We start from the raw sequence: 108,867 nt of genomic DNA, 5'->3' as shown, positions 1-108,867 counted from the left end.
GGCAAAATGGCATGACATAGGAAGATGAGCCCTCCAAGTTGGCAGGTATCCAATATGCTACTGGGGAAGAGCGGAAAAATAGCTCCAGAGAGAATGAAGTGGCCGGGCCAAAGAAGAAACGACACTCAGTTGTGAATATGGCTTGTGGTGAACGTAAAGTCCTGAATATTCATTGGAAGGACTGCTGCTGAAAATGAAACTCCAATGTTTTGGCCACCTGATGTGAAGCGCTGACTCATTGGAAAGGACTCTGATGCTAGGAAAGATTGAAGGCAGGAGGAGAAACGAGGGACACAGGATGAGATGATTAGATGGCATCGCTGACTCAGTGGACATGAGTTAGAGCAAACTCTGGGAGATAGTGAATGACAGGGAAGCCTGAGTCAGACAAACTTAGTGACTGAACAACAAGAACAATGGAAGAATTGTGTCCTCTCAAAATTCATGCACCGAACCCATAGTGTAATGGTATTGGAGATGAGTCCTTTGGGAGGTAATTAGCTTTAGATGAGTTCATGAGGATGGGGACCCTAAAGAATGAATTAGTGCTCTTACAAGAAGATACACAAGACTCCCCTGACAGTCCAGGGAAGTGGTTAAGAATCGGAGCTTCCACTGCAGGAGGGATGGGTTTGATCCCTGGTTGGGAAACTAAGATCTCACATCACATGTCATGCTATGCTATGCTATGCTATGCTAAGTCGCTTCATTCGTGTCCGACTCTGTGCGACCCCATAAACGGCAGCCCACCGGGCTCCCCCGTCCCTGGGATTCTCCAGGCAAGAACACTGGAGTGGGTTGCCATTTCCTTCTCCAGTGCATGAAAGTGAAAAGTGAAAGTGAAGTCGCTCAGTTGTGTCTGACTCCTAGCGACCCCATGGACCGCAGCCCACCAGGCTCCTCCGTTCATGGGATTCTCCAGGCAAGAGTACTGGAGTGGGGTGCCATTGCCTTCTCTGCACATGCCATGGGATGAGTCAAAAAAAAAAAAGATACATAAGAGAGCTTCTAATCTCTCTCTCCTCCATATGAGCACATAGCAAGGACGTGGCAGTCTGCAGGCCAGGCAGAGAGCTCTCACCAGAGCCTGACCATGTTGGTACCCTGATCCCAGATTTTCAGCCTCTGGAACTATGAGAAAAGAACTTCCTTTTGGTTAAGCCACCCATTTTATGGTATTTTGTCACAGTGGCCCCAGCTGACTAACATATACAATCAAGTTGTTCCAGAACCAGGAAATGCAGGGCAAACTAGCTCAGCCTTCAGCTGAGTGAGAATAGCTCATCTAATTTCATTCCAAAACCTTCCACTATGTATCTCTTCATGGGGCTGGTCCTGATTTATATCCTTTATAATAAAACTGTGTAGTAAGTATAAAGTTTCCTGAGTTCTATGAGTCATTCCAGCAAATTATTGAATGTGAGGGGGATGACACCCCTAAACTTGGCATGTGAAGTAAGAGCAGTTGGGGGAGATTGTGCCCTTAAACCTGTAATGTCTGTGCTAACTCTGAGTAGTTAGTGTCAGAACTGGATTGCAGTATTGCAGCGAGTCTGGATTTAAGAAAATGATAGATATACAGATTTAATAGTCATTGGCATGGGGTTGGTATCTAATGTCATGGTCTGAGTGAAATTTCCTAGGGATACTGTATAGTTGGAGAAAGGACTCTCAGAAATGACCTTGGATTACTCCAACACTTTGAGCAGAGAGAGAGCCAGTAAAAGAGACTGGAAAGCAGCTGTCAGGATGTAGGAGGGAAACCTGAAAGATGTCATAGGGTGGAAACCAAAAAAAGAATGGGTACCTAGAAAGAGGGAGTGGCCAACTGTGCTCACAGTTCCCAAGAAGGCAAATAGTATGAGTGTAGAGATGGGACCATCATGGCACCATGACATTCTCAGCAAAGTGTTTACCACCTTAATAACCTTCCTGCTAGGATCTACCTCAGTATTCACAAGATCCTTCCTTCCTTATTCTCCTCCTTGGTCACTTTGGAAGCAGGCATTAAAAATATGCCCTCTGTGCTGGTGGAGAAGATTTGTTAGCCTTCTTCTTGTCTTCAGTGTCAACTAAAATAATAATGCAGGAGCTGCAAATAAGCAAAGAATTTATGTATTTATTTAGGATCTTAAGAATTGCAACTGGAGAGGCACAGATTTGAGTAACTCCAAAAGAAAGTTCCAAGCCACTGGGTTGTTAAAAGTTACCTGGTAAGAATTATGATGGACTCTGATGCAAATATTTGATGAAAATATTTGTCCTCAAGGAATCACAAGTTATTTTAGGGTAAGGGTCTGATAATTATCTTGAGCTTCTGGCACATGTTCAGCATGACTTCATCAGGTCAAAAGGTTAGATTCCATCCAGGCTGAGACGTGCATATGTCACACTTCCCTAGTGGCTTCCTGGCTCAATTGTGGAGAGTGCTCTTAGCAGTACAGAGTCCATTTTGATTTTCCTTTCACAGTAGAAACTTGGGGCATCAGAATCCTTTTACATCTCCTGTCTCTTTCAGTCCAAGTTGGGGTCACCTTGCCAACAATTCTACCACAAATGAATGTTTCCTATGTATTTTATTTCAGGCAGCTTCATGGGCTAAAAGCCATGCAAACATTTCTTTTATGCTTCCTCTTAATATCAAATATTTAAGAACAGACATATCAGGCTTCTGTTGGTTTATAGTTAATCATTCCAGGAACACTTTTGTCTAGCTGAATGAATTTATAGGCACTGCCTTTATCTTCTCAAGGGTCATTTACAAAGGGTGTGATAGCCACACCCTTGATTTTTCTTTGTCCTAAAGCCCTGTGGTAGATTGCAATAATGGCCACAAATTGCTATATTCACACCCCTTTCATTGTGACTGCCAGTCTTTCCATCAAAAAATAGATCGTGTTTTTCACCCTTTTAATCTAGGTTGGGCCAGGTGGTTTGCTTTGTGCAATGGTACATTAGCAAAAGTGATGAAAGCAGAGGCTTGGGAAGGGTCTGCCCTCTCACTGAACTTCCAGATGATAAAGATTGGTGGATTGGTCTGGAAGGAGAAAAATTGAAAGACTAGAGAGAGGAGGTCTAGAGATACGTGTGAACGGACATGGGAGTGGGCATCAATGTGCATATGTTTTCCATCTGCTGCTGCTAGGTCGCTTCAGTCGTGTCCGACTCTGTGCGACCCCATAGACTGCAGCCCACCAGGCTCCCCCGTCCCTGGGATTCTCCAGGCAAGAACACTGGAGTGGGTTGCCATTTCCTTCTCCAATGCATGAAAGTGAAAAGTGAAAGTGAAGTCGCTCAGTAGTGCCCTACTATTAGCGACCCCATGGACTGGAGCCCACCGGGCTCCTCTGCCCATGGGATTTTCCAGGCAGGAGTACTGGAGTGGGTCACCAGTGCCTTCTCCCATGTTTTCCATCAGTAACCTTAAAAGGGCATCCATCTCAGAGGGGCTCAACAACCAGGTAGATTTGCTAACTCATTCAATGGATGTCAGCCAGCCTCTCCTTCCCCACCCTCCAGCCCTGCCCAGTGCATGCCAATGTGCCCATGAGCAGTATAGCTATAATGGAAGGGGTGCAGCTAAGCATGGCCCTGTGCGTGGGCTCCCAACTTCAAGGCTGGTCTACTTTCTGCTGCTGTCTTTTGAGTGTCTGACTGGTCAGCAGCAGAAACAATGGCTAAGCTGTCTCCCATTTCTAGGAGACCAACTTGCCACTCAGAGGCAGGTTGATAACAGCAGACCCTTTCTGCTCTGGAAGGTCCTAACTAGGATCAATGTAAATAGCCGGCATGAGGTTGTTTTCCCTGCCTAGCCCCTTAGTGCTTGCTCAGTGGGCCCAGGTACAAAGCAGCCATAATGGAGACATATTCTTCCCTTCCCAAGGGTGAATTGGCTCCTGCCACTGCTGAGCGCCCAGCCTGCCAAAGCAGACTATACTAACCTCCCCAAATTCCCTGGGAATCAGCTGGCTACCTAGAGGCAAGGTGGATGGACTTCACTCAACCCTTCCCCATAAGGGAGGGCAGTGCTTTGTCCACATGGGGGTAAGATACATTTGGGTACAAATTTGCCTGCCTGCCCTCAGCACTCCTGCCAGAACCCCCTGCATAGAATGCATCATCCATTACCATGATGCCTCTCATAAAATGTGGAATGGCAATCAGGGGACACTTTTTGTGGTGAAGCAAGTATGACAATCTTTTTTTTTTGGTGGGATCCACATTCTCTGGGTGATGGTTATTCAGCAATGAGTTGTAATTTTGGAGTTCTTGCAGGAGAAGATGAGCACATGTCCTTCTACTCCGTCATCTTGTATGTCAGGAAATTGGGAAAGGAGTACGTCAAGGTTGTATATTGTCACCCTGCTTATTTAACTTCTATACAGAGTAAATCATGCGAAATGCCAGGCTGGATGAAGCACAAGCTGGAATCAAGACTGCTGGGAGAAATAGCAATAAACTCAGATACGCAGATAACACCACCCTTATAGCAGAAAGTGAAGAAGAACTAAAGAGCCTCTTGATGAAAGTGAAAGAGGAGAGTGAAAAAATTGGCTTAAAACTCAACGTTCAGAAAACTAAGATCATGGCATCTGGTCCCATCACGTCATGGCAGATAGATGGGGAAACAATGGCAACAGTGATAACCTTTATTTTTCAGGGCTCCAAAATCACTGCAGATGGTGACTGCAGTCATGAAATTAAAAGACATTTGCTCCTTGGAAGAAAAGCTATGACCAACCTAGACAGCATATTAAAAACCAAAGATATATTATTTTGCCAACAAAGGCCCATCTAGTCAAAGCTATGGCTTTTCCAATAATCATGTATGGATGTGAGAGTTGGACTATAAAGAAAGCTGAGCACCGAAGAATTGATGCTTTTGAACTGTGGTGTTGGAGAAGACTCTTGGGAGTCCCTTGGACTGCAAAGAGATCCAACCAGTCCATCCTAAAGGAGATCAGTCCTGGCTGTTCATTGATAGGACTGATGTTGAAGCTGAAACTCTAATACTTTGGCCACCTGATGCGAAGAACTGACTCATTGTGAAGTGAAAAAGACTCTTCACTTTCTGCCCATTAGGGTGTTATCATCTGCATATCTGAGGTTGTTGATATTTCTCCTGGCAATCTTGATTCCAGCTTCTGATTCATCCAGTCTATCATTTCACATGATGTACTCTGCATATAAGTTAAATAAGCAGGGTGACAATATACAGCCTTGTCGTACTCTTTTCCCAATTTTGAACCAGTCAGTTGTTCCATGTATGCTTATGTACATGGACATATATGCACACACACACACATACTTATAACCAAAAGGTAGAGAATACACATTCTTTTTTTTTAATGTCACACACACACTTACAAAATGGATGCTTTACTGTGCCTTCAAAAGTCTCCCAAAAGTCAGTATCCTATAGACCACATTCTCTAACCACATTGCAGTGCAGTTAGAATTATACACACACATACACAGGCCAAGAAACCTTATTAATTTGGAAACTGACATATACTTCTAAATAGTGTGTGCCTTAAAGAGGAAATCTTAATGGAAATCTCTAAATATTTAGAAATGAACTATGGTGCAGTTCTGGTTTTTACCAATAAGCTGAACTGTGGAGGGAAAATACCATAAAATGGAAAGATTGTGAAAGAATCTAGGGGTTGGGTAATGGGTGGAAGGTATAGGATAGTAGTTTTAGCTCAAGGCTCACTACTGTGGGGTATATAAACTCACACCTCAGAGCTTGTCCAGATTTCCTCAGAATGAAATCAGGGCAGCACAGACAAGTGAAGGGCTAAGGAAAACAGGTCAACCAACCTGGAGAGTCACTTCTGTCCCCAAGCCTCCAGGAGACTGGTTCAGCTTGTAATTCAGTGAAGTCATGAGTGTGCATTTCAGTGACAGCATTCCTCCTTGTTCATTCACTAGGACCTTCACATACCCAAACCCAAGGTCATGGGGGATGGAAAAAGATTATTCAAGAAAATTATTATGTGTAATAGTAAGAGGGCTGCTTCATCCATGAAGCATGCTTCTGCAGTCCATGCTTCCAGGCTGAGGGGAAGAAAATAGCATATATTGGCCACAGGTTTAAAGGATATGCTCATTAGACAGAGGCAAAAAGGGGCCCTGACTTGGGCCAAGCACTTCAGAGGCCCTGCTATGTTTCTCCTATGAGGGGTGTGGGGTCCTCATGATAGGAGGAGTCTGGGCCAAGGGGATGTATCAACCCAGAGCCCACACATACCCAAGCCACTCTCTAGGTGCCCAGGACCCTGGAATTCCATGCCCACTTCCAGAATCTGCACAGGCCTCTCCCACAGGCCTGTGTCACCACCGTCAGCATATACATCCCTAGGCTTACGGAGTGGCCAAGGGTTAGTTCTTTGCAGGATGAGCCGATAGCACGTGAGATGTGAAGGCTTGGTTCATGAAAATTTATGAAAATCTGTGGAAAGATGAAGGAAGTGGTTGGAAGGGGAAGGGACTGGACCGTGGGATGCAAGACCAGGCTAGACCGTGGGAACTGGCTTGCCATGCAATACAGGGATGGCAGAACCCTAAGTTCAAAGTTGAGTTTCCTTTGCTAGTTTGTACCTCTTAATCCTCTTTACCTGTTTTTCCCCTCCCTCATCCTTCCCCCTGTAGTAACCACTACTTTGTCTCAGTATCTGTGTCTGTTTCTGTTATATTAATATTTGTTTGTTTTGCTTTTTAGATTCAACATATAAGTGAAAACATATAGTATTTCTCTTGCTCTGTCTGACTTAGTTCATAATACCCACCAGGTCCATCCATGCTGTTGCAAATGGCAAGATTTCATTCATTTTTATCATTAGTATTTCAACATATTACCATACAACTGGGCTCAATTCACATGCTAGTAAGGTTATACTCAAAATTCTTCAAGCTAGGCTTTAGCAATATGTGAACTGAGAACTTTCAGATGTACAAGATGGGTTTAGAAAAGGCATAGGAACCAGAGATCAAATTGTCAACATTCGTTAGATCATGGAGAAAGCAAGGGAATTCCAGAAAAGCATCTACTTCTGCTTCATTGACTACGCTAAATCCTTTGACTGCATGGATCACAACAAACTGTGGAAAATTCATAAAGAGATGGGAATACCAGACCACCTTACCTGTCTCCTGAGAAACCTGTATGTAGGTCAAGAAGCAACAGTTAGAACCAGACATGGAACAACTGACTGGTTCAAAATTGGGAAAGGAGTATGACAAGGCTGTATATTGTCACCCTGCTTATTTAACTTATATGCAGAGTACATCATGTGAGATGATAGACTGGATGAACCAGAAGCTGGAATCAAGATTGCCAGGAGAAATATCAACAACCTCAGATATGCAGATGATAATACCCTAATGGCATAAAGTGAAGAGGACCTAAAGAGCCTCTTGATGAGGGTGAAAGAGGAGGGTGAAAAGCTGGCTTAAAACTCAACATTCAAAAAACTAAGATCGTAGCATCCAGTCCCATCACTGTAATGCAAATAGAAGGGGAAAAGTGGAAGCAGTGACAGATTTTATTTTCCTGGGCTCCAAAATCACTGTGGGTGGTGACTGCAGCCATGAAATTAAAAGATGCTTGTTCCTTGGAAGGAAAGCTATGACAAACCTAGATATCACTTTGTTGACAAAGGACTGTATAATCAGAGCTATGGTTTTTCCAGTACTCATGTATGGTTGTGAGAGCTGGATCATAAAGAAGGCTGAATGCTGAAGAATTGATGCTTTTGAGTTGTGGTGCTGGAGAAGACTCTTGAGAGTCCTTGGACTGCAAGGAGATCCAACCAGTCAATCCTAAAGGAAATCAGTTCTGAATATTCATTGGAAGGACTGTTGCTGAAGCTGAAGCTCCAATACTTTGGCCACCGGATGTGAAGAGCCAACTCACTGGAAAACACTCTGATGCTGGAAAAGATTGAAGGCAAAAGGAGAAGGAGAAGGGAGCGGCAGAGGGTGAGATGGTTGGATAGCATCATGGACCCATTGGACATGATCTGAGCAAACTCCATGAGATAGTGGAGGACAGAGGAGCCTGGTGTGGGACAGTCCATGGGGACCCAAAGAGTCAGACACGACTTAGCAACTGAACAACAACATAACTGATTTACTTTGATGTTCAGCAGAAACTAACACAACATTGTAAATCAACTATACTCCAGTAAAAATAGAGAAAGAAATACTTGTTCTGAATCAGGTTTACATTAATTTGTCACCTGGGAGTTTCCACAAGTAAGCAGTACAGTCAGTGACAGCTATTAATCAAAGAAATTTACACAGTTGGCTTTATAGAAAAAGGATGAGGTTCAAGGCAGGGCTCAAATTCCAGCCCTGCCTTGAACTAACATTAGACATCTTCCATTAGGGTAATTAGGGTAGGCTCCTCTTCTTGGGTGTTGCATGCATATCCAAGTTCAAATGGCAGTCTTCTCTGGGTGTGATAGGAACTGCGGGGTGCTTTCCAATATCCATTCTACCCCTTTTTCTTCATAGTAGAACCTCAGTTGTATTCAGGATGTCAATAAGTTCGGCTGAAAAAAAACCTCCACATTTTCAAGCCTATCTTAAAGTTATGGGTGGTCGTGTGACACAATTCTGGCCAATAAGATGTCAGTGGAAGACACTGGCTTATTAAGGGGGGAAAACTCCACTGGTAGTTTCCGCTTTGTATACTTGGTCCTTCCTTCCCTACTCCCAGGAATGTGGAATTGATGGCTCCAGCCTTAGCAGCCATTATGTGAGCGGAAGGATGAAGACTCACCCCAGGAATAGCAGAGTGGGAACCAGAGGAATCTGGGTTCCTGGTGATGTGAAGCCATCATTCCAGTTCTGGATTACCTTTCTCTGGATTTCTTATTATACAAGGTAAATAAAACTTTTATTTTGTTCAAGCCACACTTTTGAGAGTCTCTTTTTCTTGCAGAAGATTTCAATTCCCAACAGATTCAATGTATTTTCTGCCTGCTGCCTGGCGTATGGACAGCTTGACTGGGGCTCCAGCAGCTTTCTTGTAAGTGACTGAATGCCAGAAGGGGCTTAAGACCTGGAGGATATGTGTGTAAGCAAAAAAAAAGTATATAAAACACCGAATAATTGGATAGCTGAGCCCTGGTTTGGTAATCACAGATAAAGGGGTATGGTCAGAAGTGCCCAGAACTCTTCCTATGCTTAGATTGGAAGACTAAGGCAAAGCTCCCCTCTGGCTTACTACCCCTGTTTGGTATTTCCACTGCTCTCTTAAAGAATCTGCCTGCAATGTGGGAGACCTAGGTTCGATCCCTGGGTTAGGAAGATCCCCTGTAGAAGGGCTTGGCAACCCATTCCAGTGTTCTTACCTGGAGAATCCCCATGAACAGAGGTGCCTGGCAGGCTACAGTCTATGGGGTTGCAGAGTTGGACATGACTGAGAAACTAAACACACACACACACACACACACACACACACACACACACATACACTGCTCCCAGGCCTGGGACTGCCACAAGGTACCCAACAAAACTCTATGGTAACCTGAGGCTTACATGATGCCATCTGGTTGAGTGAGGCACCTTTGTAAGGTGCTCATAAAAAACTGCAAACAATCTCCACCCACTCCTCACCTGGCCATTTGGGTCTCCAAGGGCCTTCTGAGTTAACTGCAGGATGATGCAAATAAGCAGCTTTCCCAAGGATCACAGGTGGAAAATGTCATCAGTTGTCTTTTGAAGTGGGAAATCATTCTGCTCGCACAACTCTGGACAAGTTGAGAGCCTGTGGGGATACACAGAGCAATGAGTGCATGGTTCCAAGCATGAACAAAAGCCTCCTATGAAGCTTCGGTGGGAACTGTGACTGGTTCACCCAGTGCCATGTTCTCTGTATTTGCTCTAGAAACAGAATGCTGGTTCTAGATGATAAAAAACAGTATACCTAAAACATCTCTGCCCTTTTCTGTCCGAGCTTGTGCATGGGGCAGAACAGAGAACTTAAGTGAATCTCAGCTCTAAGAAACCAAGATATTTCCTTAACATGTGTGGGTGATACAAACAGAACCTGGAGTCACTGATATGTGAAGAGTTAAGGATTTATGAATAATGTGGGTATTTAATGAACTTTCCAAATCTAGGCAATGGCATGAAATTCGTGGGCATGATGGCATGAAGACTCTGTGGCCCCATAATACACCTGGAGGTGGGAGGGAGCTGTGGGCACTTGCTGAAGCATCAGTTACAGTGGGTAATAGAGCCAGACAGAAGAGAACACGGGGGTAACCCCATCATAAAATTTGTGCAGCTTCTAACTACAGCTGGGGCATTATTATTGAGTTGTATGTCAGGAAGAAGAGGAAAACCCTGATATTTATGTGCACTCATGATCTCTGATGAAGGTGAAAGAGGAGAGTGAAAAAGTTGGCTTAAAACTCAACATTCAGAAAACGAACATCATGGTACCTGGTCCCATCACTTCATGGGAAATAGATGGGGAAACAGTGGAAACAGTGTCAGACTTTATTTTTTGGGGGCTCCAAAATCACTGCAGATGGTGACTGCAGCCATGAAATTAAAAGACGCTTACTCCTTGGAAGCAAAGTTATGACCAACCTAGATAGCATATTCAAAAGCAGAGACATTACTTTGCCAACAAAAGTCCGTCTAGTCAAGGCTATGGTTTTTCCAGTGGTCATGTATGGATGTGAGAGTTGGACTGTGAAGAAGGCTGAGCACCAAAGAATTGATGCTTTTGAACTGTGTTGTTGGAGAAGACTCTTGAGAGTCCCTTGGACTCCAAGCAGATCCAACCAGTCCATTCTGAAGATCAGCCCTGGGATTTCTTTGGAAGGAATGATGCTAAAGCTGAAACTCCAGTACTTTGGCCACCTCATGCGAAGAGTTGACTCATTGGAAAAGACTCAGATGCTGGGAGGGATTGGGGGCAGGAGGAGAAGGGGACAACAGAGGATGAGATGGCTGGATGGCATCACTGACTTGATGGACGTGAGTCTGAGTGAACTCCCGGAGTTGGTGATGGACAGGGAGGCCTGGTGTGCTGCGATTCATGGGGTTGCAAAGAGTCAGACACGACTGAGTGACTGAACTGAACTGATGATCTCTGACACAAGGTTTATAACCCAAGTTGGTTTTTAAATTCATCCAGCCAAGGCAGTCCCCTTCAGAGCTGGACACTTCAAGCCTAGAAAGGGTACCTATTAATATTTATGAACCCAACTCAATTCTTCTTCACATTTTTTCATGGATGTGCCACAGAGATTAGAGAAAGATCATTAAAAAACTACACTAGCTTGGCATTACAAATATAGAATAATATAGAAATAAAAAATTATAGATGACTTAGCTATGAAATATGACTAAAACTACTGCTGCTGATGTAACTTTAGGGCCAGTGTCAAAGAGATACATAACTCAGAAAATAATAGAAATTGTTGGAAGGCATTTTGGAATTTAATAAAGAGCATTTTACTGTTTTTGGAAGTATAGGAAACTCTGTTAATATTTATGGCCATAAGCATTGAACATTAGGAATCTAAGATCATAAATACCAACCAAAAAAATAAGTGGATACCCATTTATACAAAATTGAAACAAAATTTTGTTACTTTAAGTTCCACATGGCAGTTCCTGGACCAAATTGGTTTGATATTTGAAGAGCTCCCACAAGGTCCAACTGACAGATCCCATCCCAAAATCTGACATGGAAATATGAGATCCTCACAAAAATTCCAAGAGCTGACATGTCTTCTTCGTAGAACCTTTCATTCTTCTTTCACTTCAAAGACAAGAGAAATGGAAGAGTCTTAAGACAGCCTCTGGTGAACAGCTTTGATTTCTAGATTGACCAATTTTGAGGCCCATGACTTTTTTGTGGGGAAGGCACAGCATTATCAAGTTGCAACTGCTACAGCAGTGCTGTGTAACAAACAGCCCCTAACCCAGTGGCATGCAGCAGTGCATATTAGCCATCACACTCATGCTTATGGGTCGGTGGGTCAGCTGGAAATGCTCTTCTCATGTATGTTTCAGTTTTCTGGAACCAGGGCATTTTTTCTCCCATAGTGATGGCAGTGGCACAGAGGAAATGCAAAGTCACGCTACAAAAGGCATAAGGAAGGGTGAATAATTGGGAACAATAATGCAATCTACTATATATGGTATGTTCATCAGCAGTTGAAAAAAGGAGGTGTAAATAACCCAATTCTCTAGACTTAGAATTGTGAGGACACTGCTGGGAGATCGAGAAAGATGAGAGCTGAAAAGCATACATTAGGCTTAGCAACATGCAGGCCACTGGTGATATTAACAAAAGCTAATTTTGTGATATTGTGGAGTGGAATCCACAACGGGGAGATAGAGGCATGTGTGGCAGGTGGAAGAATGGTGGTAATGAGTATAGACAACATTTCAGAGATCTAGCTGTGAAGGGAGGAAGGAGACTAGTAGCTGAAGAACAATCTGAGGAGGATTCTTCTTTTTTAATGAAAGAGGCACAAACATGTTAAATGTTGCCTATAAGGGTCCAGTAGAAAGGGAGAAGTTGGAGATATACGAGGTAGAGGAGGTGACCGATAGGGCAAGGCCTGGAAAAGGGGGCATGGAGGGACCCAGGAAACAGGGGAGACTTGCATTATAGGGAGGAGAAGGGACACCACCAGGTCCCACTCGACTCATAATGAACTTAGAGAAGAAACTGACTCCCCCATCTTTTCCACAGCTGGTGTAGTATGCTCTGACTTCCTTTTCCTGCCATGGAGCATCAGTATTTTGGATCTGTGTGCCCCTCTGGATATTTAGTCCCATACATTTCACCAGAATCAACTCAGTCTTCACTAGATTCCCTCAACATTGTTGCTGTGAAAGCAAGCACCACAAGTTCTAGCCTTGGATCAGAAGGTCCAGAATTGTTTGGAGACTGTACTGGTTGGCTTTTTTGCATCAGCATGACTAAGCCATGGTTGCCCAGATATTTGGTTAAAGTATTATTCTGCATGTGTCTGTGGAGGTGTTTCTGTATAAGATTAACATCTGAATCAGTAGGTTGAGAAAAACAGATTGCCCTCCCCAATGTGGGTGGGCCTCATCTGATCTGTTGAAGTCCAAAGTAGAACAAAAAGGCTGAGTGAGAGAGAATTCTTTCTATCTTCACATTTGGGAAATCCTTTTCTTGGTCTTTCAGACTCAGTCACTGACCTGAACTATTCCATCAGCCCTCTTGGATCTCCAGCTTTCTGATTACAGATCTTGGGACGTCTTAGTCTCCATAATCACATGAGCCAATCCCTCATAATAAATCTGTCTATTTAGATATAGATATGTAGATACCCTAGGGGTCTTTTGGTTTTGTTTCTCTGGAGAACTCTGACTAATACCAAATCCTTGGAATATCCCCTCTTAGGAAAAAGGCTTGGCCTGGGGCTGGGAAGAAGTTTAGTGGGAGGATGCTGGGGCCTCTGGTGTGAGAGTAATGTAAGTGGGGGGCACCTGCTCCACTCTCCCCATTAGAGGAGCTGCTGCTTTAGTCTTTCCACCATGAAGACAGTACTCTTAGGAACAGTGGAGGATCATGCGTTTGGGACCTCTGTGACACTGGTGAGTCACTGAAAATTCTGAGAAGCAGGCTCTCTTGGCTTCTGGCAAAGAGATGGCCAATGGCCTTGCTTCTTAAGCCCTTTTAGCCAGGTGTTACCTGAGGCTGAAAAAAAAGTCACAGTCTTCATCTTGATATGACCCTGGAGTTTGCCCAGCTGTTAGATTCACATCCATAGGTGACACACTAGATGTGGAGTAAAGGACAAAAAGGCACTTATAAGGCTCCACAGTGATCGCTGGGGCTATCAGCATCAGCAGGGTGGAGGTGACAGAAAGCTAATCCAAGAGGCAAGAGATCCAGTTCTGAGTAAAGCTCCAGCTGTGCCCTTCCCTGTGTGTCCTTGAGAAGGTCAGGTCACCTCTCTGGGTCTCAGTTTCTACTCTCTTCTTTTGCCCCATCTTGTCCCTATGATATGTAGAGACTCTTAAATTCTCCATCTTCTACTAATACCCAGAATCAGGCTAAGGGAAGAATATTATTTTGCAGGTGATTCAAAGATAAGTGTGTTCAGTCACTCAGTTGTGTCAGACTCTTTGCTACCCATGGACTGTAGTCCACCAGGCTTCTCTGTCCATGGGGATTCTCCAGGCAAGAATACTGGAGTGGGTTGCCATGCCCTCCTCCAGGGGATCTTCCCAACCCAGGAATTGAACCCAGGTCCCCCACACTGCAGGTAGATTCTTTACTGTCTGAGCCACCAGGGAAGCCCTCAGAGATGACAGGTGTAGCTCATATGTTGGTGGTGGTGGCAGCGGTGTAGCTGGTCTACCAGATGACAGGCCCAGTTCACCGCTTCGTTTGGTGTGTATGCTGCTCCCATGCCCGGGTCTGCTATCAGGTACCCAATAAACCCAGTGATATTACAGGTAACCAGAGGCTTATGCAGTTTTACCTGGTTGAGTGAAGCACCCTTGTAAAGTACTCATAAAAAACTGCAAACAAGCTCTACCCACTCTGGCCTGGCCATTTGGGTCTCCATGGGGGCCTCTGAGTTAACTACAGGACCGATACAAATAAGCAGTTTTTCCAGGGGAGTCCAATTACAGGTGAACAATGCCATCAGATATCCTTTAGAGTGGGAGGTACTTCAGATATCCCTCTTCCCACCTCGTGTCACTCAGCCTAAGATGGTAACAACTTCTTACTGCTGCTTACTGCCCAAGGGTTTTACCATCTCATTTTGATTTCTTAACCCTACTCACATCTCTGTAAATAGTTCTCCAGTCAAACCCTTTGGACTGAGTCAACAGTGAAGCTGACATGGACAGATGTATATGATTGTTTAAGGAAATTTAAATAATTTTTATTTATTTATTTTTGACTGAGGAGCAGATTCCCCTGGCTTCTGGCAAAGAGATGACCAATGGCCTTACTTCTTCTCGTCTTATTGCTGCACGGGTGGGGTGGGGTGGCTTTCTCTAATTGCAGCAAACAAGGGCTACTCTCTCGTTGCACTGCATGCGCGTCTCCTTGTGGTGGCTTTTCTTGTTGCAGAGCACAGTATCTAGAGCATGCAAGCTTCAGTAGTTGAGGCACCTGGGCGTGGGCTCTGTAGTTGTTGCACACGGGCTTAGTTGCCCCTCAGCATAAGGAAGTTTAAATATTAATCAGAGTTTCTCTTAAAGCTTAGGATTCAAATATACTGGATTTATTAATAAAAAATATGTCTTAGTTGACTTTTCTTGCAATACTGCTGTGTAAAAGCCATCCCAGCAATGCTTACAAGCATTTATTCTCATGCTTGTGGGTCCAAAGATCAACTAGATTTCAGCAGACCTAGACTGGGCTCAATAAGCTTTAGACTGCTTGTCAGCTGGCTTGGCTCCTGGCCATGGGTTCAGTTTGAATCCCCTTCCTGGATTTTCTTCTGGAGTCAAGGCTGAAAAGCCATCTGCTACCTGGGGCATGTTCTTCCAAGGAGAGCTTGCTGGAACTAGGGAGAAAAAGGCAATCCATGCATATTTCAGCCTCTGTTAACATCCCCCAGGCTAAAGCGAATGTTTTGGCTGACCCCAAGTTTCAGCTTGGCTCACCTTGTGGCCATGGCAAGAATGTGATGTAAAACTCTAGTACAGGGGAGTAAAGTATTGGAACCCATAGTTCATTCCACTACAAAAAATAAGATTTGTTCCTTGAATATGGAGCTTACACTTGTGATTCCACTAAATTCAATATTAACTTGTAAGTCAGAAAGAGAAAGGCAAATACCATGTGATATCACTTACATGTGGAATATGTAAGTGTCATATAAAATATGACACAAATGCATTTATCTATGAAACAGAAATAGAATCAGAGAATAGACAGGTAGTTGCCAAGGGGGAAGGGGGTGGGAGAGGGTTGGATTGGGAGTCTGAGATTAGCAGATGCAAATTGGTATATACGGATATGTCAAGTTGCCTTCCGCCATGACTCAAAAACAATTGTGAGCTTTCCTGGGGCTAACTGGATATTGTAGAATCTGGATACCCAACTATGGCCTAATTACCCAGCTATTATATGAAAGCTTAAAGAGATGGGATGATTCAATCCCACTGATGTGGGGATCTCCTCAAAAGGAGACAGAGACTACACTAAAACAATCCTTAACCCAAGCACTTGCCTTAAGGTTGCCAGACCCAAAAAAAGCATTCCAACTATATGTCCATGGAAAGGAAGGAATAGTCTTGGGAGTGTTAACTCAAAGGTTGAGACCTGTGCCCTAGTCAGTAGGTTACTTACCCAAGAGGCTTGACCCAACCGCCCGAGGCTAGCCTCCCTGCCTTAGAAAATTTGCAGCTATTCCAGTCCTGATAGAAGATGCTTTAAGACTTTCTCTTGAGGACAAACTATTTTTACCAGTCACCATGGGAAACAACTCCTGAATGGGAGAGGGCCATTTATGGATGTCTGATCAAAGAATCCTCAGATAGCAAGTCTGATCAAAGAATCCTCAAAAAATCCAGGCTTGACTGTATCCCCTTGTGAGCTTCTTAACCCAGCTACCCTCCTGCTTACCCCAGAGGGCTCTCTCTTCTTTCACTCTTGCTTAGAAACTTTGGACCATTGGACAAAACCCCAAGAGGGATTGTCAGAAGATCCTCTGACCAATCCTGAGGAAATCTGGTACACTGATGGGAGCAGCTTTGTCTTAGATGAAAAAAGGAGAGCAGGATATGCAGTAGTCTCTAACTTCAAGACCATAGAGGCTAAACCTTTACCACCAGGCACTTCAGCCCAATTAGCTGAGCTCATAACCCTGACTTGAGCTTTAGAGCTGGGAAAAGGAAAAAGAGTAGCCATTTACACTGACTCCAAGTGTGCCTTGCTGGTGCTACATGCACATGCTGCTATTTGGAAAGAAAGAGGCCACTTGACCACCTGAGAGTTGGTCAAGAGTTGACCATACTTAATTGAGAGTTCCCAATTAAGTATGATGATCAAATTCTCAGGCTCTTGGAGGCAGTCCATTTGCCTGCTGAGGTTTCAGTCTCCCACTGTAAAGGACAGCAAAAAGGGAGCACGGAAGTGGCACGAGGGAACCAGACAGCCGATGAGGCAGCTAAGAGAGCAACATTACAGAACAGTGACCTAATAGGGGTTACCACCCTAGTTCTGCAGACTAATTTGCCAGAAACTCCTTCATACACTGAAGGTGAGACTCTTAAAGCTAAGAGTGAGGGCTTTCAAGAAGATCATATGGAGAGGTTCCAAAAGGAGGGACTCCTTTTTCTGCCTGGGAACCTCCAATGGAAGTCGGTTAACTCCTTATATGCCACCACTAATTTAGGTGACAAGGACCTCCAAAGATTACTAGAAAGGTCCTTCAGAGGAACAGGCCTCCAAATGACTATAAGGCAAGTGGTCTTCTCTTCTCTCACTTGCCAATTAAACAACCCCAAGGAGCTTGGAGACCCCAGCTGGCCCAGCCTATCCAACAGAATGGTACCTATCCAGGAGAGGACTGACAGATGGACTTCACCCAGATGCCAGTTTCTCAAGGATATAAATACCTACCAGTTATGATAGATACCTTCACAGGATGGACTGAAGGTTTTCCCACCTGGACTGAGAAGGTCAAGGAGGTGGTAAAAAAAACTGCTCCATGAAATCATTCCAAGATTTGGCCTGCCCAGGTCACTACAAAGTGATAATGGGACATCATTTACTTCTAAGGTCACCCACGTGGTCTCTAAAGCATTGGGCATTACTTATTAGCTCCATTGTGCCTGAAGACCTCAGTCTTCAGAAAAAGTAGAAAGAACCAACCACATCTTAAAATCAGAGATAAAAAAGATAACCAAGGAGATCTCCCTCTGGTGCAAGGGGGCTTCAACAATAGCTCTCCTCCACACCCGTAGTGCCCCTAAGGAACAGGTCAGTCTTAGCCATTATGAGATGCTATATGGGAGACCTTTTGTTTATATCAATGACCTCTTCCTAGATCCAGAGACTCAGAACCTCCGATCTTACACCATGGCCACTGGGCAATTCCAAGAAGAAATATGCTTATGGGGTGTCAACAAGGATCCAAAAGAGTCTAAAGGGCCACCACTATATGCTCCAGGGACTCAAGTCCCAATTAAGGCCTGGAAAGGCAGGTCCCCAAAGGCTCAACTCCAGCCCACATGGAAGCGCCTCTACCCTGTAATACTTTCTACCCCCACGGCAGTCAAGGTACCAGGGCCTGACTCCTGGATCTACTGCTCATGAGTCAAACTGTGGAAGAAAGCAGATGAGGACACTCAACATACCTGTGAGCCCCTGGGAGATCTCAGATACCTACTCAGGACTACAGATAACTACACACACCATATGATCTCACTAATATCTAGACTCTAAAAAATAAAACAAACAGACAAGGAAAACAAAAACAGAGTCATAGATACAGAGAACAAATGGGTGATTGCCAGAGGGGAGGGTTTCAGGGGTGTGTGTGAAATAGGTGAACAGAAAATCTCCAGTTATAAATAAATAAGCCAGGGAATGTAATATACAGCAAAAGGAATGTGGCCAATAACACTGTAATATCCTTGTATGTGGGACAGATGATTTCTACACTTACTGCGGTGAGCATTTCATAATGTATGCAGATGTCAAATCACTATGAAGTGGTGCACCTGAAATTAACATAACACTGTACATCAACTATATTTCAACTGGGAAAAAGAAATCATTTGACTTCTCCCCTGAGCACCCCTCCTCTTGGCTGACTCACTGGACCAGGATGCAGAGTTGGTTTAATCAACCTTCCAAGAACACTTTTCAGGAGGCACCAGGATCTTCTGGATCCATCTCAGACCCAAATAGATAAGCGCTCGATTGTCAAAGAGAAAGAGTTTGTGTATATAACTGCGTCAATTTTCTGTACAACAGTGATTATCACAAGATTATAAATCACCCACATTTCACTAAAAAAGAAAAAAAAAAAAAGGGTTTGGCCTTTGGCCCAGTGTCACCAGTGATGGTGGTGCATAGATTGGGCACTGGAAGTGGCTGGAATAACCAAGCACAGAGGAGGTCCAAATGACTTAAGAACTTGCTAATTTATCAAAGAGACTGCCAGAAATGGGCCTACAGATAGGGAGAAGTGGAGGTCTTGTCATGGTGGTAAAATAGCAACCCCGGCCACCATGAGAAAGCCTCATGTCATCCTGGGAGAGGCTACCCTCAGGCTAGCCCAGACAGCATGGAGTAAAATGTGCTCAGACCTGGTCACCTGTCAGGGCTCCAGGTAGACTGGAGGAGCTCTTTCTTCACCTCTCAGGGCAGCAGCAAACACTGCTTGGCTCTGGGTCTAGACACCCAAGGGACCACAGCCAGACTTTGCCATGGGGAACTGGTCTTTAAGCCCTGGCTAAACTAAGCTGAAAAAGAGCAAACATCCTTACTTAAGTAACTTTCCCTTCCTGCCAACCACAGAGAATGTGGTAAACAATGGGGTGTTTTTACTTCATGTACCTGAAAGCGCTACAATGTCTTGCTGATTACGCTTGTCCAGGAAATCCTAGAATCCGGTTTACAACTATTGCTGCTAACTGAAGCAAACTGACTGAGACTGCCCACCCTGGCCGGGCACCATAGTAACAATATGCATGGGGTATAAGATAGGAGGTTCTAGAAAGGAACGGGGAACTAATAAGCCACCACCAACCAGAAGAGTTCCATAAAGGTAAAAGGAGACACTATATGCCCTGCCACCTCCGAGAGTCCTTTCTAGCACCCATCTTGGCTGAGCAATGCCTGAGCCAATAGGAAGGACTCTGAGTAGGAATGATTGGCCAAAGACAACCGGGAAACTAACCCCCTTACCAAAAACCAAGACTGCAAGCTGAACGACTGCAAGTTGAGCTGCCAGGCAGAGCAGTTCTTCTGTGTTCCCTTATCCTACTGCTCTCCGCCTGGGCGCCTCTTCCCAATAAAGTTTCTTGCTTTGTCAGCATGTACTGTCTCCTCTGACAATTCATTTCCAAGTGTTAGACAAGAGCCCACTTTCGGGCCCTAGAAGGAGCCCCCTTCCTGCAACGTTGGTAGGAAAAGTTATCTGCAAGAGCCACTCCAGAACTCCCTCCAGCAGAGTTTCTCTTTTTTGCTGGCTGATGAGAAGCTCTGAGCTGACTTTGGGACTCAGCTACACCAAGGCTGTAGATCTCTCTGGTTGTAGATCTCATCCCAGACTTTCTGGGTTTCACTGATTGGGTTTGATTTTATGTCTGTCTTAAATTCCTTTTTGGAACTTATATGGACAGAAAATCTGTCATTTTGCAATGGCATTACTAATGCCATTGTTTTGTCTAGTTTAAAACAAGGTTATGTTCATGATTTAAATACTTGATCATACTAAAATACAATACAATCACACTTGAGGTGAACTACAGGGAGCCGCCCAGCACCGCACCTGGCTGAAAAGGGATGGGCAAACGCTAATTTCACCTGAAATCCACCAGACTCTTCCAGACACAGGCATTTCGTGGCTGTACAAGAGTGTTAGAGGGACTTGACCAACTTCGCCAGAACAGTTCCGGTGGGGCGGGGATGTGGAGTGCGGAGCGCGGTGGAGGTGGGGCAAGACGGATCTCCGCGAACTCAAATGTGAGCTGCGCGGGAGCTTGTGAGGCTCGCGGACGAGTGGATGGATACCGTTTCAACAGAGCGGAAAGTGAGAGGCCGCGGTCGTAGGGAGCCTAGAGGTGGGCGCGGGGATTTTATTCTTTCTGGTGGAGACGGTGCTCCGTTTACCCACCAAGAAGTGTCACAGAGATTGGGAGTGAGAGATTGGGAGTGACGCGGTGCAAGGACGGGCTCCGACAGCCCGGGGCAGGTGACCTAGGCAGGAGAAAGGAAGTGCGGGCGCCACGGGCAAAAAACGTTGAGTCCACGCGGTTCTCCACGGAGAGAACCCCCCCCCGCCCCACTTTTTTTTTTAATCAACTCGGGCCAACAAGAGGAAGTCTGGCCGGCTTGGGGGCTCCGCGTCCAAGGGAGAGAAACTGCACCACTCATCAGGGGCTTCCGAGTCACCCAGACTCCGTTCAAATCCCAGCTCTTCCATTCAACTGATCACCCTACTTCGCCTCAGCTTCCCCGTCCTAAAAGTGGGGCTAATAACTGCACTGGTCTCTTAGGGCTGTTGTGACGAATAAATGGTACCACGTAAATAAAGCGTTTGTGCCTAATATCTATCATAGGCAGGGACTATGTCATTACTGTCACCTTGGGAATTCCTTGGTGGTCCAGTGGTTAGGCGGAGAAGGCAATGGCACTCCACTCCAGTACTCTTTTGCCTGGAAAATCCCATGGACGGAGCAGCCTGGTAGGCTTCAGTCCATGGGGTCGCTAAGAGTTGGACACGACTGAGCGACTTCCCTTTCACTTCTCACTTTCGTGCATTGGAGAAGGAAATGGCAGCCCACTCCAGTGTTCCTGCCTGGAGAATCCCAGGAATGGGGGAGCCTGGTGGGCTGCTGTCTATGGGGTCGCACAGAGTCGGACACGACTGAAGCGACTTAGCAGCAGCAGCCAGTGTTTAGGACTTTGGAGCTTCCGTTGGAAGGGACATTGAGTTCCATCCCTGATCGAGGATCTAAGATCCTAAAAGTTTCAGTTGTCCCCCTAAAGACCAGAAAGATGCTGGCGCCAAGCTGTGCTCAGGACAAGACCCAGGAGATGGGCGGGGGTTGGTGGTGAAGTGGGCGGGTTCGACCCAAGCTCTCGCGGCTTTCTCTACCCCGGGTTGGTGCCTAGGGCTGGACAATCGGCTGGGAGGCTGCCGGGCTCCACCAGCCCAGGGCGTCCGAGGCGGCGGGATTCATGATGACTTCGTTCGGGTGAGTGTCTCTAGAGCAGAGGTCAGTCTTGGCCAGCCAGACGCGCCTTCGGAGAGCGGCCAAGTGCGGGGCCCGCGGACGCCAGGGTCAAGGGAGGGGGCAGCCGGTCTCTAAATTAAGTCCAGTCCGCCGCCTATTTAGGTGGGGCAGCTAGGAGACAGTGCCTGGGGACACTGATGAGAACCCTTGCATATTCTCGACCGCTACGCTCTGGGGAACACTGGTTTTAGAGGTGGAAATGGAAAATTTGACGTGGAGGTTGCTTCTCGAGCCTGGAGTGCGTAGCGCGGTGTTGCCGAGCGTGCGGGAGCGGCCTGGAACCCGAAGGCTCTGAACAGGGCTGGGAGGTGTGGTTCCCCGGGGTGTGGGACCCCGGCGCGGAGACCGCCAGCTCTGGGCAGTCGGAAGCTGCGGCTGCGTCCCTTATGGAGCTTCAGAAAACAGCCTGGGGTTTAGGAGTCAGAGATTTTGAAAAGTCGGTTCTCAGGTCCAGGCGACAGTCTCGAGGCAGAGTGTTTATTTTGTGGCTCCGGGTGCTAAATCCTCTAAGGAATAGCGTAATAATTAACAGGGGAAAAAATAGACTTGGAGGGCTCATTTAGTTTTTATAAACCAGGAAGAAGGATCAGAAATACAATTTGTGCCTTTTTATCCCCAAAGTTTACTTTCTTTGTATTTTTCAAAACTAAAACGATCATTTAATGCTAACAAGGAAGGCGTCTTCCGGCAATACAAAAACGTGTTGGTGGGATGATGTTTTATGGGCATTAACATGAAGCGCAGTTTGTAAGCGCTTCAGATGGTAAAGGATCCGCTTGCGATGCGGGAGACCCAGGTTGGATCTCTGGGTGGGGAAGACCCCCTGGAGAAAGGAATGGCTACCTACTCGTATTCTTGCCTGGGGAATCCCACGGACAGAGGAGCCTCGTCCAGGGGGGTTGCAAGAAATCGGACACAACTGAGTGACTAACACTTTCACGTTCACTTTTGTGGCTGAGCGAAGAGAGGAGGTAGCCCTTTCATCGCAGAAAGACCTCTCCCCTTCCTTAGCCAGAGACTTCCCTCATCCCACATTCCTTGATGAGTGAGAAGGAGCCCTGGCACCAGGCTCCCAACTGGTGCCAAGGAATTTAAAGCTGGCAAGTCCTCAACAAACTTGACTTTCCCTTCACATATGGACCGCTGAAATTGTGAACAAAAGGTCTGGGTTTTGCCTGATATTTTTGCTGTTTATACCTCTGTAATAGTAAGGCTGCTGACTCGTGTGGCCTTGGGGAACTAAAGTTTTTTCCTCAGAAGAAACTATTTCTTTCTTTCTTTTTTTATTTTATTTTTTAACTTTACAATATTGTATTGGTTTTGCCATATATCAACATGAATCCGCCACTATTTAACCTTTGCCTTTTTAGTTTTCTTTTTTATTAAAAAAATACCTGACTCTGAAATAGATATTTCTGATTTTTGTCCCTCTGTGATAGGATAGTTCACTCCAACACACCATGCTACTGCTACTGCTGAGTTGCTTCAGTCGTGTCCGACTCTGTGCAACCCCATAGATGGCAGCGCACCAGGCTCCCCTGTCCCTGGGATTCTCCAGGCAAGAACACTGGAGTGGGTTGCCATTTCCTTCTCCAATGCATGAAAGTGAAAAGTGAAAGTGAACACACCCTACCTACCCAAGAAACAATCGCCATAGTAGCATGCAGTGAAACTCAGTAAATGTTGGTCGGTAAATTCCTTTCATCCACTGTGGAGCACTTATTTGTTATGAATAGGCCCTGTTCTAGATTGTACCACTAGAGTTCACCTCAGCACTCTTTGAAGTGTCATGTCCAAGCTACAGTTGTGGAAACGGAGAATAAAGGTTGTCCAAGGGCTACACTGAAAGGAGCAGGTTGGAATCTAACTCTGAGGATAGTCAGTACTTTTTTGATTTATTCATAGCATTTCATTCCACAAAAGTTTGATAATCTTACCATGTGAGAGGCATTATACCAGGAACGGGGAATACAACTGTCCTGACCTCTTGGGGAAGTTATGACTCTAGCATATTTGACATCATCAGTTGATCATTTTTTAATACCCTTCTCTACAGGACAGAATTATCTTCAGTAATAATATATAATGCCAATGATAATTACTATTGTCTTGCTTTCTTTTCATTTGCAGACAATTAGAAATAAACAGCAATTTTTAAAGATATTCAAATTGGGTAAAATAATTTATATATGAATTAATTCAGTTCAGTTCAGTTCAGTTGCTCAGTCTTGCCCGACTCTTTGTGACCCCATGAATTGCAGCATGCCAGGCCTCCCTGTCTATCACCAACTCCCGGAGTTCACCCAAACTCATGGCCATCGAGTTGGTGATGCCATCCAACCATCTCATCCTCTGTCATCCCCTTCTCCTCCTGCCCCCAATCCCTCCTGGCATCAGAGTCTTTTCCAATGAGTCAACTTTTCGCGTGAGGTGGCCAAAGTATTGGAGTTTCACCTTCAGCATCATTCCTTCCAATGAACACCCAGGGCTGATCTCCTTTAGGACGGACTGGTTGGATCTCCTTGCAGTCCAAGGGACTCTCAAGAGTCTTCTCCAACACCACAGTTCAAAAGCATCAATTCTTCGGCGCTCAGCTTTCTTCACCGTCCAACTCTCACATCCATACATGACCACAGGAAAAACCATAGCCTTGACTAGACGGACCTTTGTTGGCAAAGTAATGTCTCTGCTTTTGAATATGCTATCTAGGTTGGTCATAACTTTCCTTCCAAGGAGTAAGCGTCTTTTAATTTCATGGCTTCAATCACCATCTGCAGTGATTTTGGAGCACCCCAAAATAAAATCTGACACTGTTTCCACTGTTTCCCCATCTATTTCCCATGAAGTGATGGGACCAGATGCCATGATCTTAGTTTTGGTAAATTCATACCAAACAAAATATACTTGGCAGTTTGCACTGTTTTTGCTATTTTAAATTTTAAACACAAATGAAAAACTCAAGTGGTCACCACTAAAGATAGAAGTAACCAGAAGCTTGGTTGTATCTTTAAAATCATTGTGCTATTAGTGTCTATTTTACGTCTGTTGCTTAAATGGAGAAATGGGCTTAAGGAATTCTGAATACTTATTCTGATTGAACATTTACTCCTGTGAATCTATGTAGCTGAGCCAGGTATGTGTTGGGAACCAGCTGTGCCTGTGCCTGTGAGTTCTTCAGATTAACTTGCACATAGAATAACTTTTATTAAAGATAAGTAATGTGCTAATTTGAAGCTCATCTGTATTATTATTATCTTATTAAAATTTTTATTGAGGCATAGTTGATGTACAATAAGTTTCAAGTGTGCAACATTTTGTTGTTCAGTTCCTCAGTGGTGTCTGACTCTTTCACACCCCAGGGACTGCAGCATGCCAAGCTTTCCTGTCCTTCACCACCTCCCAGAGCTTGCTGGACTCATGTCCATTGAGTCGGTGACACCATCCAACCATCTTGTCCTTTGTCATCCACTTCTCCTCCTGCCTTCAATCTTTCCCAGCATCAGGGTCTTTTCTATAGTGCTGATGAATTTTAAAGATTATATTCCATTTATATTTATTATAAAATATTGGCTATATTTCCTGTATTGTACCATAAGTCCTTGTAAAAGCTCATCTATATTATCAAGAACCATAGTAATTGTGTAGAACTTAGATCAGCAATTCTTGGTCTTTTTGGTCTCAGGACCCTTTTAATGCTTAGAAATTATTGAGGACCCCAGAGAACTTTTGTTTAGGTGGGTTGTATCTATTCCTATCACCATATTAAAAATTAAAGCTGTGAAAAATCTAAAAATACATAAAGCCACTAAAAATAATAATCATAAACCTATCCAATGGAAACATAACACATTTTAATGAAATAACTGTGATGAGTTGAAGACTCTACTGGGGCTGATGGCTGGATCCACTTCCTAGCTCACTCAAGTGCCTGTTGGCTGGGGACTTTAGTTCCTCCCCACGTGGCTCTGTATGGGCAACTCACAGCAGAGCAGTGGGCTTTTCCAGAGCAGATCCTCTGAGAATGGGTCAGCAAGGTGATAGTCACAGAGTCTTTCATTAGCAGTCTCAGAAGTGACCTATGTTGTTTTCATACTGGCCACCCAGACTCGTGTGGGAAGGGGCTTCTTCCACTCTGTGCTGTTATTGGCCAGGGTGGAAAGGGCTACACAAAGGTGTGACTGCTTGGAAGCTGAGACCATCCAAAGGCCACCCGGGAGACTGGCTACCACGGGACTTTGGTGTTTATTTTCATGAATGAGACTGGCTGTGATTTTTTTCTTTAAAAAAACGTTTTTTAATATTTGTTTTTATTTATTTGGCTGCTGTGGGCCCTAGTTGTGACATTAGAGCTCTTAGTTGTGGTGTGTGGAATCTCATTCCCCCACCAGGGATCAAACTCGGGTCTCCTGCGTTGGGAGCTTAGAGTCTTAGCCACGGGACCACCAGGAAAGTCCCTCTTTCTTTCTTATACCTTTGTAAGGTTTTGGTGAAACGTTTATGCTGTTTCGTAAGTTATAGTTTTTGTCCTATTCTTTGGAAGAATAGGAAGTCAACTGAAAATGAAAATTTGGCTTATAGAATTATTCAGAATTTTCTATTTTTCCTTGTGTCAGTTTTTTAAAGCTGCATTCTTCTCTAAGAACTTGCTTATTTTCTCTAAATTTTCAAGTTTAGTGTTACAAAATTACTCATTTATATTCTCTTATTACTTCTGTAATAGCTTTAAGTTTCAAGTGATGCTCCCAACATTCCTGACTTTGGTGATTTGTGCCTGCTTTTGTTTTTATCTTAATTCCTTCCAATGAGCTTATTACTTTTATAAGGGATTCCCTGGTGGCTCAGATGGTAAAGAATCCACCTGCAATGCAGGAGACCCAGGTTCGATCCAGGGAAGATCCCCTGGAGAAGGGAATGGCAACCCACTCCAGTATTCTTGCCTGAAGAATCCCATGGACAGAGGAGTCTGGTGGGCTACAGTACATGGAGGTCACAAAGAGTCCAACTAACACTTTCACTTTTAAAGTAAAACAGCTTTTGGCTTCCATGATACTTTGAAGTACATGTTCCCTATTTCATTATTTTCTGCTCTCATATTTATTATTTTCTTCTTCCTACTTTATTTTGAGCCTAATTTAACTGATCTTTTTCTTATTTCTGAGGTAGATGCTTGACTTCCTGACTCTCAGATTTTCTTCTTTTCTAATAGAGATATTCAAAGGCATAAATTTCTTTGTGAGTATTGTTTTTTAGCTGCTTTCCAGTGGTGTTGATTTGTGGTATTTTCACTGTCATGTAATTCAAACAAATGTTAATTTCCATCGTGATTTTTTCTTTGACCCATGGTTATTTAGAAGTGCATTTCTGAATTTTTAAAAGCAAGGATTTTCTAGTTATCTTTTTATTGTTCACTGCCAACTTAATTGCATTAGGGTTAGGAAATATACTCTATATTACTGAAATTCTTTGAAATTTTGGACACTTGTTTAATGACCCAGCATATGTTCAGTTTTTGTAAATGTTCTGTGTATGTTTGGAAGAAATTCATATTCTGCAGTCATTACATGTAGGGCTTTATATAGTCCATTTATATTGTTTGCTGATTGTCTGCTTCAAATCATCTAAATGCTTATTAATTTTTTGATTACTTTGTTGATCAGGTTAAAGTCTCTCTCACCATAATTGTGAATACATCTGTTTCTCCTTGTAATTCTTTCAGTATTTTGCCTTATATATTTTAAGGGTATGTTATTAGAATAAAGAATTGTTATCTCTTTCTGTGAGCTGAGTATTTTATAACGAGGTATTCCTCTATCTGTGGTTTTGCTTGATATCTCTATATTAATATCAAATGAAGTAGGCTTAACTTGATATTAAGTCAACTTCCTTTAATATTAATATAGAGATAGCAACTTTATCTTGGTTACACTTAGTGTATTTATCTTCCTTTTTACTCTCAACATTTCTATATCATTTTGTTTTGATGCATCTCTTGCAAACCACATATATTTGGATTTCTTTTTTCCATCTAGTCTGATTACCTTAGGTTTTAATTGGAGCATTTAATCAATTTATGTAATTATTGGGTGAGATGGTTAGATAGCATCACTGACTCAATGAACATGAATTTGAGCAAACTTGGGGAGTAGTGGAGGACAGAGAAACCTGGCGTGCTGCAGTCCATGGGGGTCACAAAGAGTTGGACATGACTTAGTGACTGAATAGCAACAATTATTGATATAGTTGGTTTAAATCTAACATCTCAGTGAGTGCTTTCTATTTGTTCTGCCTGGTCTATATTCTTTTCTCTCTTCTTGCACTTTTGGAATTGATTTTTTTTTATTATCCCATTTTCCTGTCTATTAGCTTTACTATTTGTATTTTATTTCTGTAGTAGTTACACTATAGATTATAAGGTTCTTGACCTATCAAAGTCTAAAATGTTGTTTTTAAAAATTATTTAATTCTTATTTTATTTATTTTCATTTTTTGGCTGTGCCACGTGGCATGTGGGATCTTAGTTCCCCAATCAGTGATCAAACTCATGTTGCCTACATTGGAAGAGCAGAGTCTTAACCGCTGGACCACCAGGGAAGTCCTTTCTTGGTTTTTTTAATCTTCTTCCCAGGGAAATGTGAAGACCTTAGAACACTTCTAGTCTGTTTACTCCTTTCCTGACTTATATGTCATTACTTTACCCTTTTTTGGTTCTGTTGTGTTTTAAGATTTTCTTATTGTTTCTTACTGTTACTAAACAAAACAGTATTATTTTATATAGTCAGTAGTCATCTAGACTTACCCACTTTTCAGTTTTATTTCTCTTCCTTATTTCTTTATGATCTTCCTTCTGGAGTAATTTACCTTTAGTAGTTATTTTAGTACAAGTATGCTGGTGATCAGTTCCCTCAAATGTTGCTTGTCTAGAAACACCTTTATGGGCACCTTCATTTTTTAATAGTCTTGGTGATATCAAAGATATTTCAGTATCTCTGGCTTCTCATATTGCCGGGGTCCTGCCCCGGTTGGATCCAGGGATTCCCTAGGGAGGATGACGTCGGCGACTGAGAGAAATAGAGAAAGAGATAAGGAAAGAATTTTGCAGTTAAGAAAATAGAGGAGAGAAAAGAGGCTGATATTCCTTGGTTTACGCAGAAAGCCAATAAAGCCCCAGCACGGGACTTGCTCTGTTCACGTAGGCTGCAGGCACCCTCTCGAATAGCTGAAGGTGCCCCACCTTAGGCACCTTCTCGAGTGGGTCTTAGAAGCCCAGGCAGGAAAGTGAACTCAAAGGGCCCCTGCACTCCAGGGAATCAGCCTAAAAGGAAAAGGAAAGAGAAAGAAGGACATGGGGAGCCCAAACCTGATGAGCATGGCCCACACTTTATTTTCCAAAGTAGTTTTTTTTGTTTGTTTTGTTTTTATTTATTTCTTTGACCGTGTTAGGTCTTAGTTGCAGCATGTGGGATCTACTTCCCTGACCAGGGATCGAACCCCTGGCCCCCTGCTTTGGGAGCATGGAGTCTTAGCCACTGGACCACCAGGGAAATCCCTCCAAAGTAGTTTTTATACCTCAAGTTGTGCATAGAGGATAATGGTTGGGGGGTGGGGTAGAGTCATGCAAGGTCAGCAGTCCTTGATCCTTATCGAAGCCAGGCTTTCTTTCTGCAAACTTATCATATGCAAAAGCTTTAGGTGATTTACATCATCTTCTGGCCAGGAGGCCTGTTAACATTTTATGACCCTTTCTTCAGAAAACTTATTTTTCTCTAAAGGTGATTATTCTAAAGTCAGGTGCCACCCTCTGAAAGTATTAGATAAAGTTGCATTCCTATAGGGCAAAAGTGTGGTGGGCTATAACAAGAAAAGAATTAACTCAAGGGTCCAAGGTTACAAACATTAAAGCTACTACTTACATTTCTATATACCAACTATATTAATCAATACACTCCCAGGGACACAGTAGGTAAGGGATATGGAAACTTGGCAGCAAGCATTAGCTTAACAAAGAAATCCTCTACTAGTTCTAACAATTTTAACTCTCTGAGAAGCTCTGCATTGTTAGAATATCTTAAGCTTCCCATGCCTCTCGTGGTTGGGAGGCTGTGAGCAATCACATGTGTATCTGCAGGAGTCCGAACAAACCTGTCAGGCAAGCTAGAAAGTCATCAGAGGGGTTTGAATGGAAACACTCCTATTATGCCCAGGAGACTTATTAACTAGAGTTTTAAGTTGATTTTCTTACAGAGAAAGGTGGTCAGGGATAGCCCCCTGTTAATGTCAGAAGAGTTGGTGAAAGTCGTGAAATAGTAAAACAGACAGATTCTGGTTTTGGGGTAGCGCTCAGGTAGATCCGGGGCGGGGGGGCCCCTCGAGCCCTGATCACCTTGCCCGTCAGGGCTCTCCTGCATGACCTTGTCATGGGTGGGAACTCCCGTGCTGGCTCCTGGCACCATATATCCTGTTAGAAAATTAACTAGCAACTTCTTTTAAAGATAATCTTTTATGGCTGCTTTTAAGATTATCTTCTTGTATTTTATTTGTTTTTTGAAAAGCACTTGTTTAACTTTATGCATCTCCCACCATATGGCTTCAAGCTACCAGGACAAAAGCCCCACCCACACCTTAAATCTCCTCAGCTCTTCTGCTGAAGAATTTGGCCATCTTTGGCTGCTTTGGGAACTTCCCATTCCCCAGAACTTCTGAGTAGCCCAATCGCACCACACCCATGCTAGGGCTCACCCTAGTCTTGTTCTTGGCAGCATTTACCTGTGTCTCCTCACTGACCAAGATCCATGTTTTATCAAGGTTGACAGTTGGGCAGAAGCTCTGGTTCCTCTTTAAGTAGTAATGCCTCACCAATTTTGTGTGACTGGGGAGAGAAGGCAACCATTTTCATTACTTTACTATGATTAAAAAGCTATGTTTATCATCTTCACAGCCCATCTCCCCCATTACAGTGTAAGTTGTTCACTCGTGCAAAAGAGTGACATAGCAGGTACTCCACTTTTCAAATAAAACAAATCTTTAAAAAGCCACCAAAGCTATCAAGTGGAAAAGACTAGTTTTTTCATGGAACCAGAGTAAGTCACTAAGAAGGTCAGAGGCAGTGCCAAGACTAGAATTCAGGTCCCTTGATAGCTTCTATAGCTGTTACTCCTGTAACAGAGGTCTCCTAAACCTCCCCCTAGCTTGCGGGCATGCATGGATCTAACAGTTGTGTAGGTCAGTCTGATGCATGTCACTAACCTAGTGACTGTGTTGTGAGGGCCACAGCCAGTGACTAAGGTCAGCAGTTACTTTTGGAGGACTCCACTGCACTCAGGCAGTAGCTGATACCCAAGAGTGACTCTAGCCCTGATTCTCCTTATGTTTTAATTTTTACTATAATACTTTTTGGTGTGTATTTATGTTTAATTTTCTTCCTTGTGGCTTAAATAGAACTTCACAAAAGCTCCTTCATTAGTTCTGAAAATTTTCAGTCATTTTTCTTCAAGTATTCCTCTGTCCCAGTCCCTCTTCTCCAGTACTCGAATACTTACTGTTTCCTCTGTGTCTTTGATTCTTTTAGTAATTTGAGATCTTTTGTTCCTATATTATCCATTTTGGCAGTTATTTTATTTTGCTTTTTATTGAAGTATAGTTGATTTACAATGTTTCAGGTATACAGCAAAATGATTCAGTTATACATATACATACATAAAAAAGTAGAGCTGGAAAACCAATAAGGTAGATAAGTGAAGTGAAAGTCGCTCAGTCATGACTGACCCTTTGCAACCCCATGGACTATACCATTCATGGAATTCTCCAGGTACTGGAGTTGGGTAGCCTTTCTTTTCTCCAGTGGATCTTCCCGACCCAGAAATCGAACCGGGGTCTCCTGCATTGCAGGCAGATTCTTTACCAACTGAGCTATCAGAGAAATCCCAAGGTAGATAAACTGGTATACTAAGAATGTCATAGCAAGCTCTGTGAGAATGTTTGGAGGTAGTGTTGTAGGAAGTGGGGAGGGGCCCTACAGGACCCCAAGAGTGGGCTCTTGTCTAACACTCAGAAAAGAATTGTCCGAGGAGACACGTGCTGACCAAGCAAGAGATTTTATTGGAAAGGGCACCCGGGTGGAGAGCAGTAGGGTAAGGGAACCCAGGAGAACTGCTCTGCCGCGTGGCTCACAATGTCGGGTTTTATGGTGATGGGATTAGTTTCCGGGTGGTCTTTGGCCAATCATTCTAATTCAGAGTCTTTCCTGGTGGTGCACGCATCACTCAGCCAAGATGGATGCTAGTGAGAGGGATTCTGGGAAGTGGACAGACACGTGGTGTCTCCTCTAGACCTTTCCCGAACTCTTCCAGTTGGTGATGGCTTATTAGTTCCATATTCCTTATCAGGATCTCCTGTCATAAAACAACTCATGCAAATGGTTACTATGGTGCCTGGCCAGGGTGGGCGGTTTCAATCAGTGTGCTTCCCCTAACAACTCCCCTCTGAGAGACTTTGTACTCAAGATACTTCTTGGGAATTGGGGCGGAGGTCTCTTTCTTCTGTAACTTCTTCCTGCTGTGCATGGGCGTAGGCCTGCCTAGCAGAGCAGAAGTCTCTCTCTACCTGATCTAAGTTGGGGTGTTCCACATCTGAAACCAGCTTCCACCCTTGCAGTAACAGCAATTTAGTTTGAAACTGCTGGAGTCTGCTAGAAATAAACTTTGCAGTCAGTAAATCTAGGGCCTGACGATTTTGTAGGACCATTGCAGCTAGGGAGTCTAACTGGGATTGTAGGCGTTGGAGGGTCCTTGCCGTTTTTTCTATGGATACAGCAGTGTCAGTAGAAAGCTGCTGAAATTTATGTAAAGAAGTTCCCCCCATAGCAACTCCTATCAAATCAGCGGTCAGTCCTAATGCCAGGAAAAAAGGGGTAAGTATTACTGCGCAACATATCCTCTGGTTGGTATATACTGGTGAAGGCAAAGAGGTATTACTCCAGGCCAGATCTATGTGGGGTGTAACATACCCTAGGGAGCAAGTTCCTGACCAAAAAGGTGGTAGGGATAAATAAGCTTTATCCCCAGATATGAAATAGACACCATAACTAGGTTTAAGCTGGGCAGCAAAACGGGTTTGCCAAAGAGGGACAGGATTTCCATCTGCCTTACAACTCGAACATGGCATAATGGAACAGGGGCAGTCTCTTAGTAGCTGGGAGGAGACTGTCACTCCACTTGCTGCAAAACCAGCAGCAGTGAGGGCATTTAGGAAGGGATTCAAGTGTTGTGAGGCATCCTGGGTTCTGTCCTCAAGGTAGAGAGTATTTCGTTTAGGCTCCCACCATAGGGTTAGGTTTTCAGGGGTAGGTACCCCTACAAGGGAATAACAGCGGTCAGAGTTGCCTGCCTGATTTAGAAACCAGGATGAACAGGTGTGGTTCTTTGGTCGTCCAGAACAGAACATGGATTTTCGAGAATGCTTAATAGCATCCGAGGAGAGCCTCATGTTCGGGGATAGGTATAGTGTGTCAGTTCTGCCAGAACCTCTAGTTTCCAGACTTTGGCTAAATCGTAATACCCTAGTGAAATTTCTAGGTCTTGGTTTTTCCCATCAGTTTCAACAGTGAAGGTCACCGCATATTGTGAGTTGCCTAGATTTCCCACTGACACCCCTGTCAGGGAGTCGCTTTTTAGACAGACAGGGAAGGTCACTTGGGGAATGTTAGTCAAGAGAGAAAATAAGGGCTCAGGTGGGATTGCAGATGTTATCAAGGGGGTAAATATAGACAGTTGTTGCTGATACCAAGGCATCAAGTTTTTTTCCCCTTTTTCCCAAAAGGCCACACCGTGACCAAATGGGGTGCGCTGGGTAACAGCATGTAGCTCAGCTGGAAGGGTGGGCCATTGATACCCTGGGATAGGTTGGGCACAGCCCCAACTTCTGCCATTAATGCAGATCCAGCAGGGGCTGGTTAGGTTGAGTCGAGAAGCAGTGTGGTTTGCAAGCATATATGCCTCGTTTAGGGAGAGATTAATAGCCATACAGGGAGACAGGATTAGAAAGAGGAAAAACATCATATGATGCGTTTTTACTTATCTGAGGGAGAGTTGATGGGGTTCCACCTGAACAAAAGTCTGAGATCTTCAACAGGTTCACAGGAATAATTGTCCTCTGGTTTTGGAGTCTCAGTCCCCGTCGCCCCCTCCTGTAGACCATGGGGTTTTATTCTAGAATTGTGGACCCAGGAAGATAGACCTTCACCTTCACAGCAGTTGAGGTTACTAGAACAACCTGATATGGTCCTGTCCATTTCTCAGACAGCTGGCTTGGACTCCCTTTTTCTTGCCAGGTCTTTACTAATACTTGGTCCCCAGGCTCTACCTGGGGATTTTTCAAGTTTTCCTGTGGTCTATGGAGGATCTGTTCTCCATGTCATTGGAGTTCTTGTTGAAACCTTCCCAGGTCAATTATATGTTTTAAGCGAGTATTGGCATCCTCATCAAAAAACAAATCAGAAGAATGGACGTCCATACATCATTTCATAAGGGCTTAATAATAGTGGCCGTTTGGGGGCTGTCCGTACCCTCATGAGGGCTATGGGTAGCATATGGATCCACTTATTATGTGTTTCTTGACACAGCTTGGCCAGAGCCCTTTTAAGAGTCTGGTTGGCTCTCTATACCTTTCCCGAAGCTTGAGGCCTCCGGATGAGTGAAGGCGGTATTTTATGCCTAAGCATGCGGCCAGGTTCTGGGATATTGTGGCTGTAAATGAGGGCCCTCTGTCACTCTGAAGTGATCGAGGCAACCCAAACCTAGGTACTGTCTCCTTCAGCAGAGCTTTACAGACTTCTGTGGCTCTCTCTGTCTTAGTAGGGAATGCTTCAATCCATCCTGTGAACATGTCAATAAAGTCAATAAAGACTAGCAAATAAGAAAACCCTTGGGTCTTTGGCATGGCTGTAAAATCCACCTGGCAGTCCTCTCCTGGGTATGATCCCCGATGTTGGACAGGTTTAATTAGAGGAGGTGGCAAGGGTCTGGTTTTGGGGTTATTTCTTAGACAGGTATCACAATTTTGTGTGACCTGTCTAACAACCTTAGCCAACTGGGGATGGTAGAGAATAGGCTTGAGCAAGGTTTCCAGATTCTCTCTTCCAAAATGGGTACTTTTATGTAAGGAGTTAGTAATTCTCCAAACCTGAGAGTCAGGGAGTATTACCTTGGGCCTGATCAGTCTGAAACCACCCATGTGACCCAATCTCCCAGCCCCGCTCAGCATATCGGGAATGTTCCTCTGGAGTATAATCTGGAGTCAGGGTTTCCTTGGGGAAAAGGGGGCAGATAGCAGTGATAGGGCTAGCTTCCCTAGCAGCTCGTTTTGCCTCCTGATCAGCTTTTCTATTTCCCTGGGCCTCCTCTTCTTGCCCCTTTTGGTGACATTTACAGTGGATGACAGCTAATTTTGCAGGAAGTTTGACTGCCTCCAGGAGCCTGAGAATGAGCTCTTTGTGTTTAATAGGAGAGCTTCGAGCACTGAGCATCCCTCTTTCTTCCCAAATTCCTGCATGGGTGTGCAGGATGAGGAAAGCATACTTAGAGTCCATATACACATTAATCCTCTTTCCTTCCCCTAATTCCAAAGCTCTTGTCAGGGCAAAAAGTTCAGCTTTCTTTTCAGACCCACTTTCCTTAGTTTCTTCTAGGCTCACTACAGCATATCCTGCTTTCCTCTCTTCCTTTTCTACAAAACTACTGCGATCTGTGTACCATTTGTCCTCTGGGTCAGAAAAAGGTGTCTCTGATAGGTCCGGGCGAGAAGAGTATAACTCGTCTATGATTTGCATGCATTGGTGATCTAAAGGGGAAGTAGGGGGATCTGGCAGTAAGGTGGCTGGATTTAAAGTCTGACAGACCCTCAACTTTATTTCTGGAGTGTCAAGGAGGAGGGCTTGGTATTGGGTGATCCTTCCCCCTGTCATCCACCTATCCCCTTTAGTTTCCAAGACTGCTTGCACCTGGTGAGGTGTATACACTGTGGTGGCTGACCCAGGGTCAGCTTAGATGCCTCCTTAACCATAAGAGCGGTGGCCACTACTGCCCGGAGGCAAGTGGGCCACCCTCTGGCCACCTCATCTAGTTGTTTTGAGAGATAAGCCACGGGTTGTAATACAGGCCCCATCATTTGTCCTAACATCCCAAGAGCAGTTCCTATCCTTTCAGAAACATAAAGCTTGAAAGGCTTTTCCAGGTTTGGGAGGCCTAAAGCTGGGGCTGTAGTGATAGACTCTTTTAGGGCATTAAAGGCCACCTTGCAGGTCTCATCCCAGTCGAGTGGCTCTTCCTCTTTCCCTCTTAACTTTTCATATAGGGGTTGGGCCAGATTGCCATAATTAGGAATCCAGATCCTGCAAAACCCAGTAATTCCTAAAAATCCTCTAAGCTGTTTTTTTGTTTGGGGATATGGGGTATTTAAGATGAGGGATTTCCTCTGGGGGTCGAGCATTCTTTTTCCTTCCATAATTATAAATCCAAGATATTTTACTTGGGTTAAGTTAATCTGAGCTTTCTTGGGGGATACTCGATAACCCTTTTCATACAGGAAATTTAGAGTTTTAACAGTGTCCCTTTGAGAGCTGGTAAAGTCTGGACTAGCTATAAGCAAGTCATCCACATATTGTATTAGATTGCTGTTCTTTAAAGTTAATTCCCTTAGTTCCCTCCCCAAAGAAGTCCCGAAAATATGAGGGCTGTCCCTAGACCCTTGTGGTAGTCGAGTCCAGCAGAGTTGTATGGCCTCCCTTGTTTCCAAGTCCCGCCACTCAAAAACAAAGAGTTTTTGGGATTCAGGATGGAGAGGAATGCAGAAGAAGGCATCTTTAAGATCCAAGACTGAGAAGTACTTAGCATTTCCTGGGACTTGGGATAGGAGGGTATACGGATTTAGGACTATGGGGTGGATGGGAACCACAGCTTCATTAACAGCTCTTAGATCCTGGACGAATCAATAAGATCCATCTGGTTTTTTAACAGGCAAGATTGGAGTATTGTAGGGAGACTCACAGGTGATTAGAAATCCAGTATCTCGATATTTGTTAACTAATGGTCTAAGACCTTCAAGAGCTTCTGGTTTTAAGGGATATTGTCTTTTCCAGGGGTAGGGAGCATTTGGCCTCAGAAGAATCTTTACTGGTGGAACATTTATGGCTAGACCAGGGCTGGAGACATCCCACACCTGGGGATTGACCTCATCTAAGAAAGGGACAGACTCCTCCTAGACAGACACTAGGCAAAGGAAATTATCGACTTCTAGCTTTCCCCAAGTCACTCTGGTCTGGAGGCGGCAAAGAAGGTCTCTCCCCAGTAGGGGAGCAGGGCAACCAGGGATGTATAAGAAGGGGTGGGTTCCTTGCCAGTTGCCCACCTTACAATCGAGGGGCTTAGTAAAATTTCGGCTTTGGGGTTTTCCATCTACCCCTATCACTGTTTTAGTCTGGGAGTCTAAAGGTCCTAATCGGAAAGGAAGAACAGAGAAGGCAGCCCCCGTGTCTAAAAGAAAGTTCACATCCTTACTTTCTATTTGTAGAGTCACCCAAGGGTCGAGAGGAGTGATCTGGACCTCACCATTCACGGAGGTTTCTCGAGCCGCTGGGCACCATCAGTCCCGGTCGCCCAGGACTAATACAGAGGGAGCAGGTTTAGGGGTCTCCATACGCCTTCCCTTAGGGCGATATGGGCACTCCCTTTTCCAATGCCCATCCTCTTTGCAGTAGGCACACTGGGTGTGTCTCAGCCGCGGTGGATTGTTAAGATCCTTTTTCCTTCCTTGCTCTCCCCTGGACTCTCGCGTAGTGGCAGGATGAATCAAAACCAGGATTTTAGCCTGTTGTTGGGCCAAGGCCTGGGTCTGCCTTTCTATTCTATCTTTTCGGGCTTCCTTTTGCTCCCTTTTTGCTTCGTTCTCCTGATCCCTGTTCAAAAACACCCTATTTGCCTCCTCCACCAAGTCGGAAATTTGGGTCTCTGGTCCTTTTCCTAGTTTTTGTAATTTTCTCCTTATGTCTGGGGCTGCCTGGGTTACGAAGGAATGGGCCAACAGGACTCTTCCTTCCATACTTTTTAGATCTGTCTTGGTAAAGTTTTTAAAGGCTTCTGTGAGTCTGCGCAAAAAAAAAGAGCTGGATTTTAATTTTCTTCCTGTGTAACCTCTTTTATCTTATTATAATTAACAACCTTTTGGACACCCTGGGTCATTCCCTGTAGTAGGCAAGTAATGAGGTGTCTTAAGGATTCCTTTCCTGCCCTTGTATTAGGATCCCAGTCTGGTTCTGTAGAGGGGATTGCCTCTTTGGCAGGCGCCAGACTGACATCTACCCACTTTCTTTCATCAGCCACTTTTCTAGCCTAATCTAGGATTCGATCTTTTTCCTCATCATTACAACAGCGGGTGAGGATGACCATTATATCCCTCCAGGTGAGGGAGAAGTTAAGGCTAAGACACTCAAATTCATCCTTAAATTTTTGGGGGTTCTCGGAATATGAGCTCAGTTGTTCCTTGCATTGGGTAATGTCTTGCATAGAGAACGGAATATGAACGTGCATGGTTCCCCCCTCCCGTCTGGTACCTCTATTAGGGGGCAGATTTTGTCTGAGGATGACCTTTCCTTCTGTGGAGGACAAAGCTTACTTCCTGATCGTAAACCCATGGGGGAGGGGGCATATGGAGGCGGAGCTGAGGCGATGGTGAGTGACTTCCCTTCAGATCCCATGACTTCTGGGCCCAGCCTCCTGACTTCCGGGTCCGAGCTCATGACTCCCGGGTGTGTCTTACCCTCCTTTCCCAGTGACTTCTCTGCTGAAGCAGAGGAGGTCAAGAGAAGGTCAAGGGGATCTTCTGTATCAGACCTTGCTAAAAGGATTTTGGAAGAGCGTTTATCAAATTCCTCAAGCTTATATTTTCCCTTTTTCCCGGAATCCTGGTTCAGTTCAGTTCAGTTCAGTCACTCAGTCATGTCCGACTCTTTGCGACCCCATGAATCACAGCACGTCAGGCCTCTCTGTCTATCTCCAACTCCAGGAGTTCACTCAGACTCACGTCCATCGAGTCGGTGATGCCATCAGCCATCTCATCCTCTGTCGTCCCCTTCTCCTCCTGCCCCCAATCCCTCCCAGCATCAGAGTCTTTTCCAATGAGTCAACTCTTCGCATCAGGTGGCCAAAGTACTAGAGTTTCAGCTTTAGCATCAGTCCTTCCAAAGAAATCCCGGGGCTGATCTCCTTCAGAATGGACTGGTTGGATCTCCTTGCAGTCCAAGAGACTCTCAAGAGTCTTCTCCAACAACACAGTTCAAAAGCATCAATTCTTTGGCACTCAGCTTTCTTCACAGTCCAACTCTCACATCCATACATGACCACAGGAAAAACCATAGCCTTGACTAGACGAACCTTTGTTGGCAAAATAATGTCTCTGTTTTTGAATATGCTATCTGGGTTGGTCATAACTTTTCTTCCAAGGAGTAAGCATCTTTTAATTTCATAGCTGCAATCACCATCTGCAGTGATTTTGGAGCCCCCCAAAATAAAGTTTGTCACTGTTTCCACTGTTTCCCCATCTATTTCCCATGAAGTGATGGGACCAGATGCCATGATCTTCGTTTTCTGAATGTTGAGTTTTAAGCCAACTTTTTCACCCTCCTCCTGGTAGAGGGCCATAAAGGCCTGGACATAGGGAACCTCCTTGTATTTACCCTCGTGTTTGCAGTATAGACTGAGCTGTAAAATGGTGTTGTATCCAAGTGATCCCGACTGCGGCCATTTTTCCCCTCCTTCCAGGGAGTAAGTAGGCCAGTACTGAGTACAGTATTTGATAGGTTTTTTCTTTTTTAGCTCTTCCAGTTGGTGTCCCTCCCAGTGAGCCAAAAGACAACCCAGCGGGGTGTCTAAAGGGAAGCTAGGCTTATTTCCCATTTTAGTGACAGTATAGTTTATATCTCATTCCCAGGGGACAAGTATTGGGGTGGATGCCCCTATATCTGACTCTAGAGAGATTGTAAGCTCTCTCCTGGTCCCAAATTGCCTGATTGTATATGCACCAAAGGAAATGTTCAGTAGTAAGCACAATCAACGGTGCTGTAGGACTGGTCCCGAAAGGTGAATTAACCCCTAATGATGTGTCTAGGGTGTTAATTTTTACCCAAGACCAGGTGCGACTATACTGAACCCCGTTAATCACTTCCACATGGAAGCACTCAGCCAAATGCTCAATTAAATGGCTGAATTTATAGAAACAGGGCACCCAATGGAGGGCTTCTAACGCCCTATTGTCTCCCCAAGAACACAAAGCACAATTGATGGGGAGCAGAGAGCGTAGCCTCTCAGAAAATCTCTTGCAAAGACCCAGAACTTCAGGTCCGAGTATCAGCAGACAGAGTGAATAAAAATAACTTGGGTCTTCACAGAGAGGAAAAGAGGCCAGTTTGAGAGAAGGAGTGGGAAGAGACAAAAGGTGGAAGAGACAAAAGAGAAAGAGGAAAAAGAAAAAAGGGGTGGCCTTACAGACGTCCCCTGCCACCTACAGATACCCAGGCGTTACGGGGCTTTTTCCTGGGCCTCCAGAGAAGGGAGGACTGGAACTTGGCCCTACCAGAAATCAGAACCAGAATTCGAGTTCTCTGCCAAGAGGAGGTGATCAGTCTCCAATCCTCAGCTCAGGCTGAGGCCCTTTGACCAGACTCCTGCGTCCAGGACCGGGGGACTAGAAAAATAGGATGGGATAGGTTGAAAGGAGGGGTGAGATAAAAGGGGGTCAACAAAATCTCTTGTCCTTACCCGGTCAGGGCACCCTGGCCAGTTGTCCATGTCAGGAGGAGACCAGGGACAAACGAGTCCCAGTTGCAGCCGCTGGGTCAGATCCGTCGGCAGGTGAGCTGGTCCTGGAGTACCCCAAGCGGTCTGGATGTCAGCCTCAGTAAAAATGGGGGTGTCCCTTCGTGGTAGCCAGTTGTTGTAGGAAGGGGGGGACCCCTACAGGGTCCCAAAGGTGGGCTCTTGTTTAACACTCGGGAAAGAATTGTCCGAGGAGACACGTGCTGACCAAGCAAGAGATTTTATTGGAAAGGGCACCCGGGTGGAGAGCAGTAGGGTAAGGGAACCCAGGAGAACTGCTCTGCCGCATGGCTCACAATGTCGGGTTTTATGGTGATGGGATTAGTTTCCGGGTGGTCTTTGGCCAATCATTCTAATTCAGAGTCTTTCCCTGGTGGTGCACGCATCACTCAGCCAAGATGGATGCTAGTGAGAGGGATTCTGGGAAGTGGACGGACACGTGGTGTCTCCTCTAGACCTTTCCCGAACTCTTCCAGTTGGTGATGGCTTATCAGTTCCGTATTCCTTATCAGGATCTCCTGTCATAAAACAACTCATGCAAATGGTTACTATGGTGCCTGGCCAGGGTGGGTGGTTTCAATCAGTGTGCTTCCCCTAACAGTAGTAGATGCAGGTTAGGTTAGAAAACTGTAGCTTGGATATTAGGTTATGAAGGGCCTGTAATAGGCCTCCCAGTTGGCTCTAGTGGTAAAGAACCCAGCTGCTAATGCAGAAGACACAGGAGATGTGGTTCAGTCCCTGGGTTGGGAAGATCCCCTGGAGTAAGAAATGGCAATCACGCCAGTATTCTTGCCTGGAGAATCCCATGGACAGAGGAGCCTGGCGGGCTATAGTCCATGGGGTTGCAAAGAGTCAGACATGACTGAAGTAGCTTAGCACAAGCACTAGCATACATATATATCTATTCTTTTTCAGATTCTTTTCCACTATAGGCTATTACAAGATACTGAATATAGTTCCTTGTGCTGTAGAGTAAATCCTTGCTGTTTACCTATTTTATATATAACAGTGTTTATCTATTAATCCCAGTTCCTAATATATCTGTCCCCCTCCTTGGTAGTTATAGTCTGACCTATCTTCCAGTCTTGTCAAATTCTCTGTTAAATTCATCCACTTAAGCTTTCAGTACTGTTATTTTTTTATTTCTAAAATTCCTGTGTCTTTTTATATTCTCCAATTTTGTGTTTGGGAAGCAAAAGGCAAAGGAGAAAGGGAAGGATATACCCAAGTGAATGCAGAGTTCCAGAGAACAGCAAAGAGATAAGAAAACCTTCTTAAGTGAACAGTGCAAAGAAATAGAGAAAAACAATAGAATGGAAAAGACTGGAGATCTCTTTGAGAAAATTGGGAGATAACAAGGGAACATTTCATGCAAAAATGGGCGCAATAAAGGACAGAAACAACAAGGGCCTAACAGAAGCAGAAGCGATTAAGAAGAGGTGGTAAGGATACACAGAAGAACTATAAAGGTCTTAATGACCTGGATAATCATGATGGTCTGGTCACTCCCTAGAGCCAGACATCCTGGAGTGTGGTGTCAAGTGGGCCTTAGAGAGCATTACTATGTACAAAGCTAGTGGAGGTGATGGAATTCCAGCTGAGCTATTTCAAATCCTAAAAGATGATGCTGTGAAAGTGCTGCACTCAATATGTCAGAAAATTTGGAAAACTCAGCAGTAGCCACAGGACTGGAAAAGGTCAGTTTTCATTCCAATCCCAAAGAAAGGCAATACCAAAGAATGTTCAGACTACCACACAGTTGCACTCATTTTACATGCTAGCAAGGTAATGCTCAAAATCCTTCAAGCTAGGCTTCAGCAGTACGTGAACTGAGAACTTCCAGATGTACAAGCTGGGGTTAGAAAAGGCAAAGGAGGGACTTCCCTGGTGGTCCAGTGGGTAAGACTCTGTGCTCCCAATGCAGGAGGTCATGGTTCAATCTCTGGTTAGGGAACTTGATCCCACATGCTGCAGCTAAGGCCAAGAACAGCCAAATAAATAAATAAAATAAATAAATATTGAAAAAAAAGAAAAGGCAAAGGAACCAGAGACCAAATTGCGAACATCTGTTGGATCATAGAAAAAAAGGGAATTAAAAAAAAAACTACTTCTGCTTTACTGACTACCCTAAATCCTTTGACTCTGTGAATCACAACAAACTGTGAAAAGTTCTTAAAGAGATGGGAATACCAGGCCACATTACCTGCCTCCTGAGAAACCTGTATGCTGGTCAAGAAGTAACAGTTAGAACCATCCATGGAACAGCAGACTGGTTCAAAATTAGGAAAGGAGTACATCAAGACTGTATATTGTCACTCTGCTTATTTAACTTATATGTAGAGTACATCATGCAAAATGCTGGGGTGGGTGAAGCACAAGCTGGAATCAAGATTGCTGGGGGAAATATCAAAACATCAGATATGCAGATGATACCACTCTAACGGCAGAAAGTGAAGAGGAACTAAAGAGCCCCTTATGAGGGTGAAAGAGAAAAGTGAAAAAGTTGGCCTAAAATTCAACATTCAGAAAACTAATATCATGGCATCTGGTCCCATCACTTCATGCAAATAGATGGGGGGGGGGGAAATGGAAGCAGTGACAGATTTTATTTTGGGGGGCTCCAGAATCACTTCAGACTGTGACTGCAGTCATAAATCTAAAAGACACTTACTCATTGGAAGAAAAGCTGTGACCAACCTAGATAGCATTTTAAAAAGCAGAGGCATCACTTTACCGACAAAGGTCCACATAGTCAAAGCTATTGTTACTGAAATTGCAAGTCCATATGCCTGATGCGGTGAGGCCCATCAATATTCAACATTAGAGTTTGGAATAGAGAAAGGTTTATTACAGATTCATAGAAGGAGATGAATCTGTAATCTGCTCATGCCCTAAGATCCCCCAAAGTTACTGAAAGCTTTCAGCAAGTCCCTTTAAAAGCAAAGGGTGAGGGATGGGCGTGGTTAGTTGTTGCAGACTTCTCCGTGTCAGATCCTTTGTTCTTGAGGTCTGGTGGGAGAAGGTAATGGCAACCCACTCCACTACTCTTGCCTGGAGAATCCCATGAACGGAGGAGCCTGGTAGGCTACAGTCCATGGGGTCTCGAAGAGTCGGACACAACTGAGCGACTTCATTTTGACTTTTCAGTTTCATGCATTGGAGAAGGAAATGGCAACCCACTCCAGTATTCTTGCCTGGAGAATCCCAGAGACAGAGGAGCCTGTTGGGCTGCTGTCTATGGGGTCGCACAGAGTCAGACACAACTGACGCAACTTAGCAGTAGCAGCAGCAGCATGGTCAGGTAACCATGTTCCTGTAAATCTCTACCAGATAAATGTTATTCTCTGTCCTGACAAGAAAGGACAAAGTCCCAAGGCACAACTTTCACCCCAAAGCCCCAGTCCTGGCTAAGAGGAGGCAGATCTCAGTTGGTAGCTCATCAGGGCCAGGTTCCCACATCCTGCCCAACTGTCATCCCTGAGGGAGCCAGGCATCCAACCCAACTGGCCCTCAGTTTGCTCAGGCCACCCAAGTGGGGAGACCAGATCTCTCAGACTGCAACTCACACAAATGGCCACTGCTATTAGGTTGCAGAGACAGAGATGGGGGAGAGGTTCACTGCTGCCTCAAGGGCTGAGCCAAGGCTAGTGGAAGGGGCCTTAGTGAGAGCTCTGGAGCCCTACAGGATGTAGTCCCCAGTCTGTTCCCTGGGCTGGCCAGCTGACCTTCTGGCCCAAGTCTGGGTAAGCTGGAGGCCCACCAGGAGAAGGCCTGAATCTGCCTCTTATGTCAGTCTCCACTGGATGACCACCATACCACCGCCTGTTGACTCAGTCACCTCCCTAGTGATTGACAGGTACTAGTGGGCGGGGCACACTGCAGCCCTGACCAATAGTTGAGCAAGACAACTAACGGTCGCTCACTGATGGTTGGTTGCTGTGGGCAGGGCCCACTGAGGCAGGGAGCAATGGCTGAGCAAGACCTGATGCTTAGTAACAGGGGGGAGAGTAATAAGACACAGCAATGGCTACCTGCTAAGGGCTGTGCTCTTCCTGCTCTGTTACAGGAACATCAAGAGCTTCTAAAATCAGGGAGAGAAAACCCTGACATCCCTGTAGAAGAAAAGGCTAGAGCAGGGCTTCTTCGTGGGCCAGAGACTCCTGAGGGCCCCAGTGACCTCCTTAGGGAGTCTGTAAGGTCAGAACTATTTCATGATAGTATTAAGATGCTAGTTGCCTTTTTCACTATGCTGACTTGGACACTGATGATGCAGGGGCAATGATGGAAAGCTGCTGCTGGCACCTTCGCTTGAACTGGTGGGAGTTGCATTCTTCCCACCACACCCAGGGGAAACTTCAGAATATCCTTGATGAAATGGTTAAATCAATTGATTTTTTTTAAAATACCAATTTTGGACTTCCCTGGAAGTCCAGTGGTTAAGGCTTTGTAGTTCCAGTGCAAGGGGTGAGGGCTCAGTCCCTGGTGGGGGAATGAAGGTCCTGCATGTGGCATGGAGAAAAATAAACAATTAAAAATATATCTTTTGATGAACAGTAAAACATTCCTAAAACAGACTGAAGTGCAGTTGTTGCCTCAAGAAAAAGTGCTTGTGCAATTTGAGCAGGGAGCTGAACTAACTGCCTTTTTTTTTTATAACCACTTTTTAAAAATTTATTTTTTAATTGAAGGATAATTGCTTAACAGAATTTTGTTGTTTTCTGCCAAATACCAATATGAATCAGCCACAGGTATACGTATGTCCCCTCCGTATTGAACCTCCCTCCCCACCCCACCCTCTAAGTTGTTACAGAGCTCCTGTTTGAGTTCTGAGTCATATAGCAAATTCCCATTGCTTATCTATTTTACATATGGTAATGTAAGTTTCCATGTTACACTCTATATGTCTCACCCACTCCCTCCTCCCCATCCTCGCCATGTCCATAAGTCTGTTCTCTCTGTCTGTTTCTCCATTGCTGCCCTTCTAATAAATTAATCAGTACCATTTTTCTAGATTCCATATATATGTGTTAGTATACAATATTTATCTTTCTCTTTCTGACATGCTTCACTCTATAAATAAGCTCTAGGTTCATCCACCTCATTAGAACTGACTCTAATGCATTCCTTTTTATGGCTGAGGAATATTCCATTGCATGTATGTACCACAGCTTCTTTATCCATTCATCTGTTGATGGACATCTAGGTTGCTTCCATGTTCTAGCTATTGTAAATAACGTTGCAATGAACATTGGAGTACACTGTCTTTTTCATTTTGGTTTCCTCAGGGTATATACCTAGTGGTGGGATTGCTGGGTCAAATGGTGATTTTATTCCTAGATTTTTAAAGTGATCTCCACACCGTCTTCCATAGTGGCTGCATCAGTTTACATTCCCACCAACAGTGCAAGAGAATTCCCTTTTCTCCACACCTTCTCCCTCATTTATTATTTGTAGACTTTTTGATTATAACCGTTCTGACTGGTGTGAGGTGATATCTCATTGTAGTTTTGATTTGCAATTCTCTAATAATGAGCAGCGTTGAGCATCTTTTCATGTGTTTGTTAGCCATCTGTATGTCTTTGGAGAAATGTCTGTTTGGTCTTTTTCCCACTTTTTGATTGGGTTGTTTGTTTTTCTGGTATTGACTTGTATGGGCTGCTTGTATATTTTGGAAATTAATCCTTTGTCAGTTGTTTCATTTGCTGTTATTTTCTCCCATTCTAAGAGTTGTCTTCACCTTGTTTATAGTTTCCTTTGCTATGCAAAAGCTTTTAAGTTTAATTAGGTCCCACTTGTTTATTTTTGTTTTTACTTCCATTACTCTAGGAGGTGGATCATAGAGGATCTTGCTTTGATTTATGTCATCAAGTTGAACTAGCTGCTTTTTAATTGAAATATTTTTTTGTTTAAAGAATGAATAAAAATGAAGAATAATCTGGTTATTCAGACTTCTGTTTTTGGTAGATATCTCTTTTAAAAACAACCAAGTGATCTTGTCCATTTGAAGAAAACACCTGGTAGTACTTGTTATCAATCACAAAATTCAAGCTTTCCAAAAATCAGAACTTTGTAAAACTTATTTCTACTGCAATGAGTTTGAAAGTCTTATTATTTAGAGACCTTTCTGATGAGACTGGTGTCGATATTAATGAATGAATTCTCTGTATTGCATTAAAAATGCAGCATAGCTCAGTGAACCAATATTTTCCATAGGAATGATCAGATCAGATCAGTTCAGTTCAGTCGCTCAGTCGTGTCCAACTCTGTGACCCCATGAATCGCAGCACGCCAGGCCTCCCTGTCCATCACCAACTCCCGGAGTTCACTCAGACTCACGTGCATCAAGTCAGTGATGCCATCCAGCCATCTCATCCTCTGTCGTCCCCTTCTCCTCCTGCCCCCAATCCCTCCAGCATCAGAGTCTTTTCCAATGAGTCAACTCTTCGCATGAGGTGGCCAAAGTACTGGAGTTTCAGCTTTAGCATCATTCCTTCAAAGAACACCCAGGGCTGATCTCCTTCAGAATGGACTGGTTGGATCTCCTTGCAGTCCAAGGGACTCTCAAGAGTCTTCTCCAACACCACAGTTCAAAACCATCAATTCCTCGGCACTCAGCCTTCTTCACAGTCCAACTCTCACATCCATACATGACCACTGGAAAAACCATAGCCTTGACTAGACGGACCTTTGTTGGCAAAATAATGTCTCTGCTTTTGAATATGCTATCTAGGTTGGTCATAACTTTCCTTCCAAGGAGTAAGCGTCTTTTAATTTCATGGCTGCAGTCACCATCTGCAGTGATTTTGGAGCCCAGAAAAATAAAATCTGACACTGTTTCCACTGTTTCCCCATCTATTTCCCATGAAGTGATGGGACCGGATGCCATGATCTTTGTTTTCTGAATGTTGAGCTTTAAGCCAACTTTTTCACTCTCCACTTTCACTTTCATCAAGAGGCTTTTGAGTTCCTCTTCACTTTCTGCCATAAGGGTGGTGTCATCTGCATATCTGAGGTTATTGATATTTCTCCCGGCAATCTTGATTCCAGCTTGTGTGTCTTCCAGTCGGGCGTTTCTCATGATGGACTCTGCATAGAAGTTAAATAAACAGGGTGACATATACATATACATATACAGCCTTGACGTACTCCTTTTCCTATTTGGAACCAGTCTGTTGTTCCATGTCCAGTTCTAACTGTTGCTTCCTGACCTGCATACAGATTTCTCAAGAGGCAGATCAGGTGGTCTGGTATTCCCATCTCTTTCAGAATTTTCCACAGTTTATTGTGATCCACACAGTCAAAGGCTTTGGCATAGTCAATAAAGCAGAAATAGTGGTTTTTCTGGAACTCACTTGCTTTTCCATGATCCAGCAGATGTTGGCAATTTGATCTCTGGTTCCTCTGCTTTTTCTAAAACATCAGGAAGTTCACAGTTCACATATTGCTGAAGCCTGGCTTGGAGAATTTTGAGCATCACTTTACTAGCATGTGAGATGAATGCAATTGTGCAGTAGTTTGAGCATTCTTTGGCATTGCCTTTCTATGGGATTGGAATGAAAACTGACCTTTTCCAGTTCTGTGGCCACTGCTGAGTTTTCCAAATTTGCTGGCATATTGAGTGCAGCACTTTCACAGCATCATCTTTCAGAATTTGGAATAGCTCAACTGGAATTCTATCACCTTCACTAGCTTTGTTCGTAGTGATGCTTTCCAAGGCCCACTTGACTTCACATTCTAGGATGTCTGGCTCTAGGTCAGTGATCACACCATCATGATTATCTGGGTCGTGAAGATCTTTTTTGTACAGTTCTTCTGTGTATTCTTGCCACCTCTTCTTAATATCTTCTGCTTCTGTCAGGTCCATACCATTTCTGTCCTTTATCGAGCCCATCTTTGCACGAAATGTTCCTTTGGTATCTCTGATTTTCTTGAAGAGATCTCTAGTCTTTCCCATTCTGTTGTTTTCCTCTATTTCTTTGCATCGATTGCTAAAGAAGGCTCTCATCTCTTCTTGCTATTCTTTGGAACTCTGCATTCAGATGTGTATATCTTCCCTTTTCTCCTTTGCTTTTCGCTTCTCTTCTTTTCACAGCTATTTGTAAGGCCTCCCCAGACAGCCATTTTGCTTTTTTGCATTTCTTTTCCATGGGGATGGTCTTGATCCCTGTCTCCTGTACAATGTCACGAACCTCACTCCATAGTTCATCAGGCAGTCAGTCTATCTTGCATGGTGTTATAAAATTAAGTGTAGGTAAAAGATCCATTCAAAGTCCAAATGATACCAATGAAAAAGGTTCATTGATATCGTTTCAGATTCCATGTTGCTGCTAACCTTTACACTACTACTACTTGATTTTTGGCATGGTATCAAAGATGAATATCCACAATTGTCTTTGTTCCACTTATATATCTGTATGGGGCTGTATTTTCCTCACATGTTTCAACCAGATAATGTAACAGATAAAATGCAGAAACAATATGAGGATTCATTTTATCCATTAAGCTAAATATTACAGAGATAGGCAAAAATATAAAATGGAGCCATTTTTCTCACTATTTTTTGTTTGGAAAAATGTAATTATTTTTCATAAAAATATGTTATTTGTGTTAGCTTTTAATGGGCTTATTATGTTATTTCTAAATTAATACATACTTTTAAAAACTCCTCAAATTTAATTTCCAAAATGGTAAACATTGACAGATATAACCCACAAAAACAAAAGCTCTTTGGGAGTCCTCAGTAATTTTTAAGATTATAAAGAGGTCCAGGGACTTTCCTGACAGTCCAGTGGTTAAAATTTCGCATTTCAGTGCGGGGCGTGTGATCCCTGGTGGAGGCTTTAAGATCCCACATGCTTCATGGCTTAAAAACCCAAAACATTAAAGCAGAAGAAATATTGTAAGAAATTCAATAAAAGCTTTAAAAATGGTCCACATCAAAAACAATATTTTTTTTAAAGAATAGAGATCCTGAGCCCCAGAATACTCAGAACCAGTGATCTGGGCAGTCATCAAATGCCTACTAATGTTCCGCCTAGCCTCTCTTATGGACGGGCGCACACCATCACCTATGAGGGGATTTTCTCGGAAATCAAACCTGGATCTGATCAAGCCTGTTGATCTAACTACAGATTTATAGAAATTTCAGGGAAAAAAGGAACATGGCCCGGGGCGGGGACGGGCGGTGGGCGCTGAAATCAGCACAGTCCAGACGTGGAAAATCCAAATTATGGAGGATAAACAACATGGTTCCTTAAACAAGTATGTTGCTAGGAGGAGATACAGAGGAATGTATATATTAAAAGGAACTGATGAAACATATCAACCAATGTATGGATCTTATTTAGATTCTGCTTTGATTCTATTTTTAATTGGAGTATAATCGATGTACACTGTTGTGTCGCTTTCTGTGTACAGCCACATGAATCAGCTCTATGTATACATATATCCCCTCCTTCTTCAGCCTGCCTCCCACCCCACCCCACCCCACTCCACCCCCTACGTTGTCACAGAGCACCAGGCTGAGCTCCCTGTGCTATACAGCAGCTTCCCACTAGCTATTTATTTTATGCATGGTTGTCTATATATGTCAAATGCCACTCTCTCAGTTGGTCCCACCCTCTTCTTCCACTCTGTGTCCACAAGTCTGTTTTCTATCTCTGAGTCTCTTCCTGCCCTGCAAATAAGTTCATCAGTATCACTTTTCCAGGTTCCATATATATGCCTTAATATACAATATTTGTTTTTCTCTTTCTGACTTATTTCAGTCTGTACAAAAAAATAAAAAAAGACAGAAGGGAACTCTGTGCACCTTTGATGGTAGTAAAGACTGATTGTTAGATTTTTAGCTGATAATGGTATTGGGTGTCTCTGTGTGTGTAAGAACCTTTATCTGAATCCCCCAAGCTTTAAGCAAAGAAGCAGAACTTCAATGAGGATTGCACAGTAAGAAATTTATTATAGGAATTAACACAATTTTGGGACGAGTTCCAAAAAAAAAATTAGAGAAAAGTCACCAATCATATCGTCACAGGTGAATGAGCTGAAACTGGGAAGAATTCAGAAACATCTGTTTTCTGGAGTACAGCCACAAAGAGAGTTGCTGGAGAAGTATATGAAAGGTTGCTTGTTCCTCATGGTTACCGCTACTGTGAGTTCTCAGAGAAAGTTCTTATAGTGAACCTGAGGTAGTTGGTCAGCAGGGCCAGTTGTTGGGAAGGAGGGCTGGACACAGAATTGAGGGAAAAAGGACCAAGTGGATGGAACTTGCCAGCATCTGCACTGCCTCTGAATCTCATGCAAATTTCTTTGTGACCATCCCTAACCTGGCATTACACAGGGAAGGGAATTCCAGCTTGGTTCATCTGAGTACAAAACTGCCACATTACCCTTCAAAGATAGAATATTTACTGATGAAATGATATGATGTCAAGATTTTCTTCAAAATGATTTGAGAAGTGAGGAAATAGGTGAAGAAACAGATAAATCCATTTTGTCCAGGAGTAGAAGGTAGGTAATGGGTATAATAAAATTCATTTTATCGTTCTTTTTATTTTTTGTATGTACTTGGGATTTTTTTCTATAATTAAAAAGTTTTTTCTTAAGTACCCTAATCACCCCTTGCATTTTTCCCTTGGAGTATCATTAACTTTATGGGTTTTATTTTATTTAATATGTTATAGTTAATTATAGTCATTGTTCTTGTTGATGCATCAACTATCTCAAATATGGCTGGTAGAAGACCCTTTAAACTGGCTCCTCTTTCATGGATATAACTGTGGTCTTCTTAGATAGCCCCCTTCCCTTGGTCTTCTTAGATAGCCCCCTTCCCTTCTGGCATCACAGGATATTCTAGACTTGCTTTGAATTTTCCTTACCCAAAGCCAGAATCAGCCATTTCTGCAAGGGGCTTTGCTTTTTCTTTAGAGGGGAATGCTGTATGTAAACCAAGATCCAGATGTTAGAGGTGCTCATAATTATTAGTGTGGTATCATTTCTTCCAGGTTCTTCCCTTTTTAAAAAAGTTTATTGGAGCATGGTTGATTTACTATGTGTCAGTTTCTTCCATGCAGCAACGTGATTCAGTTATACATATTTATATATATATGCTTTTTCCTATTTTTTCCACTATGGTTTGTCACAAGATATGGAATATAGTTCCCAGTGCTATAGGGCAGGACCTTGCTGTTTATCCATTCTAATGGTGTATATCTGCTAATCCCAAACTCGCAGTTCTTCCCTCTCTCACCCTCTCTCCCGTGGCAACCACGTCTGCTCTCTATGCCTGTTTCTGTTTTGTAGATACGTTCATTTGTGTTGTATTTTAGATTATACATATAAGTGGTATAATACGGTATGTGTCTTTCTCTTTTTGACTTTGCTTAGTACGATAATCTCTAGGTCCATCCAATTTGCTGCAAATGGCCTTATTTTCTTTTCGTGGCTGAGTAATATTCCATTGTATAAAGGTGTACCAGACCTTTATCCATTCATGGACAGTTAGGTTGCTTCCATGTCTTGGCTATTGTAAATAATGCTACTGTGAACATGGTGCATACATATTTTTGAATTATAGTTTTGTGTAGATAAATGCCCAGGAGTGGGATTGCTGGATCGTATGGTAGCGGTATTTTTAGTTTCTTTTTCTTTTTTTCCTTTTGACTGTGCTGGGTCTTTGTTGCAGCGTGTGGGCTTCCTCTAGCTGTGTCGTGCAGGCTCAGTAGTTGTGGTGCCTGGGCTGAGTTGCCCAGCACTATGTGGGATCTTAATTCCCCGACCAGGGATTAAACTGAGTCCCCTGCATTGGCTGATTCATGTTGATGTTTGGCAGAAACCAACAAAATTCTGATCACTTATCAATTATCCTTCAATTAAAAAGTAAATAAAATTTTAAAAAAGAATGGATAATTGTGTTAAATGATTTTAAAATCATCTGTCAATATAATCATATTGAGTGTTCTCCTGCCCTGAATTTCCACGTGGTGAAATTTATCAATAAATTGTATAATTCTTGGAAGGCAGAGATATTGAATAATATCCTACTAACTGAGAAGGAACTTTGAAACCCAAAACAAAACAGGCAACTGCATGAAGAGCAATTCTGAAGTTTGTTGTGGGTGACTTACACATGGGCAGGAGCTGGCAGATGATCCAGAGGCATTCAAAGCGGCAGAAAAGGGTACAGAAGATTTAAAGGACCAAAGCTGAAAATAAAATCTGACTACTAGGGAGAATCGCGTCCTTATCAATGGGAAATGGATGTGTTTCACTCCCTTTGTGTGTGTGGTGGGGGGAGGTTCTCATGACCATTAACCATTCACATCAGCAAAAGGCATTCTTCCAGTTTTCATGTCAGATGAAGGCCAGGGGAAAACTTGATAGGAAACTCCCCTGGCTTAGGCATGTTTCTTGTGAGTAGGCTAAAGCTCAGTCTTGCAGAAAGGGGAGCAGGTAACAGTTTAAGGAGAAAACATAATATGGAATATAAGGAAAGTCATTTACCCAGAGAATTTTTTTCTCCTCATTTTGTTTTGTTTTATTCAATGACACACAGTTTCATTTCCTGCTAGCAGAAGGAAAAGAACCAAACCCTCAAAAAGACCTAACCCACATCCCTCTGTTGTTCCTGATTTGTTTCTTTCTGTTAGGTTGAAAATTGTGTAATGAACTTAATGACACTGTTATTCTTTAAAAAAAAAAAGAAAGAAAGAAAAGAGGTAGAATTATGGGCCTAGGATAAAGTCGGAGTGGTTCAGCCACACTATAGGATTGAGTCATCCTTGCTGTCCTAGAAGAACTTCATTAGTGATGAATCTTTCATTTAGGATACCATTATACTCTATTTGCTAATATTTGTTCAGCATACTTACAGCATTATTCTTCAGTACTTATACTTGCGTCACTGTAAAACTGGTTTTTGTAAATTGGCATGAAATTGTTTACTTATGAAATAGGGATTTCGGATTTTGTTGAGGCCTTTGACAACTTCCCTGTTTGTTTTTTTTTTTTTTTTTTTCACTTTAATGGATCTGTTTAGATCATCTCTTTCATCTAGGTATTCAAGATCTAGGCTTCTTCTTACCTTATTCTATCTTCTCTTCCTTCTCTCCTTTCCTCTATTCTCAGTTCAGGGGGCCAGATTTAGCTGATCTCTGCTTACCAATTCCTGGGAAAGAAATTCTGGCTGAGTGGCCCACCTCAGAGGTGTTCCCCTTTGGTCCAATCAGCCAATGGTCAGGGGAGAATCATGTGATACAACTAGCTCATAGGTGTGACCTCTGTGGGTCAGGCAGGCAAAGAGTCTTAGAGCAGGGAGGTTATTAAGTAGGCAGATATCTCAAAAGTTGTCTCCTCCGTGCTTGGATTTAATAATTATTCCATTTTAGATGTTTTCTAATTTACCACTTTCCATTGGCATTGTTATTAGGTTCTTATTTCTACTTTTCTTAGATTCATTTTGTTATCCATTTTCAAACTTATTTGATTGTTTAATTTATTAATTTTATGTCTTGTGATCAGACATTTGTATTTAAATTCAAAATTTCCACTCAGCATAATTTTAGTGCATTGCATAGTTTTGTATGTAGTATCTTCATTATCTTTATATTTTTGTTCTGATGTTGTCCTTGACTCAAATTGTTGCTTTGGAAAGCTTAAAAAATTTTTTTTTCCATGTTGTGAAAGAGGGGCTTACTATTATTATAGGTTATATTTAAATTGTTTATTTATTTCTATTTGGCTGTGCTGAGTCTTCTTCGCTTCGCGGACTTTTCTCTAGTAGCAGTGAGCAGGGGCTACCGTTCCTTGCAGTGCGTGGGCTTCTCATTGTGGTGGCTTCTCTTGTTGCAGAGCAAAGGCCCTAGGGCACGCGGGCTTCAGTAGTTGTGGCTCTTGGATTCTAGAACGCAGACTCACTAGTTGTGGTGCACAGGCTTAATTGCTCCACAGCATGTGGAATCTTCCCTGACCAGGGATCCAACCCATGTCTCCTACATTAGCAGACAGATTCTTTACCGCTGAGCCACCAGGGAAGCCCCTATCAGTTACATTTTGATTGCACTTGTCAGTGTGTGGAGTGTATAATCTGAATGATTTCTACTTTATTATGGTTTTCTTTGTGTTCAAACAAGTGGCCAACTTTTGTAAATGTCCTAAAAGCTCTTTAACAGAATACGAGATCTAAAATTTAGCTGCAGACTTCCCTGGTGGTACAGTGGATAGGAATCTGCCTGCCAGTGCAGGGAATGTGGTTTCAACCCCTGGTCTGGGAAGATTCCACATGCCACAGAGCGACTAAGCCCGTGCACCACAACTGTTGAGTCTGTGCTGTTTAGAGTCTAGGACCCGCAACTACTGAGCCTTGGCTCTAGAGCCCATGCCCTGAAACAAGACAAGCCACCACAATGAGAAACTCACACACTGCAGTGAAGACTCGCCGAAAACTAGAGAAAGCCTTCCCGCAGCAATGAAGACCTAGTGCAACCCAAAATAAACAAAATACATAGATTAAAAAAAAAATTAGTTGCTTTCTTGCTTTATATATTTCTGAGACTTGATTTGTTAGGGAATGAGATGTTAGTGTGTTAGACATGAGAATGTTAGAATCCATGACCACCTTTGGATTTGTAATCTTTCTCCTCCCATATTCTGCCATTCTTTGCTTAAATAATGCTAATATCTAGTGGCTACAGTTCATGACCATTACATGATCTACATCTGTTTTGTAGATCATGTATGTGATCACAGTAAGTGATCCTTTTGGCCCCATTTAATTTTTTTTTTTTTTTTGCCTCAAATTCGACTATGTTGACATTAATACTGCAAGCCTTACTCTTCCAGTCTCCCTCCTTGGGCTTTAGGACATTCTTTTATTTGTGATCTTTCTGAGTGTCTGTTGCAACTTAATTCTTTTCTCTTTTGCTTATCAGAAATCAGTCTTGGTAAGTAGTAGAAGATATAGGTTTAATTGACCTTTTCCCTCTAATTACTGTTCCCATCTATATTATACAATCAGGTCCTTTTATGTTTCATGTAATCAAGGAAAAAAGATTTACACAGCATTTGCTCTTTTGTGTCCTAACAGCTCTAGATATCTGTGGATCCTCAAGATGTCCGTCTTATTCTTGGCCCTGGGCATTGTGTTATTTATGTTCAGAAGTGTGTACCTGTATTCAGAATTCAGCAGCTACAAAGCACCACTCCTTCAGCCTAGTCCGGCTGCCGGAATGTTGAAGCTTCTCCCTGAGGAACATATCAAGACCCTCTTTACCCACGATGGAATCTGGTGAGACAGCCAGTTATTCCCCCTTGGTCTGACCTCTCCCTCCCTCCTCCTGTGGCTGAGTGTCCTATTGTGCCCACCTTACAGCCAGTTCCCTACCTTCCTGCACCTGTGCTGATTGTGAGTGTGATTCCAAACTACAGGACCAGAAAAGATCTTGGTCTGCAGGGCACAGACTCTGTTCCCTACAACACCCAGCAAAGTCCCTTGTGATTTTGGAGGGCCTGTTTAACCCAAACTACAGGAAAGACATGGCCTTTCTGTCCCTTTGGCCTCCTCTTCAGGTGGGTGGGACTGAGATGCCACTGTGACTCTCAAGTTTAAAGAAGTTTGGAGAGGGCTTCCCTGGTGGCTTAGTGGTAAAGAATCCGCTTGCCAATGCAGGAGACAAGGGTTTGATCTCTGGTTCTAGGAAGATCCCACATACCGCTGAGCAACTAAGCCTGTGCCACAATTACTGAGCCAGTGCTGTAGAGCCTGTGAGCCACAACTAATGAGCCCATGTGCCTAGAGCCTGTGCTCTGCAACAAGAGAAGCCACCGCAATGAGAAGCCCCTGCACCGCAACTAGAGAGTACCTCCCGCTCGCCACAACTAGAGAAAGCCCGCACAGCAATGAAGACCCAGCAACAACCAAAAATAAATAAATGAAAATTATTTAAAAAAAAAAAACATAAAGAAGTTTAAGGAATTCCCTGGCAGCCCAGTGGTTAGGACTTGGAGCTTTCACTGCTGAGTCTGGGTTCAATCCCTGATCAGGGAACAATCATGTGGCTTGTGGGATCTTAAGTAGAAGTTTGGTGCAGGAAATGATTTAAGACAGGGGTGTTTTTTTTTTATTACAAAATTTATTTTTTATTATTTAAAACAATTTATTGGAGTATAATGACCTACAATGATGTGTTGGTTTCAGGTGTACAGCAAAGTGATTCAGTTATACATGTACATATATTCATTCTTTTTCAGATTCTTTACCCATGTGGGTTATTACAGAATACTGTGTAGATTTCCCTATGCTATACAGTAGGTCTTTGTTGGTTATCTGTTTTATATACAGTAGTGTGTGTATGTTAATCCCAAGTTCCTATCCATCCTCCTGCCACATGTCTGCTTTGGTCACTATAAGTTGGTTTTGAGAGGGGGCCTTCTTATCCCTTCCCCTCGCTGTGTCTTTGGGAATGGCTACTGCTGGGATTCTAGAGTCTCAACCCAACCTGGATGGTGGTTGTGAGATAGGAGAGTCTCGGGGGAACGGCACGGTGGGTTAGACTTCAAGTGCCTGCCCCACCCCCCAGCCCACCCAGTCTGTGATCTTAGTCCTCATCTTGTTTTAGGCTCTTCCCGAAAAACCAGTGCAAATGTGAAGCCTGGATACATCGGCAAAGATATAACTTTGAAAATGCCTATGACCAGACTGACCTCCCTGCGGTGAAAATGAGGAGACAAGCTGAATTTGAACACTTTCAGAGGAGGTAATGCAGACCCTGGGGGTTCTTGGGCCCTGAGGTGGTGTGGAAGCTCTCCCTGCTCTCTCCTGAGGGTGTAGGGCCACGGAGAGAAGAAAGGCATTCCCACTCTTGCAGGGTCCCTGGAAAGAACTCCTAAGAATAAGCCAAGTAAAGAGAACTGGGGAAATAGTCCTTCAGTGAAGATTTATAAAACTTGGAAATTCCCTGGCAGTCTAGTGGTTAGTACTCGGCACTTTCATTGCTGGGGCCTGGGTTTGATCCTTGGTTGGGGAATGAAGAGGCTACAAGCTACGTTGTGAGGCCAATAACAAGCACACAAACCAAAAAAACCCCAAGACACTTGACATGTCTCAAACATTTCATAATAAAGAAAGAGTGAAGGAAGGAAAAGACTGAAACATCAGTGCAATGTTGCTGGCACAACCTCCATGCACGTGGGCCACCAGAGCCTTTAGTCTCACCACGTTGCACGATCTGATTCATTTATATGTTGAGAATGTACTGTCCCTCTGCTGTGTGCGAAGCCCACAGTTAAACTTTTGGGATGTGTTGACCAGGATTGTTGGTTGAAAACAGGAGAAATGGATTCTGGCTGGCTTATGTTAAGAGGGAATCTGTAGGAAAGATGTTGGTACTTTCCCATATCCATAGGTGGTAGGATGACCAGGTTGGGAAATCAAGACCCAGGGGAGCACAGAATGGCTGGGCAGGGTTTCTCTTTTTCCCCTAGGAATCATTTATGAGTTACAGTGGAAAGCGTACTGTAATAAGTAATACCATTTAAGGACTTGAATTCTGGAACAGGCTGGATGGCAAGTTGCTTAACGTCACAGACTTCCGTATCTTCATATGAAAAACTAACAGTTTATTACAGTAATAACAGAGTTTGTTACTGTAATAGGTTATTTGTAAGAAAACATGCGAAGAGCTAGCAACTCATACAGGGCCTGACGTACAGAAGCACTGCAAAAATGTTACCTACTGTTTTGCTTGGTTTATTATTAACATATCATTCTTATAGTTCTTCATGGGCAGTACAGGATACAGTAAGAGGGACTTCCTTGATGATCCAGTGATTAAAACTCCACGCTTCCACTTTAGGGGGCATATGTGTGACCCCTGGTTTGGGAACTAAGACCACATCCTACATGCCATGCAGTTTATCCAAAAAGAAACAAAACACATAAATAACCTAAATAGTAGATTGTTACCAGTGCTATGGGAGGTAAATTAAAATATCATGGTCGATGGCATAAAGTTTAATGGGACAACAAAAGAAGGTTACTTATTGTCTATCACGATCCCCCATGAAAGAGCAGTCCAGAAGGAAGAATTAACAATGTCCAAAGCCAGAGTAGGTTACGTGACAGAAAAACAGGCCTTTCCTGATGGCTGCATGACAGGAAAGCAGGCCAGGACCGTTGTGGCCTAGCGTGTCAAGGGGAGGCTTGAGGCATGAGCCCAGAGAGGCCATTGGTGACAGCCATGGTAAGCCAGCAGGTGCATTTTGCTTTCTGGGTAATGCAAAGCATTGAACAGTTTTTCTTGATTTGTTTGTAATTTATTTTGGCTGCACTGGATCTTCTTGCTGCGTGTAGGCATATTCTCTGTCTTCGGTGAGCAGGTGCTATTAGTTGCTCTGACTTCTCCTTGCGGTGCCTTCTCGTTGCGGAGCGCGGGCTCCAGAGCACACGGGCTTCAGTAGTTGCAACTCGCAGGCTCAGTAGTTGTGTACAGGGTTAGTTGCACTGCTACGTGTGGAATCTTCCCGGACCAGAGATCCAACCCGTGTCCCCTGCATTGGCAGGTGGATTCCTAACCACTGTACCACCAGGGAAATCCTTGAACAGTTTTTAAAATTGGCAACTTATTCTATGAGACAGGTGCCTGCTAAGTTGCTTCAGTCGTGTCCGACTCTTGCGACCCCGTGGACTGTAGCCTGCTAGGCTCCACTGTCCATGGGATTCTCCAGGCAAGAATACTGGAGTGGGTTGCCATGCCCTCCTCCAGGGGATCTTCCGGACCCAGGGATTGAACCTGTGTCTCTTACATCTCCTGTGTTGGTAGGTTCTTTACCACCAGCAGCCCATTCTATGCGATACTTTCATATGTAAAATACCACTGTGGCTTTTCTGTGGAGGATAAGCTGGAGGGAAGGTAAAGGGAAGGCAGGGACATCAGTTGAGGTGCTGGGAAGAAGCTAAGCATTTTCTACTGCTGTGACAATTGTATGTGCCGCTTTGATGACCAGTCCTCAGGCTTTACTGCTTAGTTAACTGAGCCTAAGTCTTGAATTAAGGAAGGGAAAAGGGGACTCTTGCCCTTGCAGGTTTGATTTCGAGAATGAGCCGCTACCCCAGACTCCATACAAACGGAAGACTCCCCGGAAGACGGAAGAGCAGCAGAAGGGAGTGTTGGCGGTCAGGAAGCCAGTGCAGTGTGCAGGGGATCCTGCTGGGGTTTGAGCCCTGAGCCCCCACGGCTGTGCGGGGAGCGTGGGGCTCAGTGGTTAACATGCTGCCAAGGACCGGCTGCGTCCTCCGTGTCTCAGATCGGCGACCTTGGGCAAGCAGTTTAACTTCCTCTGTGGGGGCCATAGGTACGGGGTGGAATGGTGATAGCACCTCAGGTTGACATTTAGCGCCGAAGAATTGATGCTTTTGAACTGTGCTGTTGGAGAAGACTCTTGAGAGTCCCTTGGACTGCAAGGAGATCCAACCAGTCCATTCTGAAGGAGATCAGCCCTGGGTGTTCTTTGGAAGGAATGATGCTAAAGCTGAAACTCCAGTACTTTGGCCACCTCATGCGAAGAGCTGACTCTTTGGAAAAGACTCTGATGCTGGGAGGGATTGGGGGCAGGAGGAGAAGGGGACAAGAGGATGAGATGGCTGGATGGCATCACTGACTCGATGGACCTGAGTCTGAGTGAACTCCGGGAGTTGGTGATGGACAGGGAGGCCTGGCATGCTGGGATTCATGGGGTCGCAAAGAGTCCGACACGACTGAGCGACTGAACTGAACTGACTGAAGGTGATCCATGAAAAGCCTGAACAACCTCAGTGAAATTATAAAGGAGATATATATAAAAAGGAGATAAGAAAGGAGATAAGAAAAAGATGTAAATAAACCTATGACATGGTAAGCTGTGGCACATGCAGAATGTGTACCCTGGCCCTGGGCCCCCGTAATACCCTCTGCCTGCCTCCTGCCGGGAAAGCCTGCTATTTGCCTCCTGGTCTCTGTCACTGTCTGTGAGGTCCCTGTGCTCAGGGACTGTTAGCTCCTGGCACAGAGCAGGGCTATCAGGCATCTGTTCGCGGATGGTGGGAGGGGAAACACGTAAGACGGCTCCATCTCTGGGACGGCACAGGGCTGCAGAGAGAGAGAGAAGTCACAGAGCCCTCAGGAGAGGGCCCCAGGTGTGCACAGGGCATAGTTGGGGAAGGGAGAGCAGGAAGGGAGCTTTGAAGAGATTGGAGCCGGTAAACACGGGAACAGGAAGGGATAAGAGGAGGTACTAGTTGGGAGTGTGGGCTCGTCTGGAGGAATCTGGGCAGAAGGAGTCACAGAAGGGACAGATTTCAAACAGGAATGGCCAAGGACTGGCTATGTTTTCACCTTCCCCTCCTTCACCTGTTTGAAATGCCCAGCTCTCTTGGGATTATACCTGGCAATCCAGGTATGAACAAAAATGGCCCGATAATGATAACTGACATGAACTGGGTCTAAGGCCAGTAAGGAAGTAGCTGGATGGGGAGACTCAGTGCAGGGCAATGCACTGAGTCAGGCACAAAGGTCAGTCTGGTCTAAATAACATCTCTCACTGAGCTTATAGGATTATAGAGGAGGATAGAGTGTGTTCTCCCCTGGGGTCAAGTGGCTACTCTCTGAGTTATAGCCTCCCTGCACCACCATTATTGGGGTGCATGGAACCCAGCATTGAGTGCACATGGGCAGTCTGTGGCCTGGGGAGTGTTTTCAGCAAATTGCATGGAACTCAAGAGTTCCATCCCCAGCTCAATGATAATAGTAGTCAGAGGGAGGGATGTGGTAGGGTTTAGGAGGGAGGTCTGAGAATTAAAAAAAGAACATTCAGGAAGAAGGTGACATTCAAGCTGGCCTGCCCTCTTCTACTGAACCGATAACCTTGTGTTCTAGTTATTGGAGTTTGGCTCTGGGTTCTCACCCTTCCCAGAAAGGGACTTTACTGATATCTTTGTCCTGGGTTTAGCACAAGGCTGGGCAAGTCAAGGAAGGAATGAATAAGAGGCAAGGGGTGATGTGTGACTCTAGACTGAGCTCTGGATGTGGCTCATTCCTTGAGGGAGGAGGAAGCATCAGGCATTAAATAAGAAAGGGGAAAGAGCTCCCCTCATTTATTTAGTCAAAAAAGCAAGATGCAGAGGGTTTGTACAGTGTGTTACATTTGTGTTTAAACGAGGACGGGGTGTTTCTGTGATTGTGTGTGTGCGGAGACATGTTTATATATGTTGAAGGGAGGAGGATGAACAGTGATGGTGTTTAACAGTGGGCTTTTGATAGTAGCTTGTAGCATTTGCTTATTTCTGTGGTTCAGTAGTCACACTGTGGCTGATTTCAAGCCATGGACAAGACATCACTGGATTCCAGTTATAAAATATCTCCACCATTCAGATACAATAGAGGAAAATAACCTCCAGAGTAGAGATAATAGGAAGATGTAGTAAAATAATTAGGAAGTGGTGAGTTTTGACTGCTTTTCAGCTGTGTCCCATAATTTAATTTTTGTTAATGACTGCGTTTAAAAGCTGGCTTGCAAAATTCCTGAAAATTCAACAGTTGACTGCACTGTGTGGGTGCCGGCTGGCTCTCCCACACCACTGTTACACATGAATATCCATGGCTCGCTGTCCCTTTGTGGTGGGCAAGTGATTTTGCCTCCCAAGCCCTTTTCACATACAGTTTCCAAGCTTCCTGACGGACAGTGGGCTGGGCCACGTCACTGAGGCACCCGCATTCAGTGGCCGGTGTGCTGGCTACCAATTTAGGGGTATCCAAGAGGCCCAACTTGGACACGACTGAGCAACTTCACTTTCGCTTTTCACTTTCATGCATTGGAGAAGGAAATGGCAGCCCACTCCAGTGTTCTTGCCTGGAGAACCCCAGGGATGGGGGAGCCTGATGGGCTGCCGTCTATGGGGTCGCACAGAGTCGGACACGACTGAAGCGACTTAGCAGCAGTAGCAGCAGCGGCAGCAAGAGTCTCAACTCTGGGAAAAGTTTTCTGCCATTCAGTCCCCTCAGAAAGAAAGATCCTGCTTGAGGCCAACGGTGTCCTCCTCACCCAAGTCCTTCAAGGGCTCGTTTCCGCCTCCAGTCTGAGGGATTCCCCACCCCCACCTCCTCCCCCCCCCCCAACCTCAGTTGTAATCACACTCTGGATAAACTACTCTCAGATGCACAAACTCCATTTGCTGTCTCACTGTTCCTTTCCACACTGCTGACAGTCCAGTGGCTTCTTGCTGGAATGAGGCAGGTCTGGAACTTGTGGGATGGATAGGACTCAGCCCTGGGTTTTTAATGTATCAATACAGGCGTAAGCCAAGCTATCAGAATTTGGGTACTGCATTCCAGTAGATATCAGCTGAGTGGGACCAGCCAACTCTCAGGCCGGGAGCCTGGACAAAGACACTCTAAGGGCCTACCCAGATCCTCCTAGCCCTGTTCGTAGCAAAACACACCAATTAACAAACATTGCTTCCACATTCTCTGTTTCACACACTCTCTTCCTCTGAGTTTCATTTGTCTCTCTCAGCTCAGCAAGTACAAACTTATCTGGCCAAGATCAGGTTCCCCAAAGACTTTCTGTCCCAGCACACCGAGGGGAATAGGGGACTCTACAGCTCTTTGGTAACAGCAAGTAGAGATTTTTCTGGGGGTGTTGTGGGGGAGCTGGGTAATAGAAAAGATGTTATTCCATATAATTTTTATATCATTAGATAAGCACACATAATCACATACTTATGTGTGTGCATACCTATATAAATGTATACTACTGGCGTTTTATGTATATATATATTTTTTTATTTTTAGTTGCACTGGATCTTTGTTGCTTTGTGCGGGCTTTCTCTAGTTGCAGTTCAGTTCATTTCAGTTCAGTTGCTCAGTCCTGTCTGACTCTGCAACCACATGGACTGCAGCATGCCAGGCCTCCCTGTCCATCACCAGCTCCCAGAGCTTACTCAAACTCATGTCCATTGAGTCACTGATGCCATCCAACTATCTTATCCTCTGTCATCCCCTTCTCCTCCTGCCTTCAATCTTTCCCAGCATTAAGGTCTTTTCCAATGAGTCAGTTCTTCGCATCAGGTGGCCAAAGTATTGGAGTTTCAGCTTCAGCATCAGTCCTTCCAATGAATATTCAGGACTGATTTCCTTTAGGATGGATTGGTTAGATCTAGCAGTTCAAGGGACTCTCAAGAGTCTTCTCCAACACCACAGTTCAAAAGCATCAATCTTCGGTGCTCAGCTTTCTTCATGGTCCAACTCTTAACATGCATACATGACTACTGGAAAAACCATAGCTTTGACTATATGGACCTTTGTCAGCAAAGTAATGTCTCTGCTTTTTAATATGCTGTCTAGGTTGGTCATAACTTTTCTTCCAAGGAGCAAGCATCTTTTAATTTCATGGCTGCAGTCACTATCTGCAGTGATTTTGGAGCCCAAGAAAAGAAAGTCTGTCATTGTTTCCATTGTTTCCCCATCTATTTGCCATGAAATGATGGGACCACATGCCACGATCTTCATTTCTTGCATGTAGAGTTGTAAGCCAACTTTTTCACTCTCCTCTTTCACTTTCATCAAGAGGCTCTTTAGTTCTTCACTTTCTGCCATAAGGGTGGTGTCATCTGCATATCTGAGGTTATTGATATTTCTCCCAGAAATCTTGATTCCAGCTTGTGCTTCCAGACCAGTGTTTCTCATGATGTACTCTGCATATAAATTGAATAATCAGGGTGACAATATACATCCTTGACATATTCCTTTCCCAATTTGGAACCAGTCCATTCCATGTCCGGTTCTAGCTATTGCTGCTTGACCTGCATACAGATTTCTCAGGAGGCAAGTAAGGTGGTCTAATATTCCCATCTCCTGAAGAATTTTCCAGTTTGTTGTGATCCACACAGTCAAAGGCTTTGGCATAGTTAATAAAGCAGAAGTAGATGTTTTTCTGGAACTCCCTTGCTTTTTCTGTGATCCAGCGGATGTTGACAATTTGATCTCTGGTTCCTCTGCCTTTTCTAAATCCAGCTTGAACATCTGGAAGTTTTTTGTTTACGTACTGTTGAAGCCTGGCTTGGAGAAGTTTGAGCATTACTCTGCCAACGTGTGAGATGAGTGCAATTGTGCTGTAGTTTGAACTTGCTTTGGCATTGCCTTTGGATTGGAATGAAAACTGACCTTTTCCAGTCCTGTGGCCACTGCTGAGTTTTCCAGATTTGCTAGTAGCAGTGAGTGGGGGCTACTCTTGGTTGCGGTGGGCAGGCTTCTCACTGCAGTGGCTTCTCTTGTTGCAGAGCACAGGCTCTAGGTGCCCGGACTTCATCAGTTACAGCTCTAGGGCCTAGTTGTATATTTTTAATGTAATTAGTACCATAGGAACAAATCACTCTGAAATTTGCTTTTTCCTTCAATGAGTTTTTTTCCATTTGAAACAGGTAGTTTATTTAAATGATAAGATTTTTTGACTTCCCTGATGATCCAGTGGTTAAAAATCTGTCTGCCAGTGCAGGGGGCGTGCATTCGATCCCTGGTCTAGGTAGCTTCCACATGCCACAGGGCAACTAAGCCCAGGCGCCATAATGCAGCAAAGACCCAGCACAGCCATAAATAAATAAAAACAAACAACAAGAGGTTTGACTTGGTGGAAAACTATCCAAGATTCATTTCTTTTCTAGTAATTCATCCTTCCTTAAATACAGATTGCTCTACCTGTAACAGCTATGTATAAAAGAATTATAAAATTATCCTTGGTTTTACGATGATAAATGAAAAACATTAAAATTCTCCAATAGAGGGACTTCCCTGCTGGTCCAGCAGTTAAGAATCCACCTTGCAATGCAGGGGACATGAGTTTAATCCCTGGTGAGGGACTAAGATCCTACATGCTGCAGAGAAGCTAAGCTTGCTTGCCATAACTGCTGAGCCTGTGCACCGCAACTAGAGAGTCCATGTCCATGCGCCCCAACAAAGATCCTGCATGATAAACTAAGACCTGATGCAGCCAAATCAATGAAATTAAAAAATAAAATTCTCCAATAGATCAAAGTATGCAACGACTTTTATCTTGTTGTGTTAAACATTGAAAGCAAAATAACTTACTGAATATAAAGACAAGAGCTGAGTGAGCCTGCTGCTAATGGAGAAAGGGATATTTTCACATAACCAGTATTCCCCCATCCCACCTCCATTTGATGTTGATCAAAACATACTATTGGCTATTTAGTTTTAAAAAAATTGAACACATGGGAATTCCTTGGGTGGTCCAGTGGTTAGGGCTTCATATTTCCACTAAAGTGGCCTAGGTGCCATCTCTGGTAGGGGAACTAAGATCCCACAATCCCCTCATTTCAACAATAAACAAACAAGCAAACAAATAAATAAATAAGCATGTGCACACACACCAGGAATGGGGAAGGGGAAAATGAAAGAATAAAGAAAACAATACTGTAGTGATCAGGAGGTGGTAGAACCAAATTGGAGTTTTTCTGATTTCTGCGATGGCTCCTTGATCTGGAGGAACAAAGCAGCAGGTTTCCTTTCTAGTGGACAGCCCCTGTCTGCTACTGGGACGCTTCAGTGGCATCTCCAGCCTCTATGTCCAGCTGTGTGTGTCTTTCTCATTGATTGGCTGCCCATCAAATGAGAGTCTGATCTGCCTCGTGGGCAAACCCTGCCAGTCACGTAAACTTCCACTGGTTTGCTGAGTGGTGTGTGCCTCTTCATCTCAAATGGCCTGCTGCCTTCAAACCCTGTGATTGCCAGTTCTCAGTTTTGACTCCTTCCTTTGGATTTTTGTGGGTCAGCTCTGAGTCTCCTGTTGCTGCTTCACAAAAGAGGAGGTGAGAAGCACCAGGAGACACTGATAGGTTTTTAAGAGTTATCTATACATCTAGTTTGTTCTTTTTAATTGCTATACAGCTATGAGTAAGAATGCATTGAATTTTATTAAGCCATTCCCCTATTGAAAGAGACTCTGATTTTTATAAAATATTTATGATTACAATTTCATAATTTATAATATTACATTGCACTTACATTCTTTCCTTCATTTATTAAGATGTGTATAAGGATGTTCATTTCAGACAGTGCTGAAACAAATCTCCTTATATGCATGTCCTATTGTTGACAACTGCAGGTTTCTCCCCCTACCTATAACATCTGAATTGCTCAACCACAGGATATGCTGATTTCTGCTTTTAGTAAATATGGCCAGATTGCCTTCAAGAGGACCTACATTAATTGACACTTTCATGAAGAGTCAGTAAATGTAGTGCCTTATTTATATATATGCTTGCGGGCTAAGTCACTTCAGTCATGTCTGACTCTTTGCGACCCTATGGACTGTAGCCCGCTAGGCACCTCTGTCCATAGGATTCTCTAGGCAAGAATACTGGAGTGGGTTGCCGTGCCGTCCTTCGGGGGAACTTCCCAGCCCGGGGATGGAACCCATGTCTCTTAAGTCTCATGCATTGGCAGGCAGGTTCTTTACCACTAGCGCCACCTGTGACGCCCTGTTTATATATATACCCTCTACCTAATCAACACTCGTTATCAAATTTTAAAACTTCAAGGAAAAGGTGCTGGTTTTTATTTATTCATTTGACTCACCATCTCCATAATGTGCCTGCTCAGTAGTTGCTGCTTTCGAGTTTAATTACCCCACAGCATGGGTTCTTAGTTCCCTGACTAGGGATTGAACCCATATCCTGTGCAGATTCTTAACCACTGGACCATCAGGGAAGTCCTCTTTTTTTTAAATTAATTAATTTATTTATTTAGGGCTGTGCTGGGACTTTGTTGCTTTGTGTGGGGTTTTCTCTAGTTACGGCTAGTGCGGGCTACTCTTTGTTGCAATGCACGGGTGGCTTCTCTTGTTGCGTAGTTGTGGCCTACAGGTTCAGACAGGTTCAGCGGTTGCAGCTCACAGGTTCAGTTGCCCCGCAGCACGTGGAATCTTCCCGGACCAGGGATGGACCTTCTGTTCCCTGTGTTGGTCGGCAGATTCTTATCTACTGCGCCACCAGGGGAGCCTGCCTTGTTGTTTTCTTCAAGTTTCATTTCCGTGACTAATATTGAAGCTGAATGTGTTCCATATATTTACTGGCCATTTGTATTTCTTCTTCTGTTAATTACCTATTTCTGTCTCTTTCACCTTTTAAATTTTGGCTTTTTCATGTTCTCATAAATACTTAAGTAGTCTAATCTTTCTTCCAGGTAATCTTGATGATTTCCATGTTTAAGTGGATCCCTGAAGCCTCCATTTCAACTGTATTACCTTAGTCCCTCAAATAGTCAATATCACTGGGTTGTCCTATATCCTTGACTGAAGGTTGTGTTATGTCCTTGACAAGAAAACCATCTGAAAATTGTCATTGTGTTTGCTCTGAACATATTGAGACATCATCAACTCCGAGATAAAGTTTGTTACATATTTTATTTTTTAGTTCAGTGTCAGGAAGTTTGACCCCATTCAGTTGATCTGCTTTGCCCTTTTGATAATAAATCCAGCACATTGATTGTCAATTACTTTGTACCCTGGCTACCAGGAAATTTAATGTGACTTTAGTATTTCCAAAAAAAAACTGGCTTGACTGATATGACCTAATCATTTTTTTCTTTTTCATTGGTTGTGATTTTTTTTTAATTTTTTAAAAAAACTTATTTATTTTGGCTGTGCTGGGTCTTCGTGGCTGCACGTGGGCTTTCTCTGGTTGTGGAGGGCAGGGGATATGCTCTCTAGTTGCAGCGCACGGGCTTTTCATTGTGGTTTCTCTTGTGAAGCACAGGCTCTAGGCGCGTGGGCTCAGTAGTTGCGGCACAGGGGCTTAGTTCCTCCAAGGCATGTGGGATTTTCCCGGATCAGGGATGGAAAATGTGTCCCCCTGCATTGGCAGGTGGTTTTTTTGGGACCCTGTGGACTGTAGCCAACCAGGCTCCTCTGTTCATGAAGTTCTCCAGGCCTGAGCAGGTTGCCATTTCCTCCTCCGAGGGATCTTCCCGACCCTGGGATCGAAAGGATAAATAAACGTTCTCACTCTGGGTGTTGTTGGAATTTATGCCTGGAACTGCTGTACTTGCCTGGTGGTCATGACAGAAGAAAGTCTTCAGGCAAAGCTGACACCATCAAGGGGTAACTAGCAGGTATTCAACCTAGAAATTTGGCTATCTCACCAGAAGACTAACCAAACTGATCACACGGATCACAGCCTTGCCTAACTCAGTGAAACTATGAGCCATGCCGTGCAGGGTCACCCAAGATGGATGGGTCATGGTGGACAGCTCTGACAAAATGTGGTCCACTGGAGAAGGGAAAGGTAAGCCATTTTAGCATTTGTGCCTTGAGAACCCCATGAACAGTATGAAAAGGCAAAAAGGTATGACACTGAAAGATGAACCCCCTAGGTTGGTAGGTGTCCAATATGCTACTGGAAGAGAGCAGAGAAATAGCTCCAGAAGGAATGAAGAGGCTGAGCCAAAGCAGAAACAGTCCCAATTGTGGATATAACTAGTGGTGAAAGTAAAGTCCAATTGCTATAAAGAACAGTATTGCATAGGAACCTGGAAGGTTAGGTCCATGAATCAAGGTAAACTGGACATGGTCAAACAGGAGATAGCAAGAGTGAACATCGACATTTTAGCAATCAGTGAACTAAAATGGACAGGAATGGGTGAAAATAATTCAGATGACCATTATATCTACTACCGTGGGCAAGAATCCCTTAGAAGAAATGGAGTAGCCCTCATAGTCAACAAAAGAGAAATGTAGTACTTGGTTGCCATCTCAAAAATGAGAGAATGATCTCTGTTTGTTTCCAAGGCAAACCATTCAATATCACAGCAATCCAAGTCTATGCCCCAACCACTAATGCTGAAGAAGCTGAAGTTAAACAGTTCTACGAAGACCTACAAGGCCTTCTAGAATTAACACCCCCCAAAAATGTCCTTTTCATCATAGGGGACTGGAATTTGAAAGTAGGATACCTGGATAACAGGCAAAGTCAACAGATATCTAGAGTAACAGGCAGGTTTGGCCTTGGAGTACAAAATGAACCAGGGCAAAGGCTAACAGAATTGAAGATGTAGCTCAGATCATGAACTCCTTATTACAAAATTCAGACTTCAGTAGAAGAAAGTAGGGAAAACCACTAGACCATTCAGATACGACCTAAATCAAACCCCTTACAATTATGCAGTGGAAGTGGCAGATTCAACGGATTAGATCTCACAGGTGCCTGAAGAACTGTGGATGGAGTTTCACAACACTGTACAGGAGGCAGTGATCAAAACCATCTCCAAGAAAAAAGAAATGCAAAAAGGCAAAATGGTTGTCTGAGGAGGCCTTACAAATAGCTAAGAAAAGATGAGAAGTGAAAGGCAAAGGAGAAAAGAAAAGATACACCCATCTGAATGCACAGTTCTAAAGAATAGCAAGGAGAGATAAGAAAGCCTTCTTAAGTGAACAATGCAAAGAAATAGAGAAAAACAATAGAATGGGAAAGACTAGAGATCTCTTCAAGAAAATTAGAGATACCAAAGGAACATTTCATGCAAAGATGGGCACAATAAAGGACAGAAATGGGTATGGACCTAACAGAAGCAGAAGATATTAAGAAGAGGTGGCAAGAACACACAGAAGAACTGTACAAAAATCTTCATGACCCAGATAACCACGATGGTGTGATCACTCACCTAGAGTCAGACACCTTGGGAGTGTGAAGTCAAGTGGGCCTTAGGAAGCATCACTACAAACAAAGCTAGTGGAGGTGATGGAATTCCAGTTGAGCTATTCAAATCCTAAAAGATGATGCTTTGAAAGTGCTGCACTCAGGGGCCTTGTTCACCGAAACTTGGTCTCCCCATGTCGCTCTCTCTCCCAAATTCTGGCTGAGTCTCCATCTGGAGCGCAGAACCTGCCATGCTTACTAATTATGCCTGGGCTTCTAAGATCTGACCGGGGAGGCCTCAGTGTCTCCTCTCCTTCAGGAGAACAGAAGGACGCCGCAGCCTACAAAGAAGGCCGCAGTACAGTACACAAAAGGCAATGGACCCGACTACCCAACACCAGCCTATGACTGCTTCCGAAACAATGCGGGAGGAAGAAGAATACAAGGTCCTGATGTCCTTGTCCCTCATCACCACTCCAGCTGCAAGCCCTCATCTATAGGATCCCCTGACTCCTCATGGAAGAAGGCACAGTCCTCGAGGCACAAGCCTGTTCTGTTCTGTCTCCCCTCGCCAGTTGAGGATTAAAGCCACCTTTCTATTTCCTCCAAAAAAAAAGAGAAAGTGCTGCACTCAGTATGCCTGCAAATTTGGAAAACTCAGCAGTGGCCACAGGGCTGGAAAAGGTCAGTTTTCATTCCAGTCCCAAAGAAAGGCAATGTCAAAGAATGTTTAAATTACCGTACAACTGCACTCATTTCACATGCTAGCAAAGTAATGTTCAAAATTCTTCAAGCTAGGCTTCAACAGTATGTGAACTGAGAACTAACAGATGTACAAACTGAATTTAGAAAAGGCAGGAGAACCAGACATCAAATTGACAACATCTGTTGGATCATAGATAAAGCAAGAGAATTCCAGAAAAACATCTACTTCTGCTTCATTGAGTATACTAAAGCCTTTGACTGTGTGGATCACAACAAACTGTGGAAAATTCTGAAAGAGATGGGAATACCAGACCATCTTGCCTGCCTCCCAAGAAACTTGTATGCAAGCCAAGAAGCAACAATTAGAACCGGACAAATGGAACAACGGACTGGTTCCAAATTGGGAAAGGAGTATGTCAAGGCTGTATATTACCACCCTTTTTATTTAACTTATAGGCAGAGTACATCATGCAAAATGAAGCACAAGCTGAAATCAAGATTGCTGAGAGAAGTACCAATAACCTCAGATAGGCATATGACACCACCCTAATGGCAGAAAGCCAGGAGGAATTAAAGAGCCTCTTGATGAAGGTGAAAGAGAAGAGAGAAAAAGTTGCTTTAAAACTTAACATTCAAAAAACTAAGATCATGGCATCTAGTCCCATCACTTAATCGCAAATAGATGGGGAAACAATGGAAACAGTGACAGACTTTCTTTTCTTGGGCTCCAAAATCACGGCAGATAGTGACTGCAGCCATTAAATTAAAAGATGCTTGCTCCTTGGTAGAAAAGTTATGACCAACCTAGACAGCATATTAAAAAGCAGAGACATCACTTGGCCAACAAAGGTCTGTTTAGTCAAAGCTATGGTTTTTCCAGCAGTCATGTATGGATGTGAGAGTTGGACTATAAAGAAAGCTGAGCACCAAAGAACTGATGCTTTTAAACTGTGGTGTGGAGAAGACTCTTGAGAGTCCCTTGGACTGCAAGGAGATCCAACCAGTCCATCCTAAAGGAAATCAGTCCTGAATATTCATTGGAAGGACTGATGCTGAAGCTGAAACTCCAATACTTTGGCCACCTGATGCAAAGAGCTGACTCATTGGAAAACACCTTGATGCTGGGAGAGATTGAAGGCAGGAGGAGAAGGGGAGCACAAGATGAGATGGTTAGATCGCATCACCAACTCAGCGGACGTGAGTTTGGGTAAACTCCGGGAGTTGGTGATGGACTGGGAGGCCTGGCGTGCTGTGGTTCATGGGGTCGCAAAGAGTCAGACACAACTGAGTGACTGAAAACAACAACAGCAACAGAAGACCCCTGTCTGCCGATGGTCCTATCTTCACTTCACGAAATACACACCAGGCAACAAAGAAGAAAGGAGCTTGAAAGAGCAGCAGTGTGGGAAAAAAGAAGTAGTAGTCCTATCTACATGTTCCCTCATACCATACAAGGTAAGGGTGTTCCCGTCCTGCGCCTGAGAAGAGAGAGTGTTTCATGTGGACGGTCCCTCTCACTCAGCTCCCTCTGTCCCCTCAATTCTCTCCCCTTTTCCCTCTTGGAGGACACACAGTCCAGTGTATCCCAGCCCCTTCCTGAGAAACTTCAGCCCTGGACAAAGTAAAGGCAGGTTCTGCTCCTTCCAGTCCTGAGGCAGGGAGTGTCAGCACTCCCCCTGTATCCCCTGCACATCCTGTCTGCCCTCATGGACCTTCCCTTCCACAGCGACAGTTCTTTACCTCACACACCTGCACCCTCCCACTGAGACCTGCTCTTCTGTGGAGGCGTGCTGGCCTCCTGGAGCAGGACAAAAACGGGCAGCGGTTGGGAATGAACAGCTCTGGGGGTGGCCCTCAGCTGATGGTGGGTAGGAGTTAGTGGCACCGCACTCCAGTACTCTTGCCTGGAAAATCCCATGGACGCAGGAGCCTGGTAGGCTGCAGTCCATGGGGTCGAGAAGAGTCAGACACGACTGAGCAACTTCACTTTCACTCTTCACTTTCATGCATTGGAGAAGGAAATGGCAACCCACTCCAGTGTTCTTGCCTGGAGAATCCCAGGGATGGGGGAGCCTGGTGGGCTGCCGTCTATGGGGTTGCACAGAGTCGGACATGACTGAAGCGACTTAGCAGCAGCAGCAGGAGTTAGTGGATAAATACCCCAGCTGTCTTATTCGTGGTTAGGAGAACTCTGAGACAGGTTCTGTTCAGGACTGAACCCAACTGCTCGCAGCAGTCCCATGAGCTCATAGTTCACCCTTGTGGGCTTCCTCCCCTCACCCTGCCTCTGCCTACGCTTCTTAGAATTGTCACCCAATAACACTATGTCCTCAAAAGCTGCTCGGCGTCTGCTTCCTGGAGAACTCAAGTTCTTTGTTCTGCTTTATTTATTTTTATTTTATTTTTAATATTTGTATTTATTTATTTGGCTGAGTGGAGTCTTAGTTGCCACGTGTGGGATTCTTTTTTTTTTTTTTTAGTAGCATTCCCTGCTGCTGCTACTGCTGCTGAGTTGCTTCAGTCATGTCCGACTCTGTACGATCCCATAGATGGCAGCCCACCAGGCTCCCCCGTCCCTGGGATTCTCCGAAAAGTGAAGTCGCTCAGTCGTGTCTGACTCTTTGCGACCCCATGGACTGCAGCCTACCAGGCTCCATGGGATTTTCCAGGCAAGAGTACTGGAGAGGGTTGCCATTGCCTTCTCCGACCAGGCATCAAACCCAGACCCCTTGCCTGCATTGGTAATGAGGAGTCTTAGCCACTGGACCACCAGCTAAGTCCCTGTTCTGTTTTTGAAAAAACCCAGACATTTCAGGATGTGGTCAAATAATTGCCAGTAATATTCCCCTCTGTGCAGTCTTTGATGAAATTAGGGTCTTAGAGTGTGGTTTGACAAAGTGAGAAAAAGAAGTGGGTTCCCCAATTTTCTCACACTCTACTAGCTTTTACTGCTAGTTTGGAGTCTCCTGTTCTTTTCTTTTCCTTTTTTTTTTTTTAATTTAAAAGCATTTTAAAAAAGTCAAATAATATGTGTATACTGTTTCAAGGCAAATGATACTAAAAGACCTAATCCTGCTCCCTACTTCCCAGTCCTACTCCTCAGAGGCCACTATCCTCATCTAACATTTCGAGCTGTTTCCTCTGGAATTATCACCATATTTCTAAGTAAAATGCTTATACTGTTAACTCCAAATTTCTCAACATTAGACATTATCCATTTTGCTTGTTATAGTAGATGAACATAGTTCAGTTCTTGATTTCTCCTCTTGTACACTTTCACACTCTGTGTAATTTTTGGTTAATTCAACATTTAATATTTCCATTTTATGACTGAATGACTGTGCCTCCCAGTTAAGCCATATGTTGTTTGTTGTTCAGTCGATAAGTCATGTCAGACTCTTTGTGACCCCGTGGACTGCTCTCCTGTCCTTCACTATCTCCTAGAGTTTGCTTAGATTTGTGTCCGTCGAGTCGGTGATGCTGTCTAACCACCTCATCCTCTGTCATCCCCTTCTCCTCCTGCCTTCAGTCTTTCCCAGCACCAAGGTCTTTTCCAGTGAGTCAGCTCCTCACATCAGATGACCAAAGTATTGGAGCTTCAGCATCAGTCCTTCCAATGAATATTCAGGGTTGATTTCCTTTAGGATGGACTGGTTTGATTTCATCCTTGCAGTCCAAGAGATTCTCAACAGTCTTCTCCAGCACCACAGTTTGAAAGAATCAATTCTTCAGCTCTCAGCCTTCTTTGTGGTTGAACTCTCACATCTGTACATGACTACAGGAAAAAGTGTGTGTGTGTGTGTGTACGCGCGCACGTGTGCGCTTAGTCACTCAGTCATGTCTGACTCTTTGTGACCCCATGGACTGTAGCCCACCCAGCTCCTCTGTCCATGGGGATTCTCTAGGCAAGAATATTGGAGTGAGTTGCCATGCCCTCCTTCAAGGGATTGAATGTTATGCTTTAAGCCAGCTTTTTCACTCTTCTGATCTTTCACCTTCATCAACTCTGTAGTTTCTCTTCACTTTCTGCCTTTATAGTGGTATCATCTGCTTATCGGAGGTTGTTGTACTATAATTACATTTCCTTTCTTACATTTCCTTTTGTATGTAATGCTTCGGTTTGCCTGGAATTAACTGTCTCATTCTTTCATTTGTTTAGTTTTCTTTCTATTTACTACTAATTCTACGACTACTTCCTCCTTTCTTAATCCTATTTGTGGTTGAGAATATTTCTTTTATACCAAAGGTAACATTCTATATGGGTTGCCTTGGTTTCTCAGGAGTCTTCCCTGGTGGCTCAGATGGTAAAGAATCAGCCTGCAATGCAGGAGATCTGGGTTTGATCCTTGCGTTGGGAAGGTCCCCTGGAGAAGGAAATGGGGAACCATTCCAGTGTTCTTGCCTGGAGAATGCCATGGACCGTGGAGCCTAGCTGGCTACAGTCCTTGGGGTTGCAAAGAGTCGGACACAACTGAGGACCTAACACACACACACAGCCCTCTATACAGATGGGTTTCCCTGCTGGCTCAGCGATAAAGAATCCTCATGCAATGCAGGAGACCCGGGTTCTATCCATGGATTGGGAAGATCCCCTGGAGAAGGAAATGGCAGCCCACTCCAGTATTCTTGCTTGGGAAATCCCATGGAGAGAGGAGCCTGGTGGGCTACAGTCCATGAAGTCACAAAGGAGTCAGACATGACTTAGGGGCTAAACAACAACAATATCCTTCTATACGTATACAAGTTTCCCTTACTATCTGAATGTAGACAGTTTCTATGAAATTTTTCATAAAATGAAATGGTGTAAAGCGAAGAAACAATTACCTCTGGACACATCTTGCTAATGGAATGCACAAAATAAATTGAGATAAAGCACAGATGCCAAAGCTACAGTAGCTTGATGCTGAGATGCTGCGTGTAGTTCCCAGGAAAGGAGCCTGGTGGTGCCACTCTTACTGCCTGGGATGCCTGCTGCCTCAGTAATTTTTGTTGTTCAGCCACACAGTCGTGTCCAACTCTTTGCGACCCCATGGACTGCAGCACGCCAGGCCTCCCTGTCCCTCACCATCTCCTGAAGTTTGCCCAAGTTCGTGTTCACTGGATCGGTGATGATGCCTCAGTAAGAGCCGCAGATGCTGAGTGCTGTCGTATTATTATTCTGCCGTTCTTGGTGGCATGTGGAATTTTAGTTCCCCAACTAGGGGTTGAACCTGGACCATCGGCAGTTTGAGAGCGCTAACCAGTGGACCACCAAGGAATTCCCCTTCACCTTTTTTTGTTTTGTTTTGTTTTGGCTGTGCTGGTTCTTCATTGCTACATGGGCTTTTCTCTAGTTGCGGTGAGTGGGGGCTACTCTCTACATGCGGTGCGTGGGGTTCTTATTGCGGTGGCATGGGCTCTAGGGAGTGTGAACTCAGTAGTTGGGGCACATGGGCTTAGTTGCCCTATGGCACGTGGACCAGGTGTTAAATGCGAGTCCCCTGCACTGACAGGCAGATTCTTTACCCCCAGGAAGGTCCTGCTAGTTGTGGTTTTGATTTTGAATGTGCTTTGTTGTAATCTGCTTCAATTCTTTGTAGAGTTAGAGGTTGGCGAGAGGAGCAGGAATAAAGGGGCGAGAGAATGGAGGGCAGATTGGGACCATCTATGAATGATTCCTCCCCATTGGCAGCACAAAGCTCTGGGTACAGATATCACTTTAAGAACTAACCAGGGACAGGTGTCAAGGCAGCTGCTAATGGTTTTGTTTCCCTACAGAGAAGGGCTGCCTCGCCCACCACCCCTGCTGGCTCAGGCCAACCTCCCCTTTGGGTACCCGGTCCACGGAGTGGAGGTGATGCCCCTGCACACAATTCCCATCCCGGGTAGGTACCGCTCCACTCAGAAGACTGAAATAACTTTCTTCTTATTCCTTCTGAAGCGAAAGGTGGGAGCAGAAGGCAACAGTCGTTCATGCTGTGTATCCAGCACAGTGCACAAAGCTTGACATGACTTCATTTAATGTTGGTCTCACTCTTTCCATCACTGGGAATCACCCTTAGTAGCTGTGACCTCCATGGGGATCTGAGATAACATAGAAGAGGACAGAAACCTAGGTGCCTTGAGGAACCTTAGGGTGTAGTGGGCTGCTCGGTGTCCTCCAGCATCAAAGCATGAGCCCGCCTCCACGGAGTGCATAGGAAAAGGATGTCTATGCCAGTTAAAACTCCCTTCCACGACTGGTTTTTACACACTCTTCTAGTTAGTTCAGCGTCACTTCTCTGTGAGGTAAATATTATTTTGCCAACTTCACAGATGAGTTTAGTAAGTTATCTAAGAGCGCATAGGGAGGATATGTTTGAATCAGAGCTTGAATTAGTCATAAGAACAGAGATAGATGCTAAAGTGAAAAACATTTGGGATAAATTGCTAGTGTTTTTGAATAGTCATTTAAAAAGGATTTGCCAATTCGCATAGCTCTTTTTCTTTCATTGTGGATAAATACACATAACATAAAATTTACGATTTTACCCATTTTTAAGTGTCCAGTTCTGTAGCATTAAGCATATTTACATTGTTCTACAACCAGCATCCATCTCTAGAACGTTTCACCCTCCCAACTGAAACTCTGTATCCATGTAACATTAACTCCCTTTTGCCCCTCAGCCCCTGGCAACCACCATTCTATTTTCTGTCTCTGAATTTGACTATTTAGGGGAACTCATATATGGATGATTCATTATTTATCTATTGCTTTCTTCCCTTCAGTACCAGAGATATCTGGAAGGGACTGGATTAATTCACAGCACCCATCCAAAACTGACGGTGGGCAGCAGAGGCTTTAGCACCACCAGAGTTTGAGGAGGACCATGGGACACCATCTGATGGAGCCCTGGGAAGGGGGGGTGGCCAGCAAACACCCTGGGTAGGTGACACTTGAGATGACTCCAGAGGGACATGTAGGAGTCAGACAGGAAGGTGAGGGCATCCTCTCAAATGGTGTTGATTGTCCTTTTCCTTGTGTCCTCCAGGTCTCCAGTTTGAAGGACCAGACGCTCCCATCTATAAGGCAAGAGTCCCCTTCCCAGCTTCCTTTAGCTCTTGGCATTCTGTCCTTGGCTCACTACCTATGCTTGCTCCCCCAGTGGTGGCTGGTCTCAGATTTTGACAGAACCTCTATCCTGATTAAATATCAGACATGAGTCCATGGTGGGGAGTGGGGGAAGGGTACCTATAGAAGTCATGAATTTTCCAGCCATGGGATGGCTGAAGTTCCAGGGAGGACTTCCAAAGAAGTGACCACCAAGGCTCCTGCTGGCTTCAGCTCAAGGGGAAGCTGCTGCCACAACTGGGCTGTGTTGCCTCTGTTTGGATCAGCACCAGCAAGGTGGATGCTCTGGGCCTGTCCTTCTTTCGCTACTTAACACAGCTCCAAATTAAGGTCTCTGCAAGTATGTCTGAGGGGTGGGATGCAAATTGCATTCAGAACCCTAACTGAAAAGGAGTCTGGGAAGTGTAGTTTTAGTTGTCCCAGGCAGAGGCTGGAATGGGCGGTGAGGGAGCTGCTCTGTTCTCCAGAGGACACCTCTGCCCACCTCGCTCCCAAGTACCCTCACCCCCCTCCTCCCTCCCCCACCTTTGTCACTTTCTACTGTTACTTTCTTCATGGCTCTTATCATCCCCGAAGTACTTTATATGTGTCATGATATGCTTATTGCCACTCGTCCCCACTAGAACGCAAGCTTTTTGAAGGCAGGAAGTCAGTCTGCTCTTTTCCCGGGACCTGTAGTTTGGATCTCAGAGTATCTGTTGATTGACTAAAGCATTTTTAGCAGGAATGACATTATCCAGGTTGTTGTTGATCAGTGGCTCAATCATGTCCAACTCTTTGTGACCCCGTGGACCACAGCACACCAGGCTTCCCTGTTCTTCACTATCTCCCAGAGTTTGCACAAACTCATGTCTATTGAGTCGATGGTGCAATCCAACCATCTCTTCCTCTGTCGTCCCCTCCTCCTCCTGCCTTCAATCTTTCCCAGCATCAGGCTCTTTTCCAATGACTTGGCTCTTGGCATCAGGTGGCTAAAGTATTGGAGTGTCATCTTCAGCATCAGTCCTTCCAATGAATATTCAGGACTGATTTCCTTTAGGATTGACTGGTTTTATCTCCTTGCAGTCCAAGGGACTCTCAAGAGTCTTCTCCAACACCACAGTTCAAAAGCATCAATTCTTCAGCATTCATCATTCTTTACAGTCCAACTCTCATATCCATACACGACTATGGAAAAACCATAGCTTTGAAAATACAGACCTTTGTAGGCAAAGTGGTGTCTCTGCCTTTTCATATGCTGTCTAGATCTGTCATAGCTTTTCTTCCAAGGAGCAAGCGTCTTTTAATTTAATGGCTGCAGTCACCATCTGCACTGATTTTGGAGCACAAGAAAATAAAATCTGTCACTGTTTCCATTATTTCCCCCTCTATTTGCCATGAAGGGATGGGATCGGATCCCATGATCTTCATTTTTTGAATGTTGAGTTTTAATCCAGCTTTTTCACTCTCCTCTTTCACTTTCAAGAAGCTCTTTAATTCCTCTTCACTTTCTGCCATTAGGGTGGTGTCATCTGCATATCAGAGGCTGTTGATATTTCTCCTGGCAATCTTGATACCAGCTTGAGCTTCATTCAGCCTGGCATTTCACATAATGTACTCTGCATATAAGTTATCCAAGTTACTTTTCCTAAAGATAACTGGCTGTTGCAGAAGACAAAAAGGCAAGGGAAGAGAATAGCAGTGGGGATGAAGGGAAGTAAATGGATTTTATCTACATGTTGAAGGTGGACCCAAAAGGACTCACTCATTGATTGACTGCAGGTGTCGGGGAAACAGCAGGACAGGAGTGACTTCTGTTGGGGACTTGAACAGCTGAGTGGGTAAAGGTTCTATTCACAAGGCAGGGAAAACCATGGATGGGGTGGAAAACAGGTTTATCGAAAACAATCAATAGATCAAGTTTTGAAGATCGTGAAACTTCCTAGCAGAGCAATCAGCCAGGCAGCTGGATCTCAGAGAGATAGGAGCTAAAGATGTGCATCTTCAAAGCATCAGCATATGAATGGTATTAAAGCCAATGCCTCTAGTGAGAAAGGTTCAGTTCAGTTTTGTTCAGTCGCTCAGTCGTGTCCAACTCTCTGCGACCCCATGGACTGCAGCACGCCAGGCCTCCCTGTCCATCACCAACTCCCAGAGTTTACTCAAACTCATCTCCATTGAGTCAGTGATGCCATCCAAGCATCTCATCCTCTGTCGTCCCCTTTTCCTCCTGCCCTCAATCTTTTCCAGTATCAGGGTCTTTTCAAATGTCAGTTCTTTGCATCAGGTGGCCAAAGAATTGGAGTATCAGTTTCAACATTAGTCCTTCCAATGAACACCCAAGACTGATCTCCTTTAGGATGGACTGGTTGGATCTCCTTGCAGTCCAAGGGACTCTCAAGAGTCTTCTCCAACACCACAGTTCAAAAACATCAATTCTTTGGCACTCAACTTTCTTTATAGCCCACCTCTCACATCCATACATGACTACTGGAAAAACCATAGCCTTGACTAGGTGGACCTTTGTTGACAAAGTAATGCCTCTGCTTTTTAATATGCTATCTAGGTTGATCATAACTTTTCTTCCAAGGAGTAAGCGTCTTTTAATTTCATGGCTGCAATCACCATCTGCAGTGATGTTGGAGCCCCCCCCACAAAAAAAAAAAGTCAGCCACTGTTTCCACTGTTTCCCCATCTATTTCCCATGAAGTGATGGAACCAGATGCCATGATCTTAGTTTTCTGAATGTTGAGCCTTAAGCCAACCTTTTCACTCTCCTCTTTCACTTTCATCAAGAGGCTTTTTAGTTCCTCTTCACTTTCTGCAATAAGGGTGGTGTCATCTGCATATCTGAGGTTATTGATATTTCTCCCAGCAATCTTTTTTTTTAGATTTAATATAAATTTATTTATTTTAATTGGAGGCTAATTACTTTACAATATTGTATTGGTTTTGCCATACAACAACATGAATCCGCCACGGGTGTACATGTATTCCCCTTTCCCAGCAATCTTGATTCCAGCTTATGCTTCCTCCACCCCAGCTTTTCTCATTGATGTACTCTGCATATAAGTTAAATAAGCAGGGTGACAATATACAGCCTTGATGTACTCCTTTTCCTGTTTGGAACCAGTCTGTTGTTCCATGTCTAGTTCTAACTGTTGCTTCCTGACCTGCATACAGGTTTCTGAAGAGGCAGGTCAGGTGGTCTGGTATTCCCATCTCTTTCAGAATTTTCCACAGTTTATTGTGATCCACACAAAGGCTTTGGCATAGTCAATAAAGCAGAAATAGATGTTTTTCTGGAGCTCTCTTGCTTTTTTGATGATCCAGCGGATATTGGCAATTTGATCTCTGGTTCCTCTGCCTTTTCTAAAACCAGCTTGAACATCTGGAAGTTCACGGTTCACGTATTGCTGAAGCCTGGCTTGGAGAATTTTAAGCACTACTTTACTAGTGTGTGAGACGAGTGCAATTGTGCGGTAGTTTGAGCATTCCTTGGCATTGCCTTTCTTTGGCATTGGAATGAAAACTGAACTTTTCCAGTCCTGTGGCCACTGCTGAGTTTTCCAAATTTGCTGGCATACTGAGTGCAGCACTTTCACAGCATCATCTTTTAGGATTTGAAATAGCTCAACTGGAATAAGAAAGGTTAAGAAGGGAAAAGGACTCAGGACCAAGCCCTGAAAAACTCTCTTTGGAGGTCTGATGGATGAGGAGGAATTGGCAAACGGAATTCAAGGAGCCGCCAGCAGGGGTAGGAAGAAGTCTTTAAGGATTGTATCCTGAGCCTTCCCTGGTGGCCCAGTGGTTAAGAATCTGCCTTGCGATACAAGGGACACGGGTTTGATCCCTGGTCTGGGAAGATCCCACATGCCTCGGGGCAGCTAAGCCCTGTGCACCACAACTCCTGAGCCCGTGCTCCACAACAAGAGAAGCCGCTGCAGTGGGAAGCCCACCCGTGGCAAGGAAGAGTAGCCCCCACTTGCTGTACCTGGAGAAAGCCCACACACAGCAACAAAGACCCAGCACAGGCAAAAATAATTACAATAAAAATAAACTAGTAAAAAAAATGGTATCCTGCACGGCAAGAGTTAAGAATATTTCAGAAATTTCCCTTGAACACACCAGGTCTTAGGACTATCTTCCTTACTGAAGCTGAGGCAGTAACTCCTGCAGAGTTACTCTACATTTCAGGGGCACTATCTATCCTCTCATCCTTATGTGCTCTGCCCCCTGCTGGCCATCCTGGGTATATGCTGTTCTTTGCACTTAGTCTTGCTGTCTCATCCACCCTAGGTCACCCTGAAAGCTTCTCTGGGGACACTGAACACCCTCGCTGACACCCCAGACAGTGTGGTGCAGGGCCGAGGCCAGAAGCAGCTGACCATTTTGACCAGTAGCCGGAAGGTTTTGAATTTCATCCTCCAGCACGTGACATACACCAGCACAGAGTACCAGCACCACAGGGTGGATGTGGGTGAGAGCCTCTCCTTGGATGACAAAATGCTTAGGGACCCAGAAAAACACCACCAGCCCTCGAAGTCTTCCTCCTTCCAGAAGCCTGCCTCCCTAGCTCCTATTTCTAACTCTAAACACTGAACTTTCCAATTACTGTCTTCAGTAATATCCCCCCACTGCCATTGACCCCACAGGACAGGCAAATGGCCGCTCATCTCTCCATGAAGGCAGATCATTCGTGCTGTGTGCCCAGCTCTGTTCCTCACTCTTGGCAGCGAGCAGAGCTGAAGATTTCAGCTGCAGTAGAGAGGGTGCAGTCTGTGCCCCAGTGTCTTGTCCTGGGCACTCACCAGAAAGTAGGGTGTGAGGAAACCTGCAGTTGGGAGGGCAGTAGCTTTGTCTTCCTCCTCCCATCCCAGCCCCAGAATTCCTTAGTGTCTGCTGACACTAAGGGCAGCCCCAATTTCTTTCTGGATGAATTAAAGGCACTCTTTCCCATTTTGAGCAGCTCCACAGGATGCATTCCCAGGACACCCACCCACACACAGAATGAACTGTGGGACAGATTTCCCATGAACACAAACTAGGGAGAGAGTTCCCTCCACCTTCAGGTGTTCAAATGTTTATCACAGAATGACCCTGAGAGGTCAAATGAGGCAGGTTGAGTTTTCCTGGTTTTGTAGATGGTGAAGGAGATGAATGATTTACCCAAGGTATTTCAGATGATAAATAACAAAGTCAAACTTAACCCACCCCTCTGATGCCAAGCCCACTTCACCCTACAGAGCCACATGGGGAAGAAATGTGAGTTTCAGAGGCAGTCAGTGGGTTGCCCCAGGGACACAGCAAGTCAGGAGCTCAAATGCCATAGACTCCACGCTGTCCTCAATCTCCTTCCACCAATCTCTCATTCCCCCATCTCGTTGGCTTCCTGGGCAGCATGGGGAGTGACCCAGACGCAGTACACAACTCTGACCTTATTTCTCCCTCCAGTGAGTCTGGAGTCCAACTCCTCAGTGGCCAAGTTTCCAGTGACCATCCGCTTTCCTGTTATGCCTAAGTTATATGACCCTGGACCAGGTAAGGCCCTTGTTCCTGGGGCTCCATAGTGGGTCCTATAGACTACTGATGAGATTCAGAAGGGATCCTCTCTGAGACAGAGTAGGAGAATAATTATAAAAACAGAGTGGTCCTGGACGAGGAATCAATAGCATCAAATTAGAAATCTAGAAATAGACAAGTTGAAATTTTACCATATGATAAAGGTAATTTTTCAAATTAAAGAGGGGAAAAGATGGATTATTCAAGAAATCATGTGGGATAACTGTGTAGCTATATGGAGAATGACAAGTTGAATATATCTCACAGCTCACATCAAGATAAACTCCCAATAGAGAAAATCCTGATTTTTTATAAGTATTCAAAATACGGCTCCCCTGGTGGCTCAGAATCACCTGCCAAGCGGGAGACCCTGGTTTGATCTCTGGGTTGGGCAGATCCCCTGGAGAAGGAAATGGCAACCCACTCCAGTATTCTTGTCTGGGAAATCCCATGGACAGAGGAGCCTTGCAGGCTACAGTCCACGGGGTCCCAAAGAGTTAGCAACTAAACAATAACTAGAAAAAAGAAAAAGGAATTTAAAAACAACTTTGGATTATAAGATTTTTCTAAATGTGACACAAAACCCAAAGGCCATAAAAGACTGGAAACATAAAATACATAACAATTTTTAATTGTTTTTCTTCTTTATGGCCTCTGACGTGGCTTTTGGGATTTCAGTTCTCTGATCAGGGATCGAATCTCGTCCCTCGGCAGTGACAGCATGGAGTCCTAACCACTGGACTTCCAGGGAATTCCAAATTTTTAATAATTTTTTTGGACAGAAATCTACCATATGCAAAGTCAAAGGACAAACTGGGGGGAAAATACCTTCAACACAAAGTCAAAGATCTAATTTTATTTAAGAGCATTTGTGAGGACTTTACTGGTTGTCCAGCGGTTAAGACTCCATGCTCCCAGTGCAGGGGGTACTGGTTTGACTCCTGGTCAGGGAACTAAGATCCCACATGCTGCACAGTGTGGCCAAAGACATAAATAATTTCTCACTGTAGTCCTATAAAGTAGGTTGTTGTTGTTTCATCTCTGTGTCATGTCCGACTCTTTGTGACCCCATGGACTGCAGCATGCCAGGCTTTTCTGTTCTTCACTATCTCCCGGAGTTTGCTCGCTCATGTTCACTGAGTCAGTGATGTTGTGAATCAGTAAGAAAAGAGCAAATAAGAGAAGAATAAGCCAGTTCACAAAAAATTAAATTCAAGAATACTTTCAGTCATTAAAATATATGTTCAGTGTCACACTAAGTGCAAATGAAAACTACATCCATATCAAAAAGTCCCGGAGGAGGAGTAGGAAACATTCTTTTAAACTGCCAGTAGGAATGTAAATTGGCACAACCCTTCTGGAGCAACTTAGCAATGTCTGTCAACATTTTAAATGTATATGCACGTTGGGTCAGCGATTCCACTTGTATGAGTTATCCTTTAGATGCTTACATCTGTGTGAAAAGACATTTGTTTGAGGGTGTTTATTGCAGCATTATTTGCAATGACAAAAACCTTAACAATGGTTGTGTGTGTTAGTCGCTCAGACATGTCTGACCCTTTGCCACCCTGTGGGATTCTCCAGGCAAGAGTGCTGGAGTGAGTTGCCATTCCCTTCTCCAGGGGATCTTCTCGACCCAGGGATCGAACCTGAGTCTCCCTTATTGCAAGCAGATTCTTTACCATCTGAGTCACCAGGGGTTAAATCAAGTGTGGTCCATGGGTATAATGAAATGCCATGCAATGACATTCAGAAAGACAGAGGAGGAAAACATGAGCCGGAAGTGTTTTTTATACTGATACAAAATGCTTTCCAAGATGTAAGCAAGGTACAAAAGAGTGAAAAGTAAGCTACTATTTCTGTAAAAAGAAAGGGGTAAAAAAGATGACGTAACTGCTTGATTACAGAAAAATAAACAAGAAGTTAGTAATACCTGGTAAACTCCTGGGGAGGAACCAAAATGTTGGGGACAGAGATGGGAAGAAGTATTTTCATGGTATAACTTTCAGTATATTTGGAATTTTGAGCTAGTTGGCATTTTTGACAATATTTCCTATATATTCAAAATATAACATATTCAGATAGATTCTATTAAAAATATAACTTATTTAAAAGCAATAGGATTAAATATCTACGGAGAGGAATTTACAGTATGTGCTTAACATCATCATAACTATCTCAAAAATAAAAGAAATCAGCACAAGAAGTTCACAAAAAAGATTTTTTGGCTTCAGATTTGTCTTAAAGGTGAAGTATTACCCATAAAATGGAAATCTCCACAGTCCTATTTCCCTCCCTTCTTCCAACAGTCATGGTCTTTCTTTTCCTGGTTTCTGTACATGTTTAATATGTAGATGTTTAATATGTAGATTTCTATTCCTACACACATGTGCACACACAGAGCATACAGTATGGTATACTGCATTTTTGAACTTTTCATAAAACTTATCACATTGTATGGCATAAAATTCTAGTTTCTGGCCTTTCATCAGTCCATGGCTTGTCTTTTGGTTTTGCTTCTGGGGTCTTTTGTGTTATAAAACTTTATCCTTTAATAAAATTGATTGATTCTTTTTTTCTAGCTTTTGCTTTTTTGCCTTAATTCAAGAAATTCTTCCCTACATTGAAGCCATAAACATATGCTCCTGCATTTTTTTTCAAAAGTTACATATGCTTGTTTCTCACATTTAGATACTTAATCCAACTAGAAGTTGTGTTTATGCGTGGCATGTGATAGGGACCTAATATTTTACACATGGAGAGCCTATTGTCCCACCACCATGGACCAAGTGGTCTAAGCCTTGTCGCGCTGGAACAGCCAGCCACTCACACACACAGCTTTTTGTATGCAGGGGTTTGAACCAGCCTTTGTTGGGGCACATTGATCTGTATCCTGGGGCTCATTTTACACATTTCCATATGCTTTATAACAGGTTTTCTATCCAGTGCAGATAAATTCTGTGTTGCAGGATGACTGTACTTCGTTTAGTGAAATCTTCTTAGCTCTTCTTGGTCATTTACTTTTTCATTAGAGTTTTAGCATCAGCTCATCAAGATCCTCCAAAATGCATTGAGATTTTGATTAGAATTTTCCAAAATTTGTTGATTAATTACAGATGAATTGACAGTTTTATGAAGTTGAATATTCACAACCATGAATCTGCTATATCTCTCCATGTGACACTCTCCATGTCATAGTCTCTTCATAGGTTCTTCGGTAATTTATTGTGTAGTCTTATTTGTAAAGGAATTGTACGTTTTATTGGATTTGGTCTTAGGTAGTTTATATTTTATTTTACTTTTATAAATTGGATTTTGTTCTACATTTTAACTGATGTTAGTATATAGGACATTAGTGATTTTTGAATGTTGGACTTAATAGGCATCCTTCTTGCACACATATTAGTGACTTTTTGTTAAACATATAGAGTCTGTTAAACAAATGATTTTTATCTCTTCCTTTACAATTCTTATCATTTGTTTCTTTTTCTTAATGCGTTTTGGTAAAATCTTCAGTACAGTGTTGAATAACAGCAGTGGTAGCACACACTTTCACTTGTTCCTGACTTTAAGAACATTCTAGTGTTACGCCACTATTCTCGTTTGCTGGGCAGGAGTGTGGTAGATGTGTCAGGGTAAGAAAGTTTCCTTCTTTCCTTCTGTTTCTAAGAATTTTTCTATTTCTGCTTTGTATTTCCTTGCTGAGAGTTTTCATATTTATATGAATAAATATTGAATTTTATCAAAGAAATTGTCTGCACCCACTGAAATAATTTTTCTCCTTTAACTGGGTTCATGAAGTGACTTACATTGATTTTCTGCTGTTGAAATTGTTCTTGCATTTTCGGGATTAACCCATCTTGATTGCAGTGTGTTATTTGATTAAATGCTGAATTAAATTTGTTGCTATTTTTATAGATGATTCTTATATCTGTATTCAAAACTGAGACTGTCTTTTTCTATAATGTCCTTGCTCAGTTTTGTTATCGATATTATACAAGTCTCATAAGACAAGTTAGATGCCTTTCCTTTTTTCACTGTTTGCTGAAATTAATTGAATTATAATAAAATAGGAATGTCTCTTGGGGTTTTATTAAAACTTGTCTGTCCTTTTGTCTTTTTTTGTTTTTGGTCCAAGTTTTGGTTGCGGTGGGAATGTGAATGGGAAAGAGTGAGAGAAAGGGAAGAAATTTAAAACTAACAGCTCTACTGCTTCAATGGTTATTGATCTGTATGTACATTGAGTCAATTTTTAAAATGTTTCTATAAAGTTGTCTTAAGGTTATTGTATATTTGTATATACGTAAATTGTATATTTTGAGTTGTTCATAGAATTCTCTTACGCTTGTTAAAAATTTTTTTTAGTATCTTAAGTCATGTCTCCCTTCTGATTCTTTGTATATATCTTAAATAATTTTAAGTTGGTTTCATATCTAAATATTCTCATTTTTTATGCCTGTTTTGTTTCATATTTTCTTTTTCATTTATGTGATTCTGTGGTTTATCACTTTAAAGATTTTAAACATTCTCACTTTAAGTCCCTTTCAGATTCGTCTATTGTTTGTCTATCTAGCGTGGATTCTTCTAGCACAGGGTGGATTTGTCGGCTGTTGTTCTTTCCAACTAGTTTTCTTTGAATGTCTTGGGATTTTTGCTGGTGGCTCATCTTGAATACAAGTCTTTACAAGCTTGTTTTGTTTTCTCCTCTCTCCCTCTTTCTCTCTCCTGATTCCTTCCCATCTCACAGCTTTACAGTTGCCCAGATTCTCAGTCCATCATTATATACTACAATCTTGGGGTCCCTGTCCCCTAGTGATATGAGCATCACCGAAGAGCCAGTTGCTGGGCCTGAGGGTGGCTTGGCACAGGACACGGCTGTGTGAGGTGGTGTCATCTCTGAACCCAGAGGTGTGTTTGGGGATGATGGCTCTCTGAGGTTCCTTGCCCAGCGGGTAGTATGTCGTGAGAGCTGGAGGGAGTGCAGCCTGGTTCCAGTCCATGGTTTCTAGCAAAAACCCTGGTTGTGGACCCACATACTTCATGAGACACTTTTATTCCATTAACACTCAAACTGTGCCTCCCAGCCTCTGCTGTTCTGACCCCAGATTGCAGCAGACTCAGCTCCAACTCTGCTCACTGCTTTTGATTCCTGTTCCTTGGAAGAAATGTCATCTGTTTTTGAACATGGCTCTGTCTTTGCATATTTCTTTATCATTGCTCTGTGTTTGGAACAATAAAGAATCTCAAAGCAGAATGCTATACCACCCACCTGGCCAGGAGTCTCCCACCTGGACTACCTCCTGTGGTAACTCAGGCTCCTGATTCTCTCTTTACTGTAATGAAAGAACCAAACTTGTCATGTGGCCTGAGAAGAGAAAAGGTAGGGCTTTCATTCAACACGCTCTTGAACATGATTTACATGCCTCTTTCTGTTACTGAGCCCTTTCCACATTCTCGGACCATACCATACCATACCATAGAAATGAATATCACTTCCACAAGACTCTTCAGCATGCAAAGCCTTTTATTCACAGAGATAGTTTGTACATAAGAGAGAAGGCAGGGAAAATGCCAGCTTCTCGGGTAAAATGGGTGAGTTGCTTTTATAGCAAAAGGGATGGTTTGTCTCATGATCACTGATAATTTCCAGAAATCATCAAATTTATCGGATCAGCAGCAGGTGGCTGCATGATGGCTGTCAGGAATAGAGAGTGTTTCTGTGCAGGGGAAGAAATGCATGAGAATTTTCTGCAAGGAAGCCCAAGAACAGATGTGGTTAAAATTTACAGTTGAGCTTCCTGTCTTGTGGCAACTATACTATACTATACTCAGAAGTGGACCAGAAGTAACGTTAATCTTTTATTTCTGTGATCTTGGTTTCTACCCCCCAGGACTTGGACCCCAAGGGCCTTTGTTCTTTAGTTTGCAAGGCTTGTTCTGCCCAAGGCCAGTCTTTTTCTGAAGTGACTGTACTCTTATCTTCCTGTCTTACTTCCACTCAGTCCCAAAGACTCAGGAGGAGCTGGGTAATGGTGCAACAGAATGACCTCTGACTTCTGTCATTCTGAGAAAGTGGCTCTGCAGTGGGGTTCTGTTGCACTCAGGCACAAACAGCTGGTGGGGTGTGACTTTGAGCATGTGTTAACTCCAGCTGATCCCACCCCCCAAGACAACCCAGCTGTCTATCAGCTGGCATGGCTCCATTCTGTGGCTAGATCTTCTAAACACACCAGCAGCTACGGTTGTTTGACCCAAGGGTCATTTCCACAGAAAGGCTGTCCTTTCTCTAACTGTTTCTATAAATCACACAACCTGGTCTACCCGCTTCTAATCTCCAAGTGGACCTGTTTCCACTTACATCTTTCAGAGGATAAAGATCAGGCAAGTTTCTCCGTAGGACTGCAGCTGATAACAGGGCAGGTCCAAGTCCTTTAGAGCTTTTCTCCTCTTCCTGGGACCTGTGACTCTACATAGCGAATCCCCTGATGGGCAAGGCTCTATGCATCTCAACTCCTAGCATGAAAGCAGGATGCAAGCCCAGTACAGACAGACAAGCATAAAATGAAACGTCCAGGTAGATAGTAGGAAACAGCAGAATGGAACCAACTGAACCAGGAAAGAGACTTTAGAATAGAACACAGACAAAATTTAAACAAATCATTATCATTGTTTTTCAGTCGCTAAGTTATGTTTGACACTTTGCAACCCCATGAACTGCAACATGCCAGGCTTTCCTGTCCTTTACCATCTCCTGGAACTTGCTCAAACTCACGTCCATCGAGTCGGTGATGCCATCCAACCATCTCGTCCTCTGTTGCCCTCTTCTCCTCCTGCCCTCAATCTTTCCCAGCATCAGGGTCTTTTCCAATGACTTGGCTCTTAGCATCATGTTGCCAAAGTATTGGAGCTTCAGCATCAGTCCTTCCAATGAATATTCAGGGTTGATTTCTTTTAGGATTGACTGGTTTGATGTCCTTACAGTCCAAGGAGGACTCTCAAGAGTCTTCTCCAACACCACAATTTGAAAGCATCAATTCTTTGGTGCTCAACCTTCTTTATGGTCCAGCTCTCACATCTGTACATGACTACTGGAAAAACCACAGCTGTGACTATACAGATCTTTGTTGGCAAAGTGAAGTCTCTGCTTTTTAATACACTGTCTAGGTTTGTCATAGCTTTTCTTCCAAGGAGCAAGTGTCTTTTAATTTCATGCAGTCACTGTCTGCAGTGATTTTGGAGCCCAAGACTGTTTGCACTTTTCCCCTGGAGCCCAAGACTGTTTGCACTTTTCCCCCATCTATTTGCCCCCATCTATTTGAAGTGATGGAACCAGATGCCATGAAAAACAAATAGGGTATGTTTAAATATATTCTTCTAATCCAACTATAATGAACTCTTATTAAGCACTGACTATATACAAGAGGCCTGAGGTCCACAAACACTTGAGAGGTCATGATATAGAGAAACCCTCAGAACGACACAAGTCAAGACAGTGAGGCTTCCCAAAGACAGAACTCTGATGTCTACCCTTTCTTGCTCAGAGAGGAAGCTCAGAAACCTGGTGTCCATTGCCACCAAAACTTTCCTCCGTCCCCACAAGCTCATGACCATGCTCCAGAGCATTCGTGAGTATTACCCAGACTTGACCGTGATCGTGGCTGATGACAGCAAGGAGCCCCTGAAAATTAATGACAGCCATGTGGAGTATTACACCATGCCCTACGGCAAGGTATGTCCCTCCCGGGTGGGGAGACACTTGAATCCTGGGACAAGAGGGCCTCAGTCAGAGTCAGGTCCTTACCCCGGAGGGGCCAGCTTCAATAGACTTCACTAGGCAGCAAGATCCTGGCATGGGAGGGTATGGAATTCTCCTCTGAGTCCTTTTGCTGACTTCAAATTCACAGAGAAATCAGGTCACTTTCCCTTTTCTGCATTAACAGGGTGGTTAATCCACCTTTTCTCACGTGTGGTTTAGAAATTGATTGCGATCCTTCTGAGTGACTTGCAGTGTCTGACAGTCTAGTTTCCTGGCTTGCAGGTCCAAGAGCAGAGAAACCGCTCATCCCTATCATTTCACCCTCTCTGATGCATCTCCTCCACTCACCTTCCTTCAAAGAAAGGAGGAGGTGGACATGATACACACCAGAGTGCCCCTTCCCCCGCAACAGCTTCCAGGCTCCATGAGGGGAAAGGGCTTGAGAGCCCCAGAGCCTCTGTCAGGTGAAAAGAGACTTCCGTCAGTCCATATGGGCCACAGGGCCAAGGAAGGACTCTCTCACCTTTCTTGGCCTCAGTCTTTGACCCAGAGAGCCCCTGTCCTTTTCCCAGTGTCTCTGAGGCATGGACTCCCTTTAACCTAGAGGTTCCCGATCACTGTTCGGGGTACAGTGCAGTGTGGCTCTTGGGAACCAAGAAAGCTGCCAGGTGACGCTGATAGGTAGCAGGGCAGGCCACCACCATCTAACCTCACTCTACTCACAGGGTTGGTTTGCTGGTAGGAACCTGGCCATATCTCAGGTCACCACCAAATACGTTCTCTGGGTGGATGATGACTTTCTCTTCAATGACAAGACCAAGATTGAGGTGCTGGTGGATGTCCTAGAGAAGACCGAACTGGATGTGGTAAGGGAGAGCTGCTGGTTCTATCTCCTCTGTATGACAAGCCAGAGGGGAAGGGAAGGAGAAGGGCAGAGAGGGAAGTGTTCAGGGGAGGAGGTGGGTGGGGAAGAGGAGGGGAGGGGCCAGGGCAGGAGGAGATGAGGGGCCGCTGGGGCTGAGACCTTCACGTGGGAGTCAGATGTGTGAGTTCTGCTTCTGCCTCCATTCTTACTTTTCTTTGAGCAAATTACACCAACCCCCATCCCCAAACGCACCATTGTTCCGTCTTTGAAATGTCATGTTTATGCATCACTTCTAACTTCCTCCCTGCCGTGGTGGGAGAAGGCAAGCAGGGCTCTGGTTCTGTCACACACCCTTACAAACATGGAAATGGCACAAAGCTGTGAAAGCACGTGGAGCCTTAATGAGAGTAAAAAAAAAAAACCAAAAACATCAAAAATCCATTCACATACAGGAAAGAGAAGAAAAATGTAATAATACTGCATTGTATCTTGAAATTTGCAGAGATAACTGTACTGTGTAGAGATGATGGATCTGTTAATTAGCTTGAGTGTGGTGATCTTTTTGCAATGTATACATCTATCAAAACATCAAGATGTATAACCTCAAAATATACAATTTTAATATGTCAAAGAAAAAGCTGTTAAAAAGAAAGAAAATGAAGATGTATAACCTCAAAATATACAATTTTAATATGTCAAAGAAAAAGCTGTTAAAAAGAAAGAAAATGGATAAGAAGTAGCACAGTGACCATGGTTATCCCTTACTCCAAGGGGACAGTCCCCAGAGCGTCTGGCTTGACTACGATGTCTCTAGAGACCCAATCACAGTAGCGTAAATGACATAGAAGGTGCAGTTCCTGCCCCTGTAATGAGAGCTGGTGCTGGACTCTCCTTCCAGAGGCATCCTGGACCAGCTCCATTCCCCGTTGTTCGTCCATTTTTGTTGTCCTTGGCTGTATGGTCAGAAGAAATGGGGAAAGAGGGGAATTGAAAGACAAGCAGTTTTCTTTTAAGAGTGTGATATTTATAAAAGTAGCAAGCATCTGTTCTAAATCACATCCTTTCAGCCAGGACTTAGACACATGGTCAAAACTTGCAAGGGAAGTGGGAAATTTTCAGCTTTAGTGGGATAGTAGCTAGAACTTAATTTAGTCCATCAACACTCAGTCCATTTACTAAGAGGAGGAGAGAAAGAACAGGGGACAGTAGACCGCTGTGTCCCTCTGGGTGATTATGATGGTTCAGGAACCGATACACTTGCTTGTCCTGTTTTGCTTAGGCTCCAACATAGAGATGCACTCATCTCCCATGAGTGCAGGGACAGGCAGCGCAGAGAGGTGAGCCAAGAACAGAGAATGGGAGGAAGGAGCTTGAGACATACGGCTGGCTGCAGGAAGTCCATATAGGGACCCCTGCATATGCAGGCTGCCTCTCACCTGCACCCAAACACTGCTTCTGGTACCAGAAGGGACTGAGCCACGTGGAAAGAGTGAGCTTGCAGGAGGGTAAGCACAGCAGAGGTGTCTGCCCTTTGGACTTGGTGTAGGCCTAGTCTGAAGGGTAGATAAAGGGTGTAATTCTTGTCATAACAGGTTCAATCCAGTAAGGCTTCCTGGCAGGGGCTACATGGATATCGTCTGTTCTCTAATGCAGATTTCTCTGCCCACTGGCTAGGTAGGTGGCAGTGTGCTTGGAAATATGTTCCAGTTTAAGCTGTTCCTGGAGCACAGTAAGAACGGGGACTGTCTCCATCGGCGGACAGGATCTTTCGGGCCCCTGGACGGCTTCCCCAACTGTGTGGTGACCAGCGGCGTTGTTAACTTCTTCCTGGCCCACACAGAGCGGCTCCAAAGAGTTGGCTTTGACCCCCGCCTGCAGCGAGTGGCTCACTCAGGTGGGGAGGCTGGGAGAGTGAAGAGGGAGCTGGGCTGTGGACTGACCTCAGAAGTCTGCTCTCCCCCGGGGAGGGAGGGAGGGCGGGCCGTGTGCCACAGATCAGGCAGCTTACCCGTTCTCCCCAAATTGGGGAGCCCACAGTTTCCCCTGCCTCCCTCCACTCTCTCTGCCTTCTTGCCTCCCACAGGCTGTTCCTACCTCTCTGAGATACCCTTCCCCTTCCTCTCCCTACAGCTCTGGCCCCTACCTCCTGCTGCACTGCATTTCCAGACTTCCTTTCCTCTGTAACTGCAGCTGGTGAACTTCCTGGCTTAAACTGCCCTCAGTCCTGGAGTCCACAGCTCCGTCCAGTTGGAAGCTAATCTGTGTCTTTCTATCCATATCACTGTCTGTCCTTCCAACTCATTAGTCTGGGCAGATGGCTCCACATGGGTGGAACCACCCCAAGGGTGTAAACCGTGTCCCCTGACTCTCCTTCCGGAGCTGCAATAGGGCCCTGGGTCTGTGGCTTGAAGGTCACATTTCCTTCTCATGCTTCCCCTCTCTTGGCAGAGTTCTTTATTGATGGGCTCGGGAGTCTGCTCGTGGGGTCCTGCTCAGATGTGATTATAGGTCACCAGCCGCATTCTCCAGTGGAGGACCCAGAGCTGGCAGCCCTGGAGAAGACCTACCGCATATACCGGGCCAACACCAATGATAAGATCCAGTTCAAGCTAGCTCTCCACTACTTCAAGAACCACCTCCAGTGTGCCACATAAAGATGCCTGGACTTCGGCAAAGTGCTAGGTCTGGCTCAGTTACTGTAGGTCATTAGAAATGGACCAATCACTGATCAGGACAATGGCAACTATATTAATAATAATTATTGTTTGATGTCTTACCATTTGTGAATCACTGTACACACCTGATGTGAAGAGCTGACTCGTTTGAAAAGGCCCCAACGCTGGGAAAGATTGAAGGCAGGAAGAGAAGGGGACGACAGAGGATGAGATGGTTAGATGGCACCACCAACTCAATGGACATGAGTTTGGGTAAACTGTGGAAGTCGGTGATGGACTGGGAGGCCTGGTGTGCTGCGGTTCATGGGCTCGCAAAGAGTTGGACACAACTGAGTGACTGAACTGAACTGAACTGTACATATAATGGTGGTGGTGGTGGTTTAGGCAATAAGTCGTGTCCAGCTTTTGAATCACATTATCTCATGCAAAAGAGCACATGATGGATTGGTATCCTTGATCAAAAGGATCAAAAGGATTGGTATCCTTCTGGGTCCTTGAGGGTTATTTGGTGGGTATTACATCACAGATCATCTCTAGCGTCAACTGTCATCCACAAATTTTTATTTGGTCATACTTTGTGGACTCAAATAATGTGAATAACCCAGAGTCCTTACCTTGAGGAAGTGGCAGTCTGGTTCAGTTCATTCCACTAGTAGCATTGGGCAGCCAGGCTCAGAGGATCAGAGTGGGGAGAACTTACAAGGGCCCATGCAGGTGAGGAGGGCTCTGTGGAGTCAGCTTACCTGCAGTCCAGCACATGGATGGGATCCAGGAAAGTGGAGGGCAGAGATCACTGGGTAGTCCACTCACTGCTGGAATAAAGCTTTCCCTGGCATTAGATACTTACCATAAAGACACATTCCAGAATGCTTGGGATTGAACTTGGACCTTGTACTTTGTAAGCGCTGTGGCCAAGCCACTAAATTCCAGTTGCTTACTACTCAAGACTGCCGTCGTCTGCAGAATGGAGCCATGGTGATGACGCGGGTTTTCTCTGTCACCTTGGGAGTCAGTGGATTCTCCCACTGCTGCGCTGCCTTTTTGTTTCCACTCTTTCCTACTGAAGACAGCCACGGTAGTTCAAAATCTCTGAAAAATGTGTGAGATGTTAATTCATGAAAAACGTTTTGGTTCTCAAATAATTTTTAAAAATACTGCATGCTCTATCTCCCTCTTTGACAATCACAATTCATATTAGTATATTCAAGGCTCTGAGAAGTCCTGCTGTGAAGAAATTGACTTAACGTCAATTCAGTATTTCTCAGATATGGATACAGACTGGCCATCATTTTTTTTGTTCTCCTGAACACAAATAAAGCACATACCTCATTCCATTGTATATGTCATAATGATTCTGTTGCAAAAGTTTTATAACTTTAACTAATGTGCATAACCATTTAGTACAATAATATATGTATTTTGTGTATAATACCATAGCTATAAAGGGAGACGATGTTGGCTTGGTCTATTCAGTACTGTCCTTAGACACAGGCAAGATGAGCCCCTGCCTGTGCTTTAGAGAACTCTGCATATCACAGACACATGTATTTATTTTAAAAACCAAACAAACTCACGAAGAGATCAGATTTGTGGTTACCAGAGGCAGGTTGGTAGAGGAAGGGAAAATTGGATGAAGGTGGTCAGAAGGTATAGACTTCCAGTTATCAGATAAATAAGTACGAGGGCTGTAGTGTACAGCATGAGAAATATAAGTAACGCGGCTGTGTGTTATATATGAAAATGGTTAAGAGAGTAAATCCTAAGAGTTCTCATCACAAGAAAAAACATTATTTTTCTATTTCTTTAATTTTGTATCTATATGAAAAGGTAGATATTCACTACACTTCTGGTGATAATCATTTCATGATATATGGGAGTCCAGTCATTATGCTCTACATTTTAAACTTAAACAGTTGTAGTTGATGTTTTTGTTCAGTCACTCAGTTGTGTCCGACTCCTTGCCACCCCATAAACTGCAGCACACCAGGCTTCCCAGTCCCTTACTATCTCCTGGAGTTTGCACAAATTCATGTCCATTGGGTTGGTGATGCCATCCAATCATCTCATCCTCTGTTGTCCCCTTCTCCTCCTGCCTACAATCTTTTCCAGAATCAGGTCTTTTCCAATGACTTGGCTCTTTGGAGCCAAGTATCAGGTGGCCAAAGTACTGGAGCTTCAGCTTCGGCATCAGTCCTTCAATGAATGTTCAAGGTCGATTTCCTTTAGGATTGATTGTTTTGGTCTCCTTGCAGTCCAAGGGACTCTCAAGAGTCTTCTCCAGCACTACAATTCAAAAGCATTAATTCTTCAGCACTCAGCCTTCTTTATGGTCCAACTCTCACATCCATACATGACTAGACGAAAAACCATAGCTTTGATTATGTGGATCTTTGTCAGCAAAGTAATGTCTCTGCTTTTTAATATGCCTGATTGTGTTTGTCTTAGCTTTTCTTCCAAGGAGCAAGTGTCTAATTTCATGGCTCTCTCACCGTCTGCAGTAATTTTGGAGCCCAAGAAAACAAAGTCTGTCATTGTTTCCATTGTTTCCCCTTCTGTTTGCCATGAAGTGATGGGACCAGATGCCATGATCTTAGTTTTTCACTGTTGAGTTTTAAGCCAGCTTTTTCACTCTCCTCTCACTTTCATCAAGAGGCTCTTTAGTTCCTCTTTACTTTCTGCCATAAGGGTGGTGTCATCTGCCTATCTGAGGTTATTGATATTTCTCTTGGAAACCTGGATTTCAGCTTATGCTTCATCCAGCCTGGCATTTTGCATGATGTACTCTGCATGTAAGTTAAGTAAGCAGGGTGACAATATACAGCCTTCACATAATCCTTTCCCAATTTGGAACCAGTACGTTGTTCCATGTCCGGTTCTAATTGTTGCTTCTTGTCCTGCATACAGGTTTCTCAGGAGGCAGGTAAGTTGGTCTGGTATTCCCATCTCTATAAGAATCTTCCACAGTTTGCTGTGATCCACACAAAGGCTTTAGTGTAGTCAATGAAACAGAAGTAGATACTTTGCTAGAGTTCTCTTGCTTTTTCTGTGATTCAGTGGATTTTGGTAATTTGATCTCTGGTTCCTTTGCCTTTTCTAAATCCAGCTTGTACATCTGGAAGTTCTGTGTTCACAGACTGCTGAAGCCTAGCTTGAAGGATTTTGAGCAATACCTTATTAACATGTGAACTGAGGGCAATTGTGAAGTAGTTTGAACATTCTTTGGCATTGTCCTTCTTTGAGATTGGCATGAAAACTGACCTTTTCCAATCCTGTAGCCACTGCTGAGTTTTCCAAATTTGCTGGCATGTTGAGTGCAACACTTTAACAGCATCTTTTAGGATTTGAGATAGCTCAGGTAGAATTCCATCACCTCCACTAGCTTTGATCATAGTGATGCTTCCTAAAGCCCACTTGACTTCACACTCCAAGATGTCTGGTTCTAGGTGCGTGATCATTCTATCGTGGTTATCCGGCAGCCCTGGGATTTCTTTGGAAGGAATGATGCTAAGGCTGAAACTCCAGTACTTTGGCCACCTCATGCGAAGAGTTGACTCATTGGAAAAGACCCTGATGCTGGGAGGGATTGGGGGCAGAAGGAGAAGGGGACGACAGAGGATGAGATGGCTGGATGGCATCACTGACTCGATGGACATGAGTCTGAGTGAACTCCGGGAGTTGGTGATGGACAGGGAGGTGGTGTGTTGCGATTCATGGGGTCGCAAAGAGTCAGACACGACTGAGCGACTGATCTGATCTGAAGAGATCTTAATGAACTTGTATAGTTCCTCTGTGTATTCTTGCCACCTCTTTTTATTATCTTCTGGTTCTGTTAGGTCCATATCATTTCTGTCCTTTATTGTGCCCATCTTTGCATGAAATGTTCTCTTGGTATCTCTAATTTTCTTGAAGAGATCTCTAGTCTTTCCCATTCTATTGTTTTCCTGTATTTCTTTGCGTTGTTCACTGAGGAAGGCTTTCTTATCTCTTTGCTATTCCTTGGAACTCTGCATTCAGATGGATATCTTTTTCTCCTTTGCCTTTTATTTCTCTTCTTTTCTCAGCTATGCATAAGCCCTCCTCAGACAACTGTTTTGCCTTTTTGTGTTTCTTTTTCTTGGGGATGGTTTTGATCACCACCTTCTGTATGATGTTATGAACCTCCGTCCATAGTTCTTCATGCAATCTGTCTATCAGATCTAATTCCTTGAATCTATTTGTCACTTCCACTGTATAATTGTAAGAAATTTGATTTGGGTCATACCTGAATGGCCTAGTGGTTTTCCCTGCTTTCTTCAACTTAATACAGTGGTGTTGGTCAGTTATATCTCAATAAAACTGAAGGAAAAGAACAAGCACATGTGTTTACTCAGGATGAGCATCTCTGTCACTCAGGATCTAGTGCTCAGCACCAGGACAGCATAACCTGTTTCCCTAAATATCTCCTCTGAGACTAGACACTGTCCAGGCCCCAGAGAGATGCTTCTCTATTCCTCTTGCCCTGTGTTCTCAAAACAAAAGACAGTTGCATCCAAATGCACTGAAAGTCTGTGGACAGTGCTTTGAAATGTAGGTATGATTTGAGCAGCAAAGTGCTTAGGTAAAAGAAAAAGACACATTTTTAAATTTGTCAAATTCTTCCTCTCAAAATAAATAACAATAAAGTCTCGCTCACTACCTAGTGTGTATTTTCTTGCCTTTCAATGCATGGTTACAAAAGTACTAGAAAATTAGTGTGCTGTTCACAATTGCATGTGTGGCTTAAGAACATTTAAAAATAGTAAGCAATTTTTATTAATCTTTTATTTTTATACATGTGGTTCTAGCTGTATCATACCTAAGTTTTCAAAACTTAAATCTAACTATAAAAACCACAGCTTTACAATATTTAGGATTTTGCCTTTTAAAGATAAATTTGTCAAGGTAAGAGGATAGTGAAAGTCACTCAGTCACGTCTGACTCTTTGCAACCCCATGGACTATACAGTCCATGAAATTCTCCAGGCCAGAATACTGGAGTTATGCTTTTCCCTTCTCCATGAGATCTTCCCAACCCAGGGATCAAACCCAGGTCTCCCACAATGCAGGCAGATTCTTTACCAGCTGAGCCACAAGGGAAGACAAGAATACTGGAGTGGGTATCCTATCCCTTCTCCAGCAGATCTTCTTGACCCAGGAATTGAGCCAGGGTCTCCTGCATTGCAGGCAGATTCTTTACCAACTGAGCTATCTGGGAAACATTTACTTTAACAGTTTGCTAGCTTCAGTTATTACAGCTTTTATATGTATAAAAATAATTAAAATATACATTAAATATTTAAATATTGAGACATATTTAATTTGTCCCAGGCCTGATTCCCCACCCCCACCCAAAAAAAGTCTGTCTTCCTCATGAATTGCTTGCAGCATGGCATGTGGGGTCTTAGTTCCCTGATCAGGGATCAAAACTTTGTCCCCTGTAGTGGAAGCATGGAGTCTTAACCAATGGACCACCAGGTAGGTCTCTTGCATTCTTGATACAGGGAGATGGAGGTCATGGCAACTGTAGCATCTTTCAACATCCTCCAGCAGGGACTGTTGTGATGTGTGGCAGTTACCATCAGTAGGTTCCAGGAAAATCTTCCCTGCTCCCAAGATCTGGAACTGTCTACTCCAGCCAAGACTCCAAGAGGAGTTCTTCAAATGGAGGATGTTTGCTTAAACCATGAGCCGGTTCTCCAAGAAAATTTCTCTAGGAATAGATCAAATTCCCAGAGAGTGTGTGACTCCACATCACGGTCTTACTATATTGGACCAAGAGGAGCTGAACCACTACCCAAGCCAATTGTCTCTCTTGGAATGTGAATTGGATCTGAAACCATCAAGTGGGTGGCTGGACAGCGGAGTGCTCCCATATGCTATTCGGACTGGGGAGCAGAAAAGACTAGTCTGCAATGAGAAAAGGAATTCAACATAAGCACAAAGAGAAGCTGAAATGAGAGACTTCTGGCAGCCTTCTGGTTCTTTCCTGAGGTCTGGCTATGGTCCTGCCCTGGGGTTTTGTGAAACACTATATCCTTATAATTCTCCTTTTTTTCTTAATTTGAGTTGATTCCTGTGACTTACAAGCAAAGTGTTCTAAATAATACAAGTATTCTGTGTATGTGTGTTTTCAAAACAGGCATAAATAAAATGTTTTCTCTTTTGGGAAGTTTGGAAGCAAAAATCAGGTCATAGAGAATAACCCCTGTGTGGGCCTCCCTCCAGTCTTAAATTTCAGACACAATTTGATCCAAGAGCAGCCTGGATCAAACCAATAACAAAGGTATCCTTTCAGGACAGTGAAGGGCCTCTGCTACTTCCTGCTAAACTACAAATTCCTGGACTGATGGAGATGCTCACGTGCTAAGTTGTTTCAGTCGTATCTGATGCTTTGCGACCCTGTGGACTGTAGCTCCTCTATCCATGGGATTCTCCAGTCAAGAATACTAGAGTGGGTTGCCATGTCCTCCTCCAGGGGATCTTCCTGACCCAGGGACTGAACCTGTGTCTCTTAGGTCTCATTCAGTGGCAGGTGGGTTCTTTACCACTAGCGCCACCTGCCAAGCCCAGGGACAAATTGGTGCAAATAATTGTGTGGGCCTCCAGGGGGAGCTCTGGAGTCGCAAAGAGTCGGACACGACTGAGCGACTTCACTTTCACTTTCTAGGGGCAGCGCAGGTCCAGTCCGTTTCCCCTCTGCTTAGTCCCACTCCCCAGCTCTGGAAAGGAAAATTTCTGTTGAGTTTCAGAAAGGAATCCTGTTGGCTACTGGGTTAGTGGCCTTTTTCTTGCATATATGAGGTCTGTCCATTTCATGTGACTGAAGTAGAAATGGGACTGGGGTTTGCCTCCTTTTGGATACTCTCCCTGACTCAGGAAGGTATCTCCCCAACTGTTTTTTTGATTATCGACTGACCAACAATATATACAAGCCACTATAAAGGGTATCTATGAGAATGCATTTGTCTGCATGTACCAGAAACTTGACCCAAACTGTCTTAAACTGTCTCATATATAGTTTGAAGCCCAGAGGTGGAGCAGACCACAGGTTTCCTGTCACTGACAGGAATAGGTGTTAGGGATTCCAAGCCCTGGCAGTGGAGGGGGCGCCTTGCTTAGCCCATCTAGCACCACCCAGGACAATCTAGGTTCTTCTAAGAGGAGCCACCTTGGCCATTACCTTCCTGTTCCCCATCTGAGTGGGCATTGGGCAGGGTGACCTTTCTGGGGCCTCCACAGCCATAACTGCCTACTTCCTGCTAGTGCTCTTCACAAGCCCAGGATTGGCCGCAGGAGCTAAAACACACTAGCTGTTATCAGTCAGATGTTTAAGGAAACTTGATTGCCAGTGAGATTTCATTGGCAATTCTTTCTTTTATTTCAGTCCAGACATCTTGTCTAGACATAGTCTTGGAGACTAGGAAATCCATTCTGGTAACCACAGGTCTCCACACGTGGCCTTTGCCATGATGTTGTCATCTAAGGTACAGAGAGACCGTCTATAATCTCTTTGCCCCCAGGTTTTTCTTCTTCGTGGGTAGAAAATGTTTAAAGCATTGCAGTGTAATAGGCTAGGCTTTTGCTCCAGTTGGTCTCCTGCTAAGTCTTCTGTCTCTGCTGGTGCTTTCTCTTGGGTGGGAGATTTCAGCTTTTCTAGTCCTGAAGGCTCCACATTATAGGACATCCAGTAAACTTGGATTGCAAGCCACTCTTAGCAAAGCCATAGGACACCTGCTTTAAAACAGGCTGCATCAGCCTAAAACTCCTCTGTCTCATAGGACCATCATGAAGACGGCATGAAACACATGCCAACATCCTGGTTTTTTCCTACCATTTGCCATTATTGATATCCTACAGTCTTGCTAGGCCCATAGTCTGTGTTCCAGACCCCAGCAACAATTTCAGGATCAGCTTCCAAGGAAGTCGCTGCTGTCTACCCCAGTTTTTCTGCTCAAACCTACACCTAATGACCTTCACAGTGTTCTTGTCTATATACAGCTCTTTTTCTTAATCCTTTGCCTGGATGCTTCAGCCACCTTTCTGTCCTTCAGCCTCCCTGTTCCAGCTTCAGACAAGTCTACTATATAAAACCTATATCCCTCAAACCTCTTTAAGTTTTACCAAGATATCAAAGTTTTCATTATGTAATTGAGTAGAGTGTATAACTGCACAAGCCCCTCTATCACATGTGCTTGGAAATATCCCTGATCTCTGCATGCAAGAACACAGGTACTAATAAAAAGAATCATTTCGACTTGATTGAAATTAAAACCTTCTGCTAAACAAAAGACACTATTTTTCCTTGGTTGTGTGGCTTGTGGGATACTTAGTTCCTCGACCAGGGATCAAACCCAGGCATTCATCAGTGAAAAGGTGGAGTCTTAACCACCGGACCACCAGGGAATTCCCAAAAAGACACTATTAAGAATGTAGAAAGACAAGCCATAGACTGGAAGAAAATATCTTCAGTATAAATATTTGACAAAGGATCCAGATACATTAGGTTCAAACTGGTAACAACCCAACTGTCCATCAACTGAAAAATGAATGAACAAACTGTGGTCCATTCATAGAATGGACTACTCAGCAATGAAAAACATACTGCTAGTAAATAAAATGACATGCATGAATCTTGAAAAAATCTTTAGCAAAAGTGAAGCGAAGTGGCAGCTGCACAGTCATGTCTGACTCTGTGACCCCATGGACTATAGCCTGCCAGGTTCCCCTGTCCATGGGATTCTCCAGGCAAGAATACTGGAGTGGGTTGCCATTTCCTTCTCCAGGGTCTTCCCAACCCAGGGATTGAACCCTGGTCTCTTGCGTTGCAGGCAGATTCTTTACTATCTGAGCCACCAGGGAAGCCAGGCACAAAAGATACTCAAAACAGTGTATGTATACTATAATAATAGGCAAAACTAATTTCTGGTAATAGAAACCACAGTAGTGATTTCAGTAAAGACTGGAAAAAAGGATCAGAGAACTTTCTGGAGTGATGGAAATGCCCTATATCTTGATCCAGTCGGTGATCATATAAATGTATACATTTGTAAAAAAATAATTGATTTCTTCAGTTAAGGTATGTGCATTTTTCTTAACATAAATAATATCTCAATACAATGATTTTTAAAAAGTGAGATGGAGGACTTCCCTGGTGGCTCAGTGGTGAAGAATCCACCTTCCAAAGCAGGACACATGTATTTGATCCCTGATCTGGGAAGATCCCACAAGCCACAGAGTGACTAAGCCCACATACCACAACTATTGCGCTTGTACTCTGGAGCCAGGGAACCACAACTACGGAAGCCCGCGTGCCCTAGAGCAACAAATGCCACCACAAAAAGAAGTCCGCACACCACACCCAGAGAGTATCCCCCACTTGCTGCAACTAGAGAAAGCCAACATGCATCAGTGAAGACCCAGGGCAGCCAAAAAAATGATGTAGCTCAGATTTCCTCATCAGAGCCTGGGGAATGCCAGGCTCAGAGCAGGAGGCTGGACAGCAGGGGTTGGGATGTGGCCAGTGGAGGCTCAGGGCAGGTCACCCTGCACAAGTTGACACTGGTGGCTTCTCTAGCATAATCAGGGTTCACAAGGCAAGATAGTGACTTGTGGCAGATCTCACTTATCCTGGGCGGCCAGGAAAAAGAGAAAGGCTCATTCTATCCCAGTTAACTGTGAGCATCCTAACATGGTTACGGGAAACGGACTGAACGTAGCCTTGAGAGTGAATATGAATACTTTCCACCTTGACTACTCAAAGCATTATCGTCCCTACTCCATGGTCTGTTCGTTTACAGGCTCATAAGAAATGGGAGAATATCTTTAAAGTTCCTAATCCTGGACTTCACCCCTGTTTTCTTAAACCCTGGCCTCATTGTACTTTCTGGGGTACAGTCTGCCCTCAGTCACAGGTGCCACAGCTGAAGCTACGCTAACCCCACCTCTGGCAGACCCCTGAACTCCCCTAGCTCAGGAGCCACCTTGTGGAGGCTTGAAAGTCTATCCTCAAAGATGTCATGAGATGCCATCTTTAGGATGTCACACACCGTGGGTTAAAAGAAACTAGTTATACTGGGGCAGGGAGATTATATGTTGTCTCTGTTATCATATATATATATATATTATATATATTTTAAAGTGTATAATATATATATTAAAAATATATATAAAAATATATATATAGTGTGTTTGTATGTATGATGCTAAAGGGTCTCTGAACACAAAACTAGATTGTTGTTTCTTCCTCCTAAGTTCCCCTGTGCCCTCTAATGGGGTTCAGGGAACATGTCTGTTAAGGCATTAGCCATGCTCAAAGATAAGCCAAGTCCCAAGGAATTCATAGCCCGACCAAGGAGGATAGGGAGGGAAGATGGGAGAGACTGAGCCACAGAACACAATTTCTTATAATTCCAATGAGTCATGAGAAAAGTTGTAAGCGAGATGATTCTTTCACATCCCTTGGGAAATGAGAAAGTAGGGCTGTTAAGGTTTTGTTCAAGCTGAGAAAGAAAGTGGGGGGAATTGCAAAGGAAGAACTAGGGAGTAGAGTAGGGAGAAGTGGGAATAGGAAGGCAGTCAATCCTCCTCCTTCACACTGGAGAGAGGAACTACACGTATACTTTCAAAGGATATAATCATCACCCTTTAATAGTTTCTGCAGTAGCTTTTGAAAAATTAATTGCAATGCACTTTAGCCTGTACTGAACCCTTGCAAGAAAAAACTAGAATGGGAAGGCTGAGGTCCAGAGCTGCCCAAGTCATTTGATGTTAAGTCAAGTTGATATTACGTCACTCCAGCCTCGAGAAAGGGATAACCCTTATCTCACCATAGAAACTCAAGGGAAATTTGGTTATTTCTTCAAAAAGGAAAATCGTTAATGTTTCTTCTAACAATATACAAGAAAAAGAAAAGAAAAGGCCTTCATAAATTTATTCCCAAGAGATAACTGTCATCAACAGACCTTTTTGGATTTGGACTAAGCAGGTTCTTCACTATATGTAACAGAAAAGGACTCTAGGTACCTTACATAGAAAAGTGGCTTATTAGGAGGATCTTACATAGTTCATAACAACAGAGGGAAAGCAAACTCAGAAAGATGGGCAAGAATGAAGGGAATCTAGGCAGCCAGGAACCTGCCAAGGTCAGGATCCTGGACAACCTACTAGGGGTGCCGCATCTGCTGCCGGTGGACATGGCATGGCTGCCATCACTGCCTCTGAGACTCGGCGTCACAGCCACCACCAGCAGCCAGCTAAGTTCTAAAATGTTCCTGCTTCTGGATTCTAAGTCCAATTGGCTAGGGTATGTTAGGTAGATAGAATAGGGAAAAGGAGTCCAAAATGGCGGTGGCTAAAAGACAAGGAAGGGAAAAGCCCGCGAAAATAGAACAAAAGAAGGTCTGAGGACCGGAGTGAGGACCTCAGGTAAAACAAACAACACTCCTGGCTGGCCCATTTTACATAGGACAGACCGAGGGAGAGATAAACATATAAAAAGAGGAGCAAAAATAAACAAATGGGACCTAATTAAACTTAAAAGCTTCTGCACAACAAAGGAAACTATAAGCAAGGTGAAAAGACAGCCTTCAGAATGGGAGAAAATAATAGCAAATGAAGCAACTGACAAACAACCAATCTCAAAAATATATAAGCAACTCCTACAGCTCAATTCCAGAAAAATAAATGACCCAATCAAAAAATGGGCCAAAGAACTAAATAGACATTTCTCCAAAGGAGACATACAGATGGCTAACAAACACATGAAAAGATGCTCAACATCACTCATTATCAGAGAAATGCAAATCAAAACCACTATGAGGTACCATTTCATGCCAGTCAGAATGGCTGCGATCCAAAAGTCTACAAGCAATAAATGCTGGAGAGGATGTGGAGAAAAGGGAACCCTCTTACACTGTTGGTGGGAATGCAAACTAGTACAGCCACTATGGAGAACAGTGTGGAGATTCCTTAAAAAACTGGAAATAGAACTGCCTTATGACCCAGCAATCCCACTGCTGGGCATACACACTGAGGAAACCAGAATTGAAAGAGACACGTGTACCCCAATGTTCACTGCAGTACTGTTTACAATAGACAGGACATGGAAGTAACCTAGATACCCATCAGCAGATGAATGGATAAGAAAGCTGTGCCACTTATACACAATGGAATATTACTCAGCAATTAAAAAGAATACATTTGAATCAGTTCTAATGAGGTGGATGAAACTGGAGTCTATTATACAGAGTGAAGTAAGCCAGAAAGAAAAACACCAATACAGTATACTAACGCATATATATGGAATTTAGAAAGATGGTAACAATAACCCTGTATACGAGACAGCAAAAGAGACACTGATGTATAGAACAGTCTTTTGGACTCTGTGGGAGAGGGAAAGGGTGGGATGATTTGGGAGAATGGCATTGAAACATGTATAATATCATATATGAAAGGAGTCGCCAGTCCAGGTTCGATGCATGATACTGGATGCTTGGGGCTGGTGCAGGGATGACCCAGAGGGATGGTACGGGGAGGGAGGAGGGAGGAGGGTTCAGGATGGGGAACACGTGTATACCTGTGGTGGATTCATGTTGATATATGGCAAAACCAATACAATATTGTAAAGTTAAAAAATAAAATAAGGAAAAAAAAATCTGAGAGAACGGATATGGAGCCACCACGAGAGCAGGGCTGTAACTTAGTCGCCATGGGGTTCAGCACAATACTCACAGAACTCTGTAAAAGTCCATTAACAAATGCACAGATGGGTGGGCAGGTGGGGGGGATAGTCAGTTACTTGCCATTAACTAGTCTTCTGGACCTAACAAATTCAATTCTTAAGATGAACTTTGAAAATAGCTTCATAATAAAGTTATATAGTCTATATGCATAAAAAAAAAAAAAGAGCCAAAGCTAGCTAGCTCGCGCGCGCTCTCTCTCTTTCCCACCCCGAATACTGGGGCGCTCTTCTCCTCGTGTCTTTGGATTGACGTGCCCTCACGCCTCGAAGATGGATTTTCCTGCTATCTTCTAAATAAAATAGAGCTGTAACACTGAGCTGTAACACTGATTTGTCTAAGAGCTATAACAAGGTCCATTTGAGACCTGAGAGCTATAACACGGTCTATCCAAGACCTGAGAGCGGTGACACGTTAATGTCTGTCACTCCAAATCTTCGCTGTGACAAGACAAAGAACCGAGGAACACACACTCGCGGGACAGGTAAGGACACACACTTTCACTCTGGCAGCCAGGAGCCTGGAGAGTGAGAATGTCACACAGCTCTGCTGTCACCCAGTCCCATACAGTGTTGAATCCCTCAAGAAATCATATGGCCCAGGGCAAATATTCATTGTATCTGTATGCATTCAGCTTTTCTGTTTGTGTGTAAGAGAGATTTTATTATACACACTAATTGGTAAGTAGATTTTTGTTTTGTTTTGTTTAGGACAGTGTATCTTTTCATGCCAATACAATAATTTCCCCCTAAATTCTTGCACAGTATGTATTGTATAGATATTGTCAATATTTATTTAAATCAATTTTCACACGATGGACATTTATTTTTATTCTTTACTATTATAAACCACACAGCTGAGAAAAGTCTTGACCAACTGGCACTCATCCTAGTAGTCTCTAAGGATAAAGTTCCAAAAGTGAAACTGCTGAGCAAATGGCCTATAAAATTATCTGTCGCCAGATCGACCTTAAGAGACATTATCCATTTA

The 108,867-nt window shown here is 43.9% G+C and overlaps 1 protein-coding gene and 1 non-coding gene across 4 annotated transcripts; one reads left to right on the top strand and one right to left on the bottom strand.

The window, feature by feature from the left end:
• Positions 1 to 20,664: 20,664 nt before the first annotated feature.
• Positions 20,665 to 96,462, top strand: B4GALNT2 (beta-1,4-N-acetyl-galactosaminyltransferase 2). Of its 3 annotated transcripts, none has more exons than XM_027518155.1 (11): positions 20,665 to 20,747; positions 55,897 to 56,097; positions 57,428 to 57,565; positions 76,954 to 77,060; positions 78,207 to 78,244; positions 82,565 to 82,745; positions 83,720 to 83,806; positions 91,369 to 91,556; positions 92,309 to 92,449; positions 94,123 to 94,342; positions 94,897 to 96,462. In XM_027518155.1, exons 2-11 carry the CDS (start codon positions 55,922 to 55,924, stop codon positions 95,100 to 95,102), a joined length of 1,482 nt encoding a protein of 493 aa, XP_027373956.1. In that variant the 5' UTR covers positions 20,665 to 20,747; positions 55,897 to 55,921; the 3' UTR covers positions 95,103 to 96,462. The 3 variants fall into 3 exon arrangements, with proteins under 3 accessions (XP_027373956.1, XP_027373955.1, XP_027373954.1); XM_027518154.1 differs by having other exon boundaries at positions 20,705 to 20,778; XM_027518153.1 differs by lacking the exon at positions 20,665 to 20,747 and adding an exon at positions 21,822 to 21,915.
• On the bottom strand, positions 31,185 to 31,310 carry LOC113878654. The gene has a single exon (XR_003507077.1). It is a non-coding gene; the product is annotated as a small nucleolar RNA SNORA3/SNORA45 family (small nucleolar RNA).
• Positions 96,463 to 108,867: the final 12,405 nt, after the last annotated feature.

The sequence above is a fragment of the Bos indicus x Bos taurus genome, chromosome 19, assembly GCF_003369695.1.
Source record: "Bos indicus x Bos taurus breed Angus x Brahman F1 hybrid chromosome 19, Bos_hybrid_MaternalHap_v2.0, whole genome shotgun sequence".
Classification (NCBI taxonomy): domain Eukaryota; kingdom Metazoa; phylum Chordata; class Mammalia; order Artiodactyla; family Bovidae; genus Bos; species Bos indicus x Bos taurus.
Note: the sequence above shows the minus strand (reverse complement) of the source record. Positions and strands in the feature narration are given on the sequence as shown.

Bases quoted from the DNA above. Each gene is read 5' to 3' on its own strand.
- B4GALNT2 (XM_027518153.1), top strand. The intron at 56,098-57,427 runs GTGAGACAGCCA...ATCTTGTTTTAG, and splicing joins TTTACCCACGATGGAATCTG to GCTCTTCCCGAAAAACCAGT. The intron at 78,245-82,564 runs GCAAGAGTCCCC...CATCCACCCTAG, and splicing joins CAGACGCTCCCATCTATAAG to GTCACCCTGAAAGCTTCTCT.